The 101,770-nt window shown below is 42.8% G+C and overlaps 2 protein-coding genes and 1 long non-coding RNA gene across 5 annotated transcripts; 2 read left to right on the top strand and 1 right to left on the bottom strand.

Moving 5' to 3' along the window:
• Positions 1 to 15,290: 15,290 nt before the first annotated feature.
• On the top strand, positions 15,291 to 20,343 carry LOC142072771 (uncharacterized). The gene is made up of 2 exons (XR_012669339.1): positions 15,291 to 15,630; positions 17,726 to 20,343. It is a non-coding gene; the product is annotated as an uncharacterized LOC142072771 (long non-coding RNA).
• A 15,116-nt stretch (positions 20,344 to 35,459) lies between these two features.
• Positions 35,460 to 45,837, bottom strand: RPS24 (ribosomal protein S24). Of its 2 annotated transcripts, XM_048857718.2 has the most exons (7): positions 45,742 to 45,837; positions 44,239 to 44,304; positions 43,379 to 43,588; positions 42,737 to 42,847; positions 41,464 to 41,481; positions 36,588 to 36,611; positions 35,460 to 35,548 (listed from the first exon to the last, which is right to left on the bottom strand). In XM_048857718.2, the coding sequence occupies exons 1-5, from the start codon at positions 45,742 to 45,744 to the stop codon at positions 41,476 to 41,478; spliced, it is 396 nt and encodes a 131-aa protein (XP_048713675.1). In that variant the 5' UTR covers positions 45,745 to 45,837; the 3' UTR covers positions 35,460 to 35,548; positions 36,588 to 36,611; positions 41,464 to 41,475. The 2 variants fall into 2 exon arrangements, with proteins under 2 accessions (XP_048713675.1, XP_048713677.1); XM_048857720.2 differs by lacking the exon at positions 41,464 to 41,481 and having other exon boundaries at positions 45,742 to 45,836.
• A 1,435-nt stretch (positions 45,838 to 47,272) lies between these two features.
• POLR3A (RNA polymerase III subunit A) lies at positions 47,273 to 100,309 on the top strand. Of its 2 annotated transcripts, XM_048857561.2 has the most exons (31): positions 47,273 to 47,423; positions 49,029 to 49,164; positions 50,091 to 50,228; positions 54,974 to 55,145; positions 57,640 to 57,794; positions 59,032 to 59,271; positions 60,765 to 60,927; positions 61,172 to 61,308; positions 63,848 to 63,951; positions 64,629 to 64,770; positions 65,344 to 65,484; positions 67,175 to 67,244; positions 67,865 to 67,992; positions 69,900 to 70,038; positions 72,598 to 72,762; positions 73,059 to 73,231; positions 74,630 to 74,741; positions 75,903 to 76,021; positions 77,540 to 77,677; positions 80,459 to 80,629; positions 81,294 to 81,407; positions 86,071 to 86,157; positions 86,252 to 86,334; positions 88,411 to 88,581; positions 89,238 to 89,331; positions 89,465 to 89,557; positions 91,270 to 91,434; positions 92,172 to 92,336; positions 92,714 to 92,845; positions 94,285 to 94,417; positions 96,977 to 100,309. In XM_048857561.2, exons 1-31 carry the CDS (start codon positions 47,380 to 47,382, stop codon positions 97,120 to 97,122), a joined length of 4,170 nt encoding a protein of 1,389 aa, XP_048713518.1. In that variant the 5' UTR covers positions 47,273 to 47,379; the 3' UTR covers positions 97,123 to 100,309. The 2 variants fall into 2 exon arrangements, with proteins under 2 accessions (XP_048713518.1, XP_048713519.1); XM_048857562.2 differs by lacking the exons at positions 47,273 to 47,423; positions 49,029 to 49,164; positions 50,091 to 50,228; positions 54,974 to 55,145 and adding an exon at positions 57,321 to 57,514.
• The last annotated feature ends 1,461 nt before the right edge of the window (positions 100,310 to 101,770 follow it).

The following is a 101,770-nucleotide window of genomic DNA, read 5'->3' as shown; positions in this document are numbered from 1 at the left end:
TTTTGTTTTGTTTGTTTGTTTTATTTCTAACTCTCGGGTGTAAAGTTAGTTAAAAACAGAGAGGTAAAGATGACAGAAACCAAGACACAACACAAATTGGAGTTAGCCAGACTGGAGCCCTAGAAGCTCCCCACAGGAGAGAAATGGAGGTAGCGAAAGAGGCAGAACAACACCAAGAGGCTGCTCACAGGAGAGCGATGGAGGCAGAAAAAAAACAAGAGGCTGCCCACAGGAGAGCAATGGAGGCAAAGGAAAAAGAAATGGAGCCAAGGGCCAAAGAACCGGAGGAGAAGGAAAAGGAGAGGAAGCATGTGGAGGAGGAGAAGGAAAAAGAGAGGAAGCATGCACTGGAGATGGAGAAGGCAAAGGCTGAGCAGAATATACCAACAAGCCCTAGCAATCCTCCTCCAGGTACCACTTCCAATCCCAGAAAGTTCCCCACCTACAAGGCAGGAGATGATACCGAGGCCTTCTTAGAAAACTTTGAAAGGGCCTGCCTTGGGTACAACATCTCTACAGACCAGCACATGGTAGAGCTGAGGCCACAGCTCAGTGGACCCTTAGCAGAGGTGACGGCTGAAATGCCTAAGGAACAAATGAACCAGTATGAACTGTTTAAAACCAAGGCGAAAGTCAGAATGGGGCTAACCCCCGAGGATTCCCGTTGGCTGTTCAGAGACAAAAGGTGGAAACCAGACGTGTCATTTACCTGACACGCCTACCACATTGTGAAACATTGGGATGCCTGGATATCAGGAGCAAGTGTTAAATCTCCAGAAGATTTGCCCTTCCTAATGCAAATGGAGCAGTTCTTAGAGGGTGTTCCTGAGGAAATAGAAAGATACCTCCTAGATGGGAAGCCCAAAACTGTAATCGAGGTGGGGGGAGATTGGAGCCAAATGGGTGGAGGTGGCAGAAAAGAAAAAAACTGGTCGCAGTTGGAGCGGATACCAGAAGGGACAACCTCAAACCACCCCCTACTACTGGGGGCCACCCAAGGCCCCAGCTACCCCCCAAGGAACGCTCCAGACACCTTATCGTCCCACCACACCATTCGTCAGCAACCCACCTCAGCCCAGTGACCCATCAGCTGGACAATATTTTAAATGTAACGAGCAGGGGCATGTAAAGGCCAACTGCCCCAAGAACCCCAACAGATTACAGTTCATTGCACTGGAATCACACCAGAGGTCCTCAGGCCCAGATACCTCCCAGATACCCTTAGAGTGGAGGGAAACTGTGAGTGTGGGAGGGAAGAAGGTCACCGCGTGGAGGGACACCAGAGCACAAGTGTCAGCTATCCATGCTTCCTTAGTGGACCCCAATTTAATCAACCCAGAGATCCAAGTGATGATTCAACCCTTCAAGTCAAACTCTTTTTCAATTTGCCTACAGCCAAGTTGCCTGTCCAGTACAAGGGCTGGTCAGGAATGTGGACTTTTGCAGTCTATGATGATTATCCCATCTCCATGCTGTTGCGGGAAGACTTGGCCAATCATGTGAAGCGAGCCAAGAGGGTGGGAATGGTCACCCACAGACAGGCTAAACAAGCCGTCACGCCTAGCTCTGTTCCGGAAACTTCTACCAGGACCCGGTCAGAGGTGATGGACCCGGACCCCAGGCCAATGTCTGCAACAGCAGTAGTGGATCCAGTCCCAGAGACCCAGACAGAGCCAGAACCAGAACCTGTGGAACAACTAGCACCAGACCCATTGCCAGCACTGAATCCAGTACTTGCAACCCCAACACCAGAGGGCCCCACCGAACCTGAACCGGCAGCAGCTGATAACCCTACACAAGAGGCTCAGCCGGAGCCTGAACCCCAACACAGTGCACCAGCGGAGAGCGGTTCACAGTCAACAGAAACAGCCCCATCCCCTACATCACTTCCCAAGGGACCAAGCATAGATCCACAATCCAATGAGGAACTGATGTCTCCAGCATCAAGGGAACAGTTCCAGACCGAACAGGAAGTAGATGAAAGCCTCCAGAGAGCTTGGATGGCGGCACGGAGCAACCCACCGCCTCTCAGCTCTTCTAATTGATCCAGGTTTGTTGTAGAAAGAGGACTTTTATACAAGGAAATGCTTTCTGGTGGAGACCAGAAAGACTGGCATCCTCAGAGAGAGTTGGTAGTTCCAACTAAGTACTGGGTCAAGCTCTTGAGCTTAGCCCATGATCATCCTAGTGGCCATGCTGGGGTGAACAGGACCAAAGACCGGTTGGGGAGGTCATTCCACTGGGAGGGAATGGGCAAGCATGTTTATACCTATGTCCGGTCTTGTGAGGTATGCCAAAAAGTGGGAAAACCTCAAGACCAGGTCAAAGCCCCTCTCCAGCCACTCCCCATCACTGAAGTTCCATTTCAGCGAGTAGCTGTGGATATTCTGGGTCCTTTTCTGAAAAAGACACCCAGAGGAAAGCAGTACATACTGACTTTCATGGATTTTGCCACCCGATGGCCGAAAGCAGTAGCTCTAAGCAACACCAGGTCTAAAAGTGTGTGCCAGGCACTAGCAGACATTTTTGCAAGGGTAGGTTGGCCCTCCAACATCCTCACAGATGCAGGAACTAATTTCCTGGCAGGAACTATGGAAAGCCTTTGGGAAGCTCATGGGGTAAATCACTTGGTTGCCACTCCTTACCACCATCAAACAAATGGCATGGTGGAGAAGTTTAATGGAACTTTGGGGGCCATGATACGTAAATTCGTAAATGAGCACTCCAGTGATTGGGACCTAGTGTTGCAGCAGTTGCTCTTTGCCTACAGAGCTGTACCACATCCTAGTTTAGGGTTTTCACCATTTGAACTTGTATATGGCCGCGAGGTTAAGGGGCCATTACAGTTGGTGAAGCAGCAATGGGAGGGATTTACGCCTTCTCCAGGAACTAACATTCTGGACTTTGTAACCAACCTACAAAACACCCTCCAAACCTCTCTAGCCCTTGCAAAAGAAAACCTAAAGGATGCTCAAAAAGAGCAAAAGCCTGGTATGATAAACGTGCCAGAGAGTGTTCCTTCAAAGTAGGAGACCAGGTCATGGTCTTAAAGGTGCTCCAGGCCCATAAAATGGAAGCGTCGTGGGAAGGGCCATTCAAGGTCCAAGAGCGCCTGGGAGTTGTTAATTATCTCATAGCATTCCCCACCTCCAACCGAAAGCCTAAGGTATACCATATTAATTCTCTAAAGCCCTTTTATTCCAGAGAATTAAAGGTTTGTCAGTTTACAGCCCAGGGAGGAGATGACGCTAAGTGGCCTGAATGTGTCTACTACAGAGGGAAAAGTGCTGGTGGCGTGGAAGAGGTGAACCTCTCCATGACCCTTGAGCGTATGCAGCGACAGCAGATCCAGGAGCTGTGCACTAGCTATGCACTGACTTTCTCAGCCACCCCAGGACTGACTGAATGGGCATACCACTCCATTGACACAGGTAATGCTCACCCAATTAAAGTCCAACCTTACCGGGTGTCTCCTCAAGCTAAAACTGCTATAGAACGGGAGATCCAGGATATGTTACAGATGGGCAGTGCATGGGCATCTCCAGTGGTTCTAGTTCCCAAACCAGATGGGGAGATACGTTTTTGCGTGGACTATCGTAAGCTAAATGCTGTAACTCGCCCAGACAACTATCCAATGCCACGTACAGATGAACTATTAGATAAACTGGGACAGGCCCAGTTCATCTCTACCTTGGACTTAACCAAGGGGTACTGGCAGGTAGCGCTAGATGAATCCGTCAAGGAAAGGTCAGCCTTCACCACACATGTCAGGCTGTATGAATTTAATGTACTCCCTTTTGGGCTGTGGAATGCACCCGCCACCTTCCAAAGACTTGTAGATGGTCTCCTAGCGGGATTAGGAGAATATGCAGTTGCCTACCTTGATGATGTCGCCATATTTTCGGATTCCTGGGCAGAACACCTGGAACATATACAAAAAGACTTCGAGCACATAAGGGAGGCGGGACTAACTGTTAAGGCTAAGAAGTGTCAAATAGGCCTAAACAGAGTGACTTACCTTGGACATCAGGTGGGTCAAGGAACTATCAACCCCCTACAGGCCAAAGTGGATGCTATCCAAAAGTGGCCTGTCCCAAGGTCAAAGAAACAGGTTCAATCCTTCATAGGCTTGGCCGGTTATTATAGGCGATTTGTACCTCAATACAGCCAAATCGCCGCCCCACTGACAGACCTAACCAAAAAGAAACAGCCAAATGCCGTTCAGTGGACCGAAGAGTGTCAGAAGGCCTTTAACCAGCTTAAAGCGACACTCATGTCTGACCCTGTACTAAGGGCCCCAGACTTTGACAAACCATTCCTAGTAACCACCAATGCATCCGAGCGTGGTGTGGGAGCAGTTTTAATTCAGGAAGGACCAGATCAAGAATTCCACCCTGTAGTGTTTCTCAGCAAGAAGCAGTCTGAGAGGGAAAGCAACTGGTCAGTCAGTGAAAAAGAATGTTACGCCATTGTCTACGCTCTGGAAAAGCTACGCCCATATGTCTGGGGACGGCATTTCCACCTGCAAACCGATCATGCTGCGCTACGGTGGCTTCATACTGCCGCAGGAAATAACAAAAAACTTATTCAGTGGAGTTTAGCTCTCCAAGATTTTGATTTTGACATCCAACACATCTCAGGAGCTTCTAACAAAGTGGCTGATGCACTCTCCCATGAAAGTTTCCCAGAATCAACTGGTTAAAATCGTCCTTGAGATGTGGAAAATATTGTTAATCTTTATATACTTGGTAGTATATTTAGAGGTGCATGTATCTTATTAACTCTGTTTTTTCCTAGAGCTCCAGGAAGAAATCCCAGCCAGCGTTCCCCCGTATCTGTGATTTGGGGGGCGTGTCATAAATATAAAGGGAAGGGTAAATACCTTTAAAATCCCTCCTGGCCAGAGGAAAAACCTTTTCACCTGTAAAGGGTTAAGAAGCTAGGATAACCTCGCTGGCACCTGACCACAATGACCAACGAGGAGACAAGATACTTTCAAAGCTGGAGGGGGGAGAAACAAAGGGTCTGGGTCTGTCTGTGTGATGCTTTTGCTGGGGACAGAACAGGAATGGAGTCTTAGAACTTAGTAAGTAATCTAGCTAGATATGCGTTAGATTATGATTTCTCCAAATGGCTGAGAAAATAAGCTGTGCTGAATGAAATGTAGATTCCTGTTTTTGTGTCTTTTTGTAACTTAAGGTTTTGCCTAGAGGGATTCTCTATGTTTTGAATCTGATTACCCTGTAAGGTATTTACCATCCTGATTTTACAGAGGTGATTCTTTTTACTTCAATTAAAATTCTTCTTTTAAGAAACTGAATGCTTTTTTCATTGTTCTTAAGATCCAAGGGTTTGGGTCTGTGGTCACCTATGCAAATTGGTGAAGATTTTTATCAAACCTTCCCCAGAAAAAAGGGGGTAAGATTTGGGAGGATTTTGCGGGGAAAGACGTTTCCAAACGAACTCTTTCCCAGTAACTGGTGTTAGACATTTGGTGGTGGCAGCAAAAATCCAAGGGCAAAGGGTAAAATAGTTTGTACCTTGGGGAAGTTTTAACCTAAGCTGGTAAAAGTAAGCTTAGATTTTCATGCAGGTCCCCACATCTGTACCTTAGCGTTCAGAGTGGGGAAGGAACCTTGACAAAAGCCTTACACTGTAGCAATGAAAGCCAGTTATGAGAGATAGGAAAGAGCTCCAGAATTGGTGGGACTGCTTCTCCTGGCACTGTGGTCAGGGATCTGGAGCTCCTTCTGCCAGCCCTCTAACCCTCTGTAGTCCAAGGGAAGTGGTCTCTGGGGCACATAATTTCCACTGAGTCCCATCCCTGTGTGTTACCTTGTACTGCCTGTAATAAAGTTACCCTTCTTAACTTTCCCACCTTCTCAATAAGAATTCATGTTCTGCCCAAAATAACCAAATTGGGACTCCAGAGAAAAAAAGCATTGCAGTAATTGAATACAGAAGAAAATAATTTCCTCAGAATCTTCAAACCACTCAGTAATGCTTAGAAAGCCTGGGGAAAGAAAACCCTCAGGAAACCTTTCCTGTCGTGCTGATAATGTGCACTCTTCCATTCTTGTGAATGAGGAGCCATGCACCCAAGTGATAGGAACCCCATCACTTACTCTTATCTAAGCGGTATCCTCTAATTTGACATGAAAGTGTAAAAATGTTTTGAAAAGTAGATCTTGGTACAATTCATGCCCTTCAAGCCTCTTCCAATGAAATCATTTATCAAATATGTGAGACCATGTCAGAGTTTCTGAGTTTCTAAGGATTACTGAGCCTTATCCTAACTTGCATTTTATGTATGGATTAATGAATGAAGCAATAAATCAAGAAAGACTGCTCTACTCTGATTGCTCTCAGTTCGTCATATACAATTTCTTTTTAATGTCCTACCTGGAAGAGGGAAAGAATCAGGCTTCCTCTTCATGTTGATTCTATCCACTGTTGTTTGCCCTATTGAATAAATATATTTGCACTGAGCTGCCCAATAGATGGCACTGCTGGGATAAAAAACTTGCAACTCCCACCTTTATGTGCTCTGGGAATGGCCTGCTGGGACTTTCTTGGTACATACAATAGTTGTAGGCTGCCTTTTAGAAGGGGCTTAGGTATTAAATGCCATTGGCCCCTTATGTGTTATGAAGTATGGAGATATATTTTTTAGAAATTGAGGCTATCTTGCTCCCACTGTCATCAATGGGAATTTTGCTGGTATCTTCCTTCAGTGGTAGATCACATAAGGTAGGTTAGGTACCATGATCAGAGATCTTCTCTCCATGAGCGGGATGTACTGATTTAACTACCTAAATTGATATAAGGTTCTCTTAAACCAAAATAAGAGTGTCTACATGGGGAAGCTGCACCTTTACAACTAAATTGGTTCTAACCCAACCGCTTTTTAGTTAACTAAGTGCATCTTTTTTCATGCACACAAGGCTGGAATGGAGATGAAAGGCCTGAATTAAATTTTCTAGGGTTTAAAAGCCTTTTCCAAGGCTGTCATAAAGCAAACCTTGCTACTGGGACTTGCAGAATCTGCCTGGAGTTATTGTCCTGCAGTATCTTTAGGAAGAAGTGAAAATGGTATAGAGGCATTGCTGGATCCCCACAGTAGCAGAATACTGTAGAAGTCACAGATAATCACTAGTGGCCTGAATGATCTTCATTACTCTGCTGCTGGAAAATCCCCCATGCCCACCTCAAAGCATTGGGTTTGCTTTAGTCCCCATTTGCATTTTCTCTTTTATCCATACAATAACAGAAGTTCAGTGTTGCAACAGGTTGTCATCCACACCATCCCCATCCTGAGGGCTGGTACCATATATGCAATTGTTCTCCAAGCCCCTTTTATCTTTCCTATACAGTGTTAAGGAAGATGGAAGCTTTCAATGTTTTAACATGCACGCTATTGGAAAGAGGGTGTGGAGCATATTTTAGCATCTAGGCTAATATAACTAACCTGGAAGAGGCTGGATAGAGGGCTAGGAAGAGATAACATCCAGTGCAGGAGACTGGATTTTAAATTGGTTCTGAAACACTCTTTCTTAGCACTGATGTCATGAATTCACAGATTGTTTGTTTACTAGAGGAAGTGTTTGTTTTTTCCTTAGGGTCAGTTTGTTTGTTATATTTGGAAATGAGAAAGGAAAGGAAGAAAGGATATCTGTGTTTAGAAGCACAGGAGAGAAATAAAGCAAGCCTTTTAAATGGGTCTTTTCCTCACATTTACAGATTAGTTTAGCCTTTGCAATTTAGATCTGATGCCAGCTGGGTGTGGAGGAGAATGAAGGGGGAGAGTGAGTTAGGAGGAGGAACAGAGAGAGGGAAACTGAATAGAAATGTGGCCAAAATTCTGAAGTCCCAACACAATATGAATTTTGTCCAAGTAAGTTTCAGGAGTTTAAGGCTGACCCAAGGCTTACTGAAGTCATTGGAAGGACTGTCGGTGATCTCAGTGGGCTTTGGATGAAGCCCTTCATACATAGATCCAAGGAAAGAGAGACTTAAAAATCCATATGCTAGTGATTCTAAGTCACATTTACTCTAAATTATAAATTAAATTAATACAGTTTTGGAAGGTGGATCCATACATTGAATTTGCTGGTACTGGTCTTTCTGGGTGAGTCTATCTTTAGGCTCAGTATTGTCCTGTCTATAGTACAATGTTTTGAAGCATTTTCTTTCTGGTATATTGCAGGCCTGTCCATTTGTCTATATATTGTCTTACTTTTTATTGCATAGACAGTATTTCAGTGAAATCTCACTTCACCAGTCACCTGCCATGGACTACTAGCACAAAAGAAAGTACCATCTCTACCTGAAAAGTAATCAAAGAGGGGGAAACCAAAAAAGTTAATAGCCACAGCTGCCACTTTGAGTTCCCCTGACACAAGCTCTTTCGGCTATAGGATATCAGCCAGAGTTGAGGTAATAACAGTGGTGTAGTGCAAAGTTTTATTGCCACTAATAGGGGATGACTCATGAGTAGAGCAAGTCAAAATTTTTCAGTAGAAACCTTTGTGAAGAGAAAAGGCCTTTTCTGAAAACGAAGTTTTGCATGGAAATATGAACTCAAACTTTTCCCACATCTGTTTAACTTAATCAACTGGCACCTGATGCCTTCCCAACCTAGTTGAGAAGATGAGCATGGTTTTTCATGAAGCCAGACTTCTTCCTTTCCAGCAAGGCTAATCCTGCAGTGCATAAGCAAACACCAATGCACCATGAAAAATTCCAATTTTAGCCACACATGCCAACCTGAACACTGCCACTGGTGAAATCTCCAAATCCCTCCCTGATATATATGATTTATAGCCATTTATTGATCAGAGTCTACCCAATAGGACCTTCCCTAAGAAGAAGATTCCTCATGGCCCTCTCCAACTTCAAATATGAAGTGTTTTTTCATTCTGGTGACTGAGATGAAACACCAGCTGAATGCAATAGTCAATGCTATTATGGGATCATACATGACCCACACAAGTTCCTCCATAAGCTTCATTTAAATTATTCAGCCATGATGTTCCTCCCATTCTCCTAAAATGTGTCTGCTCCTTCTCCTCTGTGTAACTTTGCAAACATGGTATGCCAAATATGCCTCACCAGACAGTGGAAAATGTTTAAATGAAAAGATAGTGGAACTACCCAGCCAAAGAACACGTTTGCTATACTTTAGAGCTCTAGTAAGACTTAATCCAAGCCAAAGGAATAATGCCATAAAGTGTGGGTTTCTGGCACTCCCTTTGACATTAATGGGAATTAGACACAGACACAAAACTAGCCTCCTGGGCACTAGTAGCCAGAAGTTACCATCCAATGACTGCTTAGTGTCTCCATCTAGTTCCTAGTAGAAAAGTGTCCACATCACAAAGCCACCCTCACTACTAGCAGTAATTGACACTGCATTGGAAGTTTCAGCGGAGAGGCAAAGGACTGAGAGCCTGTGTCATAAATATAAAGGGAAGGGTAAACCCCTTTGAAATCCCTCCTGGCCAGGGGAAAGCTCCTCTCACCTGTAAAGGGTTAAGAAGCTAAAGGTAACCTCGCTGGCACCTGACCAAAATGACCAATGAGGAGACAAGATACTTTCAAAAGCTGAGAGGAGGGAGAGAAACAAAGGGTCTGTGGGTCTGTCTATATGCTGGTTTCTGCCGGGGATAGAGCAGGAATGGAGTCTTAGAACTTTTAGTAAGTAATCTAGCTAGGTATGTGTTACATTATGATTTCTTTAAATGGCTGAGAAAAGAATTGTGCTGAATAGAATAACTATTTCTGTCTGTGTATTTTTTTTGTAACTTAAGGTTTTGCCTAGAGGGGTTCTCTATGTTTTGAATCTAATTACCCTGTAAGGTATCTACCATCCTGATTTTACAGAGGTGATTTCTATTTACTTCTATTTCTATTAAAAGTCTTCTCGTAAGAAAACTGAATGCTTTTTCATTGTTCTCAGATCCAAGGGTTTGGGTCTGTGGTCACCTATGCAAATTGGTGAGGCTTTTTATCCAACATTTCCCAGGAAAGGGGGGGGTGCAAGTGTTGGGAGGATTGTTCATTGTTCTTAAGATCCAAGGGTCTGGGTCTGTAGTCACCTAGGCAAATTGGTGAGGCTTTTTACCAAACCTTGTCCAGGAAGTGGGGTGCAAGATTTTGGGAAGTATTTTGGGGGGAAAGACGTGTCCAAACAGCTCTTCCCCAGTAACCAGTATTTGTTTGGTGGTGGTAGCGGCTAATCCAAGGACAAAGGGTGGAATATTTTGTACCTTGGGGAAGTTTTGACCTAAGCTGGTAAAGATAAGCTTAGGAGGTTTTTCATGCAGGTGCCCACATCTGTACCCTAGAGTTCAGAGTGGGGGAGGAAACTTGACAGCCTGCCAGGGTGGTCATTCAATGTCAGAGCTAAGCCGCATTAGCTGATCAATTTGAGGAAGTTTCCTTACAGTTGTCCACTCTATCAATTATGTGGACAAAAGGAGAATGGCAGGTTCCACAGTTGCAAAGCCCATACAAATGCCATAAACACACTTGAAGTGCAGCTTCTCAGCAAAAAGCATCCCATTGCTCAGTTTTGCCCTCAGTCAAACCTGTGCAGTCCCATACCTTCAATGGGCTTGCACAGCCATCACTGATTTCAACTGAGTAAAGAGTTCTGTTGGTGGTGAACAAGAAGGGATAGCTCACTTTCTTTCATTGACTGTGTTGGCTCTGCAGTGCTACCAGGAGTTAAGAGCAATAAGAACTTTGGCCTAGATCCTCAAAGGTATTTAAGTGCCTAACTGTCATTGATTTCAATGGGATTTAGGTACCTAAATACCTTTGAAGAGCTGGTTCTTTTAATTACAGTGAGCAGATAGAACTATGAATACGCCCAAAAAGCAGATCTATGAATAAAACGTAGCTTTAGTGTGGAACTACATTTTAAAAACAAAATAATTCATTAGCTCTATTAAGTCTCCTTAATAACACTATAGCATACTTAGGAAACAACAACTCACTTGTTTGCCTGTGTGTGATACCATCGAGGTTAGAAGTCATCAAGAACAATGGTCAACCCAGAACTGAATCAGCACTGTCTCCTACTTTGTGTTTGTACAGTACCTAGAGTAATGGGCCCTCCTCATGCTTGAAGTCACTACGCACAACTGTAACACAAATATAGGGGAAATTAATTTTCCATAACTTACAGCCTCACTTTCTCCTTCTAAAAGTTTAGGAGAAGTTCAAAATTGGTTCACTCAGGAAGTTCTCAATATCTATAGACGATGGCATTGTTAATTTTTTATTCATTTTCGAATACTCCTACTGAGCTAGAGAAACAGTGCAGTCAGCTGACAAACAGTACATTTATATGCCCAACAGACTTGGCCATACCACCTGCTGAGGTGTTAACTATGCTCAGGTGACACCTCTGTGGTAGGACAGGTAATGTCTTGTTCCGTCTTAGCATTGATGGGTGCATAACAACCTGGCTAACCAGACAGAGATTGTACTGTCAGAGTTAGTGAGGCACTGAAAAGCTTTAATGAATAACAAAGGATTTTTTCAGAATTTCTTTGGGGGTTGTTCATTTTTCTCATTTAGTAGTGTGACAGGGTTGGGCCAGATGGCTACAGGAGAGTATTTTTTTTTTGAAGCAAAAGATGTTTTTTATTTGCATAACACACTTACAAATTAAAAACAGCAGCATATGCAATGTGTAACACAGCAACCAATCACAATTGTTTTCTCATTAGCTTCAGGAGAGGGAAATGTTCAAGCTTGCCTGGGCCCAGAGCAGGGGGCTTCCTCGACTCTCGTGGTCTTCCACCCCTTCGAGTTACCTGGCGCCACGGCCGAGTGTCACCAACAATTCCTCCCCTGAAAGCACCCAACAAGATGGGCAGGCTGTGGGGTGGACAATCCGGGGGGGGACACGTGCACCCACGTGTGAAAGGGCCCCTCTAAGGTGGTGGTGTCCGCAGCGGCAATGACTGGGGCTGGGGTCCCTTACTCTCTCCCCCAATCAAAGGGTCAGACAAAGAGACCCGGATGGGGACACCGAGCAGAGAACCTGGGACAGCGCCCACCGCTCCTCAAAAGCATCAAGGGAGTTAGTGGATGCTGCCCAGAGGAACTCTGCCCGGATACGTGAATGGACCGAGGATTGGAAAACGGTCACAGGAAATCGGAAAATGGTCACAGTCATAGGAAACTCCGTCGGCCAACCTCCTCTCTCTGGTTTTATAGATGGCCGTTTTAGCCAAGGCCAGGAGGAGGTTAACTAGGAGATCCCGCGACTTTGTGAGGCTACAGATGTGGAGTGCATAAATAAAAAGGTTAGGGGAAAAATGCAACCAAAAACGTAATAGGAGATTTGTGAGGAGCTGGAACAGGGGCTGCAGCCTGGCGTACTCCAAATATACGTGTGCCAGGGTTTCCCTCACACCACAAAAGGGACAAGTATCTGGGATGGGGATGAACCGCGCCAAGTACGTGCCCGTGCTCACAGCTCCATGAAGGAGCCGCCAGCTGATGTCACTGACGGGCCTCGGAACCAAGGTGGAATATAGGCTGGCCCACCAGGGCTGCTCACCCTCCAAAGGTGGCAGAAGGTCTCTCCACTTTGTGTCGGGGTGGGACACTAGGGTGAGGGCATGAAGGATGTGGAGCACGAGCGTGTATAGATGTTTCCTTGGCGTGGTTTGGAAGCGTACCAGCTGCAATTCATGCAGCTGGCTTGCAGTGAAGGGGTGAGGGGGTTGATTGGGTCTGCGGGGCAGGGGTCCAATTAAAAGGTCCGGCGGGCCTGGGGTAGAGGGTGGGTGGGGCGTGCCCTCGAGCAGGACCCGGTCGAGGTAAGCTCAAGCAGCAGGCGGCAAAGCGGCCTTCGCCTCCTGAAGTATGCGCCGGGGGGTGCGAGGTCTGGAGAGCCCCATGCGCCGGGCAAGCATCAGGAGATCCAGCCAGTCTCCCCGGTCATAGTCCAGGAGGTCTCCGACTCTCGTGACTTCTGCCAGCATCAAGCTCTGGCGCACCGAGCGGGACTCCGCCACCTGCACACGGAGCTGGAGGTTGTGTAGCAGGGGCTCCGCGAGGAGATCTACCCCCTCAGTGGCCGCCACGGACCTGGTCATTAAAAACAGTTTCCAAGTCCGGAGGAGGTTCTGGTAGAAGACCGGCAGCCCTGAGAGGTCTCACTGAAGACTTCCCGGATGGAGATAAAAGAGCTGCCAGTCATATCGGAGCCCTCGGATGTGGCGCAGGATGGCGTGCACCAGTGTGCTCCACGCCAAACTGCCTGCACCATAGAGGAGCCTTTGTAGGGCCTGGAGGCGGAAGACACGGACTTGAGTGTGTAGACACTTCAGGCCCTGTCCTCTTTCCTTCAGGGGTAGATGAAGAACCCCTACAGGGGCCCAGTGCGTTCCTGACTAAAAGAACCCCAGAATCGATGTCCGGAGGTTGGTCAGGAAACCTGGGGCCGGGACCAGGGTATTGAGCCGGTACCAGAGCATGGACAGGACTAGTTGATTAAGCACCAGCGCTCTCCCTTGGAGGGAGAGACATCAGAGTAGTCCCGTCCATTTCCGGAGCCGCTCTATCACCCCACTCTCTAAATTTTCCCAGTTTTCTGGTGGAGAGGGATGCGTGGCAGAAAGGTAAACGCCGAGGTAGAGCAGCGGACCCGTGCTCCACTGGATGGTCTGAAGCGCGGGTGGGAGGGAGCTCGCCTGCCGCCAGTCTCCTACCGCCAAGCCAGAGCTCTTGACCCAGTTGACCCAGGCGGAGGAGGTGCCGAATACATGGCCTGGCAAGCCTCCACCCGCGCCAAGTCGCCGGGGTCCTGGATCACGAGGAGCACGTCATCAGCGTACGCTGACATGACCAGCTGCAGCTCTGGCTCCGGCAGCACCAACCCTGTCAACCTCCTGCGGAGGAGACAGAAGAAGGGTTCGATCGCAAGAGCGTACAGTTGGCCCGAGAGGGGGCACCCCTGCCGTACTCCTCACCCGAAGCTGACCGGTTCGGTCAGGGTCCAGTTGAGCTTAACCAGACACTCTGCGGAAGTGTACAGCACCCGGAGAAAACCCACAAACTGGGGTCCAAAGCCAAACGCCTGCAGAGTGCTCAGGAGGTACTCATGGTCCACCCTATCGAACGCCTTCTCCTGATCTAGGGACAGGAGGGCGAACGACAAACCGTCTCTACGCCCGAGTTCCAAAAGGTCCCGAACCATAAATAGGTTATCAAAGATACTGTGGTCTGGGACAGTGTAGGTCTGGTCTAGGTGGATCACGTCCACCAGCACAGATCCTAGCCGCAGCAAGATTGCTTTTGCTATGATTTTGTAGTCCCATGCTGAGGAGCGAGATGGGACGCCAATTTCGTAAATCACGGAGGTCCCCCTTCTTCGGCAATAAGGCAAGCATAGCTCACCTACACGAAAGAGGGAGGACCCCGCTCTGCAGAGACTCGACCCAGACAGTGACTAGGTCTGGGCCGAGGACGTCCCAAAACACGCGGTAGAACTCCACGGTCAGCCTGTCCATGCCTGGAGACTTAGTGGGCATACGACGGAGGGCTTCTGAGAACTCGGCCAGAGTGAGAGGCAATTCTAGCCGGTCTCGGTCGCTCGCGCTGACCGTAGGGAGCTCCTCCCAAAGCACTCTGCAAACGCTAGGGTCGGTCGGATCCGGGGAGAAAAGACTTGTGTAGAAGGCTCGGGCCCTCCCGCACATCTCCGCTGGTTCTGTGAGGGGGGTGTCATCTTCTGCCAGGAGGCAGGTGATGTGTTTCTTAGCTCCCCTCATTTTCTCCAGGGCATAGAAGAAGCGGGAGCCGTGATCCATCTCCCGAAGGAGGCGGATGCGGGATCGAACAAAGGCGCCCTAGGCCCAATGGTCCTCGAGGGCCCGGAGCTCCTCCTGCTTCTCCCGGCATGCTCCGCAGAGAAGCGGGTCTTCAGGGCTGGCTGCCAAATGCCTCTCCAGCTCTAAGACCTCCCATTCCAACTGTTCTATCGCCGCATTTCTCCGTTGGCTGGTGCCCCAGGTGTAGTCGCGGTAGAAAAGCTGGGCGCGCACCTTCCCCAGGTCCCACCATCGCCACGCCGAGGGAAAGGCACGCCGCTGCCCTCGCCAGGCCAGCCAAAATTCCCAGAAGGACGTCATGAAGCCTTCATCCTCCAACAGGCTGTTGTTAAAATGCCAATAGGCCGGCCCCGGCCTCTCTGCACAGAGGGAGGCTATCACAGTGGCTAGGTGATGGTCAGAAAATGGGGCCAGCCGAATGCTGGGAATCTTGCCCAGATGACATGAACCGTGGGAAGCCTCCCAGGACTGGGCTCAAGGCCCGAGAGCAAGGAATGCGGTAGATAGAAACTGGTAAATAAGAATGTTAAACAAAGCCAGTGTATTCCTTTTATCTGTTGGAGAATGTAATGCGCGGGGGGAGAGAAAGAATAAAGGGGAATGTGGAAAGCTGACAGGCAGAAGCCCGTTAGCAGACCAGCTTGCTTGCTTGCTTAAAGCTCTGTGCTGTCTTGTCATTGAACCGCCACAACTGGCGCCCAAACGTGGGGCCCTCAGCACTCACCTCGCCCGGCAAGGGTTTCAGACGCGTCACTCATCCACTTCGCGGATCCCGGTGAGTATTTTTCATTGTGGTAAGTATGGGAAGCTCCCTCTCTGCTTTGCAAGTGCAACACCGCAGTGAGCTACAGTATTTGCTGAGTAAGGCTCAGCACGACTGCCCCACTCGAGAACTCACTCTCCTGCTACAGGAGGTGAGTGCCCAATGCCCATGGTACCCTGAAGCTGGAACCCTTAAGCTAGCGGACTGGGAGCGGTTGGGCCAGACATTGCACAAAGAGCCTCGGGCTCCCGTGCAGGCTTTACATGCCTGGCACCTCTGCCGCGACGCGATACAGCGTGTCGCCTCGGACAGGCCCTCCCTCGCGAGGCTGGTGATCTCGCCACGCCCGTCCGCTCCTGCAGCCATCCCCCCTCCTGGCGATGCGACACAGCATGTCGCCTCGGAAAGGCCCTCTCCCGCGCCAACAGAGGGGCTGCCGATCCCGCCACCCCCGTCCGCTCCTGCAACCATCCCTCCCCCTGCTTCGCCCCCAGTGCCACTATTACCACCGCCTCCCTGGCCTTCCCCACCGGAGCCGGTGTGTGATCACCCTCCCCCCGTGGGGCCCCATGTTCCGGGGCCCCCCGGAGGGTCGTCCGCGTCTGCTCAGGGGCTTTCACTGGTGCAACAAATGGTTCACGCAGCGAAGACTCGCTCAGATATTACAGCAGAGGAGCTGGCTGATCTGGTCTCAGTTTTTCCGGTGACCTGTCAGGATGATGGCCAGGGCAACCAGGTTGCAAACTGGGTCAGTTTGCCCTACTCGGTGATCAGAGACGTAAAGAAAGCGATTCGCGAGTTCGGCCTCACTAGCACGTATGTAAGTGGTCTCATTGAAGGGCTAGGTACTGCGTACACCCTGATCCCTGAAGATTGGAAGGCGCTGTTGCGCATGATGCTGACGCCCAGTCAGTATGTTATTTGGCTTAGTGAGTACCGGCAGATGGCGGAACGCCAAGCCCAGGTATATAGAGAGCAAGGTGTCATTTATGAGCAGTTGGCAGGGGAGGGCCAGTTTGCTACTGTTCAGATGCCGTCTCAACTCCCTCAGGCCGTCTTCCCCATTATTTCCACCTGCGCCCAGCATGCTTTCCGGAAGGTCCCGGATTCAGGCAAGCCTACCAAAAGCTTTGCCAGTATCCGTCAGGGTGCATCAGAGTCCTTTATGGATTTTACCAACAGATTGCAGGAGGCTATCCTCCAACAGGTGGATAACCCTGCGGCAGCTCAGGAGATCCTGTTAAAAATGGCGGTTGAAAATGCGAACGAGGATTGCCGCCATGCTCTCCAGGCAGCACAAGCCTCTGGAATTCTAGAGCTGTCAGACATGCTGCAGGCGTGCCAAAACATCGGCACCCAAGCCCATTAGGCTGGAGTTCTGGCCGCCGCCCTGCGGAAAAGCGGGAAGGAGGGGAAGCGTTGTTACCGCTGTGGTAAGGAGGGTCACTTTCAGCGGGAGTGCCGCTCATCGATGGCGCCCACCCGCCCCTCAGAGAAGTGCCCCAAGTGTCGGAAGGGCTATCACTGGGCTAATCAGTGTCGTAGCGGGTCAGGAAACCGAACGATGGGTCTCCCCCGAACCCAGGGCCAAACGGGGGTGTTTCCCACTCAGACAACTGTTCCTCTGCTTTAAAACCCATAGACTCCATGAAGGCGGCGACTGCCGGAAGTGCAGGGCTTGATTTGATTATGCAGGAGGACGCTGATTTTCAGTTGCCGGGGGAGGTTTGCACCATACCTACCCAGGTGATGGGACCTCTCCCTGCCGGATTTGTGGGTCTGGTTCTCCCTCGCTCACACTCTGGGAAACAGGGTTTTTTTGTCATCCCAGGGGTCATTGATGCCGATTACACCGGTGTTATTAAGATTCAGGTATGGACCCATCTTCCACAGTCGCTCCCACTTGGACGGTCAATTGCGCAATTGATTTTAGTCCCCTATCAGGTGCCAGCTGCAGAGGATCGAGCCCGGGGCGGAGGCGGCTTTGGATCGACGCTGGCTCAGTCGCCATCTCACAACACGTCCTCTCCACTTGTTGCTCTAACAATGTCGGTCCGCCCCTCGAAACCTCAGTTAACACTTCTCTTAAATAATGTTCCTTTTACAGGGCTGGTGGACACTGGAGCTGACGTTACGGTGATTTGTGATCCGGAGTGGCTGGTCAGTTGGCCAACAGTTCCTTCTAAAGAGTTGTGGGAGATCAGGGGTAGCAAACCCGGGCGCCAAAGTTTGTCTTGGGTCACGGTCTCTAAACCAGAAGGCTGTGCCCTTGCTACAATCCACACTTTTGTACTCCCTGTCCACCTCAATATTTGGGGCCGTGACTTACTTGCAAAGCTGGACACCACCCTCGATATTAATATATAATGGCCCAAAATCCTCCCTCACCCACCTTGCCATCCGCATTACCATTGGTATGGCAATCCTTAGAGCTTGTATGGATTGACCAGTGGCCCCTCCCCCTAGAAAAGCTGAAAGCGCTTCATTCACTTGCACAACAATATTTGCATGCACAGCGCTTGGAAAGCTTTACTAGTCCTTGGAACTAGCTGCTGTTATTTTGGCCTTTCAACTTTTTGCTGATTGTCCCTTTAATTTGATCATGGACACGCATTATGTTTATCAGGTAATTGATCATTTACCCCTTGCCCTTATTACCCCTCAGGTCGATGCGGACCTTCTTCGCCTGTTTTTGTCTTTACAGTATCTCATCACCACTCGTAATTTCCCTTATTTTGTTGCTCATATTGGCAGTTATACCCCTCTGCCTGGGCTACTTACTGAAGGCAATGCGCGCGCTGATCGCGCGTTACGTGGTCAGGTAAATTCCCTTTTTTCTGACCCCATTGAAAGCCATTCCTTTTTTCATCAGTCTGCCTCTGTTTTGGCCCGACAGTTTCACATTCCTGCTGATCATGCACGTTCTATTGTTTGTTCCTGCCCCCACCGTGCCACTGCTGCCCCTATCTTTTCTTGTGCCATTAACCCCAGAGGTACCGCAGCGAATCAGCTGTGGCAAATGGATGTCACTCACGTGCCACAATTCCGCCCCTATTCGTTTTTACATATTTCCATTGATACCTATTCAGGATTCCCCTGGGCGACCCCACAGCGTGGGGAAGCCACTCCCAAAGTTGTTCACCATTTGCTAGCCTGTTTTGCTGTTATGGGTTGCCCGAGCCAGATAAAAATAGATAATGCCCCAGCCTACTGCTCCACAGCCCTCTCCATCTTTTGTGCCCAATGGGATGTCTGTCTCAAACACGGGATCCCTTATAATTCCACAGGCCAAGCTATTGTTGAACGTGCAAATCGCACGCTAAAAACCTTGCTTGACAAACAATTAAAACAAGGGGAGCTGTGTCTCCGAACCTTAGGAGACATTCAGCAACAAATGCATATCCTTTTTATTTTATTTATTTTATTTTAAATAATTTAACGCTGAAAGCAGATCAGCAGACCCCACAGATTGGCATTTTCATAAGTCCGAGGTACTGGAAAGACCGCGTGTCTATTACCGTTAGCTGCTCGATCTGCAATGGCTGGGCCCAGTGCCTTTAATTACTTGGGGTCGGGGATATGCTGCTGTGTCTCTCCCTGCAGGACTGTTGTGGGTTCCGGCCCGGTGTGTGCGACCGGCACTGAAGCAGCATGGCGTGGCACCAGGGGCTATCGAACCCCATACCGGAGTTTCAGCTGACCTTGGAGGAGAACGCGGTGCCTCCCGGGTCGACAACGGCGGGACGGAAACGGAGGAGGCATAGCGTCTCAAGCCAGCCCGTGACATGGGGAGCAGTAAAAGCATTGGTCGCCGTGGCTCAACGAAGACTGGCAGCAAACCAACAGACAGAGACTCCTGAGACTTTGTTTGCGGCAATTCTCACCCAAATTACTGCTAATTCTGTATTGACTGTATGCCTTTTGTGCCTGCTATTTCCTGTCGGGGTTGGCTCGGGAGCGCTTTCTCCATTACGAGCCCGAATGACATATAACCTAGGGGAAAGATTGGCTTCAGTAGCAACGTTACCCACTTTTGTTTATCTGATTTTGTAGCAGCTGAAGAATTGTTAGGTACGTGCCTTATTCCAGTATGTCATCACCCTGAGGAAATTGGGAATGAGATGATGCTCGCTGCTTACGCGAACCTCTCTTCCCAGTACTCTAGCATGGCTAATTGGGGCCTGGCCAATTACATTTTACCTTCTTAAGCTTATTTTTTGCTGTTGCTGTGTGCAATGTATTTCCTTTTTGTTAAGGCTTTGTCGAGAACCGCCCTGGCAGGCTCCACGAGTTATGACCTTGTCTGTCCGGGAGTTAATTGGCTTGCAAAAGCAAATTGATGGCTACCATGAGATGGCCGAGCACAAATAAACAAAAAAGGAGGGGATGTAGGATTCATACAAGGTTTATGCGCTTGGCTACATTCCGGGCACACCCGGAGTGTTGTGCTGGACCTGTGCACACACAGCTCCTTTCAAGGGCATCAACCTTGGAATCTCGCCCAGATGACATGAACCGTGGGAAGCCTCCCAGGACTGGGCTCAAGGCCCGAGAGCAAGGAATGCGGTAGATAGAAACTGGTAAATAAGAATGTTAAACAAAGCCAGTGTATTCCTTTTATCTGTTGGAGAATGTAATGCACGGGGGGAGAGAAAGAATAAAGGGGAAGGTGGAAAGCTGACAGGCAGAAGCCCGTTAGCAGACCAGCTTGCATGCTTGCTTAAAGTTCTGTGCTGTCTTGTCATTGAACCGCCACACCTGCTGATAAAATTGCAGCCGCTCCGGGCCCGATGTTGGGGCATAGACGTTAACGAGGTTAACCACAAGCCTCTCTATACGGACCCAGAGATGCAGCAGGCTACCCGGCATGGCCTCGGCGACCCCTAGCACCTCAGGCCGTAGGTTGGGGGAGAACAGGGTCGCCACTCCAGCCTGCCGAATCGTGGAATGGCTAAAGTAGACCCTGTCCCCCCACTCCAGCCGCCAACTGTCTTCTGCGGTCAGATCTGTATGGGTCTCCTGCAGGAAAATCACAGAGTACCCTTCCTCCCGAAGGAAGGAGAGCACCTGGGACCTGCAGAGAGCCATCCTACAACACCCGGTGTTCAACGTTGCGATGGTGAGAGGTGTCATGGGGGGGACCAGGGGAGATCCTCACTGGCAGGGACGCTCGCATCCCCCAGCGGGCCACGCAACAGTCCTTGACCCATCCCATAGGTGAGTAATTGGTCACGGAAGACGCAGACCCACCAGTAGGCCACGGCATCCTGCTTCCCTGTCCCTTTACCTTCCCCCATGAGGGCCCTTGTGGCCCAGAGGATTTGAAAAAAATCCCCCCATCGCTGGAGAGCAAGCTGTACCTTGTTGTGGGAGCCAAGGACATCCTCTAAAAACTTCCACAGCTCTCCTCGCAGCTCATGGGGGGGTGGGGTTACGGTTTCCCGGTTGTTCCCCGGCGGGGCCCTTGGTGCAGCCCCGTGGTCCACTAAAACGGACAAGCAGGGTACGGACCCCCAACGTGGTGCCTGATGGGCTGGAGCTTATAGGTCCGCCTCAAGCTCTGGGGCGAGAGGGGGCGGTGGAGGGAAGATAGCAGCTCCTAATGGGTCAGGGCAAGAGAACACAAAGGCCGCTCCCTGGGGGTCATCAGTTGGGAAAGGGAAGGAGACAGCCCTGGTGGCAGCAATAACATTGCAGGAGGTAAATTGGATAGGGGTAGGAGCAGGGGCAGAGGTGAGGTTCTGGGTTTCGGGAGGCAAGCAGCTGGATGATGGCGCCTCCCGATCAGACTCGAGGGTTAAGGGGGTGGGGAGGGAGCTCTCAGTGATACCGGGCATGGCCTCTATGGTGGATTTAGCGGCCACAGCATCAGGAGGTGGATTATCTTCTGTTGGGCCCCCAACCAGGAAGGAAATCGATTGCTCCGCACCAACGAGGGATGCCCCTGGCAACTCATGTCCCAGCCACGTGGCGCCGGCTGTCACCTGAGCAGGCTCGGTGATCGTCAGCAGGGTGCCATCAGTGGCCGGGTCAATGGAGGAGTCCAGGGGCTCCTCGGAGGTGGGAGGAGAAGCAGCAGTTAGGGGGAGGGAGCATGGGGAAAAGAGGGGTGGAGTGAGGTCGCCCAAATCGAGGTTTGCTGGCAAAAGGTCGTCCTCCCCCTGGGTGACCGGGGTCAGATCTAGGGCCTCGATCTCCTCGAACGTGGAGGAGAGGACACTTTCCATTGCCCCGGGGTTCTCCCCACTGGCACCCGCCACAACGGTTGCCTCGGGGTTCACGGGGGCTTCGGGTAGTTTCAGGACAGAAGGGTCGACAGGTCCCCTCGAGGTCCCCAAAAGGTCCCCTCGAGGGTCTCGGAAGGGAGGGTCTCCCGTGGAGGGGAGACGCTACCCTCCGGTGCTACCACGTCTTTCCCGGCTGACACCAGTGGATGGGAGGCACTCGTGGGCAAAGCGGAAGGTTCGGCATCGGTGACCCCCTTCCTGGTTTCCGGGGGGGGCCTCTGCCTCGGGTAGATGAGGCGGAGCTTGAGTCTTCTGCTTGCCACGCTTCCCCTGGACTAGGGCCCAGCCCTCCATGGCATCATCTGGGGGCTGGTTAGCAGGGGTCATGTCAGGGGGTAAAGGTGATGGCTCAGGGACTTGGGGGGGGGAACGGTGGGGCGGCATAAGGGAGGGAGGATTCTCCCTGGGGCAGGCTCTCTCCCATGCCTGGTGGTATCTCTGCCACACCCTCCTCCATAGGCCCCGCAAGATTGTCAGCAGCGAGGGCGGGGCTCTCCCGCTCGTCTGGGTTGTAGGGGAGGTGCCCCTTGGGCCTGAGCAGGAGAAGTGGTGGTCCGAAGAGGAGGGGGAGAGGGTTTGGGTATCGGGCAGCCAGAGGCGTCGGCAATGACGGGGCCGATGTCCTGCCGGGTCTCGGGGATCCCAGATGCCCCTCCTTGCCGGGCTAAGCGGCAGTCCCTCCAGACATGCTCTGACGCCCGGCAGAGGTAGCACCGGGCTTCCCCCATGGAGAAATACACCCAGTAATGGGCCCCCTGGTGGGGAACTAGGAAGGACACCTCGAGCGCCTCTCTGTCAAGTGCTGCCGATGGCAGTAGAAGCTGCACTTGCCGGCGGAAGGAAAAGATGTGACAGAGGGTGGCGTCCTTGCAGCCCAACAAGAGAGGGCTGATGACAGAAACAGGTTTCCCCAGGGTGGAAAGGGAGGGTAACAGGGCAACATTGGGGAGAAAAGGAGGGACAGAGGTCAGGACCAGGCAGACGCCCAGGTCCTCTAGCGGCTCTAGGGGGACAAACACCCCCCACCACCGCCAGGCCCCTCTCCACTGCCTCCTGGGCGGCAGTCTCCAATGCTAAGAAGAAGATGACCTTCCCATACATTTTGGAGGCTGCCACAATGGCCGAGGGCCCCAGCACCCTCGCCAAAGCATGTAGGTCTCCACGTGGGGCAAGGCGGGCACCAGAAGGCATCGGACACCGTGCTTCCTTGTCATGGTGGGGAAGGGGCCCCGGCCGCTGTTGATGGTGGTGGAGGCAGTAGGCGGGAGAGATGACAAGGCGGCAGATGGGGGGGCTGCTGCCGCCCGGGCATACGTCCTGGGGGGTGAGGGAGGGACACCCGCAGAGCCGGTGGAGGGGGCAGCGGGGGGGGGGGGGACGCCATGGTCGGTGGCAGGGCCGCAGCAGTGGGGGTGGCCCCTGCCACGGAGAGCCTGGTGGTTTTAGCGGGGCCCTTCCCCTTCTTCTTGCCCTGGCCTTTGCTGCCGGCTGGGGGGGCTCTCCTAGAGTCGGGGGAGGCGGTGGGCATGGCAGCGGCGGAGGTCACCCCGGTGCCCTCCATTGCCGATGACCCAGCGGGGGCGGTGGCAGGTGGTTAACAGGAGTTGGGGTCAGGTAAAAAGGGACAGGCTGTGGGATGGGCAGTTCAGGGGCGGGGGGCACATGAACCACCGTACACTTGTCCAGAGAGTACTGTTTGGTTGGCTGGTGCTTCTGGCCCACATGGTGGAATCAGGGCGAGCAGCTAAGTCCAGAGGCAGATGTTAAACAGCCAGCAATGACGGTGGAGGAGGCAGTTGTGAAGATGGTAGTGTGGGGGTTGGGAGGACACAGATGAATCGGGGGGCAGCTCCATGCCACACCCTCTGTGTCCCTACAAACACAGTCACGACACAGTCAAGGCCTCCCCCCACACGAGAGCACAGTTCGAAAGTTACTCAGTCTTGGGCCCCCTCCACGGCGATTTGTAAGTTCCTTGGGCGGTGTTCCTCTGGTAGACGGCTGTGTCTCTGTTCTGGGTTTTCTTTTTTGCATTCCAGAAATGCTGGAGCAAGTGATAAGATTCCTCTCAACCGGAGACGGGTCCACAGACAAACAGCAAGCGGCTGCGTCTGGGTCCTTCCACTCCCTCCCTCCAGGGAAGCAGGTTGGCAGCCCCCCCCCCCCCCCCTCTCAGGGGGCAGGTTTCAGCTGGAGCAGCAGCAGCATCCGAGGGCGGGCTGGGGGGCTAACAGCCGGCCGGCAGCTGGCCAGCACTCTAGCAACAGCGGAGAAAGAAAAAAAAAACAACAAAAGGAAAAGAAAGGGGGGAGAGCATCTGGCCCGGTCGGGGGGGGGGGGGGGGGGGGCTGAAAGCAAGCGTAAAAAACAAGGAAAGCCCAGGCCAGAGGGCAGCAGCAGGAGAGCAGGCCAAGTAAGTCCCTTTTCCCTGGGTAAAGTAACAGGGAATGTTCCAGAACAATCAGGAACCTTCTGGAGCCCATTAAGACAGGCTGATTAGAACACCTGCAGCCAATCAAGAAGCTGCTAGAATCAATTAAGGCAGGCTAATCAGGGCACTTGGGTTTTAAAAATGAGATCACTTCAGTTTGTGGTATGTGTGTGAGGAGCTGGGAGCAAGAAGCATGAGGAGCTGGGAGTGAGAATGTGTATTGTTGGAGGACTAAGGTGTACAAATACTATCAGACACCAGGAGGAAGGTCCTCTGGTGAGGATAAAGAAGGTGTTGGGAGGAGGCCATGGGGAAGTAGCCCAGGGACTCGTAGCTGTCGTACAGCTGTTCCAGGCGGCACTCTAGACAGCTGCATTCCACAGGGCCCTGCGCTGGAACCCAGAGTAGAGGGCGGGCCCGGGTTCCCCCCAAATCCTCCCAACTCCTCGTCAGACACAGGAGTCGTCAACCTGGTCTGTGGGTTCAGAAAAACGGCCAAGCTGAGGGCTGCCGGGAAGCTCCAAGGCGAGCAAATCCGCCAATAAGCACAAGACCCACCAAGGTAGAGCAGGAACTTTGTCACAGTAGTCACAGCTTTCACTCAGATTTTTATAAACAGGCATAGTGCTGGGGAATGTTTTAAACATTTTATTGATGTATCGGTTATTCACTTAAGGTGGCTTCATTGTATTTTGACAATATTATTGCACTTGTGCAGCAAAAACAAGCTCAAGAACCCTTATGAAAACATGTGAAGGGAAATTATTGTGATTTGCTTTTATGCGCCAGCTGTCTTCTAATGAGATCATTTTCATTCTATTTCAAAATAAAGGGTAGGGGGCCTCATTTCTGGACTGGCGGCCCCAGTTCAGGAAATCGCTTAAGCACATGCTTAAGTCATGTACTCAAAGTTAAAAAACTTTCCTAAACAGGGATGGATTTAAGCATATACTTAAGTGCTTTCCTGAATCAGGCCCTGGCTAAATTAACATGAGCCTCACAATAAACTCAGCAATCCAGTGTGCAATACGGGGCTCCTATTCCACTCAGAGGTAGCCTCATTAATGTTGATGATGAAGTAGTGGGGAGAGGAGTGAATGTACCACTATAATATATCCAAAACCCTAGCTGTTGTAATAACACTGTGAATGTTCCTGTTTCTTAAAGGGTGGCAAGCCTTCTCAGTCTTAATTACAAAACAAAAAAAAATATGATCCTCTTACTGTATATCTTTATTTACCCTCTCATCTGCTGTAGCATTTTAATATCCACATTTCAGTTAGAAGACAGATGCCTCGTTTTCAGCACTCTGTTGTTATGGCTTAATACTCTACGTAAGATTTGGGGGGGAGCCACATTGAGCACAACTTTTGAGCAAATGGGCTTGAATATTCATTAAACAACATTTAAATTAAACACCCAAACTCTAAAAGCAGCAACATATGGCCTGTTTTATTTTACATCAACTGAATGGGAGGTTGTGCCATTAGTTTCTGCAGACATAATGTTTGTTACAAATGAAGTATGTTTTCCTTTAGGGACTGCAGCACTATTTCTGTATCAGTGCTGTGTGGTGAGCCCCCGAAGGACTGGGTATATTTCACGTGTGAAGTACTCTTGACAACCCTCTTCAAAATGTAAACAAAATTCCCATAAATCTTCAATTGGGAGGGGAGGCTGGGGCAAATTAAATACTTTAATAAGGAATAAACAAGGAAGACAGCTTTCACTTTTCAGGATTTTATTGTGGTTTATAGAATCTATTCACTCTACTGTCCTTTGTGATTAGAGCTTTTTTGCATCACTAGCCATGTGCCATGTGGCTCTACAGTCCTCTGCTGGTTAAACAGCTGCTTTGCACCAGCTCTCAGAAAATCCATCTGGTTTCTTTTGAGCATCTTCCCCAAAAAGCAGGAAGGGAACTGCTTGCTCCTGAAGTTGTCATAGATTGTAAATGGCTGTACAAGACATGTTCACTGCTCAGCAAGCTCTGGGGAAAGTATTTTATAGAGTCTGCTGTGTTTCAGTTCCTAGGACAGTTGCTTAGGAGGTCAAACAAATAAGGAAAGAGGGTGCTGAGATAGATCCGTCTGAGAGTTGAAAGTCAGAAGGGGAAACATCACTCATCTGAGATTTTTTGGGCTCTGTTCTCTCCCTGCAGTGCTCACATAACTCTAAAGGCAGCTAGCACTCCATATTAATTGAAGAAAAGACCTCAGAGAGACTGGGCGATGTGTTGATTAGGTAGGTGCCTTCAGGACCATGCTCCTGTTGTTCTTATATACAAGCACATGCCACAGAATTTACATTAGCAAACACATGTTGTTTGTTTACATTTTTTTAAGTTAAGAAACCCAGCGGTATTTATTCTGTATCTTTAATAAAGAGAGAGAGAGAGTTAATGTGGGGTTGGTGAAATGTGGCAGCTAGACACATGCTGTTTGTTCACTTTTTGTGTTTCTCTCTGGTTGAACAATGGAATTTCACTAATCAGTTTCCCTTTTGTTTATAGTCAGTGTATTTTCCAACTTCTCATGCACTAATATGCTGCTTCAGTGGCTTGGGATACAAACAGGAGAGAGGAATGTTCAATGCCAGACAAACTTCCTTTTTCAAAGAATTCATGTGAACATTTCTGTACACTTTCAGATTTTGTAAAATCTGGCTTTTACAAGACACTGAAATTGAGCCTAAATCAAACTGACCATCTCTCTTTAGTATTTAGTTAGAGGGAAATGGTCAGCTTGAAACCTAGTCAACTCAAAAAATCCCAACAGAAAAACAGAAGGAGTTTGAACTACTGCATCTGCCTGAGTCACTGGCCAATTTTTTTTCTTTGTTCGTTTTCTTTTATAATAATGACACTTTCCTACTCTTTTAAAATGCTTTTCTCTCCCTTTTGTTGAAAGATCCACACAAACTACCAGGGAAACAATGAAACTGACAGAAAGTGCTGTCCAATTCACAAAATGAATACTTTTTTCTTTTATTTGTAACAATATTTGATAAATTTTCAGTGTGACTTTTCAGTTGTCTGTGTCCCTTTAAACTAGTGAGTAAATGTTAGAGCAGGAAAGTAGCTGAGCTAGTCTTTTACCTACCTACAGTCAGGACTGTTGTAGAAAAGGTACATTACCAGTGATTAAAAACCTGTTATCAGATCAATGCACATGATGCCTATGTCAACAACCAGGCAAGCAAAATATTGACAGAAAATTATGTCAGGGCAGTACAATCAGATCATCATGAAACCAAACGAAGTATGGTTCTTGAAACTTGGGTCAGTTTAAATTCTGGCCTCCTTAGATAGCATTTTAACCAAAAAAACACAAGTATAAAACACCTTCCTCTACCCACAGTCAAGGCATGGATTTGTACATTTTGCCTCAGATGTGCCTTGTACATTTTGTTTTCTCTCAACAACTGTAGACGTTCTTACAGAGATATGAGAAATGTACTTCTGCCTAAGCTTGCTACTTGACCCTGTTTATGATTTCTATATATATGAATAGCAATATCTGCAAAGGAAGATGGTTCTTTCTTCTTATTATAGTACTTGTTGCCAATGGCCAACTTCTGGAAAAAACACAATTATCTTCTAGGGCTCAGAATGCCTTTTAGCCACTTGTGCAGCTGTTTCATTAGCCACAGCTCTTCTGGAGAGTGAACGCTAAAATAGAAAGGGAACTTACTGAATTCTAAATGAGGGTAAAATTTCACAGGGAATATGAATTTGAAGCTTTATTTTTAAAAGACAACTTTGGAGTTCACACACTGGGTGGGACTCACCAAGCGTTACCAATGCAAGACTGTGCTCCCAGTTAAGCCCTTAATGCAAGCCCAAAAGCTTTTGTGTACTAGGATATGCCCTGTCCTAGCATCAGTCAAAGCCTACTTAAAACTGACCATAGCCACAGCACCTAATTTGCATTTTTAGTTGGGCAGAATTTCACACTATAGGTAAAACAATAATTGGGACCACAGTGCAAAGTTCACATGTGGGACTGAAGTTCATGAAAATGTAGAAGGAAGATGGGCTGTCAATATCTGGAGTTTTTCCCTCAACAAAATATCCATCCTCAAGATAAGGACATTAAGCTGTGACTTGGATCTCATCACACAAACTTCAGGGTTGTTCAGATTTGGAGTTTTAGATCAGCTTCTTCTCAAATATCAATCCTCCATATACAGCCGCCCTGGTGCAAAGTTCTTTATCCCACCCTTTTTTCTAGGAGCCGCTGGTTATATTAAGAAGAATGCTGTACACTACCCTATCAGGCTACTTAGAGAAGTGACTGATTTTTTTCTGCTCACTGTTTGCTCTGAAGTAGATCTGAGTGTGTTGTATGTATATTAATAGAATACTACAAATTAGAAATAGAAGGGATATGTCACATCACGTTATCCCTCTCCCAACCATACAGGATTGCCCCCCAAAGCATATTTCCTGCTGTTCCTGGGTCTGAAATGATGGTGAAGGGTTAATGAAGATCTTACCTAAACTGGGACTGTTGATCAGCTGGTAGTTTAATTTAGAGGTCTCTACCCCGTAAATCTCTCATTGGTTTTAATTTGGCCTCCATAAAGGTTATAAGAAAGATACTCATGGTTGAAGATGGCCTATTAAGGAAATCCCCTATCTTTAAAAAATACTAGGTAGATTATATTGAAGCCAGGGCAAAAGAGAGTCCAAAAGCAGGTAGCTATTGCTAAAACTGTGGCTTCTACAGAGGACAGGACACATTAAGATCAGCTGGAGCCACACAAAGGTGTCTTCAGTACACAGCAGGGATGGCATAAAGATTCCTCTCTCCATCTATGCCTTCTATATAATTGTTTTACCTCCCATAGGAAAAGGAGTTATCTTAGAGTATCATCACAGCACAAAGTGTGTGTGCGCATGTGTGTTAAATTTCAAGTTACAGAACAGCTGCTACTCCTAGCTAAGATCGTGATGCAGGAAGGAAAAATGTTGCCAGCATAAAATATCACTTTTTAAAAAATGGGAGAGCGCTGCTTATTTCTGAAGAATTTAGAAGCAAAGTTTTCAGTTAACAAATCAGTTGCCTGCCATATTCCACCATGGGTGGCAGAGAACATCCCCACAGACCACATATTTTCAACTCAAAAAAGACCCTAAAGAATTGAAGATAAACTCAAGTAACAGTCTGATGGGTCATCAGTCTGATATGGTAAGTTCATTTCAAACTACCCGTACTTCAAAATGACCTGCTATATTCTCCCTAAAGGTGAGCCCATAGGAAATGCTTAGTGTCCCAAACCGATGGATAATTTTCAAATAATGATTATAAACAAAACCTTTAGATGGAAAAAATCTATTTCTCCCTTAATTCACTGGCCAGTTCATCTCTGTAGTGACAACTCAGAATATGTCACACTGGCACATCACAGATACATACCACAAGGTATGCTGGAGGAATGGCGCTGGGCTATAGATAGAGCCTTACCAAATTCATGATTGTGAAAAAAAATGCATCACAGACCATGAAATCTCATCTCCCCTGTGAAATCTGCTCTTTTGTGTACTTTTACCCTTAACTACACAGATTTCACAGGGGAGACCAACATTTCTCAAATTGGGGGTCCAGACCCAAAAAGGTGTTGTGGGGGGGTCACAAGGTTATGAGGGGTCACAGTATTGCCACCCTTATTCCTGCTGTGCTCCCTTCAGAGCTGGTGGCCAGAGTGGCAGTTGCTGGCTAAGGGCCCAGCTCTGAAGGGAGCAGTGCAGAAATAAAGGTGGCAATACTGCACCTCCCCCCAGCTTCCTTTTGCGTCAGGACCCCTACAGTTACGACACAGTGAAATTTCAGGTTTAAATATCTGAAATCATGAAATTTATTATTTTTTAAAGCCTAAGACTATGAAATTGACCAAAATGGACTGTGAACTTGGTAGGACCCTAGCTTGTAGTAGACAAAGAAATGGCAATGTTTTATATATATATATATATATATATACACACACACACACATACATACACACACACATACTGCCCTGCTTTGAAATTTTATTTTTCATAAAAATGATTTCATAAAAAATTCTGGAATTTAACAACAAAAAATTACCAAATTGCTCTTTCAGTGAGAGATGCCATCCTAAAACTCTGGATTTAATCCTGCTGTGAACTATAGAGGTATTCCTTCCGCAACTTCTGTTCTTCTAGAAAAGTCACAGGAGAATTTTTGCCACGATGACAGCTACACTACTGCAAAAGGGTTTTGTTTTTTTGTTAATAATTGTACAATCACCTTTATCAAAAAGCTTTTTTTCTTTTTCTTACAGCTAAAGTAAGGAGACAAAGGAGGAGTCAGAACAGGATAAGCAATATAGATTTACATCCGTGCTCTAGTGGTGTCTAACTATTTGGACTGCTTAGTACATTTCATTTTTTATATACTTCTCTTGAAACACGGTTAAGGCTGATTGCTGATTTATTACCCCTCACCCACAACTACTGCCTTCTCCTTTACTTCTATAAAGCTTCTATGAAGAGTTTGCACTCTTCTGTTCAGCAGATGTAGCTTCTCTTAGGTTTTTGTTTTAAGGAAACTTTTCAGGTATTTGTATTGCTGTGTTCACACTACCTTCTCGTGATGGTTCTAATGTATTTGATAGGAAGGCTCCTCTTTGCTTCATATTGCTAAACAAGAGGCCAGGGGAGGAGGCTTAGGAAGGGAGCCTTACCGCTTTTACAATACATAATATAATATCCAATCCAAGCCTAATGAAGTTAATGGGTGTAATTCCATGACTGGAACAAGCTTTGGGTAAGGCTCCTTTACATTCCTTTGCTCTCCGATATTTCATCTTACAAAATTCACTAGGGCTAGGAAATTAATTAAATGTGTATGTAATACCATTCCCACAGCAAATCCCACACCTTTTATGGCACAGAGGTAGCTCCCACATCCACATGGATCCATGTTTCCTTCATTGCTACTCATGAAACTTTCCTCTCCCTCATATCCTGCTCATTCCTCTTTCCTTAAGAGGTTCTCTCACAGAAGTTTGCAACGGCTTGAGGTAGGGCATTCTTAATACTCACACAGGAGGTCTCCTACAAGGGGATACAGCTTAACAGGTGAGATGCATCCATCATTCAATAGTTCATTCTTAGACAAGCAGTGAAATAGAAAAAAAGGCATCCAGACTGATTGATTAAAGGCAACGCCCACTAACTTCAATTACATAGATTTTTTTCATATTATCTTAATGGCTTTATTTCTTATTAACAGCATTTATATTAGTGTGTGATATTATAAATGAGCCTAAAGCAAACTTTTTTTTTTAAACAACCCTTTTCTGTGTACCTACCTAGGCAGGGGTGCCCAAGTAAAAATGGCATCTTACTTTGATGTGCACTCAGCTTTAAAAAAAAAAAAAAGTCTTCCCTGCTTTCCACTCACCTTAGCCTGATAGGTAGGGTGACCAGACATCAAATGTGAAAAATCAGGATTTTGGGGAGGAGGGGAGAAAGAAGAAATAGAAGCCTATATAAGACTGACCCAAAAATCAGGCCTGTCCCTATAAAATCAGGACATCTGGTCACCCTACCTGTAGAGAGGGTCACTCACTCTCTCTCTGCTGCAGACTCCATTGCATCAGCATAGTTTAGTATCAGTTATCCCTGCTGGCAAGGGCTTTTTAACAGGTGGTAGCAAAGAGAATAAAAGAGAATGATAATACAACTAATTTATACTACAAAAGCATTACTACTTATTTCCAATGAGGCTGATAAGCACAAGGCCCAGCTCCACAGAAGTGTTTGGGCACCCAGCTTTGCCTGAAATCCAAGGAAATTAAGAACTCAGATCAACTGGGAACCTGAGCCTAAAAATCTGACAAGGACCCCAACATTAATTTACAGAACTGGTAGTTAAAAAAAAAAAAAAGCTTTACATGTAAACTGAGTACATTTGACAGGGAAGTCACTGAATAGGAAACCACACAGTGCTACTTTTATGTATTAGGCAGTGTTCAGTTAAGACGGTTTAGAGAAATCTTCAGAAGTTAACAAACAGGAGGATGCTGCTATCCTCTGGTCACCCAGCACCCGGGGATATAGCATTGTGTTTGAATTCTAATATTCTAGGTAGTAGACGGCAAGATTTCAACACTGTAAGGCCAGGGCCTTCACCTCCATTTGGACAGCGTACTGCGCACACGCTCAGCACTCAAATGAAGTCTGAAAGTCTGTACCTAAGTATCTTAACTCCTGCTGTAGGCAAGCACTATTTCCAAATAGCTATTCACAATTAACTCCATGCAAGAAGAATGAGGGCCTTATTCCAGGGACAAGCATCCACCCCTGGAGTTAATCAAGTTATTCTAGAATGCAGGTACAGGGGGAGTCAATCTCCCCCCAGAAAGCCCCACCTCCTGTCACCTTCAATTTAAACCAGACAAATTGTCAGACCCCTCCAAATTTGAGGTCAGCTGACAAATACAGGAGATCACGGTGCAGCCTCGGACATCATTACCTTGAAAACTCTTAGAAATGAATCTGGATCCAAACTTTAAAGATATTGGGACCTAGAATCTTAGGTCACAGCACTGGAAACTGAGGGAGAGCAGCTCTATTTGCATTTATAGCTAAACTTCCCCAGTAGTCAGTAGTGGGTATGGCTTTTTAAAATGGGACTACTGCTCCTTTGCACTCTACAAGTGAAAAACTGACATTTATAAGGTACTTTATAAAGAAAAGCCCATATAAGCCCTATTTTATAATTGGGGAAACTGAGGCACAAAGGGTCCCTGTGACTTCAGCAAAATAGTGCCCAAAAAAACCAACCCACCCCATAGCCACTAACTGAAGCTGCCCACCTCCTGTTGATACATAAACTAGTTTAGTGACATTCCTTCACCCTCATCCAAAATCTACACAGCAGCAGTCAGTGCAGATTGCATCAAGCATACAGAGGTTTTTCAAATAATTATAGGTGGGATATTTATCAATGTTTCTGAAGAATGACAAGTTTTTCGGGGGAGGGGAAGAAGAGAGGGAACCAAATGAATCATAACCCTCACATTCAAAGGTTTTAAGCAATAGTAGACCCTTTTAAAAAAAGCCAGCTACAATATTTTAATAAATCACACTAAAGACTATTAGCAGCACTAACAGAACAGAAAGCAGTGTTTTCAATATGTAAAGTCATCAGCTTTTCCATTTGAAAGCACTGGCAAGAGATTTTAAAGACAACTATTTAATATTAGGCTTGACTTACACTTATAGTGAATGGAACATGGGTTTAAAATTTCATCTCTAGCCTTTCAAAGAGTAAAGCTTTTTTTGTCTTGCTCTGAATGAAGCGCATGGGCTGGAGCTATTGCAGAAAAGCATGAAGTCCTGTTTAAGAGACATGGCCACATTGAGACAGCAATCCCAATCAGTGTGGAGAAAGTGATGCGTACTACCAGCAGCAGCTTTAAGTGTTTCATGACCAGTTCTCAGAAATGAATAGATTTAGCTCTTTTAAAAACAGCCAGAGAGGAGTTACCCTGGATTAAATAAATGGTGCCAGCTAGTGTAGCAATGTATTCTGTATTACCAGGTCAAGACGCATTTTTAAACAGAAGAGTATTTTTCATCATTACCAAAATATACTGAAAACAAGACTTCATTTTTCCAGGGAAACCCAAAGCTTCTAAACTTCACTGCACGGAACTTGCTGTACTCAATAAAATCCACCCACCTTTGGAGCATGAGAAGGCAGTGACAGCGCACCCCAAGCCTTCAGAGGAATGCTAGCTGGATGAATACATCTCACTGTATCTACAGACAGAATTCAGGCTAGCAGAAGAGAAATTTTGCTAACATGCAGCTACTTTGGGGAGACTACTCCCATTCTCCATCCTCAGCCTATGTAGGACTATTTCACTATGCAATTGAAGTTTAAGAGCAAGTTGGGAGCATATGGGTTAGACTTGCGAGCATGAAAACAGACCCTTTTTCCACGCTACAAGTTGTAGGAAATTTTGTTCCAAGTGTTCTTTCACTCGTTTCCCCAAACCAGAGGGCTTGTTCTCTACTGTGGACTGGTGGGTGAGGGAGAAGAAAAAAAAAGAGTACCATCTTCCAACTAACTTTAGCATTCATGTTTTCCTTGGAGAACCCTAGTCCAACTTTTGATCAGCCCTAAACATGCTTGGCACAGGAGAGCCAGTCACCACCTAAGTGCAATTACCAAAAAGAGATGTATCAAAATTTAACCTAAACGTTTGCTTACTTTCTAGATTTTACTTAGCCTTTAACAGCCACCTCTTCCTACACACCAGAACCCAATTTTATGCTTTTATTCCAATGTACATATTGTCTGAGCTCAGTGGGGTTACTGCAATATTCTTCAAGCCCCTCCAAATAGTGAAGTGTCTTCTCTGCAGCAACGTGTGTTCCTCAGCTTTGTTGTGTGTTTCTTGGGATAGATACTCAAGTGTTGAATTTTCAAAGTCCATTATGTATTAATACAGGAGCTACAAGACAGTCTGGATAAGGTTTTGATAAAAGCTGGATCTGACCCGATTGATAGCCCGCACTCACACACACTTCTAGTCTGCTTGACAGGTAAGTCTAAAAATATGGCTGACTTCCATGAGGGGCAAGAATAGGTCATTATATGTCAATACAGTGATCTATACATTTATGCAAACACATTAAACTCGGACCTGAGTATAAACAAAAGAATACTTAAACACCTATTAATAAAGGCCAGCAACTGGCTAGTAGATTAATCTTGCTTGCAAAGTTCTAGCCCAGGAATTAAGTTTTACCACTTATCAAACACCTGAAAAGAGAGCTTGGTAAGTTTCACAGCTGTCAAAAGACCAGCTTTCAAAACATTTGAAGTATAAAAGACCACTTCATTAAGCATGTTGATCTAGTTCCTACTGTTTATGAATCAATAAAATATTTGGATGTGACTGTCTTGAAGTAAAAATACTGAGATGCTGAAACAATGCTTATACCAAAAGGGTTATTAATGCAGTGTAAACAATGCACCTGATCTGAACAATTCTGGATCTTTCAAATTCAGTTTATAAAATCTTTATTGTACATTTAAACCTGGGGGGGGGGGGGGGGGGGGAGAAGAAAGAACAAAGCATTTCAGTTTATATAGTTTATTTGACAAGCTTCTGATAGACCATCATCATCATCATCTTCTCTTGTTACCTTTGCAGGATAATTTAGTCTCTGTAAAAGGAGGGTGGAAAAAAGTCAGCCCTGTAATATCTTTGCAATGGAATGTAGTCAGCTTATTTTACATTGCAGGATAAGGGCCTTTAGAAAAGTAACAATTAGTCCTGTGCAGAAAAAGGCCACAGCAAGATCAGGGCTTCAGACACTATTCTTTAGAAATGCTATGAACAATTATTAAACCATAAGATGAGAAGCAACTGCTTTGTTAGCCAGCTAAGAAAGATTATCAGAATATTCAAGCCATATAAAGACCAAGGATAGCAGATGTCTTGTTTTAGTTAAATTCTGCTTTGTTTTAAATACATACTGCTCAGGCTGCTTTTAAAAAGTTGCTCCAGTAGCTATAGCAGAGGGTTGGGTTTGCTCGGCACCAGCTACCACAACAAAGCACATTCATTTAAGTAGCCTTGGTACTGAAATGAGAACAAACAGCAGGACTTAAAGTATGTTTGATGGCCTTTTAGTTAAGTCTCATCAGTCCACTTGAGAGACTTCTTGCTGGTATTAAGATAGAAATTGACTGCTTTATAATTGTAACTTCTATCAGTGAAACAAACATACTGCTTTGTAATTTGAGATACATTCTGATAAATATTTTTGTCATTTAAGCAGTAGTAAAAACACTCATCCCATTATATTAGTTATTAATGAAATGTAAAGGACAATTTTTGAGAAGTCACAATTTTTCTATTATGAGAGATTAAAAGAAATCTACATTTTCAGTGTTACTCTAAGCATTAGAGTCTTTGTTTATGGTAAGTTACATGATTTCCTTGTTATTTGGGTCTTCCACACAGCGGAGGTGTGGGTGAGGCCACAGGGAACATGTCCACAAAAACTGGCAGTTGATACCATATGCAAAAACAGAGTGTTCCCTTAAAATTAAAAAAAACTGTGTTAAAACTTACTTGTCCTGACTTTGAACATAAGGCCACAGCACGATAAAATGTTAAAGTCATTTCATTAAGATTAATTCTTAGAGAAAAGCCAAATCACCAGCATAGCAGAACGCCAAACATTTAAGAAGTTATACCTGTTATTTCCATTTGCCAGCTCACTGAAACAAGAAAACAGAAAGTCAGTAAATGCTTAAGAAAAAACAAAAACACCACCCACAAATTACAGTCATTATTACACATAGTCATGTTACCCTAGAAAATCCAACCTGTTTGGTGTGAGTGTGAGTGCTAATGGCACTGTTGGGTTTCATGCTTATTTTCAGTAACTTTCCTAAAAAGCCCATATAGCTAATCAAAGCCAAACTTGTCAAAGATACAATCAGATATAACTTTGAATACAAACAATCAAAGGGGAAAGGAGGTAACTAAAGTGTCCATTTTTACATGCTTTATTTCTTGAGTGCATCTGCACTTAAAAGCAAACACCAGGGTTTACATACCTGGTAGGATTAGGTATAGCAAAATAAGGTTACGGCAGGCTTAAAACCATGATCCTGCAAGCCCTCCACATTCAGAGCTACTGCAGTCAACTAGAGTGCCACATATAAAGGACTTACAAGACTTGTGTATTGCCACGGCCCAAATAACGTTTAATATTTATTTATTCCAATAGCAAACAATATGCTAGGTGCTGTCCATATATAAAAGCAGCTCCTATCATGGACAGCTAATAAGAATACAAGTAACAGAAATAAAAGGTGGAGTGTGTAAGAAAAAGGAATATCATAAAAGACTTTCAAAATTGTAATAGAAGAAATGGATCTTGGAGGGTTCTGCAGAAGGATAGTGGCTGCAAAAGAGTGGGACAAATTTCTTGGAGGGGGAAAGGAGAGTTACGGCTGAATGCCAACTCCTTAAAAAATAGTCAAAGGTGTGATGAGGCAGGGTGATAAGGCTTCTTACCAGAGTCTTCTGCACTTTATTAGTTACAAACATCAGGGGACCAATTTTCACAATTATAAACTGAGTATTTCCACACAGATGGCTAGTTAGGCCATTCATGTGCTTGAATGTGAGTGCTAATTTACATATGTTATGAAAATCAAGCTAATATCTTTAAACATAATGAAAGCTGTCAATGTAAAAAAAGCACTCAAATCAGATACAAGAGAGTGGTTAATGCAGTTTAACTATAAGGGTACCTTTTTGGTACCCAGAGATGGGGTAGATTTATGTGCCGTAAGGAGCAGTAAAAATAGTCATGTGACAATGCAAGGAAAGGCACATTGCTATTAAGATTTTAGATGTTCAGAGGTTATGTGTACAACTGTCAAGACACGAAAAGTGAGGAGTTAAATGACCATCAAGGGAAAGCAGGCTACGTTGTCAGTTACTTAGCTTTCTGCCTTAGTCACGTAGAAACAAGAGTAAGGCCATGTCTACATTAGCACTTATGTCAGCAAAACTTTTTTCACACCCTTGAGTAACGTAAGTTTTAGCAGCATAATTGCTTGTGTGTACACAAGCAATGTTGGCAGGAGATGCTTTCCCACCAACACAGCTACCGCCACTTGTTTAGCTGATTTTATGAAGTCAACAGGAGAGCTCTCTCCCATCAGCATAACACGGCTACACGAGCGATCTTACAGTACCACAGCTGTATTGGTACAGCTGTACAAGCTTATAGCAGTAAGTATAGACATGGTCTGAAAGACTTGAAGTGAAGATGGCACAGCCTTCCCCTAACTCCAGGCAACAGTTGCCATCCACATATAGATGCACCAGAGCCAACAGGATCAGCTGTAAGTTTACAATAGTGGATGCAACTTACCCCATTTTCAAGGGGTAAACTCCATATCTGCAAATGGCAGTTTTCCCTCGTGCAGCCACACCAGTGTCCGATCACCAAAGTCTGAAACCTAGACTATTTCCCAGTGTAAACAAGGCCTTACAATGGATGTATAAAGGTATAGCCCAAAAAAACAGACGCCCCAATTCAAACAACCAAAAGTGAGAGAAAGTGGTATGGTGTGAACCTTACGTTCACAACAAGAAGGGCTAACGAAAGTAATTCAATGTGTATATGATTTACTTCATATATAGTATATTTCAGATATACTTCACACACTTCAGACATGCATTTTCAAAATGGAAACGTAAAGTATATACAAAGGCAAAGAACGGATTTAGCAACAACTCTATTTCCATGCAAGTTAAGACTATTACAAGTGACGAGACTTACTCAGAAATAGAGTTTCCTTTAGTTACCAATGCACCTATAGTAATTAATGTTTCAATTACAGTGATTACTCCGCTCTGCTTTTTGTTCCTCCTAAGAACTCTGCAGCCAAATGAAGATGTGGACATCTACTTCTCTACCCAATGCTTCATTTCTTGTTATTCCTTCATCCATAAGCCTCCTCAAAAGAAGTTATACAGAAATATCACAACACTTCAGTTTTTCTAGGAGTTAATTTAAAAGATTTATGTCTGTCTATTTCAGGGGTGGGCAAACTTTTTGGCCCGAGGGCCACATCTGGGTATGGAAATTGTATGGCAGGCCATGAATGCTCACGAAATTGGGAGTTCAGGGTGTGGGAGGGGGCTCCGGACTGGGACAGGGGGGTTTAAAGGCTCCAGCTGAGGGTATGGGCTCTGGGGTTGGGATGCGGGGTTTGGGATGCAGGAGGGTGTTCTGGGCTGAGACTGAAGAGCTCAGAGGGCAGGAGGGGGATCAGGGCTAGGACAGGAGGTCAGGAGTGCAGGCTCCAGGCAGCGCTTACCTCAAGTAACTCCCGGTAGCAGTGGCATGTTCCCCCCCTCCCCCAGCTCCTACATGGAGGCACAGCCAGGCTGTTTTGCACACTGCCCCATCCTTAGGCACCTCCCCTGCAGCTCCCATTGGCGCGCAGTTCCTGGCCAATGGGAGCTGTGGGGGGAGTGCTTGGGGCAGGGGCAGCATGCAGTACCCCTTAGCCCCCCCTACGCATAGGAGCTGGAGGTGGGACATGCCACTGCTTTGGGAGCCATGCAGAGCCATGGCATGCGTGGAAGCAGGGCAAGTCTTGGACCCTGCTCCCCAGCAGGAGCTCTAGGGCCAGCTTAAAACGTCTGAAGGGCCAGATGGGGCCCCCATCTATTTAAATTATGTAAACTTTAAGTAATATAGTACACTTCAAACCGATCCCTTAATTGAGAAGTCATTACATTATTTGGAGTAGAGTGTATGCGTAACCACCGTGGGGCCTTGATCATGGCCTCTAGAGACACCATATTAATAAAAATTGGCCACGTGTTTTATAAGTTAGAAAGACTAATCCATGTGGACTAGGCTGTTAAATTAGTCAGACCTAGATCCTTTAAGTCAGGGGTGCCCAACCTACGGCCCACTAGAGCATTCTGTAAGGCCCAGGGCCTGCTTCAACACTATATACTAAAGGCAGATTCATTAGCATTTTGCCATCATGTTTATATATTCTTAATTTAATGATGTGTTCTTTACTTTTTCCCCCCATTTTCTATCATTCTGACATAGATTTTATGCACTAATCTCTTGGTTTTTAACTAGGAAATACTGTACCTAACCTGTTTGGCCCTCACAAGGCGGTGCTTAGGTTTGTGTGGCCCTCCTGTATAGCTTAGTGGTTTTGAGCATTGGCCTGCTAAACCCAGGGTTCTGAGTTCAATCCTTAAGGGGGCCATTTAGGGATCTGGGGCAAAAATTGGGGATTGGTCCTGCTTTGAGCAGGAGGTTGGACTAGATGGCCCTCTTGAGGTCCCTTCCAACCCTGATATTCTATGAATAAGGTTGATCACTGCGGTTAAATGATGCCCCCTAGCCAATTTTTAACACTGGTCAACCTCAAATGAGAATAAAATCAGTCAAGAGAACAATTACTTCATTTCAAGGATTATACACCACATCACAGAACTATTCAGACAGGTAGCATATCTGTCAAAAGAGTAGCATTAAACTATTTTATCCTCTACTTGTCCTACCTAGACTGAGATGCATTATAAGTAGGGCCCTGTGTAAATCATGAGGTTTGGGGGTTTTGAGGAAACTCATGAGGGTAAATGGCAAAGTAGAGACTTTCACAGAGCTTGCAGGGAATGAATTTAGTCAGCAAATTTGATCAATGAGTATACAACAAATACACTGATTAAGCTTGCAGATTCAATTCATTCCGCCCTTGAAACTAAGTTTGCACACAAAGTGGTGAAGTAATATCTTATTGGACCAACTTCTGTTGGTTAAAGACATGCTTTCAAACTACAAACCACTAAGAGCTCTTGTTAAATTGCCTTCATCTTTACTATTATGCAGTTAATATTTGCAGGGCTTCATCTTTATTAACCAGCATATTACAGTGTTTAAACAAAAAGAATGGCTTAAATCCAGAAAAGCATGGTGCATTTGTGGTAAGCACAAGTTACACATGCAGCTGTATTTTTTTAATCAATACACCGGACCCTTGCTAGAACACAGGATTTGGTATCCATACGCAATACCATGTTAAAATTAATTGTAATTAAAATAATTAAATTGGGGATCCATGGCCATGACCGCATTATATGCGAATTTGTGCTCTATAGACGCGCGTTCTAGCGAGGGTTCGTTGTATGCAGTTTTTAAAAAAACTGGGCCAATGTTTCTCTCTTCATGCCTCAATACATACTGTTGAGGCATTATCCTTCACCCCATTTATTGGTATTTCATAACAATATGCACAAGAGCTTGTCAAGATCCACTGGGTGTATTTGGATGAGCAGCGTCAGAAAACCAGATTTCACTTCTGCACCAGTTTTAAGTTAGCCACCCTCTGTTTCTGTAGCAGTATTTGGACTGTAGCAGAATACTATCTACTGAAGGGCAGAAATGAATTCAGGTTCAAAGTGAGAGCACAGGCATGCAAAGCAATACACAAGGTGTTTCTATTAAACACGTCTCAAGCATGTAAGTGATGCATAATTCATACAGCCACCACCACATCCATGCTCACTCAGTACCTGCTAGTCACTTCACTTCTGTTGAAGAATTCCAAGAAAGAAAGAAAGGTTAAAGTAAAGAAAGGTTACTAAGAGATTCAAGAAAGGATATTTGGTTATTTATAGCATTTTAGCAACTACAACTATTTACCAGAAAAATCAGCTTTTTCTATTACCCACCACCTTCACTCTACCTCCAAAACAGTGCAAAAATCAGATTTTACTGTTTTTAAGTATGCTTAGTATATTTTGCACCTCTCAAATCCCTTGAGTACCACTGATCTGTCTTTAAGCTTTCATTTCTACACTGTACCTCAGTTTTTCATTCTGCTTGAGAACATCCCAAGACCCCCTCCAACCTTCACATCAGGATGGCTTGCCCTCCCCTCTGAGGAATTGACACAGCTCCCACCAGAAGTTGAGCATCAGTAACTGACTAGGTAGAAGAGACCAGCAGTGCCAGATAAACATCCTACCTCCCCATAGCCTGCAGAGGTGGAGGGCACTGCCTCAAACACATGACTCCTAACTCTAAAGTTCCTTTGTGGGAGGGAGCATACTACAATACCAGCAGCCCACCAGGCTGGCTGGAGTTCTCTATCATGTTGGGGGGAATCTAATGAACAAAACTCAAGTCCGGGGAGAACTTAAAGTTTTATTGTCCATCATCGGAGTTATCTAGTAATTCAAGTGAGGTATCCATACGTTGATGGGAACAAAGTACAGTTTTTACAAGACTTAAAAAAGAAACAGAATACATACCACTTAAATCTTCACATTAAGCTACCTACCAAACAGCAACCAGGAGAGCAAAACTACATTAGAAACTCAGAGTTACAAACATCTTGGGAACGGAGGCTGTTCATTACTCTGAAATGTTCATAACTCTAAACAAAACATTAGGGCTGTTCTTCCAAAAGCTTGTAACTGAACATTGATTTAATGCAGTATTGAAACTTTACTATGCAGAAGAAAAAAACCTGCGCTTTCCTTTTTTTAAGTACTTCATGTTTAACACAGTATTTGGTGTGGGGGTTTTTTGGTCTCTGTTCCTGCCTGATTTCATACTTCTAGTTCAAAACGATGCGTGTGGTTGACTGGTCAGTTTGTAACACTGAGGTTCTACTGTAAACTACTGAGTTAAAACTACACAGGATCTCATAAGTTAACTTCTGTTATCCAGTAGGAAAGGTAAAAAAATTAAAGAAAATATTATTTTGTTGAGGAAGAAAACCGTCTAGCAAAGAAACTAAAATCCAGCATCTATGCTCTAGCCTGCAGGTTATCATCATACCTTCTTGCCAGCACCAACGTTTGCCTTGGCTGTGCCCCTGACTTTCTTCATTCTGTTCTTACGCTCCTTCCGCTGTTTTCTCGAAGTCTTCTTCTTTTCATACAAGCCATGCTAGTAGTAAGAGAATTATGCCCACAATTATTAAAGTGAACTCAATATCTAAAAAGTGTTTCTATATTAAATATTTCAAATGCTTTAATAACTAAAAGTATAATTACTAATGTAAGCCCTAAAAAGTTATTTAAAAGTTCTGTAGGCAACCGCTAATATAAAAGTGAGGCAACTTTATGTGCTGAAAGTGTAGAGAGGAAGTGGAGTATATTTTTAAGAACATATATACTACGCATGCTCATCCCATGATCTTGTGCCCCTTCCATTAACCATTACATTGTACTGCTAAAACCCACAGCTGATCATAAATCATTTCATCCTCCTTCATCTGCATTACAACAAAAAGCTTGTTTCCACGCTGTAAATTCATGAATATAGAGAAGGGATTTCTATTTATAGATCTCATTTTTGCACCAATAGTTTAACTTTGCTGCAATGTTTTAAGTTTTGGACCCTAACTATATGCAAGATGTCTTTTAGAACAAACAGCAACCTTCTTAGCACTGTAAAAACTGCAAGCAAGAAACTTACCCTGGCCAGTCTGTGCTTTGGTTCATTCTTCTTTGCATAGTCCAGGGAATCATAAATCATGCCAAAGCCTGTTGTCTTGCCACCACCAAAATGGGTTCTGAAGCCAAAGACGAAAATTACATCTGGCGTTGTTTTGTACATTTTTGCCAGCTTTTCCCTGATTTCAGTTTTGGGAACTGTGGCCTTTCCAGGATGAAGAACATCAATGACCTACAGATGCAAGTTTTTCCCGTTAGAAATATCCGTACTTTATAATAGTATAAAGATATTCCATACATAACGATGATATCTAAACAGCCTTATAACAGCTAATAAGGAAAATATCACTAGCCACACTTGGCATCTAAATTAACACACATCACAGCAACAACGGAGGCCAGCAGTTCCTATTTGATGTACATCTCACTATACAGAGACTCAAGCAAAAATTAAAGAGTCAAAGATCAAGTTAAAGCTACTATCATTGAAGAGTTCTCATAAGCTCTCCGCCCCTATTATTCTCCCCATATCACTCACAGTAGCTTTGGCTACATCTTCAGAAGTAAAGTAAAGCAAAGCAATTAGTGGGCAGTTTAGTATTTTCAAGTTTTAACAAGGATCATAGAGAATACTTACGTCCTATTCCCTAACTAGAATCTTCGTGCACATCTAATGGTCTAGCAAATCATTACAACAAATTAATTTAAATGGCAACCATAGACAGCTTACCCACTAGGAAGCAGTATCTAGAAGTCTTTTAGCTAGGGTCATTCTAAAGAGTAAAAGTTACAAGCTTTAAAAATTAAAAATACAGTAATATAAAACACATAACCCAACATAAGCAGATACAGAAAACCAAGGTAGTACCCAATATATCTTACCATCTGCTTACGCTGAAGCAGTCTATTAGTCATGAACTTCCTGGTTCTGATGGTCACCGTGTCATTCTATAAGATAATTCAGAAAAACAATTAATATGCATTTAAGTTCTTCCATGAGCTTTCACACCATCTACACAATTCCTCAAATAACTCATCAGCTGGTTTGCAAAAACTGATTAAAAACCTGGTCTGAAACTCATGGCAAGATGCTGCTACAATACAACCCCAACCTGTGCTAGGAGAGCTATTCCAAGGACGAAGAAAAAAAACTGTCATGATAATAGTTATGGAATTCATGCAGTTTGCAGCCCACAGAATAGAAGATTTTTTTATATAAATAAAGAATGAATGGATTCAGAACAATAGGGACTTTATTTCCTGTTACAGCTGTGGTCAAAAGTGGGAGGTGGGGATTGGTTTACATGGAAGTACATTCACCAAAGGGGGAAGCTTTGCATCAAGGACAAACACACACAACTGTCACACCATGGCCTGGTCAATCATGAAACTGTTTTTCAAAGCCTCTCTGATGCACAGTGCACCTCCGTGTGCTCTTCTAATTGCCCTGGTGTCTGGCTGCTCAAAATTGGTCACCAGGCAATTTGCCTCAATCTCACCCCACCATAAATGTCTCCTCCTTACTCTCATAGATATTATGTCCACTCGCTGTCCAACACTGAGCATCCACCAATATGCAATATTATTTGTCAAAAAATGGGAAACTGGACCTGGGTTATGGGGCACTAACTGGGATGCAAGTCATGTTTGTAACATGACCAGTTCAGATTTGACCCACCTGTAAATCAAGAATTTTTTGTACCAAAGTCTAATTTAAACCTCGTGTGTAAAGCGAATACAATCCCTAAATATGAAAGGAAAGTGCATCCACCAGTTACACGGCAACACTTGGCGTGAAGCCTGTGGACGAACATGCCTCGGCAGCAGAAGCTGGCTACTAACTCGTATGCTAGGGTGCAAAGGGAAACCATCACTTGCCTGAGCACACCCGGCCGCTGTAATTGTGCCCAGTTCCAGCCCCCGGGAAGCGCTGGGTTTGGGGCAGAGCCGCAGCGGAAGGCGAAATGGGACTGAATGCACGTGCAGGGGCGATGCGCAGAGCCCAGGGCGGCTCCAGCCGAGCTGCTAGCGGGCGGCTTGTCACATTCCCGCCCCCCCCCCCCCCCACGCGCACACACACACGCCGCGCCGGCCAGGCTGGGGAAAGCCCGCAACCGCGCCGGAAAGAGGCGAGCAGTGCGGGGAGCCAGAGCCCAGCGCTGCCCGGGGAGCTCAGGGAGCCGCATCCCAGAGGCCTGGGGGGGAAGGGAGGGGGCGCGGTGAAGAGGCCCCACCACTACCCTGACTCCCGCCCGGGCTCCCCAATGCCCGCGCAGGCGCCCCAGCCAATGGGCCCGGAGAGGCCACAGGGTCCCGCGAGCCCCGCGGCAGCAGGATGGCAGCGGCGCAAGGCGGATAGAAACGGGCCGCTCTGCGGACACTCACCATCTCGGCGGTTAGCTCTACTCCAAGGGAGCGAGGAAAGGAAGAAGGACCCCGCCGCAGCCAACCATATCCCGGCGCCCGGGGGCTTAGTGAGGGGGCGGAGCAGAACGCGAAGGCGCCCTATCAGAGCCCGAGTAAAAGTGCAGGAGAGAGGCGACCAGCCCAGCGCCTGACTGAAAATACACGGTTGGGGCATCCTGCTTGGCCGGACTTTGCCAACCTGGGGGCTGGAGAGGGAAGAAACTTAATCATTTATTCATTTATGTTGGATGCAGTGGTGATTATAAACAGGAAATTCTCGGAGTTTCCACGCCCCCCCCGCATTATATTATACATTCCCCATTAAAGTATTAGTTATTTCTTATTTAATTGTATTATGGTAGCACCAACAAGCCCCAGTCATGGACCAGGACCCCATCGTGCAGAGCACTGTACAAACACACACCAAAAAGATTGTCAAGTACAGGGAGGTAGGTGATGGAACCTTGCAGTATTGTTTTTTCTCTGAAAGACACGTGATAATACAATCTGAGTTTACATATCCAGCTTCTGCACAACCTGAAAACCTTTACACAGTTAAATAATAATTATTGTAGAAAAAATTACTTCATTCAATAAGAGTTAGGCACTGTGTAAACTAGGGTATTGGTTTTGTTCCATATGTCCTGACTTATTCCACCATCGGGTGGTGGGGGCCCTTGGAGCTTCAAACCGGGCCCCCGCAGCTGCTGCGGGCACTGTGGAAACTCCACAGCTCCCCATTTTGTCACACATATTTTAGTAAAAGTCACGGACAGGTCACAGGCTTTTGTGAATTTTTCTTTATAGCCCTGTCCGTGACTTTTAGTAAAAACATGTGTGACAAAATCTTAGCTTTAACCATTACATATAATTATGTAGGCGTACCATTGGCTATTAGTGGCATTTTAAACACCATTGATGAGACCTTCTCAGAGCAACTAAGTATGTGAGTTGGGAGGGGGAGAGAGGAATTATGAGAGACTGTACTAAGCATATATGGTAAATAAGTTATTTGGAAGGAGTGCACTGGCGGTAGGTGATGGGGGTTATTCTGGGGTGCTTCATTTGAGCAACAATGTTGTGGGTTATTCTCGGGGCTGCACTAGAGGGAGATGCGGAAGTTATTGGGGAAAGCACTGGGGTTGTTGGGGGTTATCCTGGGAGATGCACTAGAGAGGGTTTGGGGAGTTATCCTGGGGAATGCGGATACATTAGAGGGGTGTGTTGAGGATTATCTTGGGGAATGCAGTAGGGGGCTGTTGGGGATTATTCTGGGGCCTGCACTGCGAGGGGTGCTGTGGGTTTTCCTTGGGCTGCACTAGGGATTGAGGTGAGGTGAGGGGATTGTTTCGGGGTCTACAGTAGTTGACCCCATCACAGCCCGCCCCGAGCGGCCTGGGCGGGGCTGCCCCTTTTAGCCAGCAGGTGTCGCTGCAGGGAGCGGCCGCAGCGCTGCGACTCGCTATGTGCCGGTCCCCAGCTCCCCGCGCGGCTCTGGCGGTGGGCGGGGCGAGGAGGAGGACGCTGAGCGCCCGGTGCCGTGAGTTCTGCAGTGCGGCGCGGCCCCGGCTCCCCTCTCCCCTCCGTGCGGGCAGCGCCCCGCGCCCCGCCGCCATCATGGTGAAGGAGCAGTTCAGGGAGACCGACGTGGCCAAGAAAATGTGAGTGGCGGGGGCTGTGCGGCCTTGGCGAGAGCCCCGCTGCCGGGGGCCCCTGTGCTCCTGAGGGGGAGAGTTGGTGGCGGGGGCCTGTGCCCCTGGAGGGGATGCTGGATTGGGGGGCGGTGTCTAGCCTTGGGGTCAGACCCAGATAGGAGCGGGGCCCTGTGCCCCTGGGGCTGGGGGGGAGGCTGGATGAGAGGCTGAATGAGGGGGTTCAGCCCCAGGGACGTGGGTCAGACCCAAGGAGGGGACCCCGCTGGGATGGAAGGATTCAACCCCCCCAGCGATTCCGGGGGAGTGTTTAGGTGACGGAGGGGAGTCAGCCCACCTGCAAATACAATCTGCAAATACAGATTTATGTCTGGACGCTCTCTAAAGGGCACCTGTCATTGTGCTCCAAGTACATTTGACAGTGCTTAAGAAATACAGCAACATTAATGCATAATTGAAAGAAACCAGCCCCCACAATGGAGACGTGGTTAATCTCGTTAAAAAAAGTTGATCATATCGGGTACCTAACAGTGTTGGTACATTGGTATACGTGTCTAGTCTGACATTGGGATCAGCTTCATGAAAGTTAGAATCAGTTCTCCTGACCCTTTGGTTCTTGTTGACCATGTTGGTTTCTAAATTATTTTATATAATGTATCTGCACTTAATCTGGTTTATAGAGGTGGTCTTCTTTAGTTAGAAAAGAAACCAAACACTGGTTGACGTAACATTTCTTTTGTCACTCCTTCTGTGACAGATAATGTTAGCTAATGGGAAAGGCTAAGGGTTTTATCTAAAATTGACTATAGTATCAGTTTAATGTAAAACCTCCTTCTTTGGAAGCGGAATTCAGCTGCTTTTGCAATGGAATAGATGGACTCAATCTAATCAACCTTTCCCTTTTCTAACTGTTAGAATCCGCCCCCCCCCCCCCATGTTTCCTGCAAGCTAACCTTATATGGACTTGGTAATTCCTTTTCACTAATACTGCTGGAAAAAGCTAGTATTTAGTGTCTGCATTTGGAGTATATCCATGTGATAAACTCTGTAGCAGTGGTCCCCAAAGTTTTTCTGTCCCCCCCACCAGTAATGGAATCTGTCCCCCACCCCACAGGAGCTGCAGTCCAGGGCTGGGGCTGCGGTTGGAGCAGGGCCTGGAGCCGGGGCGGTTGCAGAACCATGACAGGATGAGCGGGAGCCAGAGCGGAGCAGGGGGCAGAACAGGGCTGAGTTGGCACTGCTTCCCCGCCCCTCTGAGAGCTGGCCCAGGCCCTATCATGACCCCCTGAATGATCTTATGGGTGCCTCACAGTTTGGGAACCGCTGCTGTATATTCTGATGATCCTTAAATAACCTTTAGTTGCATCTGAAGAAGTGGGTTTTTTACTCACAAAACTTATGCCCAAATAAATCTGTTGGCCTTTAAGGTGCCACCGGACTTCTTGTTTTTGTTTTTTTAAATAATTATTAGCTGTAATGCAAAAATCTAATACATAGATTCATGCTTTTTTCCCAGAGAGGGAAGTATAATTTTGCTTTGGCTTTATTGTAACTCAGATCGGCTTCTTGTGTATCTTTTTTAAAATCAAGTTTTGTAATTTTTCCCTTTGCTAGAAGCCACATCTGCTTTGGCATGAAATCTCCAGAAGAGATGCGCCAGCAAGCTCACATTCAGGTGGTTAGTAAGAACTTGTATAGCCAGGACAACCACCACGCTCCACTGCAGTATGGAGTGCTGGACCATCGTATGGTAAGGATCCTATTTCCTGTTGTTGTTGTTGTTTTTTTTTAGTGGAAATATTTTTAATGCGTATGAACAATGCTGAAATGAAAACTGAATTCCACTATACAGCCACAGCACAGGTGTGCCTATGGAATGTTCAGCTTAAACTACATGAGCTGAAGAGAAATAAGGTAGTTATGTGTCCTTGGCTCTTCTGCTGAAATTGCCAGTTGCAATGGTGTCTTGTGATACAAGCAGCTCTTTAATTGGAACGTGACTTGTGCCATCAACCATTTCATACTGTTGGACAGATCAGTCTGACTCGCTTTTGAGGCTGAACACATTTCTCCTCATGCTTTTCACATGACCATAAAATGACTACCCTCGCTGGGTATGTCTGCCCTGTATCTGGGGGCGGGGGCATGATTTGTTGCTTGTGTAGACAGCAGCATGGGTTTCAGCATGTGCTGTCACTGCAAGTATGTACTCAGGGGGATCAGGTGGGGTTGTGCAAGCTGCATTGAAACCCATGCTGGTGTGTCCTCACTCTGCCGTTAGCGCGCTAACTACATTAAAGCCAGTGTGGGTACAGCTACACAAGCTGCAAATCACATTAGCTGTAGTGTGGACATACAGTTAGTACCACGTCACTATAGTAGTCTTTCCAGGTGAATAGGGCTGAATGAATTAACAGCACTTGCATCAGCAGGAGCAATGCAAGATGCTCTGTTTCTATGGGGATTGGGTTTTGAGTATGATGCTTTCAGTGTGTTACCAGCTCTTACTGACTGAGAGCAAGTGTTCAGAGTTGAAATAATCTAGAAGTCTTTCATGCGAGTGTACAGAGTACTGTCCACAGGCATGCTGACTAATTTAAGAGCAGCTGTGGTAGCTTCTTTTGTTTCCCACAATTTGGTAATGGTTGCTATAATGTTTTTGTGTCCTTTTCAAAGGGTACCAGTGAAAAGGACCGTCCATGTGAAACCTGTGGGAAGAATCTAGCTGACTGTTTAGGGCATTATGGCTACATTGACTTGGAGCTGCCGTGTTTCCATGTTGGGTACTTTAAAGCTGTCATAGGCATCTTACAGGTAAAATAATTTTCCTTAATTGCGAGAGACAGTAATTATTATACCCAGCCTAAGGAGGGGGAGAGGTCAGAAAAGCTAAAATGTCACTTCATTTGGATTATCCGTCTGGGACCATGAAAGAGATGGTGGTGGTTTATGCAGAACACTTTATATTTGTATTGTATGGCTTTATGTATTACATCAGGATTCTATCAAAGGGGAAGGGTTAGTAAACATAAGAATGGCCATTCTGGGTCGGACCAAAGGTCCATCTAGCTCCGTATCCTGTCTTCCGACAGTGGCCAATGCCAGGTGTCCCAGAGGGAATGAATAGAACACGTAATGATCAAGTGATCCATTTCCTGTCGCCCATTCCTAACTTCTGGCAAACAGAGGCTAGGGACGCCATTCCTGCCAATCCTGGGTAATAGCCACTGATAGACAAGTTCATGGAGGATAGTTCTTGTTCCTTTTGAACCCTATTATAGTCTTGGCCTTCACAACATCCTTTGGCAAGGAATTCCACAAACTGGCTGTGAGGTGTGTGAAGAAACCTGCTGCCTATTAATTTCATTTGATGACCCCTAGTTCTTGTCTTATGAGAAGGAGTAAATAACCCTTCTTTATTTACTTTCTCCACACCAGTCATGATTTTATAGACCTCTGTCATATCCCCCCTTAGTCATCTTTTTTCCAAGCTGAAAAGTCCCAGTCTTATTAATCTCTCCTCATATGGTAGCCATTCCATATCCCTAATAATTTTTGTTGCCCTTTTCTGAATTTTTTCCAATTCCAATATATCTTTTTTGAGATGGGGTGACCACAGCTGCACGCAGTAATGAAGATGTGGGTGCACCGTGGATTTATACAGAGGAAATATGTTATTCGTGGCCACGTAAAATGCATCACGGCCTATGCGTCTCCCCCTGTGAAATAGTCTTTTGTGTGCTTTTACACTATACTATATAGAGTTGATGGGGGACACCAGCGTTTCTCATATTGGGGTCCTGACCCAAAAGAGACTTGCAGGGGGTCACAAGGTTATTTTAGGGGGCTCGTGGTGTTGCTACCCTCACTTCTGCAGTGCCTTCAGAGCTGGCTGGCCAGAGAGTGGCAACTGTTGGCTGGGTGTCCAGCTGTGAAGGCAGTGCCCCGCCAGCAGTAGTGTAGAAGTAAGGGTGACAATACCATACTATGCCACCCTTACTTCTGCGCTGCTGTCTTCAGAGCTGGGTGGCCAGGGAGTGGTGGCTGCTGACTGAGGACCCAGCTCTGCAGTCAGCAGCAGAGACATAAGGGTGGCAGTACCATACCATGGCATCCTTACTTCTGCGCTCCTGCTGGTGGCAACTCTGCCTTCAGAGCTGGGCTCCCAACCAGCAGCCACCCATCTCTGAAAGCTATGCTGCCGCCAGCAGCAGTGAGAAGTAAAGATGCCATGATATGGTACAGCCATGGTATAGTCCTGTTGCAGTACTGCAACCACCTCCACAATAACCTTGCCCCACCCCACCCCATCCCACCCCCACAACTCCTTTTGGGTCAGGACCCCTACAATTACAACACCACGAAATTTCAGATTTAAATAGCTGAAATCATGACATTTATGATTTTTAAAATCACATGACCATGAAATTGACCAAATGGACTGTGAATTTGGTAGGGCCCTACTTTGTATCTTTCTTAATGATTCCCAACATTGTTTGCTTTTTTGACTGCCACTGCACATTGAGTGGATGTTTTCAGAGAACTATCCACCGTGACTCCAAGATTTATTTAAGTGGTAACAGCTAATTTAGACCCCATTATTTTGTATGTATAGTTGGGATTATGTTTTCCAATGTGCATTACTTTGCAATTATCAACATTGAATTTCATCTGCTATTTTGTTGCCCAGTCACCCAGTTTTGAGAGATCCTTTTGTAGCTGTTCTCAGTCTGCTTTGGGCTTAACTATCTTGAGTAGTTTTGTATCATCTGCAAATTTTGCCACCTCACTGTTATATCCCATTTTCCAGATCATTTGTGAATATATTGAATAGGACTGGGCCCAGTACAGACTCCTGGGGGACACCACTATTTACCTCTCTCCATTCTGAAAACTGACCATTTATTTCCACCCTTTGTTTCCTATCTTTTAACCAGTTACCAATCCATGAGAGGACCTTCCCTCATGTCCCTTGACAGTTTACTTTGCTTAAGAGCCTTTGGTGAGGGACCTTGTCAAAGGCTTTTTGAAAATCTAAGTACGCTATATCCACTGGATCCCCGTTGTCCAAATGCTTGTTGACACTCTCAAAGAATTCTAGTAGATTGGTGAGGTTGATTTCCCTTTCGAAAAAACAGGTTGACTCTTCCCCAACAAACTATATTCGTCTGTGTGTCTGACAATTTTGTTCTTTGCTATGGTTTCAACCAGTTTGCCCAGTACTGAAGTCACACTTTGTGGCCTGTAATTGCCGACGTCACTTCTGGAGCCCTTTTTAAAAATTGCTGTCACACTAGCTGTTCTCCAGTCATTTGGTATAGAAGCTGATTTAAATGATAGGTTACAAACCACAGTTGTTAGTTCTGCATTTTCACATTTGAATTCCTTCAGAACTCTTTGGTGAATATCATCTGGTCTTGGGGACTTATTACTGTTTAGTTGAGCAACTCGTTCCAAAATCTCCTCGAATGACACCTCAATCTGGGACAGTTCCTCAGACTTGTCACCTAAAAAGAATGGCTCAAGTTTGGGAATCTCCCTCACATCCTCAGCCGTGAAGACCGATGCAAAGAATTCATTTAGTTTCTCCCAATGGCCTTATCATCCTTGAGTGCTCCTTTACAATCTCAGTCGTCTTGTGGCCCTACTGGTTGTTTAGTAGGCTTTCTGCTTTTGATGACTTTGGTTAGCTGTTCTTCAAATTCTCTTTTGGCCTTCCTAATTATATTTTTACACTTCATTTGCCAGAATTTATGCTCCTTTCTATTTTCATCATTAGGATTTAACTTCTACTTTTTAAAGGATGCCTTTTTTGTCTCTCAGTGCTTCATTTACTTTGTTTAGCCATGATGGCATTTTTTTTTCCGTTCTCTTATGCTGTTTTTTTAATTTGGGGTATACGTTTAAGTTGAGCCTCTATTATGGTGTCTTTAAAAAGTTTCCATGCAGCTTGCAGGGATTTCACTTTTGGTACTGTACTTTTTATTTTTTGTTTAACTAACTTCCTCATTTTTGTGTAGTCCTCCTTTCTGAAATTAAATGCTACACTGCTGTAGTGTTTTGCCACCATAGGGATATTAAATTTTAATATATTATGATCACTATTACCAAGTGGTCCAGCTACGTTCACCTCTTGGACCATTCAGGATTAATTCAAGAATTGCCTCTCCTCTCATGGGTTCCAGGATTAGCTGCTCCAAGAAGCAGTCATTTAGTGTGTCAAGAAACTTTATCTCTGCATCGTGTCCGGAGGTGACATGTACCCAGTTGTTGAAATCCCCCATTATTATTGAGGTTTTTTTTATTTTTATAGCCTCCCTAATCTCCCTGAGCATTTCACAGTCACTGTCACCATCTTGGTCAGGTGATCAGTAATGTATCCCTGATATTCTTATTATTAGAGCAAGCAATTACTATCCATAGAGATTCTATGGTACAGTTTGGTTCAGTTAAGATTTTTACTTCATTTGATTCTACGCTTTCTTTCACATCTGGTGCTACTCCCCCACCAGCACGACCTGTTCTGTCCTTCTGATATATTTTGTACCCTGGTATTACTGTGTCCCATTGATTATCCTCATTGCACCAAGTTTCTGTGATGCCTATTATATCAATAACCTCATTTAATATGAGGCACTCTAGTTCACCCATTTTATTATTTAGATTTATAGCATTTGTATGTAAGCACTTTAAAAACTTGTCACTTTTTAGCTGTCTGCCATTAAATGATGTAATTGAATGGGACTCTTTTTCATTTGACTGCTTCTTATCAGATCCTACCTGTATTTTATCATCTTCTATCCTCTCCTCCTTACTAGGAGATAGAGAATCTCCCTTCATAGATACTCCCCAAAGGAATATCTCTGTCCAAACCACGTGCTCCTTCACATCTGTCAGCTTTCCCCCAGCCCTTAGTTTAAAAACTGCTCTACGATCTTTTTAATTTTAAGTGTCAGCAATCTGGTTCCATTTTGATTCCGGTGGAGCCCATCCTTCCTGTATAGGCTACCCCTTTCCCAAAAGTTTCCCCACTTCCTAATAAATCTAAACCTCTCATCCACGCATTGAGACCCTGCAGTTCTGCCTGTCTAACTAGCCCTGTGCATGGAACTGGAAGCATTCCACAGAATGCTACCCTGGAGGTCCTAGACTTCACTCTCTTACCTAGCAGCCTAAATTTGGCCTCCAGGACCTCTAAGTACCAGTGATCTAAGTACCAGATTTGCAATGCTAATAGTCACCTCATTCCAAGTTGCAAAATTTATTCCAAGTTTGTCTTTAGTGATGCCAGTAAACCTAAGTTGTCTCTTTGCATGGATATTTAATTTCCTGCTGAACTTAAGAGGAGCAAAGATTTGTCCTGTTGGCCAGAGTTTCCCAACTTGCTCATATTTGTTGGGCAGTGTGCTGTGTAATAATTGGGTTCCCCCACTAAGGCAGTAGTATTTCATTCATGAAACTCCATGTGTGTGAAGAACTGTGGTATCCCTCATCATAATTTGTCCCTAATGACATTTATTTCTCATTAACAAAAGAACAATCAATTGTTTATGTTTAAGATGATCTGCAAGACCTGTTGCCGTATCCTGTTGTCTTCAGAGGAGAGGAAACAGTTTTTGGATTATCTGAAGAGGCCTGGTCTGACCTACCTGCAGAAACGGGGATTGAAAAAGAAAGTCTCTGAAAAATGCAGAAAGAAAAACACCTGTCCTTATTGTGGTGCTTTCAATGGTGAGTGTGGAAATTAGCAGATGGTGGTTGGTATTTAGCATGACTCTTTTTTTTTTTTTTTTACACTAGTGCCCAGCCCGTGAAGAGCATCACAATGTTGTGTTGTCTTTTCATCATTCAACAATCATTGATGTTTTTTCTAGATCTTAACCTATAGCTGACACATAAACATAGGCTAAAAACCAAAAACCCTCTTGAGTGTACTAGACAATTGTTCAAAGCTTTGTTACAAGGAGTGGCGTGAATGTACCTGATAATTATCCTCTTCCTGCAAATATGAGGATTGATAGGTCAAAATTGGGACTAACTGAAGATCCTGTTGCTCATAATTGTGCTTAGTCATCTTTGTGAAGAGTAATATGCTATTGACCATTTCCTGCAGTCATGAGTTAGACAAATCAGTAATACTTAGCATATAAGTGTTCCAGATGGAGTTGCGATAATAGCAGATCATACTGATATTTGATTGTTTGGTCAGTTATTGGCCAGAAAACCTTATGTGATAGACTTTTTGATTCTTTTAGAAAAAAATGAATTGTGATTACTCTTACTCATTATTTTGTGTTAACATTGCTGTTAACTATTTTGTTAATATTGCTATAGTATTATAGCTTTGCAATTTTATAGTGACAATCTGGATTAGAATAGTCAGCGTACATATTCTCTTTAATGGAATGTGTCCAGCAACCCTCACTATTTGCATTGTGGTAATAACTGAAGGTCTCACTTAGAGGACTGGGCTTGATAATACTAGGAACTGTACAAATGCATAGGAAGGCAGAGATTTAATAAGAGCACTCCAATCCATGCATTTAGTTCTGTATTTTTTTTGTCATGAATGCATTCATGTTTGTGAATGTGTTACCAATAGTGGCAGCTACAAGACATTAAAATCATGTTTTTGTGACTATCTTTTTTTTTTTAAATTTCACTTCAGATCCAGTATGGTTTTTGGAAGCTAATATTTCATGACTGTCTAAAGTTAGAAGTTACTTACATGAATTAAAAGCTATGTCTCTAAGCCAAGCTTTCAGATGATGCAAAGCTCTCTGAGGACCTGCTAAAACCAAGGCTTTTAAAAGTTGTTTTGGAAATAACTTGGGAAGGGAGGGAGCAAGGTAGTAATCAGAATGTGATTTTTATTTCTTTAAGATCTAGTGTCTCTCAGCTTTCTAGGGTAGAAATGAATACCCTGTGCTATTGGAAAAACAAAATATTTGCTTTCCAGCAGTATAAAGCATTCAATTTCAGCCATAGCAGTTTATGCAATGTCAGACTTAATGTTATTACTAGTCCCTCATTTTAGCAGTATTTAAGTCCCACACCTTGTGCAAGTAAAAATCAGTCCCTGAAATTGTACTTAAACTCTAGAGCCTCTATTTTCCCATCTCTAAAAAGAAGGTAATATTTGCCTCAAGGGTGTTGTAAGGAATGTTTTTACAACATTTCAAAAACATCAGGCCATATTCTGGTTTCAGGTGTGTATATGTGGGGTTTCCTATATAAGTCAATATGTAGAGTCTGTTACAGTTTTTGAAGCTAGATATGGCCCTATATAAACCCTCAAAAACTTGAGGAAATCTTTTAAATTTCTTTGTGTTGTGTATTCTATCATCCAGAGACACAACACATTGCTACTCATCTTGCAGAACCACCTATTTCCTTTAACACATACACAGTAACAGGTTCTGAAAAGATGAAATGGTCATCAACTGAGCATCTCAATCTGCTGGACATGCAAAAACATTTTAAAAAGAAAAGAAAAACCGTATCTGCATTGTGAAGGTTTGGAGAGGTTAATTGAAGTGTTGGGGAAATAGGTTAATATGATGTCCTTTCCCTTGTGGGATCAAATGCTCACGAGTCAGAAGTAGAAATTGGCTTTTGGGGGGATTTCTTGTTCTTTGAACTTATTCCAGCTAATGCAGCATCTAACTGATTTGGTAGTTATTTTTGGTATTTTTCTGTTTTGTTTTCTAAATCAGTTTATCCACATTTTCAATGAGCGCGGTAGAACACAATTTGAGAGGACTAGCTGGTTCAAGGACAAATAATGGTTATAATGTCCTGCACAGTTAGGTCACTGGCTACAATCCACTCTGGGTTAGTAATGATCAAAAGTTACTATCTGAATGACTTATGAGTGAAATGAGTTGGTGCACTCTGGTCCAGTTCCTAGTGCAAGAGCATCTACGTTGCAAAAATCCTGTACCACTGTTGAGAAGAGGTTGAATGGACACGTAGAATGAGCCACCCTCTCATCCTTAGAAGTAGTCCAGGTCACAGCTGAGGTGCACTGAACAGGCAACGTGGGCAAACTTTCATTGCTGTGGCTGCTGCTCCTCCTGTTCTGTGAACAGAGGCATCTGGTATGTAAAGGTGACCAGAGCCAGCACCTTTCCCTAATACTACATTCACGAAAAAGTGTTTTTTAAAAATTTAGAAGAATAGCTCAAGAGTTGAGGTTTATTTAACAAAATTTGTCATCTTGTAGGTACTGTAAAGAAGTGTGGCTTATTGAAGATAATCCATGAGAAGTACAAGACCAATAAGAAAGTGGTGGATCCAATAGTATCAAGTTTTCTTCAGTCCTTTGAAACTGCCATAGAACATAACAAAGAAGTAGAATCCTTGCTGGGGAGAGCTCAGGTGAATTAATGTGTCTACCAGTGCTTGTTTTGCCAGTGCTTGAATTTTCTGCTAATTTTGATGCATAAATTCCTGAATGATGAGCTGAAGTATTTAGTATAGGGGTAAAGGGTGGATGCTGGTCCAGCCTTTGAATATGTGGAGAGGAGAATTTGAAGAACAATTATACTACCTGGCTGAGGGAGATGTTAATGGTTTCTGCAAAAAGCAGCATCTTTACTCTAACCAGTCAAGTAATTGTGGTACACAGTTTTCTGCATGCAAAGGATAGGGATACCCCTGGTATAGGATCAGTGGTGGTCAGTGAAGAAAGCTTAGTGGTGAAATCATGGTGACAGGAAGCAGAGAAGAAATTTAGGCTACTGGAGGCTATCTCTGGGGACAGTTACCTTCAGTCACTGTCTTGAATATTTGTAATACTCATAAACCCTACCTATGATCGGAAGAGCTGAGAACTGGACAGGAAGGAGTGACCAAAGTGTAGTACAAGAATATATATAGTTTTCGTGGTTTTGCTGAGCTTTGCATTTTTGTATGGAGATTTTTCCTTGGATTTTAACAGATCAGTCAGTTCTTAGTATAGACGTTTGGAAAATGCAATAGAAAACATTTGATGCAGATTTTGTGTCTCTCTTCAATTGCGTTAGATCAGCTTTATAAAGACAGGCACTTCTTGCAAACTTTGGGTTTATTGATGAATCATGATATGTCAGCAATATATTCATCATTCAGGAAAAAAAGGTTAAATTTTAAAACAACTTGCTAAACCTAATGAAATTATGTAGGATATAATGCTGTAATCTATGTGAGCTCTTGTAAATGAAATTGGTGGTAATTATACCTTACTGCAAGCACGTTATAAGCTGTTTACGTTGCTTTGGCAAGTAATTATGAAATATCCATATTGCTATAAAAAACAGACTACTGTAACAGCTAATCTAAAGAGACAAATCTAAACTGAAAATAGTGTAAGAGGAGAAGCTTGGGGGAAAGCATCAATGAGCCAGAGTTTACGGGGACTGCTATTCTAAATAAATAAACCAAAAGACACATTTGTTTTTGTTTGCCTTAAGAATAACTTCCTCTACATATGCTTTTTTGTTTTAAATCCGACTTTCTACTTGAACAATTGGCAGAGAAGGGTGGCAAATGAAGTAAACAGTATTAAGATGTAGCCAAAAAGGAGCTGTTATGCCCTTGAAGGTTGCAGTATGACTTTCTTCATTTAATTTTTTAGGAGAACTTGACTCCTTTAATGGTGTTGAACCTCTTTAAAAGGATCCCAGCGGAAGATATACCTCTGCTTCTGATGAATCCAGAAGCAGGAAAGCCTTCAGACTTGATCCTGACACGACTCCTGGTACCTCCATTGTGCATCAGACCCTCTGTTGTGAGCGACTTGAAGTCTGGCACCAACGAAGATGACTTGACGATGAAGCTTACAGAGATAATTTTCCTCAATGATGTAATCAAAAAGGTGAGCCTGCCTGCCTGAAGCTGCTGCTCTATTTAAAAATAAATAAATAAAAGGCTGGATTAAACTTTGGGGGGTAATTGGTTTTACTTATTGCTGCAAGGCCTGATGTTGCATTCATTCTGACTTCAGCTGCAATATTTGGCCTTACGTGAAATGGCATAGGAATGGTGGACTCAGCTTGAGCTCTCTATTTGGCTCTTGGTGTTACACCAGTGTGTTGGCGACCTGCTAAACGTGGACTGGACTAACTGCTTTTCCTGAAGTATTTCTCAATTTCAGTTCATATTATGCTACATTTAGCATGTTTTGGGATGACTGTTGCACTTGATGGAAGCACAAGAACATAATAGTTCATGGGCCCAGAAATTCACACACCCCTCTTTACCCATCTGGTTTCTTATTTTATCTCTCTGTCTGTCTCTGCCAAGAGGCCCTTCCAACTCTTCCATGTAGTCTTAAAAGCCTACCCAAAATGAGCAGCTTATTGGGCTTGTCTGCATGTAGAGTTTCACCAATTTTATTTTTTTTAAACCGCTGCAAAAGATTGTGCGCACATTCTTTTTTGGGTTAAACCAGATTTACTTGGGTTTAGCTTAAATTGATTAGGAACAGGTTTAAGTTAAATGGGAAGAAGTGATTTAACCCAATGCAACTATATCTGTTAAGAAAACTGCGTAGATAAAGGGAGTTAGCACCCATTGAAATCAATGGGGCACTTCCCAGCTCAGAGCTATTTCAGCTCTCTGCAAACTCAGATGCTAGTTACATTCAGGTCATGCTTTCAAGGTTGTATTTGCAACAGTAACCACTAGAAACTTTTTTTTAAACAAAAACTGAAACTGAAGAACAATTGAGAAGGCTTGTTCGCCACCCCAAAAGCTAGTCATTTGTATCTCCTATTTTTCTTCCACATTGGGAAATGCTGCTCTAGGTCGTGTGTGCTGTCTCCTGGGAAGCAGAGAAACTAGCACTGGGTTATAACCTGCTTCTCTGCAAGATGTTGTGCAACAGAACTATATCCTCAGCTTGGCTTAACCTGTTCCGTTTTACTTCCTGCCACAGAGATGCAGGAGTGAAACCTTGAGTGATGGTCTTTGTCCAGGAGAAGGCTAAACACAATGGAATTTTGTATGCCACCACTCTGATAAGTTAATCATGTTTAATGAATCATAATGTGTCTCCACAGCATGGTCATTGTATTATACATTCAGGTATTAAAATGGTCAGAAAATCAAACAAGCACACATCCTGCAGTTTGTCATTAATCAGAAGCTGATCTTCCAGAAGGAAAATGTGTTTTGCTAGGTTCTGCTCGGTTACATCCATGCATGAACAGAATGTGCCTCCCTTATGGCTGTTACTTATGGTGAAGGTGCCAATCTCTTGTTGCCTTTGCGATTTAGTGTGGTGCACAGCTTTCTGAAAAAATTGCTCCGTGCCAATTTTGTGTGTCACTGCATTTGTTTTCTGAAATCGGTAATTGTCTTGTTTAGCATAGGATATCGGGAGCCAAAACACAGATGATTATGGAAGACTGGGACTTCCTACAGCTACAGTGTGCCCTCTACATTAACAGTGAGCTCTCTGGAATTCCTCTTAACATGGCACCCAAGAAATGGACCAGAGGTTTTGTTCAAAGACTCAAAGGGAAGCAGGGTATGTCTAAACTCTTCCTTTTCCACCTCCCCAAAGTGTTGTTTTTTTTTTTTCATTTGTTTGGCTTTTTTAGCCATGTTTGCCATTGCATAGTGACCAGATCAGTGTTTGTAGATCAAGCTAGCAAGGCTTTCCCTGTATGATGTGCATACTATGCTATATTAACACTTTACCATTTTCTGAAGTACCATTTTGTATAATGGTATCCTTTTCCCAAATAGTTTTAACTTGCTTTATTTGTTAGGTCGGTTTAGAGGCAATCTGTCTGGAAAGCGAGTGGACTTCTCGGGCAGAACAGTCATTTCACCTGATCCCAACTTACGAATAGATGAAGTGGCTGTGCCTGTTCATGTTGCCAAAATATTAACATTCCCTGAAAAAGTAAGTAGTGTAAGACTGAAATTCTTTACATGCATTTTTCTCCAGACACCTGCATTGTGGTGTTCAAATCGCTGGAGAAAAAGGGCGTCAATAGTGTGTGTGTGTGCGCGTGGGCGTACGTATGTACGTACATACAAGGGAAGAATGGCATGCAGCTTGAGGTGCTCAGTGCCCTCAGTCAGCACCAGAAGGTCATAGTGGCATAGGTTCATTGTCCATTGTAAAGCTGACTTGTTTCACAGAGCAAGACAATAGGAATGCTTGATGTAGACTGTGAGGGGGGAGGCCTGAAGGGACAATCATGAAAAACAGTTAGTTTTGCCCAACCCATTTTAAATGACATAAATTTCATATATGTTACTGTGTGTCACAGTGAAAACTGGATTTATAATGTATTTCTAAAAAATCACACCTTTCACATCTTACTCTTTCTGTGATCCTGTCTGTACTTTCTTTTCTCATTGCTCTGGTTCCTTGTGTACCACAAAATAGACCAGTTGTGTAATGAGGTTGAGTCAGCTTTGCTAAAGAAAACTCTTCGTTTCTTCTTTAAAATTCTAATTTTATTACTTTACTTTTGTGTTTAACATAGACTTTTGCATTTTAACTAGGGCTGTGTTGATTAATCACAGTTAACTCACGCTATTAATTCAAAAGAATTAATCTCAATTTAAAAAATTAATCACGATTAATTGCACTGTTAAACAATAGACTACCAATTGAAATGTATTAAATATTTTGGATGGTTTTCCTACATTTTCAAATATATTGATTTCTAGTACAACACAGAATACAAAGTGTACAGGGCTCACTTTATATTTTTATTACAAATATTTTCACTATAAAAATAATAAACAAGAAATACTATTTTTCAGTTCACCTCATATAAGTACTGTAGTGCAATCTCTTTATTGTAAAAGTGTAACTTACAAATGTAAATTTTTTTTGTTACATAACTGTACTCAAAAACAAAACAATATCTAACTTTAGAGCCTACAAGTCCACTCAGTCCTCCTTTTTATTCTGCCAGTCGCTAAAACAAACAAGTTTGTTCACATTTACGGGAGATACTGTTGCCTGCTTCTTACTTACAGTGTCACTTGAAAGTGAGAATAAGTGTTCACATGGCACTTTTGTAGCTGGCATTGCAAGGTATTTACGTGCCAGATATGCTAAACACTCGTATGCCCCTTCATACTTCGGCCACCATTCCAGAGGACATGCTTCCATGCTGCTGATGCTCGTTAAAAAAGTGCGTTAATTAAATTTGTGACTTAACTCCTTGGGGGATAATTGTGTCTCTTGTTCTGTTTTACCCACATTCTGCCATATATTTCATGTTATAGCAGTTTTGGAGGATGACCCAGCACATGTTCGTTTTAAGAACACTTTCACTATAAAAACTTTTCTTTCACAAAAGATTTGACAAAACACAAAGAAGGTACCAAGGTGACATTTCTAAAAATAGCTACAGTGCTCGACCCAAGGTTTAAGAATCTGAAGTGCTGTCCCAAAATCTGAGAAGGACAAGGTGTGGAGCATGCTTTCAGAAGTCTTAAAAGAGCAACACTCAGATGTGGAAACTGCAGAACCCAAACCACCAAAAAAGAAAATCAGCCATCTGCTGGTGGCATCTGACTCAGACGATGAAAATGAACATGCGTCAGTCTGCTCTGCTTTGGATCGTTATTGAGCAGAACCGATCATCAGCGTGGACGCCTGTCCTCTGGAATGGTGGTTGAAACATGAATGGACATATGAATCTTTAGTGCATCTGGCACATAAATATCTTGCGATGCTGGGTACGAGGTGACAGGCGAATGCCTGTGTTCATTTTCAGGTGACGTAAACAAGAAGCGGGCAGCATTATCTCCTGCAAATGTAAACAAATTTGTTTACGTGATTGGCAGAATAAGAAGTAGGACTGAATGGACTTGTAGGCTTTAAAATTTTACATTTATTTTTGAATGCGGTTATTTTTTTGTACATAATTCTACATTTGTAAGTTCAATGTTCATGATAGAGATTGCACTACAGTACTTCTATTAGGTGAATTGAAAAATACTTTTTTTTCACAGTCCAAATATTTGTAATAAAAAAAAATAACGTGAGCACTGTACACTTCGTATCCTGTGTTGTAACTGAAATCAATATATTTGAAAATGTAGAAAACATCCAAAAAATTAAATGGTATTCTGTTACTGTTTAACAGTGCGATTAATCGTGGTTAATTTTTTTAATCGCTTGACGGCCCTAATTTTATCATGGGGGATCCCAGTATTTTTAGAGAGCTTCTCAAGCTTCCCTCTATATGTGAATTTGGCCAGCAAGCTATTCATTCCAGTTCTGTCAACAGTCTTACCTCCATAAGGTCAAGATTGGCTTGTATTTTTCTTCTCTTCCCCTTTCTCCAGCAGCTTAAAATAAGAGGGGATAACCACCATTGAAATTGAGCCTGAAAATCCCAAAGCACAAACCCAAGGAATAGTGAGTGGTGTTAAAATGTCTCGCTTTTTTCTAACTGATAGTCATGTTGCAGGTGAATAAAGCTAACCTAAATTTTATGAGGAAACTTGTACGGAATGGTCCCGAAGTTCACCCTGGAGCCAATTTCATTCAACAGAGGCACACACAAATGAAAAGGTACTTATCAGTAAAGGTTCACTTTCCACCTACCACCACTACCTGGTCTTATTGCTGAAGTGAAATCCAGCAGATTATTCATCATAGGGACTCCTCTGGGGTTTTTTGTTTTATGTAATCTTCAATAAAGGATAAAAACAATATTCCATGACCTAAAGGTAGCTTGTGCAAGCAAACATGAACATAGATAAATCCTTCTGTTAGAACATTTTGGTAGGCATAGATGCAATGTCATTGCTAGTAAGCTACAGTTGGATTGCTACATGTGGATGACATACCCATATTTCCTGATAACTTAAAACTAATTCACATTTTTCTTTAAGAACCTTGATTTTCACGAATGTGCGGTGTTTGCTGACTGCTCTACATTTGCTGTGGAGAATGATGTAGCTATTTGCTAATTGTTTGGTTAACATAACTCTATCTTTTGATATTAAACTGACCTCAGTCCTTATCTAAAACTTTTGTGAAAAACATTGTCCCTCAGTTCCACTCAGTGACAGAGACACTCTGTTAATATTTAATAAATTTGCAGAATGCATGTCTCGTTCGAAGTGGCTGTCACTGGAGGCTCTTTAAGAAATCAGAGTACAAATAAGAGGATGCTCTTTAGTTGTCTATTTTTCTGTTTTTATTTTCCATGAAATTTTGACTCTATTGACGTGTTTTATTTCAAGGTTTTTGAAATATGGAAACCGTGAGAAGATGGCTCAGGAGCTCAAGTATGGTGACATTGTAGAGAGGCATCTCATAGATGGGGATATAGTTCTGTTCAACCGACAGCCCTCTCTGCACAAGCTGAGCATCATGGCTCACATAGTGAGTATACACATAGCCTAACATCTGGCTATCATGCAACTTTAACCTTTAGTTTTGTTCGTTAATCTGTCACTCACTGTGTTGATCTTTTTTGCGTCTTAAAACAACACTACATGGAAATGATCCAAACAAAATAGTTCTACGCTTGTGCATAGGAATCAAAGTGGAAACTGAGCAGTCTTTTGTTCAAATTCCACCTATTTTACATTTGTGCATGTATATATGCATATTGATAGATGTAAAAATAAAAAAAATTGCAGTGTTAGTAAGAACCCGGATGCCTAAGAATATGCTGCATCTTGTACTGTGCAAGTAATGTTGCAAGGTTAAGAGGTTAGTAAATAAATTCACTCAACTTTGGTTGAGTGACTTGGTGAGCCTCCACCAATTATACAATTCTGTGTAAATTAAAATAAGTAATTTAGATGTAGCGTCTCTAGTGTCTTTTTATTTTTTAAAAATGTAAAAGCACAGTTTGCAAGGAAACCACTCTCAAAACTTGTAGATTCTGGAACCTCGTAAATTCGATGTGATTCTTTGTGTCTGCGGCATCACTTCTTATCTCTTTTGCAGGCGAGAGTAAAGCCCCACAGGACCTTCAGGTTTAATGAATGTGTCTGTACACCATACAATGCTGATTTCGATGGAGATGAAATGAACCTTCATCTTCCTCAAACAGAGGAGGCCAAAGCAGAAGCACTGATTCTCATGGGGGTAAATGGAGTATCTTACTGTCCGGCTTTTGGTAATGTGATATTGCATTTCTGTATGAACAGCACCCTGTATTTTTCAGTTGCTGGTGAAATCTGCATCCTTCAGATAGGCCGCTTGACTGTTTCAAGAGACCAATGCTAAATGCTGCATCCAGCTGAATGTTTGGTGCTAGTGTTATGGCATGTTCAGAAAACAAGGTTTTGTTTTGTTTTTAACAGAATTAGAGGCATCACAGTGATACCTACTTAATATTCTCTGAAAATGTGGTTTGTTCTGGGTGCATGTCTTCCTGTAGTGACATGCTGCAGAAATGAGGGGCTTTTGCTGTGGAACGTAGGGTATTTTATCTTATGCCGCCACACATAATCTCCCCTCCCAACTCATAAGGCAACAGTGGGGCAGTGAGTTCCCTTTTCAAAAGTAAGTTGGGACTTCACACCCGTAGTGTAGACATGGCCTACAGCACCATTGCTTTGCTGCTGTAACCCCCAGTGTAGATGCAGACTATAGCAGTGTGGGAGGGTTTTCAGTCACTCGGAACTCCATATTTCTGAGTGACTGTTGATGGATGTATTCTTCCATCTACTTATCTATGTCTACACTGGGGATTAGCTTGGCATAGCTGTGGTGCTCAGGTGTGGATATTTCTCCCCAAGGGCTGTTGGTATCTCCACCAAATTTTGAGTGTAGACCAGACCTCAGGAGCTGATTGAGTTTTATGTAAAGCAGTGGGAGGTCATCTGATAAGACCCTACTGGGAGGATTCACGCTGTACCCTGACACTGGCTCCAGATATATGGGAGACCACTGGCATCTACTTCACCTCCAGGCTAGCAGTTACTCATACTCGGGGATTGAAGGTATAGGTGTCCAGTATCTCCAGGCTGCCAAGACTACAGTCAGACAGGACCCAGATCAGATTTAAGAAGTGAGGAGGTAACCAATATAAGCACTTGATGAAAGTCAGATCAATGGCGGATCACCAAACTCACAACTTCACAAGAGCCACCAGCAATCCTATCCCTTGTACTTGTAACATGACTAACAACTTGACCAATCAATTCAACTACTACATCAGTAGAAACTCCTCCTCCCCCTCTGACCAAAGATGTATTACGGTTAGACTCAACAGTTTTGCTAAACAGCCTTGTGATATAGGTTTGTTATTAATGTTACTCTCTCTCTGAGGTTTCACTTGTGTGTTTTGGAATCTACCTTTCCAGCATCTGTTGGTTTTCCCCCTGTCCCACAAATGATTGGAAAGTAATCTCCCAAACGTGCCAGGTTCGGTTGCCATTTTTCTTTTACGAGTAAAACTTGTTTGTATATATGCCATCCCTCGGGTTCCCCAGATCTGGTGGCTGGTGCTGAACACACAGCTTGCAAGGGAGTACGTATCTCCCCACATCTTTTCCTTACCTAATCCATAGCTTAGATGTGTAGGTGCATTAGATGTAGGGATAGGATAGGGCCTAGAACTAGGGTTTCCTCCAGTTTACAGGATTTGTCCTACATACGAGAGTAAATCCTAACACGTAAACTATGGGATTGGGCCCTTAATGTCTGTGTTACAAGCTCTGTCTTAAAAGGTTTGTTCTTTCAAATGTATTGCAATAGTAAGGTATGTTAAGTTAATCTTCTCTACAGAATATTTCAAGTAATATTCATTTTTCATTCTTACGTTTTACAGACCAAAGCAAACTTGGTAACACCAAGAAATGGAGAGCCTTTGATTGCTGCTATTCAAGATTTTCTTACAGGTCTGTATGTAAAGCTCGTTTTAGAGATGTGTGTGTTTGACTTAAAAATTATTTCCTTTTTTTTTAAATCGATAATATCCCATGCTAATATATAAATGAACTTTGTGTTTTTGTTTTTCTTTTGCTCTGTTGCAATACGTATCAAAATGGATTCCCTGACTATGAAGCAATTAAATTGATGCTACACAGTGCTTTTCAGTTATGATTTGGCCTAAAGGGGTTAATTGTAATAATAGTAGGGTTAAAAATATATTATCTTTAAATTGATGGTGTCATTTGTGACTGCAAGGTTATTTAATGTTATAGGAAATGTTCAGTGAGTATATCAGTGGCCAGAGACTTCATAAGGAAGAGGATGTTTGATAGCAATTCTCAGATGGTCTTTTAGACTTTAACTCTAATAGGAGAAAAAATAATTTTTCTCCTTTTATAAATTGCTGGTACAGGCCTTCATTTAAAAAATCATAAGTGCAGGGAAAGAACTTAAAGCTAATATTACATCTGCATTGCTGTCATCTGTATCAAGTGGATAGCACGTTTTCAGAGTAATACTTAACATGCAATCATTTTTAAATTTTACTTCAGGTTTACTGTCAGGTTAACCTTTTTTCACATTCCAGGTGCCTATCTTCTCACACTAAAAGACACCTTTTTTGACCGAGCCAAGGCCTGTCAAATTATTGCTTCTATCCTGGTTGGCAAGGATGAGAAGATTAAAGTTCGCCTTCCACCCCCAGCAATCCTAAAGGTGTGTGGTCCTATTTAGTTTTTTTTTAACTGTTGTAAAGATTTTTGGCCTTGATTGCTCTTGGATGTCATGCATACTTGACCCATTCTCATAGCCACCAAAAGACAGAATTTTAGCGACATTTGTTCTTAGAGTGGTTACTTGTGCTGTAAACCTGTTGTGCATGGGGATGGAGACAGAAGCCGGGCTTGATGCTGATGCTGCTTTAACTTCGCAATGGATCAGACAGCAGTGCTGTGTGAGGGTCATAAGTCAGGGCCATGGGGAGAGAAAAGGAGTGGAATCTGGGGAGGGTAACTAGAGCACTGAGACGACCTGTCATAGCGCAGTGTGCAGTCCATCTGCCCCAAACCATCAGTGCTTTGGCTCTCCACTACGCTGAGTCAGCTATGCATATTGGCATGATGAAGGTTCCTTATGGTCCTGCTGCCTCCACATATCTACTGTGGTTTGGAAGAGGGGAAACCTAATCTGATATACCTGAGCAATCTTCTTAAACCAGGAATATAGATGCTGGTGAAGTTCTCCACAGATATGAGGGGTTGGAATGCAGGTGATTGTCACCTCAGAGCCTGTACTTTCCAATATTCGCTGACCCCAGTCCTGATGGGATTTGACGCAGGAGTTGGTGGGGGCTGCATATTGGTGCATCAGAACTTGAATGGGCATCTAGTACTGATGCTTTAGTTGCTGCCACCTCTGTGCATTGAGGAGTCCTGTGGGTTCAACACAGATGGTTTAGTGAAAAGGAACTTTATTCTCAACTTTCCCATTCAATCTCCTGCCTCCCTCCTCACATTTCTACTGACTTGTCCTCAGCTCCTACACCACAATACACAGAAGTACCATGGGGAGTCTAGAGCATTTAAGACAGGGAAAATGTCCTAGGGATCATGGGGGATTATTGAGGGTAGTGGAGCTTGAGCTTGGGGAGCAGGATCTGGGATGGAAGAAATGGAGCAGGGAAGAGCTCTGCTCCATAGCTGCCTATAGTCCTATTTCATATTCTGCTACACAATCTTCATTCTGATGACATAATTTAAATTTATAACATGGTGTTTATACATAACCAGTGTACATGTGTCCGGAGAAAATAGTCGTGCACTTTTTATTGTGATGTAGAGGAATTTGATGTATGCATTGTGGTTATTTGCTGAATCAAATATTAAGTAAATGACTTGCAAATGAACATGTATACTGATACCTAGAGTGATCTTAAAACTGATAAATATCCATGTGCTGGAGAGTGTAATTATTAATGTGTTCAGAGGATAGTGGAATTGGAGCATCAAAGGATAATAGTCATCTAAAGCAAAGGCCAAAGCATTTATGGGCAGTCAACCTTTACCTCACTTCAAAACTTTCCTTTGTAACAAGAAACTGAGTATGACAATAACAGTTTTCATTTTGCCAAATGACAGTAGATTTAGTAGTTTGTGTCAACTGCTTATATTGGCTAGCTGTGTTTTTCATGTGGCTGAAGTACACAATAATGTGATCTCTAAGCCAAATGCACACTTATTTACAAAAGCACTGTATATTGAACAAGAGAAACTAGATTCATAGCAATGTAAATGTGGGGAATGAAGTGGAGATAGCAGTCATCTACATTTTAACTTTTTTACTTTTATTTCAACCAGTGTCTGAGAGAAGTGGCAGCGTGGAGGGACGTCTGCCCTCTATCCTTCATCCAAAAATATTGAAGTTCCGATTCCTCGGGTAATGGGGTTTCTGGTCTCACTTAAGTGAATAATGGCAGCCATCTCAGCAAGCTGACTGTCACAGGTGGTTCCACCAAGATATTAACCACAGTTTTAGAGCAGCATATTGAAGTTGGCTGTTTTGGTACTATAACCCTATCGAAAACATTCTGATTGTTTCTGATTCTTTCCCTTTGTTGCCTTCAGCCTGTAACCCTGTGGACAGGAAAGCAGGTCTTCAGCATCATTCTCAAACCTAGTGATGACTGTGCTGTGAAAGCCAATCTCCGAACCAAAGGAAAACAATACTGTGGCAGAGGAGAGGATCTGTGTGTCAATGATTCTTGTGAGTGACCTTGCCTGCTCAACTGCTCCTCAATTATGAGTTCATAACAAATCTGCGCCAGTGACTGTTTCTATTCCTAGTCCGTAATTGAGTTCACAGCAGGGAAATGTGACTGAAGAAAATGCTGTTAAATGCTATTTTTCACTGTTAAACATGAAAATGCGAGTAAAAAATGCAAGAATGTGATGAATATTTGATTCACATACAAAATAGGCAATTTCTCAAAAATTGGTGTTTTCTCAGACATAAACACGACAGAAAAATCATGATTTTTATTAGTAAAACATTTATATAACACTTAACTTGTCATGACACCTTACAGAGATTTAAAAAAAACAGTCTCTGCCCCAAAAAAATTAGCATTTTAAATTTGACAAATGTAGAACTTGAAGCTAGACAAAGGAAGGTGATGGTGTAAAAACAGAGTTGCTATACAGGGAGCATATTACACATTCTCTGATATTTTTAAAATTGGGATCAAGGTACAAGGCAGTGGAGAAAAGTGGTCTTTGAAGTGACAGTGCGAACACTTGGGAAGTCAGTCCATTGATAGAGAGCAGTGGGGTGGAAGGCACAGCAAGCGTGGGTGGAGAATGACAAAGCACCGAGGTGAAGGGGCTGGTGGGAGATAGGAGCAGGGCTTGAGGAGCCTTGAAATTGCGGAGAGGGAATTGAATACCTTGTGGGAACACACAGAGCTGGCAAAGGGGCTTTAGCAGAAAGGGAAGATGGGTTTGGCTGCTCATCTTACCCAAAAGGGAGAGTCATGGAAGCTAGAAAGGAGGAGATGGCTGTAGGAGCCCAGGCAGAGAGGATCTTGGTGTGAAAGGGCTTCGGCAGTGGGGACTGAGATCTATTGGATGTGTAGGGACACTGACAAAACTTGATGAAACCATGGTAGTGAGAAGGCAAGAGAGGAGTCAAAGATTAGATTCAAGATTGCAACACTGGGTGACTAGGTATAAGCATTGTGAGTTTTTGGAAGGAGTAATCAGCTCGCTGTGGTCCTTAGAGGTACAGAAACTCTCCATCCTTATCCTCTTTGGCTTCTGTAAAAGCTTGGGACTCGGGTGAGTGGGGGATCAATTCTTTATCCTCCTCAGGACCTAGTATATCTGTCTAGCTGCAAGGGGGTGCTATTAAACCAGCAGTCCATAGCTAACCATTTCTGTAACCAGAAAAATCCTTCCTCAGTTTTAGTGAGGTTTTTATCCCTTGCCCCTGCCACCTTTTTCTTCAGCATGAACTAGCTGCAGGGGAGCAGAGCAGTGTAAACCCAAGAAATATGAAGACCTTGCAGAGGGATGTGACAGGTCTCAGAAGGTGCTGGTGGAAACCCCAGTTTCTCGGTGTCGGCAGCCTCAGTGGAAGTGACAATTCCTCTGAGTTTCTCTGAAATTAGTGTTGCAGTCTCTGGCATACCTGCTCTTTTGTGAAGCAATAACAGTCTCATCTGGAAAAGGTCTTCTGCAAGATCTCATGAAATCCCAACATGGCTTTTACAGTGTATTCAGCCATTTAATGAATATCAATGGTTATTACCTACTGTTCAGCAAGTAGGTTTTTGCATCCTTTTAAAAAATAAATAAAACATTAAGTCAGGTCTGCTGGTAGAGTTATGTCAGTTGCGGAAAGAGAAGTGTGGTACCTGACCCACAGAGTTGCGCTGGCTTAAGCCCTAGTAAAGATGTAGTTATGCCAGCAAAACTGCTTTCACTGGTATAGCTTGTTTGACGGGGGGGAAGACAGTTACTATAGGGGGTTACTATATCAGTACAGAGCACAGCTTTGCAGATATAGCTGTGTCCACACTAGGAGCACTTAATAGACCAGCTTACCAATTCCTACTGTACATGTAACTATGGTGTACCTTTAGGGAGCAAAGACAGTGAAGTGATTTAAGTCCATCTATATACCCAAGCCTTCCTTGAATGGAGCATATTGGAGTTTGAGTGCTCACACATTAAGATGCTTACTTTCTAGTGCTATTATGCCCAATTGCTGACTTGTTCCTAAATAAAATAACTCATCAATGATTCTTTGCTTACTATAGTCACTTAACATTTTTATCAAAGTTAAGTGTGGCTTTTGGCTGGGAAACTGCTTGCACTGATTTGCCCTACTGTGTTTTAAACTATGTGAACAAAAATGGACTAATTTAAGATATTCAGAAGACCTAACATTGCTTTTTATCACATTTAATTCTTCCGTGGGAGTTAGAAAATTAAAATTTGCAGTGTTAAGGTTGCTTTGAGTTATGGGCTACAGCTGTTTCTTAAAAGAAAATCTGGCAATTGAAGCATTTGCCTGGGGAAAGGATGGGAGATAGACTTAAAAGTGTTTGGGAAATGGAGTTGTGGGGGAGGATTGTTTTGGAGACACTTTCACTGCATCCTCTTTATTCAGTGTTCCGCTTCTACAGGCATAACGTGTGTGTTTTGGAGCTTTTTTTGTTTTGACAGCCCGCACTCTTAGGTTACTAGTAATTTAATAGAGTTTAAGTTAAGCTCTTGGTCTCTTCGGGTATCAGGCTTTCAGTATTTTTCTTTGTGCCTCCAGATGTTACAATCCAGAATAGCCAGTTGATGAGTGGCAGTATGGACAAAGGAACCTTAGGATCTGGATCCAAGAACAATATCTTTTACATTCTGCTGAGAGACTGGGGGCAGGTAGAGGCTGCGGATGCTATGTCACGGCTAGCCAGACTTGCTCCTGTTTACCTCTGTAAGTAACCAGGGAGGTGCCTTTTGTTGTAGAATGATATTTTAATGTAAAAATGTAACCTAAATCCAGGAATGTTTCTATTAAAAATGTAGCCTATTTAGACAAGGAAAAATCAATAAGATACAAAATTGATGGAAATGGAGAAAAGTGCATCTGTTCACAGCTTTGTCTTGAATTTCAGAGATGCATTTGCAAATGCCATATAATGGAAAGAAATTCTGTGATGGTTACCTGAATAGAACTCAATGAACTGAACTTCTTTATATGTCAATATATTTTTTGTAATTTTACTGTAGCTAACCGTGGGTTCTCAATTGGGATTGGTGATGTAACTCCGGGACAGGGGCTGCTAAAGGCTAAATATGAACTTCTGAATGATGGCTATAAGAAATGTGATGAGTACATTGAAGCTTTGAACACTGGTAAGCTGCAGCAGCAGCCTGGCTGTACTGCAGAAGAGACATTAGAGGTGAGCGGTGCTTCGCGTGTTGAATATGAGTGCCATTCACTCAGGCCAAGACACTCAGGTTTATTAAATTAAACCTTTATTTTAACTAAAAGCATACCTTGCTGTTACAAATACTATTCAAGTACAAAACAGCAGACATACAGAAAAACGCCATGGATAGTTGCCTTCTCCTGGGGCTTAGGATGTCACAGTGGATTTTTTCTGTGAAGCTCTGGCTGCCCCTTACAACCTATCACATTTTATTACACATCCATATTACATATTCATTACTTATTTCCAATCACCGTTGTGTCCTGAATGTTAAGTATCTTATGTAACTCATACAATACTCGTGTGAACTTTCGTTGGCATGTAACTTTCTGCTGTCATTTTTGTGGTGGTCTCTTCTCTGGTTGATTGTGCGCTATTGTGCATATTTTGGCCAGGTTACTTTGACCTGTTTCTCTGCATAGGGGTTTTTTGTGACCTTCCAGTCCATTTTTCTAACTGCTTTTGACAACAGAATTTATAGATACATTATTCTTCAATTTAAGCACATCCTGTTTTAAAAATGTCATCCTCTGTCCTATATAGTTGTTGGAAACAAGTTTACTTGATGACAAGATCATTTAAAGCAACATTTCGCTCATGTCAGACAAGCTGCAAACTAGGCCAAAGGCAGCCTTACTTACAGACAGAACTGCTAAAAATAAGTCAAATACTAGCCTATTACAAGGTAGTTATCAGTGATATTTGATTAAAAGATTGTAAAATATGCAGTGGATTCTAAATATGACTGTGTCTGAAAACTATGGGGAATGAATCATTGTACTTAAATATGTGCCTAACATGAAGAACCTGGATAGTCGTGTAGACATCATCTCTTTAACAGTTTCAAGCCTTTATCCTCTTATCTAGTATATTTCTAGAAATGCTCAATCACTGTTTTTCTTAAGATCTATAAAACTAAAATAAGATCTCACTTTGGTAGTCATCAAGTCTGATGCTGGTCACAAAAAGCAGTAGTTTCGCCATACTTCTCAAAGTAGAGAGTAGTAGTAAGATCTCTTGTTACTACATCTAATGCTTGCACCAAATACATTTATAGAACATACACAAATAGACTTGACACATGAACAAAGTACATTTTGTGGTGCAATATCTTTTAAATACATTTGCTTACTGTCTTGACAATTTGCCAGTCTATAGTGGGTCTCCCATTCTTAGTTCATTTCACGAAGATTCTCATGCATTTCAAAAAGCAGATTTTCTTTTTTACTCTGAACTATGTTCTTGTTGGCCTTCCTGATGCTATTTTAGACTTCATATTACTGAAGGTTTTTGGTGGCTAGCCTTAGTATATTGCTGTGTGCATATTATCTGTTACTAATGCTAAATATCTAAACTCTCTGGTTCTAGGCCTTAATCCTTAAAGAACTCTCTGTGATCAGAGACCATGCTGGCAGTGCCTGTCTCAGAGAACTCGATAAGAGTAACAGTCCACTTATCATGGCTCTCTGTGGTTCTAAAGGTAAGATTAGTCAAGTTTTGGAATTGTGTGAAGTTGCTGCCTACATCATTTGCTCTTAATTACTTGTTCTGCCTTTGTGCTAATCATTATGTAGTCTGTTTTGTGTAAAACATGCCGTTGTGTAAGCATTGGATTTATAGCATGTATCATGGCTATCAATTCCTTTTGAGAGGGTAAAGCTAGCTTCTTTTTAAATTGACTTGTAAATAATCACACTTTGTTTTATTTATTTAGATGTTTATTGCTCTGCAATAAGAGCATCCATCCAGCACTCCAGGTGTCCTGGGGAATCTTGTAGAAATACACAAATAAAGACATGTTAATTACCCCAAGGTCAAATAACCCAGCAAAAATATAAGTATGTCAGAAAAAGTAATAATTGGGAAGACTTTCCACTTCCATTATCAAGTCATTCCATGTCATGTTCTGTGTTCCTGGTCTCTACTTCTACAAGATCAATTGAATAATTGTTTTTCTTTTTTTGTTTGGAGGTTGTCTGATCTTTGCCATTAATTTCCTGTGTGACCTTGGGCAAGTCAATTGCACTCTCTGCTTACATTTCTCCATCTGTACTGGATAGGGGTAATACTTCACAGAGGTGAAGTTTTTTTTAATATTTGTAAAACACTTTGGGATCCTGAAGTGAAAGCTATAGCAAGTGTATGTTGTTCTGCTTGTTTTCAGAAGGAGTTAATCAAATGATGCTATGTCTGTTGAGAAACTAAAGATTCTAAATTCAAGATGGGTTTTTAAAGCAGTTGATATTGCATCTGTCAACAGCAAAAGACATATTGAGCAATGAAATAATAACAAATGGCATTAACAGACATGGATTATGTGCTGTAGATAATATAATAAAAATACCAAACAAGTTAACTTAAGGTCTATAATCAAATAAGAATGTCACAAAGATCCATGATCCACAGAAAACTAGACTGATTGATTGACAGAGGGGGAGTTCCTTGCAGGGATTATTTACTTAATTTTGATTGGTATCTCCAGCCTGTGAATGTAAGTTTGACTGAATAGGAGAAATAACTGAAGAGTTTAATTAATTGACTAATTTTTTTATGACTTAGTAAGTGGTGCACCATTCATCTCCAGTTTGAACAAGCATCCTTCACAGAGGATTACTAATTTTAATGTCTCCTGTTTCTCCAGGTTCCTTCATTAACATATCCCAGATGATTGCCTGTGTAGGACAGCAGGCTATCAGTGGGTCACGCGTGCCTGATGGATTTGAAAATAGGTCTCTGCCTCACTTCGAGAAGCACTGTAAGGTCAGTAGCCTTGCACTCAACAGGATTTAATGAAATCAATCCATGAACTGGGAATAAGTTCAGATGAGTCACTACTAGGTCCTTCACTAATGGATCTAAGGATCAGGGTAACACCATAAAGTTCAAGTACAACATTTTGAATGGGGAAGTAGGGACAAGGAGCTGATTCTCTTTGCCTTCATTTGTTTTTAGGAATCTTCATTAGCCTGAACCTTAACCGCTAAACTTTTAACTTCTGGTTGCCCTTTTCTGCCAAATAGTCCCTTCCTTTATTTAAACAATACTTTAATATGTTAAATTAATATTTGTTGAAATAGCATTAAGATAACACTGAGGATACATTCATAGTTCTTATATTGCTTACAAACAATAAGATTTTCTTAATCTTTGCCTTTTTTCCTTTCTTTTGAATACTCATTCACTGCACTAAGGTGTCTCATGGGTGCTGTGCTGCTGGTTTTGTTTTTATGATGGATTTCAAGAATTTTAGTGCTTGTAAAATATATCTGCTGGGTCACTCTGGAGTCTGAAATTCTCTATAGAACAGATACAGCATGACAAATAGTATTGCTAACTTCATATCAATGTTTCTCAATTCTGTTGTGCAGGGACAAGTTTCCAGGGTCAAAAGACTAGAACTGTCTCCATGTTAATACAGTCCTATCTGTTAAAAAATGGTATTCATTTCCTAGTAAAAAAAGTGTCAATATAGCCACCTTCAAACACCGCCCTAAGCTCACCAGATCATGTCATTCAGGTCACTGAAGACCTGTCTAGTGGTAATTCTCAATCACTACCTGCCAGGACTCCGCTGCAATTTCTGAACTAATGGAGAAAGTTGCTTACTGCTGTTCAGTAGCCTGAACCTGCACTTCCCTTTTTATTAAGAAAATGCTCCAGGTAATTTTTGTTTATGGGAGAAATACACACGATGATATAAATTCCATGAACTTTACCAAGAGAAAATGTCCTAACTTTAATTCCCCAACCTTGTCCATCTTGTCTGTTACTAGTTAAATGATGGTACAAAGTAGCCTGCTTTAAGGGTCAGTGCCTTTTACCCTCTCCATCCACTGTTCTGCTTCACCGAACATGGGAATGACTTTTCAGTTGGATGCTAGTGACGGGATTAGGAATAGTATAGAGAAGGTTTCAGTCAATCCTCTAGTTACTCAGTTGGCTTAATAAACTTGTAAATTGGCTTTGAGCAGTTTGTTTAAAGTCTATTGAGCAGACACTCATCAATGGCCAAAACAAGCTATTCAAAAGAACTTAGAAGCTCCAGCCATGTACCATACTCCATGTTCCATAGGCCCAGGTTTGGAAGATTCCAGTAGAAGTAATGTCTCTGTCATTCTTCCTCCTCCCCACTCAGAAATGAGTATTCATTGTTCTCCAACCAGGTTGCAACTCAGGAGAGTGTGCATAGACTGAATGTTTTTCTGTATGTAAATGTTTTTCTATTGCAGACTTACAGAATGTGTAGTATATCTTTAGAATTTTTTCCCTTCCCTCTAGCTTCCAGCTGCAAAAGGTTTTGTTGCCAATAGCTTCTATTCTGGCTTGACTCCAACTGAGTTCTTCTTCCATACAATGGCTGGTCGGGAAGGTCTAGTGGATACAGCTGTAAAAACAGCCGAAACTGGATATATGCAGGTAATGCTCAACAGGAGTATAAAGATGTATAACAATCTTGCTGTTGCAAGAGGGTTATGGTTGTCAGTCATATCGTTTAATGTGAGATGCTGTTAGACCTCATCGATCTAGTGCTGGATGTTGAAAAGTATAATCATTCATCTTCTAAAGTGGGCTTTCATTAAGTGACACAGGAGTGTAACTGTCTTTGTATCTTCTGAGTACAGTGACCAATCCTTGTTCATAAGTGTCCCGATTTGCTGAGCACCTCCTGCAATGTGGCAAGTGCCTTCAATTTCTCTTGAAGTTAATGAAGGTCTGAGGGCATGGAACATCTGAGTGGATCCGGCTGACAGTGTCTTTTAATCACACGCCTGTGATGATGCTTTGGTCACTTAGCCTTCATTCCAATAAAAAACAAAGACGATACCGGTGAAACTTTAAACACTTGGTTTGAACCATCAAAACAAAAGGGACGTTGTCTCCATTACCCATATGTAAGCATGGACTGTCCTGGGGCAAACCTGCTTGCCCTACTTGTGTGAGCAATCTCAGGGTCTTCAGTGGGACTACTCAAGTAAGGCAAGCAGAATTTTGCCCCTTCAAGAATGAAAACTTATTTTAAGGTGGTGTGATCTTATTCAAAAGTAGCTTAAGGCTGGCCTAACTTTTTGCTCTATTTAGGTAAACAGGAATTTTCCCGTTGATTTTAATCAGAGGGCAGGCCCAATGTGAGTGCTCTTGAAATTCACATACTTAAATACTTAATATCGTATTGATGTTCTTATGTAGAGGCTTTATTTAATATATTTGGGTGCAATCTCTGACCCCATGTAGACGTTTTAACATTCTGGGGTGCAGTCCAGACCAGTGAGGGGCTGTGTCACCACTGGCCCTCTAACCTTGGGTGCCTCACAATGCTTTGCTGCTGTAGCTCCCACCTAGGCCACTCACAAACAGCATGCAGGTTACCCTCTGAATGTCTGTGTCTTGCCATAGCCCAAGTCCAGCAACTCTGACCCCGGAAGCCTGGCAGCAAACCAGCCACACTCTGGCTTCCAGCAGCCTTGGTAACTACTTGCGGTGTGACCCCCAACACACTTCCAGTCCCAGATTAAGCATGTTCTGCACTGTCCAGCCCTCTCCTGGACAGTCAAGCTACATTAGGTCCATTGCCCCTCCAGGGGCTTAGTATACAATAGTTTGCTACCATAAATGGAATTACCCACACAGTTCAGTTTCAAGACAACACTTGATTGTAAAACTACAAAAAGAGATTTTTAAGTCAGTACAAATGTAAGGCATTAAAGTTAGAAATGGTTACAAGAGAAATAAAGATAAAACGCTTTCTAAACTTAGAATCATAGAATATCAGGGTTAGATGACCTCCTGAGGTCCCTTCCAGTCCAACCCCCTGCTCAAAGCAGGACCAGTCCCCAACTAAATCATCCCAGCCAGGGCTTTGTCAAGCCTGACCTTAAAAACCTCTAAGAAAGGAGATTCCACCACCTCCCTAGGTAACCCATTCCAGTGCTTCACCACCCTCCTAGTGAAAAAGTTATTTCTAATATCCAACCTAAACCTCCCCCACTGCAACCTGAGACCATTACTCCTTGTTCTGTCATCTGCTACCACTGAGAACAGTCTAGAGCCATCCTCTTTGGAACCCCCTTCCAGGTAATTGAAAGCAGCTATCAAATCCCCCTCCTTCTCTTCTGCAGACTAAATAAACCCAGTTCCCTCAGCCTCTCCTCATAAGTCCTGTGCTCCAGCCCCCTAATCATTTTTGTTGCCTTCCGCTGGACTCTTTCCAATTTGTCCACATCCTCCTTGTGGTGTGAGGCCCAAAACTGGACACAGTACTCCAGATGACGCTTCACCAATGTCGAATAGAGGGGAACGATCACGTCCCTCGATCTGCTGGCAATGCTCCTACTTACACAGCCCAAAATGCCATTAGCCTTCTTGGCAGCAAGAGCACACTGTTAACTCATATCCAGCTTCTCGTCCACTGTAACCCTTAGGTCCTTTTCTGCAGAACTGCTGCCTAGCCACTCGGTCCCTAGTCTGCTGCTGTTTGCTTAAAATGCCGATTTGTGTTTTCAAGGACCTTGTTACTATTTCTAAATTGAAGTAAACACATGTTCCGTTGAGACCTGTTTGTCCAGTCCTGCCTAATCGCAGCTATGTGGGTTGAACATGTGCCCCACACACCTTGAAAGCTAACTCATAAATTTAGAAAACTATATATTTTTTAAAAGGTCAGCTTCAGAGGCTGATGTTCAGTGGTGATATTTTTAACTGTCTCTGCTCTTTTCTTCTCCTCCCTACAAGACAGTATACGTGGTAATGTGTCTCCTGTGTTCTTGCTTTTTTTAAAAAAAATACCAGGAAGCAAAGCTGGTTAGAGAAACCACATGATTGAAAAGGCATTTCCTTGAAAATATGTTTGTATTTTTAAAATCCAGATAAATTGGGCTGTATCAGGTTCCAATGGTGGTAAATTTGTGTGTGTGTGTGTGTGTGTGTGCGCGCGCCAAAATTAAATGATATGAGGTGCAGGAAGGAAAGCTTGCAGACCTTCATGTTGCTTTGAATTTTTTATTGCTGCTGAGGTTGATTTTTTTTTTTTTTTTTTTTTTTTTTTTGGTCCTCTCAGAGGAATATAAAATGAAATCTTATGGATGGTGTATGAATTAAAAAGTTCTGTTTTCTCAGTCCACATTCCATAGGTTTTTGTAACTCAAATGCATGGATATTCCTAAAAACCAGTTGTCTTTACTTTCCCCTCCTTTGTTTCAGAGACGGCTGGTGAAATCTCTTGAAGATCTTTGCTCTCAATATGATCTCACTGTCAGAAGTTCTACTGGTGACATTATACAGTTCATTTATGGGGGAGATGGCTTAGATCCTGCTGCGATGGAAGGGAAAGATGAACCTTTGGAATTCAAGCGAGTCCTGGACAACATCAGGGTAAGATTTTTCTGAAATCATCTGTTTTGAAATACATTTAGGCTCTCTAGTTGTCAGAGGCATGAAATACTATTTGGGACATGAAGAAAAGTGTCATGATACAACATGGAGCATCATTCTAATGTAAGGATTTATTTGAAATTGAGTGACTAGTTGATCATTTGGGGTTTTTTAAGATGTTCGTGCCTGATCCAGAGCCCATTGAAGTCAGTGGTTGGACTACTGTTGATTTAATTGGATGATTGACTGGGCCCTTATTTCACACAGTAATGTTTTGAAAATTATTCTTCTGCTGGATTTCTCAGCTCAGGAAGAGAGCCTGGTTTGCTGTCTCTAAGCCTAGCATGGTATTGTGAAACACTTGAATGCTAAACATGCTGAACATCTCTTTTCAGAATGTTCATATGTTATCTTGCCTAAGACTAAAGGTTTTCTGTGGAAGTGGCAATTTGGACTTAAGTGACTGGCTCTGATGATTTGATTTGTATAATCAAAAACATATGGATTGATTTTCCAAGTACATATATTTGGGACACTATTCAGTGAAGTGTTAAGGGACTCTGTTGTCCATGTGGAACACAGAACTAATCTCTAAAGTGTTTAATGTCATGGCCCTGTGATCTCTATATATGTAGAAGTATAACTCTTTATGTTGTTGCTTAAGGCGGTATATCCATGTCAAAGTGAACCAGCTCTTAGTAAAAATGAATTGGTGTTAACTGCTGAGTCCATCATGAAGAAAGTTGAATTCCTTTGCTGTCAAGACAGTTTCCTACAGGTAACTTTTTAATCTTAATAATTATGAAATATCACTTCCCTCATAAATCAAGGATACTAAACACATTGAGAGAGCTTTTATTTAAAAACTGATGCAGAGCTTTTCCAAAGGAAAGTTTTATCCGCTACGAGCAGCAACACCTACTGTACTACTGTCTTTAAGATATTTCTGATTATTGCGTTCACAGTGGGGTGATACTAGCACTTCAGTGTGGATAATTAATTTCTTCCTTTGTTGTCTTGTGTAAATCTGTGTTTGCTACAATCACTTTATAAAGGAAAGAAAGTCTACTGGTTTGAGCAGGGGCCAACCATAGGCCTGCTGAGACACCTTCATCAAATCTCTTAGTAAAAATGAGGTCTAGAGCAACCATCTGCAAAATAGTTCTAGTAATTCGCTATCTCTGAGGAGTGTTAAGGAATAATGTGATATTTGACATATAACTGTGAAAGTACTAATATCAAGAGCTCTTCCCTTTTATCCATCTTTTGTGTAACTATCTTTTATCATTTTCCCTGCTTCCTTCGTAAACACTCCTTTTCTTATGGTTCCCAATCCAACAAAGCACTTCAAGTACATGCTTTGCTATATTGGGGCCTGTTTCCTGAGGCTTATCCACACTCCTAAAAAAATGGTGTGACTGCTTGCAATAGGATTTCACAATATATAATGTACAAGTTTTACGAAAGTACTAGGTAACTTAAATATTGAGAGAGATGAGTAGATATACACTGTCTCCTAATTTGAGTTTTATCCTTCGGTGACAAATGCTAATGTCTACACTTCCCTGCAGTTTGGACTATTCGGGTGTATATAGCAGTGCACACCGAAGTACTGCATTGTCACTCCCCCCATGTGGATGCTGCAGGTATGAACTAAAAGGTTCTTAGTTCATATTAACATAATCCTGAAGAGAGACCTTTTAGTTCACGCCTGCGACATTCGCAAAGGGGAGTGACAGCACAGCACTTTGGTGCGTGCTGCTGTTCACACCCCCTTAGACCAAACTGCAGGGCAATATCGATGAGTCCTAAGAAAATGAAGAATTAACCTGGACTGATAAACTTGAAATGGCCTCTGGGTTATCAGTGATGAGACTATGAATTTCAGTGACTGGCTCTAGTGGCTCTTTGCTATTTATGATGGATCACTATGCTCCAGAGCAGAAGGTGACAAGATTTGTAAACAGTTCTTTATATACATGACTTGCTATCCAAATGCCAGTGCTGAGTCAGTAGACTACTGTGGATACAAATAGAAATGTATACAAATCTTAACTTCATGGGCTGGTAAACAGTTTCTTCACAGCTCCCAGAAATAAATTCTGATCTGATAGCATCATAAAGTTCAAAGTTAATTTTCTTTATTTTATAACTGCGCTAAATTTTAATGCTCCTTTCAGAAGTCAAACTAAGATGTATAGATATAGCTACATCATCTTAGCATTAACTTTTTTGAAAGATTTCTTTCTGACCAGTAAATTGCAAACATTGTTACTTTTTCTTCCTTCCTTTTACCTTCCACCCCCCCCATTCATTCTTGAAGGCATTAACTGAGACAGGTTATGAAAAGTATAATGAGGTAATTATAGCATGCGTGTGCACTGTATGAGCATTAATGTTAGTGCTATTTAACTTAAGATACTTGTGCAAGATCTTACAGTAACAAATGGGACAATATACTACTGTCTGGCAAATTATAATTTAAGATTTCTCCTGCCTTAATCCACTGCATCTTTTTTAATTTTTGGATGAAAACAAAGCTCAGATGCGATGAGAAGGTTCCTGCTAACTAAATTCCAAGAATTAGTCACCTAAGGTTTTATTTCGGCACACCGCTTTTTTCTCTCCTCTCTCATATCAGTCATCTTAACCACTAAGGTTATTAACTCAGTCTAATAGCTTGAAACTCCAGCTTGTTTCAGAAGTACTAGTATATGGCAATTGGAAGTAACTTAGCATCATTTCCCATTGACACTTGGAAAGGTCTTGGGAACTTTGGTTGTCATTTTCCCTTCTCATGCATGTGGAAGACCCTTGAAAAGAATAAATCTCTCTCCAATGCTTCACTTTGCATTCTGTACCATCATTTCTTTGTTATGATAGTTAAAACTAGCTTTTAATTGAGAATGTTAGAAATGTAGGTATGGAAGGGACCTCAAGAGGTCACCAAGTCTAGCTTCCTGCACTGAGGCTAGACCAAGTAAACCTAGACCATTCTTGTCAGATTTGTCCAACATGTTAAAAACTTCCAGTGATGGGGATTTTACAGTCTCCCTCGGAAGCCTATTCCAGTGCATGATTAGCCTTCTAGTTAGAACGTTTTTCCTAGTATCTAACCTAATTGTTCTTGCTGCTGATTATGCCCATAACTACTTCTCCTACCTTCAGTAGACGTGGGGAACAGTTCATCACAGTCCTCTTTATAATGATACTTAACATTTTTGAAGACTGTTATCAGGTTCTCTTCCTCCCCCTTCTCTTCTTCCTCTCCTACCCCCCCCCCCCCGGTTGTTTTTTCTCAAAACTACATATGCCTCGTTCTTTTAACCTTTCCTCAAAGGTCGGGTTTTCTAAGCCTTTTATCATTTTTGTTGCTCTCCTTTGGACTCTCTCTCCAGTTTGTCCATGTCTGTCCTAAAGTGTGGCACCTAAAACTGGACATAGTATCCAACTGAGGCCTCCCCAGTGATGAATAGAGTAGAATAGTTACCTCCCATGTCTGACATACAATGTTCCTGTTAATACACCCCAGAGTGATATTAGCATTTTTCACAACTGCATCACATTGTTGGTATTCAGTTGATGATCCATTGCAGCAGCCAGATCCTTTACGGTATTATTACCTCCAAATCAGTTATTCATTCATCAATTTTGTGGTTGTGCATTTGATTTTTTTTTTCCTTCCTAAGTGAAGTACTTTGCACTTCTCATACTGAATTTCATCTTGTTGAGTTCAGACTAATTCTCCAGTTGAATCACCTAGGATTTGCAGCTCAGATGCCTGTATACAGAAGCATTCCAATTCCTGTTTTGAAAGCTGTTTAGGTATTCAGGAACAGTTAAAGCAAACGGATTGTCAGTAAATGAGTTTGCTTGTCTGGGTTCTAATCCTGTCTCTGTCAAAGACTCTCACTGTTGCTAACTCTTGCCATTTCATTGCAAGTCTTAGAATGCTTGATTTATTTTCAAATAGCCCAGCTCTGGGAGGCATGTGCTTAGGTAAAAATCTAGGCTTTCATTTTTTAATAAGTAAATTTCTAGCCCTCCTGGTTAGAGTAGCAATTGAAATGTGGCTCAAAAAGTTCACAAAGTTGTATAGTTAAAAACCATCTCATGATTTTTGGTACCTTAGGGTTGGAAGTACTGTTTCCTGTGTAACCTTACCAAATCATTTAACCTCCCTTTCCATTTGCTCATCTGTAGTAGGGAGATGATGCTTACTTATCATGTGGTTATTTAATACTTAGCTGTGAAGGAGTAACATATGCTTGAGGTTTGAGATGGTCTGGTGGAAGAATCTGTAAAAGTGAAAAGAATACTTTTCAGTGAACCTGATTAAAGGGAGAAAAGTATATTGCAAGGTGAAACTAGGCAGAAATAACTTATTACATTTGTAATCTTGTAAATGGGGATAAACTGAAGCACCAATTCCTGTGGCATACTTTTATTATCTAAGTCTTCCGTTTTGACCTTGTCTGCAAATTCTGATTTACAGTAGTGGACTGTTGTTAAACTAAAAATGTCTTGAATGTTGAGCAAAACATCCACATCTAGGATTCAACCTGCAGAGTCTGCAGTGACAAATATACTCTGTTGACAGTGTTTTATTAATGGTGAGTGCTGTGGTTATGAAATGGCTAGGAATTTATTTATCCTGATATTTATGTAGTGGATGGAGTAACTTTTAAATGCCCAGTTACTGAGGACATTGGATGGCTCTGCAGATTTTGATCACCTCAGAGAGTTGGTGGGATTAGTGCTATACCTAGTGGATAAGTGTCCACATCACACAGTCACCACAACAATTGGCTGCCTCAGCAAAGAGGCCATGGATTTGAATGGACTCTGAAAACTGAATTGTCCTCTGCTGTAGAAATAGTTCTCCCAAGTCACTGTTGAGGTACATTGACATAGTAGCAGAGTTTGGAGAAGGTTTCTTTGTTGCTGCTTATGCTGATCCTGTCTGTGTGCAAATGGAGGACTTAACTCTGCAGGAACCATTAACTTTTAAAATATAACCAGGCGAGCCTGTCACTAATATTGGCATTGCATAACTAAAACGCAACAGCTGGGGAGCAGGAAAAAGAGGGTAAGTGGGAAGCAGAGGGATCCTCCAAAGTGGAAAATCTTAGGTCAGCAAAGTCAAAACTATTTTTGTCAGTTTCTAGGAGAATGCTGAGGAAGGATACTTTATATGTATTGGTACAAATTCCTGATGTACTGTGGTTGGGTTTTTTTCAGTTACGCCAAGGGTGAATTTGGTTTGTGGTACCCACATACTGTGTGTTTAGGTTTTGCTGTCTTCCTTCTCATAGTGTGCATTTCTGATTTAGTATTGTAAAAAAGTTCTTCCAGATCTGTAACCGAATAGCATTTACCATAGTAAGGCTGGAGTATGAGACTCAGATATTGCATAATTACATTTATTTTTTTAATTTCAGGAGATTAAAAAGTTCATCAAAAGCGTTTCTGAAAAGATCAAAAAAACCAGGGACAAGTATGGCATTAATGACAATGGCACAACAGAGGTAACTGCCTTCAGAGGGGTAACAACAAATGCACTTACAGTAAAGCTTCATAGCCCATTGGGTATCTAACATTTCTGTCTCATTGTCTCTTCAGCCACGTGTCTTGTACCAATTGGATCGAATTACCCCAACGCAGCTAGAGAAGTTTCTAGAGACCTGTAGGGACAAATACATGAGGTACAAGTTTCAGGTCTTGTTTTCTTCTAATTGGCTTATATCAATCTAGTGTTCACCATTTATTATACAAACTAGGGGTAGGGCTTGTAACTCATTGACTTAAATCTGAGAATGTAATTGTTGCTACAATAGTGCTTTCTGTCGCTTCTGTTGGTGTGACTTATGTCGCTCTGGGGTGTGGGGGTTTTTTCCAAACCTCTGAGCAACATAAGTTATACTGACAAAAGCATTAGTGTGGACATGGCCTTAGTGTTGGGATACTGTTCAAGTTAGGTCAATTTGAAGGCCATTACAACCTTGACTGTTACTCTTGATCTATAAACAGACTGTAGACAATCATTATCTTTAGTTTCGCACAACATTGGTCCACAGTCTGACCCTCATTTCTGGGAGACCGCTTCTGTGCTGTAAGAAAACGCTGATAGTCTGGAGGCTCTTCTCTCTCTGTTATTCATTGTGAGTTGATTCATATATACAGAAAAGGTTCATAATGCCTTGGGATTGGTTCATTGGGATATAAATGAGGGTGATAGCTATCCTCTGGTCTCCTACGTGCACTCACTGCATTGGTTATTTGCTAAGCTTATTGCTGCTGTCGCTTAATGCTTCTAGAACAGTGGTTTTCAACCTTTTTTCATTTGCTGATCCCTAAAAAATTTCAAATGGAGGTGCAGACCTCTTTGGAAATCTTAGATATAGTCTGTGGACCCCCAGTTGAAAACCACTGTTCTAAAAGCACTAGATTTATGTTGAAGATAATTAACAAGTCTGCTGTAAATTAACTGACTTGTTGGTTTTCTTTGCTTACACTCACATGGGTAATATTTTTCAGTGCAAAGCATATTACCTGTTACCTGTTCCACAGCTTCCTTTTTGGTGTTAACATGTTTGTATAGCCTTGGATGGTGTTCGAGATACACTGGTAAATTCTGGTTTTAATTAAGGTTTTGATGTAGTAATCTTCTCCTTGTGATTTTTGGAAGGGACTTACTTGCTGTGAAACATTTCTTTGCTTAGTTACATTGTAGTTTGAGCAGGAGTGGCACCACCAAGAACTCCTACCAAGACTGAGGTACTCTCTCTGTCAGAGAGAGACGTAGCTATACCAGTGTAAGTTTTGAGTGTAGACCAGCCCTAATTTAAATAACTGTTGTTTGCTGCCATACAACCTAGTTGTTGATTGCATCAGATCTCACAGGCTAACGTCTGTAAGGCCTGGTTTGTATTGGAAAGGATGTTCTCCAAGGAAAACCCAGGGTTATGCTGAAGGTTGCACTGCTGATTTAGCAGGTGGCATTCTCCCTTGACTTTGGTGTTAGGGGAAGATGTGTTCCTGGAGTGCTGATCCCATTTCACTCTTTGCAAAAATAGAAGTGTTAATTCCAATGTCCTGACAAAACTGCAGTTTAAAATGTAACTTCTGATCAGAACCTCTCTTCTTCTTTGTAGCTTCATGTTGCATATGGTGGGATACTTCACTTCCTGTGCTGTTGCTGTTATCTGTTTGATTAGCTGATGTATTGATGCTATAATAAAGCAATAACATGATCTGATTTTATTCTCATTAGAGGCTCTCCGTCTCTCAAAAATTAGACTTCTCTAAGGTGACCCATGATACAGAACTTTTTCTCTTGAAAAGCCAAAAAAAGAGCTGCTATAATGTACTGAAATCCAGTATGGAGAATTTGTATTTGGAATATGAGAATTGCCAGTGTGTTGCTTCACAATAGTCCATCTGATGACAAATTCTGAGCAATGACCAGTACCTAATACTTCAGAAGAAGATGAACTTTTTTAGTTGACCTGACCAGTTGTGGAATGTTTTACACCTGGGGCAGAGGAATTTCTCTATGCCCCTGGCAGTCGTTCAGATTGCATGAGATTGGTGTTTGTCTCTTTTCCTGCCAGCCCCAGTACTGGCAAAGAAAATACAGTTTAAAAACTCTTATTAGCACTCCTGGAATAATGCTTAACTTTGCTCAGCCTAGATTTAGTGTCTTAATGAGCAATTTGTTTTATACGTGTTTTTGATCAGAAGTTTGTTTGGTTTTTTTTAACCCCTGGCTTTCTTCTTAGGGCACAGATGGAGCCTGGCTCTGCAGTAGGAGCTCTGTGTGCTCAGAGTATTGGTGAGCCTGGCACACAGATGACTCTAAAAACCTTCCACTTTGCTGGTGTTGCCTCAATGAACATCACTCTGGGTGTTCCTAGAATCAAAGAAATTATTAATGCCTCCAAAGCAATCAGGTACTGAAACCTTTTTTTTATTTCTCTCCTTTAGTGAGAAGTGATTAACCTGCAGCCCAAAGTAGGATCTGTCTTACAGGAATATGAGAGACTTACACTGTCAGATATCCAAACAAGATGAACTAGGTTACTCATCAAATTTATATCTTAATTGGCAGAAAATCACATATGTCATTCCATCCAAATAATGACTTTTCTAGTGGCCAAAACACAAGGTTAGGTGTTCATTTCCTTTGAAACATTCACTTAGACTACAGACTGTCAAGAGATAGTCTACATCAGATGAGTCTAGCTCAAGCAGTAGTTAAAGCACTTGAATATTTCTGATGTGCAACTGGAGCCATATTTAAGCACTGCTACAGTAAACTAAGCCATAAAAACTTACTATAACCTCTTGGAGTATGTGTACGTTGGAGTTTGAATTTCAATAACTGTCTTATTCCTTCAAGCTTGAGTTATTTAAAGAATAATTTTCTTAGAGATTGTCAATTTTGGGGTACTATTATTTCCTAGCAAGCAGCAGTCTTTTACAGCCTGTCCTATTTGTCCCTGTAGTGAATGGTAGTTGAGACAGTCCACAGAAGCTAGGATGTACAGAAAGCTGCTATTTTATAATCTAGCTAGTAAATTTTATAGCTGTGTCTTATTCTGCGTAGCACACCTATTATCACAGCACACTTGGACAAGGATGATGATTCTGATTTTGCCCGTCTGGTTAAGGGAAGAATTGAGAAAACCCTATTAGGAGAGGTAGGAAAATCTTCACTGTTGGTACTAGATTAAATTTAAAAACTCTAGTCTGTATTATTGCAGACTCTTTGTAGTGGACAGTAACCATTCTGAGGGAGATTCTAACTATTCCATATTGATCTGTAACTTACAGATTTCCGAGTACATTGAAGAAGTGTTTCTTCCTGATGATTGCTTTATACTGGTCAAACTCTCTCTGGAGCGGATTAGACTGCTGAGACTAGAGGTGAGTTTTTCAGATCTTGCTGACTGTACTACTTGGAAAACCCAGAACAAGCAGTGGTCCCTTCCTCCACACCAATTGTTGCCCTTTTCAGAGATGTCAATGAAACAAGGTAGTTAAAGAGCAAATGGAAAGTGCCATCCACAGGACGTCCATATAAGGTTTACAACTCCATTTAGTACTCAAAGTTGACATTTCAGAACATTGCCTAGAGCTGGGAATAGCACAGGCAAGCAGTGTTGAGGTTTCCTGACCTATTTAACTTCAGGATTTATTCAATAGACCAACTAAGTTTCACAGATTTATGGTCATCTTGTAAGTAGACCATTGCTAAAATTATTTTCTCTTGAGCTTTTCGCTAGGAACAAATCTTCTGAGGTGAATGGCTGTTGTGCTATGTGGCCTTCAGAATGCAAGTTTAATTTTGTGAGACAAGGTGCGTGAGGTAGTTGTCATGCTGTCTGTGAGAGTCTATCTCAGGGCAGACGATCGAAAACAGGGCGGACAACCCAAACTGGTGGTATGCTCTATAATTAGATTTTACAAGCTGGACTTAGTGATTAAATGGTCACGTACACCAAAAATCACACACTGTTCAGGTTGCTTCCAACTGCAAGAGACCAGTCACTTACCCCAGATCTTACACAAAAGACAGCATACGTAGCCAGTCCTGTAACAAACTATCTAAAGGTTTATTAACTAGAAAAAGAAATAAAAGTTGTTTACAAGTTAAAGCAAGCAAACCTACACAAATGAGTTCCTAAACATGATTCCTAAAGATGATACAGATGTGATAATCTGTCATTTCAAAATGTCTTTCAGGGTGGACCCTGGGGATCTCTGCCTCTGTATAATGTTTCTGCCCCTGTGGTTAAAACAGCAAAGAGATGACAAATTTTCATGTGACCATGTTTTATCTCTTACATTTGGCCTTCCAGTCCATGAGACGAACCCCCTTGTACATAGCATTTCCAAGGCCATAGAGCCATTGACCAATCCTTTGTACTATGATGATTCTTAATGGCCCGTTTAATCTTGATAGGCCTCCTTACTGTGTGTGGGAGATGATTCCCGTGCGTGGGTTCACAAGTTCAGAGCAAACATTTTCAAAGTTATAAAGCAATATGTACATATTTCTTTACAGCATGGGGTACAGACATTACAAGTGAGACTATGAAATGCTTGCAAGTTGCTGCATGCATTAGAGTCTAAACACTAAATATATTCTGGTAAGACTAAGACCTGTTTTGAACAAAACTAACATACAGGTGAGCTGGTTTGGTTTCCAGCTATGAGTTTGTCAGTTCTTAGCTAATGCCTACAGCCTTGGCCAGAGCTGGCAGGTGGTTTACCAGCATCACAGTAATATCTTCATTATTCACCCACCTTGTGTGTCTAATATCCTGGGACCGACACAACTGCAGTAACACGGCAAATAGTTTAGTTCTGTGTCCTATTCAATAAAAGTTCACCCTTATACAACACTTCAGTGAGACTGAAGTAGCATCTGAGCCTGTGTGGACCATCTGCACAGGGGCACATGTCACTCTGAGAGCCATTTTGTGATAATCTGCAAGCATTCCGTTTGTTAGCCCCATGCAGCTGTGATAGTATCCTGATTGATTAGTGGAGCAGAAATCTAATTTCTGCATGGCTGAAAGATTTAAAATAGTTAAAGGACATATTTTAATATTCAAGGAATCATTTTGCCACAGGTGAATGCAGAGACTGTGCGATATTCTATCTGCACTTCTAAGCTAAGAGTGAAGCCTGGGGATGTTGCCGTTCATGGAGAGGCAGTTGTTTGTGTGACCCCTCGTGAGAATAGTAAGAGTTCAATGTATTATGTCTTGCAATCCCTGAAAGAAGAGCTACCAAAGGTAAGTAAATCTCTTCCTTTTGCAATTGGTAACTGCTTCAATTTGTATGAGGGAAATACTTGTGTTCTAGATTGTATTGAGTGTCAATATGGTCTAGCTTTCTGAGTCCAGAACTCCTCGGTTTTAATGCCAGCAATGCTTAACATTTCCTGTCTCTCTCCCCCTATATAAAATGGAGATTGTAATATTTTTCTTACAACATTCTTACAAAGTATGTTTGATCATAAGACATTTAGAAGCTGGAAAGTGCTATTTGAGTACCAAATTTCCTACCACTTAAAAATAGGGCAGGTTTTGAAAGGAGCCCATAATAAAATCTGTCAAATGCATTGCCAAGCTTATGTGTGAGGATCAAGTCTAGTTTAGGTTTAAATGTAATTGCAAACAAAAACCTGTAACTGACAGGGTGCATGCTGAGTGTCATATAGAGGAAGAGGCAGAGATCTGTGGTACGTCTGATTTTCTGGACCCCCTAGATGTGGGGGCAGAGAAGACTAGTTATAAAACAGTAATGTGGTGAATGCCCTTCTTACATGTCTCTCTGGAGCATTCAACACATAATAGAAATCAGACACTAATATTTATTTTTGAATGTTCAGACCACTGTATGAAAGTGGAGTTTTTAGATAGCTTTGAGGACTTGATTTAAAGCCTTAGATGTAAGTGTTCTCACGTTGTCTATTTAAAGCTGCATGGACAGGACAAGTTGAGTTTATACAATTTCTTATTTTGAAAAGATTGTAGTGCAAGGTATCCCAGAGGTATCTCGAGCTGTCATTCACATTGATGAGCAGAGTGGCAAGGAGAAATACAAACTTCTGGTGGAAGGAGATAACCTACGAGCTGTCATGGCCACCCATGGAGTCAAAGGAACTAAAACCACTTCTAACAACACTTATGAGGTAATGCTCAAGTGTGTGTTATCACTACTTCTGGCTGCATCTTGATTCCTACTTATGCTCATTTACAGACACTTAATGCAATTTACAACTAATCACTTCTACTTTCACAAGTAACCTGTCAGTGTGTGTATTATCATAAAAGGCTAATTCAGCTGCCAACTGCAATTACTTTTAATGAGCAAATGTTTTTATTAATTCAGGATCTTTAAAAAAAAAAAAAAAAGTGGTGGGTTGGTAGAATGTGCATCCCAGGAAAATCACTTCAGATTTTTCTAGTTAGATCACTAAGAAAATCTTCGGTCCCATGTGCAAGCAAAGAAATGTTTCAGCGGTCCAAGCACTTCACCTCTTCATTTTATCCGTGATCTCTCTCCTAGGTAGAGAAAACACTAGGGATTGAAGCTGCTCGAACAACCATTATCAATGAGATTCAGTACACTATGGTAAACCATGGTATGAGCATTGACAGGAGGCATGTTATGCTGCTATCAGATCTGATGACATACAAGGTTTGTGCTGCGTTCTTTTTGGTCTCTTTACCCAAACTAACTTTATAGAGTCAATAGAAGAGCTTTCAGCTGAGGAGTATTAATAGGCTATATACTGAAGTAACTGCTAATCACACTAATTAAGCCCCATGACTGAGTTGATACCTAAAATTTAAATGGTGACTTAATCCATAATTGGAGAACAGCATGTTTGAAGAGCTTCATTTAGAGGTTGTGGGTGTCTTTATTTCACCCTGGAGATCAACTCATTGGCACTTTACAATAAAGAGCCTAGGGTTCGTGTGGGCACCCAAGCATGTACACCGCTGTGTATATCTGTTCATATATTTGAAAGCACAGCAGCTGTGCTTCATAGCAAAGGGCAGGGTAGAGTCCTTGCAAATGGAAGCAGATTACATAATGGACTAGGGTTCTAGCACTTGCTATTTTGATGCAATGTCAGTACTCCTCAGGGAAGGAAAATAGCTATTCACCTCCATGATAATGTATATTGACTATAACCGAGCTGTATTTCTGTTAATGTACATAATGGAGCAAATCCTTTCCCATGTGTCAAGCTAGAGGACAGGAGTTTAACGCAGGGGAACTTTGCCCTTAGGGAAAGCAGCTAAGGAATTGTAGCTTTTCCTTGTTTCCCGAAGCTGCAGGGCAGTTACTGTTGCACCTTTGGGACTGCAATAGCTTCTGTGCTGATTGTGGCACCTTTCCAAAATTTTGTCTGCAGCAAGCTCACAGCCCCACTTTCCACTTCATTGGAGAAGGGGCACAGACTACAGTGTTGGTAAGCTTGTCAGGTTTCCAACATCCACTTCTTTCCCTTACCCTTCTGTCCCATGTATCAGAACTGTACTAGCTCCATTACATCAAGGTGTGTTGTAGCAACATGAGTTAGAAACAGGATTAGATCTAATATGTTTACCCTCAGGTGGATTTTTCTAAAGTGACTAAAATTGAGGATTTGCATTATCCAGTCATTTTACACTTGGAGTCAGATTTATCGGCCAACAATAATTGACAGTCTCTGCTAAGTTCTTTATAGCAGCCTTCTAATAGCCTCCACAAAGATGGGGTTTGTTTTGTTTTGAAGTGGTTGATTAATAGTTGAACATTTTTCTGTCATCCATATGCCTTTTTTGATTCACATCTTTTCCAGTTTCATTGACAACATAAAGTTTCAAGCGATTTATAGCTGATCCTACAGCCTGTGAATAAATGTTTTTTGGTTTTATTTAAACTTTCATTACTACCAAAGCTTTAACCTTCAAAAGACTTAAGCATGAAGCAGCAGAACAGAGGCTTCACTTCAGACTGTAGACTTTTGTTCAATACTGTTAAAATAAACTATATATTTTGTCGTATCCACTTACTTTGATTCTTCAGTAAATTTAACTGAACCCCTGGAACCATTACTGTCTTTTTATGTTTCTGCATTGATGTAGGGTGAAGTCCTGGGCATTACTAGGTTTGGGCTGGCAAAAATGAAGGAAAGTGTGTTAATGCTGGCTTCTTTTGAAAAGACTGCAGACCATCTGTTTGATGCTGCCTACTTTGGGCAGAAGGATTCTGTGTGTGGTAGGTATTGTCGGTTAGACTGAAGCATGCAATATTCGCTTATCTGCTACACACCCTTAAAGTGTGTGTGTGTGTGTGTTGCCTGCCTGCCTGCCTGCCTGCCTGCCAAAGCTTTCAGTGTGCCTCCGAAAATACTAAAATGAATCTAGGTCATATGCTAGATACTTCAGAAATGGGGCTGGATAAAACAACTTGTTCCCAGAAGTCTGACAGACACTACCCTGGGGACCACATCCAGTTCCCATCCAAAGGTGTTAATCAGTTGGAGCCCTGCCTGTGTTGCTGGGGATTAAATTTGTCCCTTGGGATTTTTTCCCCTTAACTAAATGAAATAGCAGGAAATTAGTCCCTCTCCTTAATTACCTATCAAGAGCAGTGTTTTTTGTATTCACTCTACAAGTTTTGTTCACGATTACTAAGAACTAAAGCAGATTAAGGGAAATAGTTCCCTGTTTTGTTTTTAGGCTCGCTTTTTGTTTGTACTTTAAAGTGCTGAACATATCTGTGGTACTTAGAATAATGAATAATTATGATGGGTTTTATCAACTGCAACAAGAAAACCCAGAAGGCCAAGGGGCTTGAACTCTTAGGCCATGGGGATAAACAAGATATAAAATTCTAGCGAGAGCTGTTGTTCAAACTGATAAAAGCTTTTTAGTTCACCTTCAAAATGTACATGCATATTTCTAGGCTTATAAATTACTGAACTAATATCAGTTGCAGCTTTCTCTTATTCCACTGAACAGATGAAAGGCACAAACTGACTAAAACTAAAATGTAAAAAAGCTGATGCAGTTTTCTAGATCAACTGTATCTTGGTAGTTAAATATTTGAGTTTTGTCATTTGATTGTATATCCTTTTCATCCCTACATTTTAAATTCTCATGCATACTCTGTACATGATTAGAAATCTGTTTATTCCCGTTTGTTTTCCCCATCCAATTTTAGTTCACATTTAAAACAAAAAAATTTTTTTTAATGGACAGTTATCTACTCAGTTAAGCTGAGGAGTTGGGGAGGCAGGCGGATTTCATTACAACTCTAGTTATCTTGACTACATGTTAGTTCAGAGCCTAGCATAGTGGAGCTGTTATCCTTCATTGGGGTTTCTGGGTGCTACTGAAATATAAAAATACTAATATAACAGAGGCTTCATTTGGGATGTGTTGAAAATATAGAGCTGAATCCATTGCTTTGTGGATAGAAATGCTTGTGAATAGATAGAGATCGTTTGGAAAGCTTGGCATGGGTCGTCCATATTTTAAGATCTGTGTCTCTTTCTAGCCATCTGTGCCTCCCTTGTGATTGACTTTTATTAATGTTTGTTTGTCTTTGCTTTGATTGTGGTTAAAGGAAAGGTCTTAAGATGAACTTGCTCCGTCCTGAATGATATGGAAAAGGAAATGTTTGCTCCAAGTCCCCTCTGTGACTGAGTTGGTTGCCCTCTCCCTCAGTCAAGACTGTACTAAGGTCCTTTTCACGCTACCCTCTTCATGTAACAGTTTAGTTCAAATAAGGAAATGGGATGGACAAACATAGAATTGTCTTATTTCCAAATGTAAAGAGGTAGTATTGTCAGTTTTTCTTACAGGCAGGCTGTGCACAATCACATGTCCATAAGAGTAGGAAATATAGATACATCGTCATTTTGGTTCGAAGGGCACATGTTATTGCTCTTCATTATTACTTACTTGAATTATTGTAGTGTGTTGGGTCTCCAGTCATAAGCCAGGATCCCATAGTGTTAGGCTGTAGAAACTCAGAACAAAAATACAGTCCCTGCTCCAAGGAGCCAACAATCCAAGTAGAGACAAAACACTTTTTATTTTCATGTGTAGTAGCTGAAATCTTTGAACATATAGTAATTGAAGAGCAGTGTTCTAGGGGTACATATCTAAAACACAGTAATACAGCACATTGCTGAAAAGGTAGGAAATAACCTTTTGCATGTACACATCTATTGCATGCATTGCATGGACTTCCAAACCATATATTAACTGACACATCAAAGGCACTGGGGCTCACTTGAGGGCTAAATCATGGCAAGATTGATAACTTTCAACACATGCACTTCTGAGTCATCAAAATGCAAAAAAAATAATCAAAACATCTAAAGTGTTGAGAAACTCCAGACTTCATTTCATTTGAAAATCTGTCAGCCAAAGAGAACTTTACCAGACTGCACAAAAGCCTTGCCGCTGTGACGAGTCAACATGCAGGATATATTCCCAGCAGAGTTTGGTTCATACCTAACAATAGGCAGTGCTTTGTCCACTGTAAATTCCAGTGTCAGACAGAAAGCTATAAATCCATTTTATAACTGAAGCTCCTTCACTGCTGATGGTTGGCAAACGTGTTTAGCAAGGGGGAAAAAAATGCATTGGTTGTGATGAGTATCTTGCTTAACTGTGTCTGGTGGAGAGAGCTTTTGACATGTTTGGGTTTATATGTAAGGTTCGAACAAGGTTTTGCTGTGGGGACGTCTACAGAGGGGAATCAGCAGAACAAGTAATTTTGGAAACCTTTTAGTCACTTAACCCTGTTTTTTTTCTCTTCTAGGTGTTTCTGAGTGTATCATCATGGGAATTCCGATGAACATTGGAACAGGACTCTTCAAACTGCTGCACAAAGCAGACAAGGAGTCGACCCCTCCTAGGAGGCCCCTTATATTTGATAACGAATTTCATATTCCACTTATCACATAGGAGCTAGGGGCACCAATGGTATAAAGATTAGTGTTTTTACTACACTCATCTCAAAATAAGTGTGAGCTGTGACTTGGTAAGTGAAATATTGTCACAGGAGTTGGGCAGTTGTTCACTAGTTGCTGATACAGACTTTTAAAGGAGATACTCGTCTATACATTGAAGTAAAAATTGGTCTAAAATGAATGTCGGTTGACTATGCTTAGTTGCTAATATGCAAGGATTTTCCATGCTACAAATATGAAAAGATGCAACACACTGGCTGGAAGACAACTGGAGGAATTGTTACATTACTTAAAATAAATACTCCCAAAGCTTGGTGGATGCGGTGTAGTAGGAATTGACTTTCTATTTCCTATGTCATCTCAAATAAAAACATCTATTTTCTGACAGATACACTCAATTTCTTGGTGTTGGGAGTTGAGGTGTTTTGAATACAAAGCACAGGTGCAGTGACATTGGTGCCTTTAGAACTGGAAGTTTTTGGACTGCTACCACTAGAGGGTCACTAGTAGAACTGGTTAAATGACTACAAAAGACGCATATAAGGCGGTTACAGCTAAGAATTAGATGTTAAAACATTAGGATACCAGAGGAAGGCAAGCTTTCAGTACCAGAGGAAGGCAAGCTTTCAATCTAATAATTTCTTTACAAAAGAAATATAATTGCTATTAGGTTTTACAAGATGTGTTGGTCCATGCAACATGAAAAAGCAGTGTAAGCCATTTACAAGAAAAGAGCTTTTTGCTCAAGGAGACAATATGTCCTTTGTGCTGAACCTACTAATTGAGATTGGCAAAATGCTGAAGTAAGACATTATTAAATAGTGGCAGAAATATACTGCCTTTTTGCCTGAAAATCATCTCTGCAGTCTCTTTCCCTTAAGGTTTATCGCTGCATTACGGAGCTTGACAAGAGATGTAACCTTGTTTCAGGTGTTCTCATGACAAGGCTAAAGAAAAGTCAAGTAGCATGTGATGGTTTGTCAGTAGATGTTGATTGCAGTGCAGGATAGTAGAAGGTACTACTTTTATCAGGGATTTTTTGCCCCCCAAAGAGCGGGTGATTATTGCTGTATATCCATGGTCTGCTGGTCTGTAGACATGAAGACTTCCTGTAAGCAAAATCCTGGTAACACCACTGAGTAGTCAGAAAAATGAATAGAAACTGAATAACTTCTCTGGGTTTACACTAACTAAACTTTCGAAAGTGGGGGCAGCTGAACATGAGAGAGGGGTGTATAAAACACATGCACTGTGTGTGAGGTTGTAGTACTAGATCTAGAAGATAAGTTATACAGTGTGCATCTTAGAAATCTGATGCTTTGTAGTATATGAATAACCATTTGGATTCTTGCAGTGTGGCAGGCTATTGTACCTTGAATGTTCTCGCAGTGCTGTCTAAGGTTTTAGTTTGCTTTTATCAGTACGACTGAGCTATTTACTCTGTTCAGATTTGACAAAGATTTGTTCAACACACTGATCTCTGAATATGGGCAGGGTGTATGTGGAAATGGCCTTTTAATGGGAGCTGCAGAAGTCACATCTGCAGTTCCTAAAGATGAGGAATGAGCACTCCAAGGTTGCATTGAATGCCCAATTCACACCACCTTGTTCCTCACCCAAACGCACAGATACGTATTAGTAAAAGTATAAGAGGACCAGACTTTGGGAGGCATATACCAGAAGACCAACTCACTTATATTTTGCTTGTGTAATGTCAGTGACTGAATATTGCCATTGTTAATAGAAAACAATGCTGTCAGATTTCTGCGCAAAACTGTGCCTTTTGTATTATCATTTCCATAACTCTCCTTCTACTGTATTATTATTTGGTGCTGTACTCTCCTCCTAAAGATTCTGTTCCAGTGAGATTTAATGGAGGTTACAAAATGTGAAGCAAAGCTGGCATTAAAGTTTGAGAGAAGGCTTTTGTGTACAAGGATGGTACACAGCTAACTTTTTTCATGGTATAGCAAGTGTTATAGTGCTGAAATTGTAAGCGTGTGGCAGCCTTATTTTTGTAAAAGTCTCATAAGTCAGCCAAGGTTCTTTGAACTTTTTTTTTTAATGAGTGAAGTAGAAAAGTCATCTTTCATGTTTGATAATGAAAACTGAAATATTATTGTTTAATATTTAAATATTATTGTTTATTGTTAGAACAATGCCTTACTCTCCCTTTAACTCATTGGAGTAATCTTCAGTCTGAAAATACACGAAAACCGTTCAATATAAATACAATATTCCTGAATGTACACCGGTGATACGCAGGGAAAAATTAACTTTTAAGAACTGTTTTTTGCGTTTGGTTTTTGTTTGTTTGGTAAGCAATATTGCCTGGAAGCAAGCACAGCAAATTTGCTTCAAATAGCTTCATAACTTGGGTCAGAATGGAAAGGAACAGGATAGCCTTCAGAGCAGTCTCCTTAACTTCTAAGGTTAAGATTGTACAATCATGAACTGAAGCCAGCTCAATGTCTAACCTGCTGCGTGCCTGGGTGCATCCAAATGTGACTTGGTCTCTGGGACGGGGTGCATGTGCACTTGGATTTTTATTACATTTCATGGCCAATAGAAAGATACAATGCTGTGTTAAGAGAAGATAAGCCCTTTTGTCTGTAGAGTCTGAGATGAAGCAGTGATTTCTGTATTTGGAGGAGGATGTATTAAAAAAAGAGAAGACCTAGATGAAATGTTATATATTGCTACCCTAAAATATGAATCTGTGGTTTTTGAGTGAGCTACTGAGACATATCGTATGTAGGTTCCGGCAAGGTAAAAAGAGGACAGATTTGGAGGCCTACAAATCACTACTGTGGAAATTGGTACTAAACTCATTACAAGCCACTCTTAAATATTTTTGGGAAGCAGTAGCAAAATGCAACCTGCAGAGTAAACTTACATACTTCAGTTGGATGGCCCTCTTGCAGACCAGTAGATCTATATCAAATTATTTGGGGGGGAGGGGTATTATTTTAAGGATGTGATTAAGACACAAATTGAGGGATAATAAACTTCTCCTTGCTACAGATAAATACTTGAGTGTAGCATGGAAGATTCTTTTAGTACTGTACTGTGTTGCTATGTATAAAGATTTTTCTAAAGATGTAATTTTGGTGGGCCTTGTATTGGAGCAAGTGACTGCTTCAATTTTTTGTAAATATACATAATAAAACATTTAACAAAAACTTTTCTCTGTTCTGCTCTGTTCTAAGCATGCTTTAATGGTCTTCACTAAATTAAATCTATTAGTTGCTTATCCTGACAAGAGGAAAAAGGAACAAAGGAAAAGTAGAAATTTTAGGTCTGCTTGCTGATGCATTGGTTGTTACGTTCAAATGAATTTGGGAGCAAATTACTGATGATGACCTGGCCTCTTTCTCCTTCATTTATTTAAAGTAATTCAGGCATCTTAGCCCTGGTCTACACTACAAGGTTAAGTCAAATTTAGCCGCTTTAGGTCATTTTATAAGCAGTGCGTCTACACAACCAACCCTGTTCCGTCGACATAAAGGACTCTTAAAATTGACTGCTGTACTCCTCCCCGCGAGGGGAGTAGTGCCAAAATTGACCTTGCTGGGTCCAATTTGGGGTAGTGCAGACACAGCATTGTGCAATTCGACGGAATTGACCTCCGGGAGCTATCCCAGAGTGCTTCAATGTGACCACTCTCGACAGCACTTCCTTTGCACGAGCCAGGTACACAGGAAAATCCCCGGGAACTTTTGAATTTCATTTCTTGTTTAGTCAGCATGGCAAGCTCAGCAGCACAGGTGACCATGCAGTCCCCCCAGAGTCGCAAATGAGCTCCAGCATGGACCGAACGGGAGACACTGGATCTGATCGCTGTATGGGGAGAAGAATCTGTGCAGGCAGAACTCCGATCAAAAAGAAGAAATGCTCATATATATATTATGCCAAAATAGCACAGGGCACGGTGGAGAGAGGCTACACCAGGGGAACACAGCAGTGCTGTGTGAAAGTTAAGGAGCTCAGGCAAGCCTACCAAAAGACGAACGGTCACTCCGGGTCAGAGCCCCATACATGCTGCTTCTATGATCAGCTCATGGCATTCCAGCGGGGGACCCTACCACTACCCCACCACTGTCCATGGACATCTGCAAGGGGGGAGTCTCACGCAACACGAAGGAGGATTTTGTGGATGAGGAAGAGGAGGAGCATGAGCAGCAGGCAAGCGGTGAATCCATTCTCCCTGGCAGCTAGGACCTTTTCATCACCCTGGAGCCAATACCATCCCAAGGCGGGTTCCCAGACCCTGAAGCCAGAGAAGGCACCTCTGGTGAGTGCACATTTGTAACTACAGTACAGGGGTTAAAAGCAATTGTGTTTAATGTTTGATTTGCCCTGAAGAATTGGGATGCATTTGTGGCCAGCACAGCTACTGGAAAAGTCTGCTAACGTGTCTGGGGATGGAGCGGGAATCCTCCAGGGACATCTCCAAGAAGCGCTTCTGGAGGCTCCAGAAGCCTTTGCAGAAGGTTTCTGGGGAGGGCTGCCTTATTTTGTGCTCCACAGTAGGACACTTTACCACGCCAAGCCCAGTAGCAAGAAGTCTGGAATCATTGCAGCACAAAGCATGGCAGCTAATGGTCCTGGGTTTTGGTCGCATTCATGCAATATTTCTGTGT

This window comes from Caretta caretta, chromosome 7, assembly GCF_965140235.1.
Source record: "Caretta caretta isolate rCarCar2 chromosome 7, rCarCar1.hap1, whole genome shotgun sequence".
Taxonomy (NCBI): Eukaryota; Metazoa; Chordata; order Testudines; family Cheloniidae; genus Caretta; species Caretta caretta.
This window is presented reverse-complemented; position numbering and strand designations above follow the sequence as displayed.

Coding starts and splice junctions, on each gene's coding strand:
- RPS24 (XM_048857718.2), bottom strand. Junction 43,589..44,238: donor TGCTTCAGCGTAAGCAGATG/GTAAGATATATT, acceptor TTGCATCTGTAG/GTCATTGATGTTCTTCATCC. Junction 42,848..43,378: donor CAAAGCACAGACTGGCCAGG/GTAAGTTTCTTG, acceptor TCTTACTACTAG/CATGGCTTGTATGAAAAGAA.
- POLR3A (XM_048857561.2), top strand. CDS start 47,380: ATGGTGAAGGAGCAGTTCAGGGAGACCGACGTGGCCAAGAAAAT. Junction 57,795..59,031: donor CCTTGCTGGGGAGAGCTCAG/GTGAATTAATGT, acceptor TTAATTTTTTAG/GAGAACTTGACTCCTTTAAT. Junction 61,309..63,847: donor TATTAACATTCCCTGAAAAA/GTAAGTAGTGTA, acceptor GTCATGTTGCAG/GTGAATAAAGCTAACCTAAA.